Source organism: Musa acuminata, chromosome BXJ3-7 (assembly GCF_036884655.1).
Source record: "Musa acuminata AAA Group cultivar baxijiao chromosome BXJ3-7, Cavendish_Baxijiao_AAA, whole genome shotgun sequence".
Lineage (NCBI taxonomy): Eukaryota > Viridiplantae > Streptophyta > Magnoliopsida > Zingiberales > Musaceae > Musa > Musa acuminata.
Window position 1 is genome coordinate 15,341,091 of NC_088355.1, and position 144,179 is coordinate 15,485,269.

The 144,179-nt window shown below is 38.8% G+C and overlaps 1 protein-coding gene across 1 annotated transcript; it reads right to left on the minus strand.

Moving 5' to 3' along the window:
- Nucleotides 1–77,266: 77,266 nt before the first annotated feature.
- LOC135643489 (protein P21-like) lies at nt 77,267–78,242 on the minus strand. The gene has a single exon (XM_065160509.1). The coding sequence runs from the start codon at nt 78,225–78,227 to the stop codon at nt 77,541–77,543; it is 687 nt and encodes a 228-aa protein (XP_065016581.1). The 5' UTR covers nt 78,228–78,242; the 3' UTR covers nt 77,267–77,540.
- Between the last annotated feature and the right edge of the window lie 65,937 nt (nt 78,243–144,179).

A 144,179-nucleotide genomic window follows, 5' to 3' on the forward strand; every position in this document is an offset into this window, starting at 1 on the left:
ACGGACCTAGTTAGCTCTTAACAGGTTCAGCAACCTGTACTAACTATGATTTTTAAGGCATACACTTAACAAAACAAGTTCGATATATCTAGATTTCTTCCGACGATCTTCCGACGGACTTTTGACAATCTCTCGACAATCTTCTAATAAACTCCGGATAAGCTCCTAGACTTCACGATGATCTTCTTGGCGAGTTCTGACGAGCTTCTTCTCTGCCAATTCCAGTGGCACTTTCGACGAACCTTAGGACTCTCGACGAACTCTCGAACTCCCAAAGAATTCTCGATCTTGACTATGGCACTTCATTTTGCTTTATGCCTTAATCGCTATCGTAGTTAATCCTGCACACTTTTCTTAACATATAGATTGGATCAAATCAATTTACCAATTGATTTCATTATCAAAATCTGAGATTCAATAATCTCCTTCATTTTTATGATGACAATCAATTGATGACAGAGTTAACCTTAACTCCCCCTATCTATTTGTCATACTTGAGAAAGAAACACTCTTGAATTCAAGGCATTTTGAATTCAAGCATCAAATCGATAAGTTATATGCATTTAAACTTATTGACATATACATCATGATACTAATCATGATTTATTATTTCAAAATATGATACCACATATTTATCACAACAAAAATGATGTCAAGGCATAACATCCATTGTCAAGTCCAACATCGAATGATGATAGACAATCATCATTTTCAAGTATGATATTAATTTCAAATATGAAATTTAGCAAGATTTAAATTTCAAGTTTGATAAAAAATGACAATTCATCAATCCGAGGCATGATACCAATTGTAAATAGGAAATTAAGCATGATGAGTTCGATACCTCATCATAATGATACGAAATCAAGCATGATTTTAAGAATGAAATATTTTCAAGTATCTATGCCACATTATGATGTGTTTCAAGCATTCATGATACATTTCAAGTATCTAATACGATGCATGTGTGATACATTTTGATATTTTTCAAGCATTTGCGATGTATTTGATGATATGATACATTTTATACATTATGCCAAACATTCATAATGCCAAGTTGTCATCAATTTGTCACATTTCTCCCCCTTTGTCATAAAAAAAAAATGAAATGGACAATCGTCTCTGTTAGGATCGAGAGCACTAAGAGGGGGGGGGGTGAATTAGTGCAGCGGAAATCTTATAACGATTAAAAACCAAAAGCTGCGTTTGTTCAAAAACTATTATGATGCAAAAACAAATTCTCAGTTTGTATCTAAGTGCAGTTTGCGTCTAAGCGCAGATTGCGTCTAAGCGCAGTTTTGCGTCTAAGCGCAGATTACGTCTAAGCGCAGTTTTGCGTCTAAGCGCAGTTTTGCGTCTAAACTCAGATTTACGTCTAAATGCAGATTTACGTCTAAACGCAGATTTACGTCTAAACGCAGTTTTACGTCTAAACGTAGTTTTACGTCTAAACGCAGATTTACGTCTAAACGTAGTTTTACGTCTAAACGCAGTTTTACGTCTAAACGCAGATTTACGTCTAAACGCAGTTAGACGCAGATTTACGTCTAAACTTTGAAACTCGTTTGTATACTCGCAGAAGGCAGTATGCAGTTGAAACTAAGACGTAAACGTGAACAGAAATCTGATGATTGAGCGAAGAAAGCCGATTTACGTCTGAATGCAGTTTTACGTCTAAATGTTGAAACTCGTTCATAAAATCGTAGAGGACAGATTGCAGTTATTAATAGGATTAAAATGTAAGCGTAAACTGCAAGGAAGCTCGTTCGTAAAAGCACGGAAAACAGTTCTGCAGAATCAAACGTAAACGTAAACTGTAATGTATGAAAATACGAGTTTACGTCTGAATACAGATTTGGAAGAACAGCACTTAGATCTTGTTCGTGAAAGCACAGAGAGCAGTAGTGATGAGGGAGGTCTGCAGTAATGATAAAGTGCTCGAAAATAAACGCAAACCAGAGATTTAGAGTGGTTCGGTCAGTCTTGACCTACTCCACTTTTGGCTTCCTCCACCGATGAGGTTGCCGACGTCAACTAGGTGCCTTCCTTCAATGGGCGAAGGCCAAACTTCCCTCTTACAATTTCTCTCCTTTTGGCAGGCTTAGGAGACAACCTTTACAGACCTTTCTCTCCTCACTTTACAATTGAAAACTTGAAGAACAAAAGGAGGAGACTTAAAGGCTTTACAACACTTTTGAGCTCTTTAGAATCACAGAAAAGATCACAATTTCGGTATGGGTCTGTATCTTTTCAATGCTGAATGGGTGGGGTATTTATAGGCCCCAACCCAATTCAAAATCCGAGCTCAAAACGATCAAATCGATCAAATCCCAGAATTCTGGGATCAGGCGGTTGCACCTCTCGACTGGAGAGGTGGCACCGCCTGGCAGAGCTCGAAGACTGAGCTCTGCTGATTGCTTCTCTCTGCCAGAGCTCGAAGACTGAGCTCGATGGTTGCATCACCTGGCAGAGCTCGAAGACTGAGCTTGGTGATTGCATCACCTGGCAGAGCTCGAAACTGAGCTCGGTGGTTGCATCACCTGGCAGAGCTCCAAGCTGAGCTCAGGCTGATCCACCTCTCTGCCAAAGCTCGAAGACTGAGCTTGGTGAATGCATCACCTGGCAGAGCTCGAGACTGAGCTCAGGCTGATGCACCTCTCTGCCAAAGCTCGAAGACTGAGCTTGGTGGTTGCATCGCCTGGCAGAGCTCGGAACTTGAGCTCTGGCGGTGCAACCTCTTGGCTGGGGCGGTTGCACCTCCCAGCCTCGCAGCCCAGGTGGTTGCACCTCCTGGCTGGGGCGGTTGCACCTCTCAACCCCTCAGCCCAGGCGGTTGCACCTCCTGGCGGTTGCACCTCCTGGCTGGGGCGGTTGCACCTCTCAACCCCTCAGCCCAGGCGGTTGCACCTCCTGGCTGGGGCGGTTGCACCTCCTGGTGCAATCAGGGTCCGAATGGTTCACTCCATTCGGCCCACTTGAATCTTTTCAGGGGCCCAATTGCCCCAAGATTAAGCTAATGGGATCACCTCCCATTTTCATGCTTAATCATCATGCTAACTACGATTATCTCTAAGACAACTTCTGCAGCTTTGCTCCGATGCGTCAATCGCTTCTTCCGGCGAGTTTCCGGCCAACTTCCGTCGATCAACCGATGACCCTCGGTGATCCTTCTGCGGACATCCGGCATACTCCTGGACTTTGCGACGATCCACTTGGCGAGTTCCGACGAGCTTCGCTTGGCAAGCTTCTGGACTTCTCGGATCTGTTCTCTCTGAACCTCCGACGACCGTCCGAACTTCCGTCGAACTCTCGAACTCCCAACGTGATCATGATCTTGACTCCGGCGCAACTCCTGCTGCTTGTCTTACTCTCATCGTAGTTAATCCTGCACACTTATCTCAACACATAGATTAGATAACAAATGACAATTGACTTCATCATCAAAATCCGAGATTCAACAATCTCCCCCTTTTTGATGATGACAATCAATTGATAAAGGAGTTGTCCTTAACTCCCCCTATCTATATGCCATAGTTGAGATAAGTCAACCTTGAATTCAAGACCTAAGAATTCAAGTGACGTATTGATAAGTTAGATCAGTTAAACTTATCAATACTCCCATCATGATGCCTATCATGATGTATCTCTTCAAGAATTATGTCAAGGCATGACATACATCATCAAGTTTGTATGATAGTGTTTGTAACCATTCATCATGTAATCATATAAAGCTACGAAGGACTTTTTTACATGATGCTCACATTTGAGATTTTCTAGTACGTTTGCATTTTCTTCACAATATCAAATCAAGATATGATGCAAACTATAGTATATGTTCACATATCTCTTGGTGATGCAAGGATGGCATAACATTATTTATAGCATCACTCAAGTATTTGCAACTATGACATAGATATGATTATGGCAGTTCAGCTATGACATAGTGTTTATCAATTCATATTTTTCTCCCCCTTTGTCATCAACAAAAAGCATGATAGCATTATCAAGCATATAAAGGAAGTCATGACACATATATCTCTTTATTGTTTTTGCTTGACGGAGGAAAGTCATTTTCCAAAGAGTTTTCATAAGAGTGTACGGGAACATCCCATTTTTAGCATACAACCCGAAAAATGAACTTCTTACATGCATTTGGTTAAAAATATTTGTTACATAATTTGCAACATGTTATTTGATCAAGCGTTGTCAAGGCATGTAATAGTAATAACATCCGAAAAATAATTTTAACTAGTTAAAGTATTCGGACAATTCAACATTCCTAATTCTCTTCTTATGTAATCAAATTGTTCTTCACATAGGGGTTTTGTGAAGATATCAGCCAGTTGATGTTTGGTATCAATAAACTCTATGGTTATATCATGATTAGAGACATGATCTCGTATAAAGTGATGTCTAATATCAATGTGTTTTGTTCTTGAGTGTTGTATAGGATTTTTAGTTAAGCATATTGCACTCGTGTTATCACATTTAATGGGAATATCTTTAAGATTCACTTTGTAATCTTCTAAAGTGTTTTTCATCCATACAACTTGTGCACAGCATGCACTTGCTGCAATGTATTCAGCTTCGGTTGTTGATAGGGCAACCGAGTTTTGTTTCTTAGATGACCAGGATACAAGGGCATGTCCTAAAAATTGACATGATCCTGATGTGCTTTTTCTGTCTAGTCTACAGCCAGCGAAGTCCGCATCAGCATAAGCTGTTAATTCAAAGTTTTCTGATTTTGGGTACCATAATCCTAGATTGGTAGTTCCATTAAGATATCTGAGTATTCTTTTGACTGCTTTGAGATGAGATATCTTAGGGTCTGATTGAAATCTAGCACAAAGTCCTACACTGAACATGATGTCTGGTCTGGTGGCAGTGAGGTAAAGTAAACTTCCTATCATACCCCTATAGGTTTTTTGATCGAAGCTTTCTCCATTCTCATCAATCTCTAACTTAGTGGAGCTGCTCATAGGAGTGTCAATGGCTTTTGAATTATTCATTTTGAACTTCTTTAGCAGACTCACAGCATATTTGGTTTGACTAATAAAGATGCCATTGCTTAGTTGTTTGATTTGTAGGCCTAAAAAGAATGTTAACTCTCCCATTAGACTCATTTCGAATTCATGACTCATAGTTTTTGCAAAGGATTCACAAAGAGACTCATTTGTAGAACCAAAGATAATATCATCAACATAAATCTGAATAATGAGAAAATCATTTTCAAAATTTTTGATAAACAATGTGGTATCAACCTTGCCTTTTATGAAATTATTTTCAATCAGAAAAGAGCTAAGTCTCTCATACCAAGCCCTTGGGGCTTGTTTTAAACCATAGAGAGCTTTAGTTAATCTAAACACATGATTAGGGTAGCCATTATTTTCAAATCCAGGAGGTTGTTCAACATAAACTTCTTCGGAAATGAAACCATTTAGAAAAGCGCTTTTAACATCCATTTGAAATAACTTAAAATTATTGCAACTAGCGTAGGCAAGGAGCATCCTTATGGCTTCCAATCGAGCCACAGGTGCGAAGGTTTCTTCGTAATCGATACCTTCTTCTTGGTTGAAACCTTTGGCCACTAATCTAGCCTTGTTTCTAACCACGATACCATTTTCATCTTGCTTGTTTCTAAAGACCCATTTAGTACCAATTACTAAATGGTCATTTGGCCTAGGAACAAGCGTCCACACCTCATTTCTCTCAAATTGATTTAACTCATCTTGCATTACGATAATCCATGAATCATCTTTCATGGCTTCATCAACACATTTGGGTTCAATTTGGGAGAGAAAAGCGGCGTTGGCACAAAAGTTTTTAAAAGAAGATCGTGTTTGAACCCCCTTTGAGGTGTCTCCTAGGATTAGCTCCTTAGGATGAGCATCTATATACTTCCAATCCTTGGGTAAGGATGTTTTGGAAGTGGATGCAACCAAGTTGCTAGTTGGAGACGGGGTTTCGTTTAAATTCAAGGAATCAAAATTAATATCATCATCAAGATCATTTTTCTTAATTTCTGAAATCTCATTGAAAACAACATGGATGGATTCTTCAATAATTAAGGTTCTTTTATTGAAGATGCGAAAAGCTTTAGAAACTGAAGAATAACCAAGAAAGATTCCTTCATCAGATTTAGCATCGAATTTTCCTAAGTTATCCTTTTCATTCAAGACAAAACATTTACACCCAAAGACTTTAAAATATGAGACATTGGGTTTTTTGTTATTCCATAACTCATAAGGAGTTTTGGTGAGTAAGGGTCTTACTAGGACTCTATTTAAAATATAACATGCAGTGTTTACAGCTTCGGCCCAAAAATATTTGGGTAGGCTATGTTCATTCAACATGGTTCTTGCCATTTCTTGTAAATTTCGATTTTTTCTTTCTACTACCCCATTTTGTTGAGGATTTCTTGGAGTAGAGAAGTTATGGTTGTATCCGTTGAGTTCACAGAATTCTTGGAAGTCATGGTTTTGAAATTCTCCACCGTGATCACTTCTAATTGACGAAATCATAGATTCCTTCTCATTTTGAACAAGTTTACAAAACTTGGTAAAATGTCTAAAGCATTCATTTTTTTGTTTTAAGAAGTAGGTCCATGTATATCTGCTGTAGTCATCAATAATGACAAAGGCGTATTTGCTACCTCCTAGACTCGATGTAGAGATTGGTCCGAACAAGTCCATATGGATCAATTGTAAGGGCCTAGAGGTGCTTATTTGATTCTTAGCTTTGAAGCTACCCCTAATTTGCTTACCTAATTGGCAAGCATCACATACATTATCTTTGATGAACTTGATATGAGGAATTCCTCTTACAAGTTCTCTAGATGATACTTGATTGATTAGTTTCATGCTAGCGTGACCTAATCTTCTATGCCATAGCCAAGCATCCTCATTCATAACGGCAAAGCACATTTCATCACATAAGTCATTGATGTCAATAGTGTATACGTTGTTTTGTTTTAATGCAATCATAGATACATTTTTGTGTGGTTTTTCAATGATGCAGGCATTAGATTCAAATCTTATAATATATCCTTTATCACATAATTGACTAATGCTCAAGAGGTTATGTTTTAAACCATCAACTAGTAAAACATCTTCAATAGAGAGGTTGGATTTGTTACCTATGGTTCCTTTGCCAATGATTTTACCCTTGTTGTTGTCTCCGAAGGTGACATATCCTTCGTCTATGCTAGAGAGCTTAGAGAATTGAGATGGATCTCCGGTCATGTGCCTTGAGCATCCACTATCAAGGTACCATTTCTTGCTCCTAGCTTGCGATTGTTTAGTTTTCTACAAGAAAGGATGACGTTTAGGTACCCATTTGCTTTTGGGTGCCTCATAAATAGATCTACATTTTCTATCATGTTGCATAGAGTTTATCATGGTTCCTTTAGGAACCCAAATTAATTTGTTTGGACTTATTTTCTTGAATGGACAACAATGTGTCTTGTGTCCAGATTTGCAACAAAAGTTGCACTTGGTTTGGTGTTGAACGTGTAAGATGGGGCCTTTTACAAAGGTAGTTGGATTTTGGTGAGGACTCCTCACAAATCCAATCCCACTTCTTTTGGGAGCATGACCCTTGTTTGTAAGGATCATGTTTAATGACTTGCTCCCAACCTCAAATTTCTTCAAGGTGTCCTTAAGTAGCAAGTTCTCTTTTTGTATAGTTTCTAAATCATGACATTTGATACATGACTTTAAACTATCATGATGTTCGACTTTTAATTTATCAAACTCACAAGTAAGATTATCATGTACCTTTTTTAGCAACTTGTATTTTCTATTTATAACTTTGCATTCATCAAATAAATCATGGAAGGCATTTAGTAATTCATCGAAAGATAAATCAGCATCTAATAAATCCGTTACCTCCTCTTCGATGGCCATAAAGGCGTAATGAGCAACTTGCTCGGTGTTGGACTCCTCTTCCTCAGATGCGCTCGAATCATCCCATGTTGCTTGGAGCGCCTTCTTCTTTGTTGTTCTTTTCTTGACTTGGGGACAATCACTTTTGTAGTGTCCCGGCTTTTTACACTCGTAGCAGATCACTTGGTCCTTCTTTGATTCAAGTTTATTTTTCATATCGTTTTTAAACTTGGTTCTTTTGAAGAATTTCTTAAACTTTCTTGTCAAAAGTGCCAAGTCATCGTCACAATCCTCATCACTTGAGTTTTCTCTCAAGTGGCATTCAGAAGTTTTAAGTGCCATATCCTTCCTGTTCTTTGGAAGGATGTCTTCTTGCTCTTCATGAGCTTTGCAGGTCATTTCGTAGGTCATTAATGACCCGATTAGTTCTTCAAGAGGGAAATTTTGCAGATCTTTTGCCTCTTGAATGGCGGTGACTTTAGGATCCCAACTCTTAGGAAGGGATCTTAGTATCTTATTAACAAGCTCAAAATCCGAAAAGCTCTTTCCGAGTCCTTTTAGACCGTTGACGACATCCGTGAAACGGGTAAACATGTCGCCAATGGTTTCACTCGGTTTCATTCGGAAAAGTTCAAAAGAATGCAGCAACAGATTGATTTTTGACTCTTTCACTCTACTTGTGCCCTTGTGGGTCACTTCAAGTGTGTGCCAAATATCAAAAGTAGTTTCGCAAGTTGAAACACGATTAAACTCGTTTTTATCAAGAGCGCAAAATAAGGCATTCATAGCCTTTGCATTAAGAGCGAAAGCTTTCTTCTCCAAATCGTTCCAATCGATCATTGGAAGAGAAGATTTTGAAAATCCATTTTCAACAAGGTTCCACAGTTCAAAATCCATAGAAATAAGAAAGATCCTCATTCGGGTCTTCCAGTAAGTGTAGTCCGTTCCACTGAACATGGGTGGACGTGTAATCGAATGCCCCTCTTGGTTTCCGGCGTATGCCATCTCTCTTGGGTTTTAATCCTTTAGAGAGTTAACCTTGCTCTGATACCAATTGTTAGGATCGAGAGCACTAAGAGGGGGGGGGGTGAATTAGTGCAGCGGAAATCTTATAACGATTAAAAACCAAAAGCTGCGTTTGTTCAAAAACTATTATGATGCAAAAACAAATTCTCAGTTTGTATCTAAGTGCAGTTTGCGTCTAAGCGCAGATTGTGTCTAAGCGCAGTTTTGCGTCTAAGCGCAGATTACGTCTAAGCGCAGTTTTGCGTCTAAGCGCAGTTTTGCGTCTAAACTCAGATTTACGTCTAAATGCAGATTTACGTCTAAACGCAGATTTACGTCTAAACGCAGTTTTACGTCTAAACGTAGTTTTACGTCTAAACGCAGATTTACGTCTAAACGTAGTTTTACGTCTAAACGCAGTTTTACGTCTAAACGCAGATTTACGTCTAAACGCAGTTAGACGCAGATTTACGTCTAAACTTTGAAACTCGTTTGTATACTCGCAGAAGGCAGTATGCAGTTGAAACTAAGACGTAAACGTAAACAGAAATCTGATGATTGAGCGAAGAAAGCCGATTTACGTCTGAATGCAGTTTTACGTCTAAATGTTGAAACTCGTTCGTAAAATCGTAGAGGACAGATTGCAGTTATTAATAGGATTAAAATGTAAGCGTAAACTGCAAGGAAGCTCGTTCGTAAAAGCACGGAAAACAGTTCTGCAGAATCAAACGTAAACGTAAACTGTAATGTATGAAAATACGAGTTTACGTCTGAATACAGATTTGGAAGAACAGCACTTAGATCTTGTTCGTGAAAGCACAGAGAGCAGTAGTGATGAGGGAGGTTTGCAGTAATGATAAAGTGCTCGAAAATAAACGCAAACCAGAGATTTAGAGTGGTTCGGTCAGTCTTGACCTACTCCACTTTTGGCTTCCTCCACCGATGAGGTTGCCGACGTCAACTAGGTGCCTTCCTTCAATGGGCGAAGGCCAAACTTCCCTCTTACAATTTCTCTCCTTTTGGCAGGCTTAGGAGACAACCTTTACAGACCTTTCTCTCCTCACTTTACAATTGAAAACTTAAAGAACAGAAGGAGGAGACTTAAAGGCTTTACAACACTTTTGAGCTCTTTAGAATCACAGAAAAGATCACAATTTCGGTATGGGTCTGTATCTTTTCAGTGCTGAATGGGTGGGGTATTTATAGGCCCCAACCCAATTCAAAATCCGAGCTCAAAACGATCAAATCGATCAAATCCCAGAATTCTGGGATCAGGCGGTTGCACCTCTCGACTGGAGAGGTGGCACCGCCTGGCAGAGCTCGAAGACTGAGCTCTGCCGATTGCTTCTCTCTGCCAGAGCTCGAAGACTGAGCTCGATGGTTGCATCACCTGGCAGAGCTCGAAGACTGAGCTTGGTGATTGCATCACCTGGCAGAGCTCGAAACTGAGCTCGGTGGTTGCATCACCTGGCAGAGCTCCAAGCTGAGCTCAGGCTGATCCACCTCTCTGCCAAAGCTCGAAGACTGAGCTTGGTGAATGCATCACCTGGCAGAGCTCGAGACTGAGCTCAGGCTGATGCACCTCTCTGCCAAAGCTCGAAGACTGAGCTTGGTGGTTGCATCGCCTGGCAGAGCTCGGAACTTGAGCTCTGGCGGTGCAACCTCTTGGCTGGGGCGGTTGCACCTCCCAGCCTCGCAGCCCAGGCGGTTGCACCTCCTGGCTGGGGCGGTTGCACCTCTCAACCCCTCAGCCCAGGCGGTTGCACCTCCTGGCTGGGGCGGTTGCACCTCCTGGTGCAATCAGGGTCCGAATGGTTCACTCCATTCGGCCCACTTGAATCTTTTCAGGGGCCCAATTGCCCCAAGATTAAGCTAATGGGATCACCTCCCATTTTCATGCTTAATCATCATGCTAACTACGATTATCTCTAAGACAACTTCTGCAGCTTTGCTCCGATGCGTCAATCGCTTCTTCCGGCGAGTTTCCGGCCAACTTCCGTCGATCAACCGATGACCCTCGGTGATCCTTCTGCGGACATCCAGCATACTCCTGGACTTTGCGACGATCCACTTGGCGAGTTCCGACGAGCTTCGCTTGGCAAGCTTCTGGACTTCTCGGATCTGTTCTCTCTGAACCTCCGACGACCGTCCGAACTTCCGTCGAACTCTCGAACTCCCAACGTGATCATGATCTTGACTCCGGCGCAACTCCTGCTGCTTGTCTTACTCTCATCGTAGTTAATCCTGCACACTTATCTCAACACATAGATTAGATAACAAATGACAATTGACTTCATCATCAAAATCCGAGATTCAACAGTCTCAAGCAAAATTTGACTTATTACGATAGGATTCTTCTTGAAAGGAAAAGTGAAGGAAAGATTCATGAATATCGGTCAATAAAATCTGTTTCTCATTAAAAATTCACAAGAGTGAAATCCGTGAGAGATATATTTGTTAATGAAATCCATGAAAGAAGTGACTAAGTATATCAAAAATCATTAAGTGATGAAGCAAGGGTATGAAGTAAATTTAATACCAAGTAAATTAAAATTTTGGATTTCGTGAAAGCTTTATTTACAAAATGAAATAAATTCATGAAAGCTTTATTTACGAAAAATTGAGAAAGTCCGGAAAAGATATATAATAAACTCATGCATTCTAATAGTTTAACATCTCTAACTCTCTTCTAATGAAATCAAATTATCTTCATTTAAAGATTTTGTAAAGATATCAGATAATTGATATTTCGTATCAATAAAATCTAAAGATATATCATGATTATTAATATGATCTCTTATAAAATGATACATAATAGTTCTAGAGTGTTGAATAGGATTTTTTGTTAAACATATTGCAGTTGTGTTATCACATTTTATGGGAATGTTCTTAAGGTGAATTCTATAATCTTCTTATGTATTTTTCATCCATATAACTTGTGCACAACACCAGCAGCTATATACTCAACTTCAGTTATAGATAATGTAATTAAGTTTTATTTCTTGGAAGATCAAGAGACAAGTGCATGACCTAAGAATTGACATATTTTTTATGTGCTTTTTCTATCTTCTCTACATCGAGTAAAATCCGCATCAGCATAAGTAATTAATTCAAAGTTTTTAGATTTTGGATACCATAATCCTAGATTAGGGGTTCTTTTAAGATATCTAAGAATTCTTTTAACGACTTTAAGATGAGATAGCTTAGGATTATATTGAAATCTAGTAAAAAGTCATATGTTAAACATGATATCTGGTCTAATTGTAGGGAGGTAGAGTAAACTACCTATCATACCCCTATAAGTTTTTTTATCAAAGCTTTCTTCACTTTCGTCCATGTCTAACTTAGTGGAGGTACTCATAGGAGTATTGATAGCTTTTGAACAATTCATATTAAACCATTTTAGCAATTTTAATGCATATTTGGTTTGACTAAGAAAAATATACTAAGTTGTTTGATTTGTAAGCCTAAAAGGAAGGTTAGTTCACCCATTAAACTCATTTTAAACTCTTGGCTCATACTTTTGAAAAACGATTCGAATAAGGATTCATTTGTAAAACTAAAAATAATATAATCAACCTAAATTTGAACAACAAGAAAGTCATTTTCAAAATTTTTAATAAACAATACAGTATCAACCTTACCTTTAAAGAAATTATCTTGGATAAGAAAAGAGCTAAGTCTTTCATACCAAGCCCTCGGGGCTTGTTTTAATCCATAGATAGCTTTAGTTAACTTAAACACATGAATAGGAAAAAGAGAGTTCTCAAATTCGGGTGGTTGTTTAATATACACTTCTTCGTAAATAAAGCCATTTAGGAAAGTACTCTTGATATTCATTTGAAATAACTTAAAATTATTACAGCTAGCACAAGCAAGGAGGATCCTTATGGCTTCTAACCTTGCCACTTGATTGAAGGTTTCTCTATAATCGATACATTCTTCTTAGTTGAAACTCTTGCCCACTAATATAGTCTTGTTTCTAACCACGATACCAAATTCATCTTGCATATTTCTAAAGACCCATTTAGTACCAATAACTAAATGATAATTAGGTCTTGGAACAAGCTTCCACACCTCATTTCTATCAGATTGGTTCAACTTTTCTTGCATTTCGATAGCCCATGAATCATCTTTCAGGGCTTTGTCAATGCATTTTGGTTCAATTTGAGGAAGAAAAGCAGCATTGATACAAAAAATTTTAAGGGAAGAAAGAGTTTGAATACCCTTTGATGTGTCTCCAATGATTAGCTCCTTAGGATGAGCATCTACATACTTCTATTCCTTAGGTAATGATGTTTTAGAAAAAGTTGTATCCAAGTTGCTAGTTGGTGGAGAGGTTTCATTCAAATTCAAAGCATTAAAATTAAGATCATCATCAAAATCATTTTTCTTAAATTCGGAAACTTCATTAAAAATAATATGAATAGATTCTTCTATAACCAAAGTTCTTTTATTAAAGACAAGAAAGGCTTTAGAAATAGAAGAATAACTAAGAAAAATGCCTTCATCGGATTTTGCAACAAACTTTCCTAAGATATCTTTTTCATTCAAGATAAAACATTCACTACAAAAAACATTAAAATACGAAACGTTGGGTTTTTTGTTATTCTACAATTTATAAGGAGTTTTGGAAAATAATGGTCTTACTAGAATCTTATTCATGATATAATATGCCATATTAACGACTTTGGCCTAAAAATATTTGGGTAGACTATATTCGTTTAACATGGTTCTTGTCATTTCTTATAAAATCATATTTTTTTTCTTTCTACTATTCTATTTTGTTAAGGATTTCTCAGAGTAGAGAAATTATGGTAGTATCCACTAGATTCATAAAAGTTTTGGAAATCACGGTTTTAAAATTCACCACCATGATCACTCCGAATTGATGAAATCATAAAGTCTTTTTTATTTCAAACAAGTTTACAAAACTTAGAAAAACACATAAATCAATCACTTTTGTGTGCCAAGAAATATGTCCAATTGTATCTACTATAATTGTCTATAATTACAAAGGCATATTTGCTACCTCCAAGGCTTGTTGTATCAATTGGTCCAAACAAATCCATATCAATCAATTGCAATGGTCTATAGGTGCTTATTTGATTCTTATAATTTCTCTAGATGAGATTTGAGAGATTAGTTTCACGTTAGCATGACCTAATCTCCTATGCCAAACCCAAATGTCATTATTCAAAATCGAAAAACATATTTCATTACAAAAATTATCAATATCAATAGTGTATATATTATTTTGTTTTAAGGTAATCATAGATGTGTTTTTATGTGGTTTTTCAATCATGTAAGCAATGGATTCAAATCTAATGATGTATCATTTATCACATAAATGACTAATGCTCAAAAGATTATGCTTTAAGCCATCAACTAATAATACATCTTCAATCAAAAAGTTGGATTTGTTACCTATAACTCCTTTGCCAATGATTTTACCCTTGTTTTTTCTCCGAAGGTGACATACCCTTCGTATAGGCTAATGAGCTTAAAGAATTTAGATGGATCTTTGGTCATGTACCATGAACATCCCCTATCAAAGTACCATATCTTACTCCAAACTTATGATTGTAGACATATCTACAAGAAAGGATGATTTTTTGGGAACCATTTGACCTTGGGTGCCTCAAAAATCGATATACTCAACTTATCAGTTTGTATGGAGTTCTTTATGGTTCCTTTAGGAACCCAAATCAATTTATATGGACTATATATCTTAAACAGATTTTATAAGCAGTATGTCCGAATTTGCAACAAAAGTTGCATTTGGCACTGGGTGATACATGCAAGGTAGGACTTTTAACAAAGGTGATTTGATTTTGGTGAGAGCTACTCACAAATCCGTTTCTGCCACTTTTATGAACGTGACCCTTATTAGCAAGGATCATATTCAAGGACTTGTTACCAACCTTAAACTTTTCTAGAGTTTCTTTGAGTAGCAAGTTTTCCTTCTCAAGTACCTCTAAGTGTTCACACTTAGTGCATGGAGGCAAAGAAGGATTATCATGCTTAAGTTTTTGAAATTCATTATTTAAAAGGGCATGCTTCTTTTTCAAATAATTAAGCTTTTTGCTCATTATTCTACATTCATCGAACAAATCATGAAAATCACTTAAAAGCTCATTGAAAGATAAATTTGCATCTAATGAACCACTTACCTCATCTCTAATAGCCATTAGTTCATAGTTGGCAATTTCATTATTGCTTTGTTCTTCATCTTCGGAATCACTTGAATAATCCCACGTTACTTTCAGCGTCTTCTTCTTCTTTCGTTGTTTCTTCTTCACTTGGGGACATTCGCTTTTGAAATATCCCAAATTAATGAAATCTTATTCATGATATAACATGCCATATTAACAGCTTTGGCACAAAAATATTTGGGTAGACTATGTTCGTTTAACATGGTACTTGTCATTTCTTATAAAATCATTATTTTTTTCTTTCTACTATTCCATTTTGTTAAGAATTTCTCGGAGTAGAGAAATTATGGTTGTATCCACTATATTCATAAAAGTTTTGGAAATCACGGTTTTAAAATTTACGACAATGATCACTCCGAATTGATGAAATAATAAAGCCTTTTTATTTCAAACAAATTTACAAAACTTAGAAAAACACTTAAATTAATCACTTTTGTGTGCAAGAAATATATCCAATTGTATCTACTATATTTGTCTATAATTACAAAGGCGTATTTGCTATCTCCTAGACTTGTTGTATCAATTGGTCCAAACAAATCCATATCAATCAATTGCAATGGTCTATAGGTGCTTATTTGATTCTTATAATTTCTCTAGATGAGATTTGAGATATTAGTTTCACGTTAGCATGACCTAATCTCTTATGCCAAAGCCAAACGTTGTTATTCAAAATCGAAAAACATATTTCATTAAAAAGATCATCAATATCATTAATGCAATCATAGATGTGTTTTTATGTGGTTTTTCAATTATGTAATCATTGGATTCAAATCTAATGATGTATCCTTTATCACACAAGTGACCAATGCTCAAAAGATTATGCTTGAAGCCATCAACTAATAATATATCTTCAATCAAAAAGTTAGATTTGTTACCTATGATTTCTTTGCTAATGATTTTACCCTTTTTTTTTCTCCGAAGGTGACATACCCTTCATATAGGCTAATGAACTTAGAGAATTTAGATGGATCTGTTAGGATCGAGAGCACTAAGAGGGGGGGGTGAATTAGTGCAGCGGAAATCTTTCGGCGATTAAAAACGAAAGCTGCGTTTGTTCCACAAAAACTATTTTGATGCAAAAGCCAATTCTAAGATTACTTATGATTAAGCGCAGTTTACGTTTAAACATAGTTAGTGTCTAAACGCAGTTTGCGTCTAAATGCAGATTGCGTCTAAACTCAGATTGCGTCTAAGCGCAGTTTGCGTCTAAGCGCAGATTGCGTCTAAGCGCAGTTTGCGTCTAAGCGCAGTTTGCGTCTAAGCGCAGATTGCGTCTAAGCGCAGTTTGCGTCTAAACACAGTTTGCGTCTAAACACAGTTTAAGCAGAAGTATAAAGACAATGTGCTGCTATTGTACAGCTCAAAAAGTAATCTGCAAAAAGCAGATTTACGTCTAAACGCAGATTTATGTCTAAACGCAGATTTACGTCTAAAATTTGAAACTCGTTTGTATACTCGCAGAAGGCAGTATGCAGTTGAAATTAAGACGTAAACGTAAGCTGAAATCTGATGATTGTGCGAGGAAAGCCGATTTACGTCTGAATGCAGTTTTACGTCTAAATGTTGAAACCCGTTCGTAAAATTGTAGAAGACAGTTTGCAGTTATGAATAGAATCAAAATGTATATGTAAACTGCAAGGAAACTCGTTCGTAAAAGCGCAGAAGACAGTTCGCAGTTATAAACAGATTCAAGACGTAATGTAAGCTGCAATGTAAAGATCGTACGAAAACACCTATTGACGTCTGAATCCAGATTCGGAAAGATTAGAGCTTAGAAACTTGTTCGTAAAAGCGCAGAGAGCAGTAGCTATGTAGGAGGTTTGCAGTAATGATAAAGTGCTCAAAATAAACGCAAACCAGAGATTTAGAGTGGTTCGGTCAGTTTTGACCTACTCCACTTTTGGCTTCCTCCATCGGCGAGGTCACCGACGTCAACTAGGGGCCTTCCTTCAATAGGCGAAGGCCAACTGCCCTTTTACAGTTTCTCTCCTTTTGACGGGCTCAGGAGACAACCCTTACAGATCCTTTCTCTCCTCTCTTTACAACTCAAGACTTGAAGAACAGAAAAGAGGAGAACTTTTGGACTTTACACAAATTTGAGCTCTTAGAATCACTAAAAAGATCAAGAATTCGGTGTAGATCTGTATCCCTTCAGTGCTGAATGGGTGGGGTATTTATAGGCCCCAACCCAATTCAAATTTGGAGCTCAAAACGATCAAATCCCGAAATTTCGGGATCAGGCGGTTGCACCTCTTGACTGGAGAGGTTGCACCGCCTGGCAGAGCTCGAAGATCGAGCTCAGGCGGTGCCACCTCTCTGTCAGGGAGGTTGCACCGCCCAGTCTTGCTCGAAGACTGAGCTCAGGCGGTGCCACCTCTCTGTCAGGGAGGTTGCACCGCCCAATCTAGCTCGAAGACTGAGCTCAGGCGGTGCCACCTCTCTGTCAGGGAGGTTGCATCGCCCAATCTAGCTCGAAGACTGAGCTCAGGCGGTGCCACCTCCTGGCTGGGGAGGTTGCACCGCCCAGTCTCGCTGGGAGGCTTAGCCCAGGCGGTGCCACCTCTTGGCCTAGGCGGTTGCACCTCCTGGTGCAATCAGGGTCCGAATGGTTAGCTCCATTCGGCCCAATTTCATTCTTTTCAGGGGCCCAATTGCCCCAAGATTAAGCTAATGGGATCACCTCCCATTTTCCAACTTAATCAACATGCTAACTACGATTAAATCTAAGACAATTTCTGCAGCTTTGCTCCGATGCGTCAATCGCTTCTTCCGGCGAGTTTCCGGCGAACTTCCGTCGATCAACCGATGTACCCTCGGTGATTCTTCTGCGGACTTCCGGCAAACTCCTGGACTTTGCGACGATCCACTTGGCGAGTTCCGACGAGCTTCGCTTTGCAAGCTTCTGGACTTCTTGGATCTGTTCTCGCATAACCTCCGACGACCGTCCGAACTTCCGTTGAACTCTCAAACTCCCAACATGATCATGAACTTGACTCCGGCGCAACTCCTACTGCTTGTTTAACTTTCATCGTAGTTAATCCTGCACAATTAAAACAAAACTTCGATCGAGACAATTAATCCTAAGCAATTTAACCAAGTTGTCCGGCATGTCATTGGTCCCTCGACGCTTCGTCCGATTCTTCGGCGCATCGTCCTCTCCAGCAGCCTATTGCCCAATCAGCCAGTTGACTCCGCAACTCCGATATCCTTGGCACAATACCCGCTCTTCTTGGCCCGATGCCCGAGTTCACGGCCCGAAGCCTTTTGTCGATACGTTGACCGATCCACCGGCCCGACGTCCAATCTTCTGACATGTTCCTTTGGCATAACATGATTTTCCTACTTTAATTGTCTCATCCTGATCGAAGCATCCTGCGTCACTCAAAACGCAGATGAAATCATAAACTTATATCAAGTAGTTTCATCATCAAAATACGAGATTCAACAATCTCCCCCTTTTTGATGATGACAACCACTTGATGACGGTGTTAAACTTAACTCCCGGAGTTTAAACAAACTCCCCCTATCAATATGCCATATTGATAGAACCTTGAATTCAAACTGAATTCAAGTCATTGCAATATTCATCATGAATACTTGCAACACGTCAACATGAACATATGCATAAACTTATGCATCACATGTCATGTCATCAACATACTTTCATCAACATACTTCTCCCCCTTTGTCATCAACAAAAAGGAGAAGTATCACAATCAATCGTTTGTGATATTGATTCAACTCATTGCATGAAAAACATAGTATCAAGTTTTATCATCATGCAATCTTGGAGCTAGAAGATTTAGCAAGTGTTACATCCTGCTTAGAACATTCATGCTATCAAGTTTTAGATATGCAAGTTTTATAGCATATAAGATAGCACTTTTGGTAATGTTCAAGATAGCAAGTTCTACATCATGCAAGCTAGCAAATTAGAGATGTTCAAGAAGGCAACTCTTGCTTCTTGAAAATTTTGTTAACTTTGCTAGATGCATAAGTTAGCATTTTTGCCTCTTGAGATAGGCAAGATAGCACATTTGCTTCTTTTGAGATAGCAACTTTTTGCTTCTCTTTAGACCAACAAGTTAGCAATTTTTACGATATACAAGTTTCACAATATATAAGCTAGCAAAAATTTCGAAAGCAAATGCAAGATAGCTTTCTTGTGTAAGCTCATGATTCTTGCTTCCTATTGCAATGTGCAAATTGCAAGTTTTGCTTCTTGAGATATTCAAGATAGTGATGTTCAAGAAGACAATTTTTCTTCTTGAAATAAGCAAGTTAGCAATCTTTACTACTTAAGATAGGCAAGCTAGCAATCAAGTTTTTGCATCTTCTTGACTTGTACAAGCTAGCTATCTCCCCCTTTGTTATTGTCAAAAAGAAAGGAAGAATACAGTTTTGTAGTTCTTTTTCCTTTTACAATGATTTCAAAATCATGACAAAGGATGAATAATCAAGTCATGAATGTCAAGACAATTTTTCATCATGAATATCATTGCATGCATCGTTATAATAGGTTGAAGTATTACATGCATAATTTCATATCATCATTCATAATTACATTAATGTTTCAATATAGCAATTTTTTCTCAAAGTGTGTAACTTAGCACTCATAGCATTTTAAATCATGATTTACATCATATGCAATACATCACATCATAATTAGAAAGCACAAGTATTGCATGCATAATTGCACATCATAAATATATCATGATGGTATCAATTTTGTCAAATTATATCCTACTATACATGATTGAAACTTCTTATTTGTATATATCAAAACAAATTAATGAATATTTCATGTATTCTTCTCTTCACATAAGGAATATCAAGAAGAATTATTAGGTGATGAGATAAACATTTCATGAATACAAGGAATTGCATAAAAATCATATCATAAGTGTTTCATGTATTCATATTATCACATGAAGCATACAAGACAACAATGCAAAGAAATCATGTCATGAAGAATATCAAAGTGAAAATTCAGCAACGATCACATGATACAATCGCAAGGCATGATATAATTATGCGACATATCATGAGATGATAATTATCATGAGATGATAATTATGCGACAATCGCAAGGCATGATATAACAATGATAAAGGCGTATTTGCTACCTCCTAGACTCGATGTAGAGATTGGTCCGAACAAGTCCATATGGATCAATTGTAAGGGCCTAGAGGTGCTTATTTGATTCTTAACTTTGAAACTACCCTTAATTTGTTTACCTAATTGGCAAGCATCACATACATTGTCTTTGATGAACTTGATATGAGGAATTCCTCTTACAAGTTCTCTAGATAATACTTGAGTGATTAGTTTCATGCTAGCATGACCTAATCTTCTATGCCATAGCCAAGCATCCTCATTCATAACCGCAAAACACATTTCATCACATAAGTCATTGATGTCAATAGTGTATACGTTATTTTGTTTTAATGCAATCATAGATATATTTTTATGTGGTTTTTCAATGATGCAAGCATTAGATTCGAATTTGACAGTATATCCTTTATCACATAATTGACTAATACTCAAGAGGTTATGTTTTAAACCATCAACTAACAGAACATCTTCAATAAAAAGGTTGGATTTGTTACCTATGGTTCCTTTGCCAATGATTTTACCCTTGTTGTTGTCTCCGAAGGTGACATAGCCTTCGTCTATGCTAGTGAGCTTAGAGAAATGAGATGGATCTCCGGTCATATGCCTTGAGCATCCACTATCAAGGTACCATCTCTTGCTCCTAGCTTGCGATGGTGTGGGTTTCTACAAGAAAGGATGATTTTTAGGTACCCATTTGCTTTTGGGTGCCTCAAAGATAGATCTGCATTGTTTATCATGTTGCATGGAGTTTATCATGGTTCCTTTAGGAACCCAAATCAATTTGTTTGGACTTATTTTCTTGAATGGACAACAACGTGTCTTGTGTCCGAGTTTACAACAGAAGTTACATTTGTCTTGATGTCGAATATGTAGGATGGAGCCTTTTATGAAGGTGGTTGGATTTTGGTGAGGACTTATCACGAATCCAATTCCACTTCTTTTGGGAACGTGACCCTTGTTTGTAAGGATCATGTTCAATGACTTGCTACCAACCTCGAATTTCTTCAAGGTGTCCTTAAGTAGCAAGTTTTCTTTTTGGAGAGTTTCTAGATCATGGCATTTTATGCATGGGCTTAAACTATCATGATGTTCAGCATTTAACTTATCGAAATTACAAATAAGACTATCATGCTCCCTTTTTAGCAATTTGTATTTACTACTGATAGTCTTACACTCATTAAACAATTCATGGAAAGCATTTAATAATTCATCGAATGATAAATCTGCATCTATTGAATTTGTTACCTCATCTTCGATGGCCATTAAGGCGTAATGAGAAACTTGCTCGGTGTTGGACTCCTCTTCTTCGGATGCGCTTGAGTCATCCCATGTTGCTTGAAGCGCCTTTTTCTTTGACGTTCTCCTTTTGACTTGGGGACAATCACTCTTGTAGTGTCCCGGCTTTTTGCATTCATAGCAGATTACTTGGTCCTTCTTGGGTTCAAGTTTATTTTTTTCATCATTCTTAAACATGTTTCTTTTAAAAAACTTTTTAAACTTTCTTGTTAGAAGTGCCAAGTCATCATCACAGTCCTCATCACTTGAGTTTTCTCTCAAGTGGCATTCAGAAGTTTTGAGTGTCATATCCTTCCTGTTCTTTGGAAGAATGGCTTCTTGCTCTTCATGAGCTTTACAAGTCATTTCGTAGGTCATTAATGACCCGATTAGTTCTTCAAGAGGGAAATTTCGCAAATCTTTTGCCTCTTGAATAGTAGTGACTTTAGGATCCCAACTCTTAGGAAGGGATCTTAGTATCTTATTAACAAGCTCAAAATCCGAAAAGCTCTTTCCGAGTCCTTTTAGACCGTTGACGACATCCGTGAAACGGGTAAACATGTCGCCAATGGTTTCACTTGGTTTCATCCGAAAAAGTTCGAAAGAATGTAACAGCAAATTGATTTTTGACTCTTTTACTCTACTTGTGCCCTCAAGGGTCACTTCGAGTGTGTGCCAAATATCAAATGCAGTTTCACAAGTTGAAACACGGTTAAACTCGTTTTTATCAAGTGCACAAAATAAGGCATTCATAGCCTTTGCATTAAGAGCGAAAGCCTTCTTCTCCAAATCATTCCAATCGATCATTGGAAGAGAAGACTTCGAAAATCCGTTTTCGACAAGATTCCACAGTTTAAAATCCATAGAAATAAGAAAGATCCTCATTCGGGTCTTCCAGTAGGTGTAGTCCGTCCCACTGAACATGGGTGGACGCGCAATAGAATGCCCCTCTTGGTTTCCAGCGTATGCCATTTCTCCTTAGGTTTTAGTCCGTTAGAGAGTTAACCTTGCTCTGATACCAATTGTTAGGATCGAGAGCACTAAGAGGGGGGGGGGGTGAATTAGTGCAGCGGAAATCTTTCAGCGATTAAAAACGAAAGCTGCGTTTGTTCCACAAAAACTATTTTGATGCAAAAGCCGATTCTAAGATTACTTATGATTAAGCGCAGTTTACGTTTAAACACAGTTAGTGTCTAAACGCAGTTTGCGTCTAAATGCAGATTGCGTCTAAGCGCAGTTTGCGTCTAAGCGCAGATTGCGTCTAAGCGCAGTTTGCGTCTAAACACAATTTGCGTCTAAACACAGTTTAAGCAGAAGTATAAAGACAATGTGCTGCTATTGTACAACTCAAAAAGTAATATGTAAAAAGCAGATTTACGTCTAAACGCAGATTTACGTCTAAACGTTGAAACTCGTTTGTATACTCGCAGAAGGCAGTATGCAGTTGAAATTAAGACGTAAACGTAAGATGAAATCTGATGATTGTGCGAGGAAAGCCGATTTACGTCTGAATGCAGTTTTACGTCTAAATGTTGAAACTCGTTCGTAAAATTGCAGAAGACAGTTTGCAGTTATGAATAGAATCAAAATGTATATGTAAACTGCAAGGAAACTCGTTCGTAAAAGCGCAGAAGACAGTTCGCAGTTATAAACAGATTCAAGACGTAATGTAAGCTGCAATGTAAAGATCGTACGAAAACACCTATTGACGTCTGAATCCAGATTCGGAAAGAATAGAGCTTAGAAACTTGTTCGTAAAAGCGCAGAGAGCAGTAGCTATGTAGGAGGTTTGCAGTAATGATAAAGTGCTCAAAATAAACGCAAACCAGAGATTTAGAGTGGTTCGGTCAGTCTTGACCTACTCCACTTTTGGCTTCCTCCACCGGCGAGGTCACCGACGTCAACTAGGGGCCTTCCTTCAATAGGCGAAGGCCAACTGCCCTTTTACAGTTTCTCTCCTTTTGACGGGCTCAGGAGACAACCCTTACAGATCCTTTCTCTCCTCTCTTTACAACTCAAGACTTGAAGAACAGAAAAGAGGAGAACTTTTGGACTTTACACAAATTTGAGCTCTTAGAATCACTGAAAAGATCAAGAATTCGGTGTAGATCTGTATCCCTTCAGTGCTGAATGGGTGGGGTATTTATAGGCCCCTACCCAATTTAAATTTGAAGCTCAAAACGATCAAATCCCGGAATTTCGGGATCAGGCGGTTGCACCACTTGACTGGAGAGGTTGCACCGCCTGGCAGAGCTCGAAGACCGAGCTCAGGCGGTGCCACCTCTCTGTCAGGGAGGTTGCACCGCCCAGTCTTGCTCGAAGACTGAGCTCAGGCGGTGCCACCTCTTTGTCAGGGAGGTTGCACCGCCCAGTCTAGCTCGAAGACTGAGCTCAGGCGGTGCCACCTCTCTGTCAGGGAGGTTGCACCGCCCAGTCTAACTCGAAGACTGAGCTCAGGCGGTGCCACCTCCTGGCTGGGGAGGTTGCACCGCCCAGTCTCGCTGGGAGGCTTAGCCCAGGCGGTGCCACCTCTTGGCCTAGGCGGTTGCACCTCCTAGTGCAATCAGGGTCCGAATGGTTAGCTCCATTCGGCCCAATTTCATTCTTTTCAGGGGCCCAATTGCCCCAAGATTAAGCTAATGGGATCACCTCCCATTTTCCAACTTAATCAACGTGCTAACTATGATTAAATCTAAGACAATTTCTGCAGCTTTGCTCCGATGCGTCAATCGCTTCTTCCGGCGAGTTTCCGGTGAACTTCCGTCGATCAACCGATGTACCCTCGGTGATTCTTCTGCGGACTTCCGGCAAACTCCTGGACTTTACGACGATCCACTTGGCGAGTTCCTACGAGCTTCGCTTGGCAAGCTTCTGGACTTCTCGGATCTGTTCTCGCAGAACCTCCGACGACCATCCGAACTTCCGTTGAACTCTCGAACTCCCAACGTGATCATGAACTTGACTCCGGCGCAACTCCTGCTGCTTGTTTAACTTTCATCGTAGTTAATCCTGCACAATTAAAACAAAACTTCGATCGAGACAATTAATCCTAAGCAATTTAACCAAGTTGTCCGGCATGTCATTGGTCCCTCGACGCTTCGTCCGATTCTTCGGCCCATCGTCCTCTCCAGCAGCCTATTGCCCAATCAGCCAGTTGACTCCGCAACTCCGATATCCTTGGCACAATACCCGCTCTTCTTGGCCCGATGCCCGAGTTCACGGCCCGAAGCCTTCTGTCGATACGTTGACCGATCCACCGGCCCGACGTCCAATCTTCTGACATGTTCCTTCGGCACCACATGATTTTCCTGTTTTAATTGTCTCATCCTGATCGAAGCATCCTGCGTCACTCAAAACGCAGATTAAATCATAAACATATATCAAGTAGTTTCATCATCAAAATACGAGATTCAATAGGATCTTCGGTCATGTGCCCTGAACATCCCCTATCAATGTACCATATCTTACTCCTAACTTATGATTGTAGACATATCTACAAGAAAGGGTGATTTTTTGGTAACCATTTGACCTTGGGTGCCTCAAAAATTGATCTACTCAACTTATCAGTTTGTATGTAGTTCTTTATGGTTCCTTTAGGAACCCAAATCAATTTATATGGACTATATATCTTAAACATATATTTATAAGCAGTATGTCCGAATTTGCAACAAAAGTTGCATTTGGCACTAGGTGATACATGCAAGGTAGGACTTTTGACAAAGGTGATTGGATTTTGGTGAGAGCTACTCACAAATCCGTTTTTGCCTCTTTTATGAACGTGACCCATATTACGATGGATCATATTCAAGGAATTGTTACCAACCTTAAACTTTTCTAGAGTTTCTTAGAGTAGCAAGTTTTCCTTCTCTAGTACCTCTAAGTGTTCACACTTAGTGCATGGAGGAAAAGAAGGATTATCATGCTTAAGTTTTTGAAATTTATTATTTAAAAGGGCATGCTTCTTTTTCAAATAATTAAGCTTTTTGCTCATAATTCTACATTCATCGAACAAATCATGAAAAGCACTTAAAAGCTCATTGAAAGATAAATTTGCATCTAATGAACCACTTACCTCATCTCCAATAGCGATTAGTTGATAGTTGGCAATTTCCTTGTTGCTTTGTTCTTTGTCTTCGGAATCACTTGAATCATCCCACGTTACTTTGATCGTCTTCTTCTTCTTTGGTTGTTTCTTCTTCACTTGGGGACATTCGCTTTTGAAATATCCCAAATTAACGGAATCTTATTCATGATATAACATGCCATATTAACAGCTTTGGCACAAAAATATTTGGGTAAACTATGTTCGTTTAACATGGTTCTTGTCATTTCTTATAAAATCATATTTTTTTTCTTTCTACTATTCCATTTTGTTAAGAATTTCTCGGAGTAGAGAAATTATGGTTGTATCCACTAGATTCATAAAAGTTTTGGAAATCACGATTTTAAAATTCACCACAATGATCACTACAAATTGATGAAATCATAAAGCCTTTTTTATTTCAAACAAGTTTACAAACCTTAGAAAAATACTTAAATCAATCACTTTTGTGTGCCAAGAAATATGTCCAATTGTATCTACTATAATTGTCTATAATTACAAAGGTGTATTTGCTACCTCCTAGGCTTGTTGTATCAATTGGTCCAAACAAATCAATATCAATCAATTACAATGGTCTATAGGTGCTTATTTGATTCTTGTAAGTTCTCGGGATGAGATTTGAGCGATTAGTTTCACGTTAGCATGACCTAATCTCCTATGCCAATGCCAAACGTCGTTATTCAAAATCGAAAAATATATTTAATTACAAAGATCATCAATATCAATAGTGTATACATTATTTTGTTTTAAGGGAATCATAGATGTGTTTTTATGTGGTTTTTCAATCATGTAAGCATTGGATTCAAATCTAATGATGTATCCTTTATCACACAAATGACTAATGCTTAAAAGATTATGCTTAAAGCCATCAACTAATAATACATCTTCAATCAAAAACTTAGATTTGTTACCTATGATTCCTTTGCCAATGATTTTACCCTTGTTTTTTTCTCCGAAGGTGACATACCATTTGTATAGGCTAATGAACTTAGAGAATTTATATGGATCTCTGGTCATGTGCCTTGAACATCCCCTATCAATGTACTATAATTTACTCCTAACTTATGATTGTAGACATATTTACAAGAAAGGGTGATTTTTTGGTAACCATTTGACCTTGGTTGCCTCAAAAATCGATCTACTCAACTTATCAGTGTGTATGGAGTTCTTTATGGTTCATTTAGGAACCCAAATCAATTTATATGGACTATATATCTTAAACAGATATTTATAAGCAGTATGTCCGAATTTGCAACAAAAGTTTCATTTGGAATTGGGTGATACATGCAAGGTAGGACTTTTAACATAGATGATTGGATTTTGTGAGAGTTACTCACAAATCCGTATCTGCCTCTTTTATGAACGTGACCCTTATTAGCAAGGATCATATTCAAGGACTTGTTACCAACCTTAAACTTTTCTAAAGTTTATTTGAGTAGCAAGTTTTTCTTCTCAAGTACCTCTAAGTGTTCACACTTAGTGCATGGAGGCAAAGAAGGATTATCTTGCTTAAGTTTTTCAAATTCATTATTTAAAAGGGCATGCTTCTTTTTCAAATAATTAAGCTTTTTGCTCATTATTCTACATTTATCGAACAAATCATGAAAAGCACTTAAAAGCTCATTGAAAGATAAATTTGCATCTAATGAACCACTTACCTCATCTCCAATAGCCATTAGTTCATATTTGGCAATTTCCTTATTGCTTTGTTCTTCGTCTTCGGAATCACTTGAATCATCCCACGTTACTTTGAGCGCTTTCTTCTTCTTTGGTTGTTTCTTCTACACTTGGGGACATTCGCTTTTGAAATATCCAGACTTCTTACATTCGTAGCATATAATTGTTCTTTCTTGGGTTTAATTTTATTTTTAGTGTTATTTTAAGATTTATTTCTTTGATAAATTTTTTAAACTTTCTTGTCAAGAGTACCAAGTCATTATCATAGTTCTCATCACTTGAACTTCCTTTCAAGTGGTCTTTAAGAGTTCTTAGTGTCATATCCTTCCTGTTCTTTGGAAGGTTATTCTAAAGCTCTTTATGAGCATTGGAAGTAATCTCATAGGTTATTAATGACTCGATAAGTTCTTCGAGAGAAAAATTATTCAAATCTTTAGCCTCTAGAATGATCATTACTTTAGAGTCCCAACTCTTTGGAAGGGATCTCAATATTTTATTAACAAGTTCAAAGTTAGAAAGACTTTTACTAAGCACTTTTAAACCGTTGATGACATTTGTAAATCGGGTATACATGTCTCCAAAGGTCTGATTTGGTTTCATCCGAAACAATTCATAAGAATGTACTAAAAGATTTATTTTGGACTCTTTCACTTTACTAGTGCCTTCGTGAGTGATTTCGAGTATGTGCCAAATATTAAAAGTCATTTCACAAATAGACACTCGATTAAACTTATTTTTTATCTAAAGTGCAAAATAAAACATTCATAGCCTTAGCATTTAAAGAGAAAGTCTTCTTCTCAAACTCATTCCAATCATTCATTGGAAGAGAAGACTTTTGAAGCTGTTTTCCACAATGCTCCATAACTCAAAATCTATAGAAATTAGAAAAATTCTCATTCTAGTTTTTCAATAGGTATAATTCAACCCATCGAATATAGATAGATGTGTGATTGAATGACCCTCTTAGTTGCTGGTAAATGTTATCTCTATTAGGTTTCAAATCAAAATGAGAGTGACCTGGCTCTGATACCAATTGTTAGGATCAAGAATGACACTAGAGGGGGGAGGGGGGGGGGGGGGGGGGGGGGGGGGGGTGTTGGGGAGTGGGGTGTGGGGTTTGAATTAGTGCAGCAAATAAAAATGAGAAATTTAATCGCTTTCGAAAAACTTCGTATGATTAAACTCTTAGTTTGACGAAAACCATATTGAAATATCATTTGACTTAAATAAGTTTGTAAGTGAGTAGAGAAGAGGGGATGGACAGTTTACAATGAAGTAAAGCGGAATTTAACAAAAGCAAAGTATGCACCAAGAAAAGATCATGCCAATTTTATAGTGGTTCGGTCGTTCAACCTATGTCCATTCCCGATTCCTCCTTCGTCGAGGTCATCGGCATCTACTAATGGTCTTCTTTCAATAGGTGAAGACCAATCATATCTTTACAATACTTTCTCCTTTTCATGAGTTTAGGAGACAACTCTTACAATCCTCACACCTCTTCTTGGATGATTGCAAAACTAAAAAGAGAGAGGAGGAGGGACTCTTTGCACTTTTACAATAATTTTACACCCTAACACTTAAAGTTTTTTTCACACTTTGATTGTCCTTTCATGCAGAAAAGGGTGGGGTATTTATAAGCCCCAATGGCTTTAAAATTGGAGCAAAAAAGTATCTCATCCTGGGTTTCTGGGGTACTGGCAGTACCACTGCCTACACCATTGACACTGGGCGGTACCACCGCCCAGTCTAGTGGTACTTCTACTTGACAAAGCCTCGAAGACTAGGCTCTAGTAGTACCACCGCTTGGCAGTAATAATTGTTGGCATTACCATCGCCTAGTCTGGGTGGTACCACCACCTAGGCTTCTTGGTGACTAAGCCCTGGGCAGTCCACCGCCCTAGTCTGGCGATGCCACTGCCAGACAGGGTTCAACAACCTGGTTGGGCCTTGAATCCGACCCTAACTAGTCCAATTACGAGCCCAGTTAGCCCTTGACAGGTTTAATGGGATTACCTCTAAAACCTAAGCTTAATTATGTGCTAACTATGATTTTTAAGGCATACATTAAACAAAACAAGTCCGATAAGTCTAGGTTTCTTCCGGCGAGCTTCTAGCGATCTTCCGACGGACTTCTGACAATCTCTCGACAATCTTCTAGTAGACTCCCGGTAAGCTCCTAGACTTCACAATGATCTTCTTGGCGAGTTCAAACGAGCTTCTTCTCAGCCAATTCCGGTGGCACTTCCGATGAACCTTTGGACTCCCGATGAACTTTCGAACTCTCAAAGAATTCTCGATCTTAACTCTGACACTTCGTTTTTCTTTATGCCTTGATCGCTACCATAGTTAATCCTGCATACTTTTCTTAACATATAGATTGGATCAAATAATTTACCAATTGATTTCAACATCAAAATCCAAGATTCAACATTAATTTGAGTTAGTTTTGAAAGTAATCTTGATAACTTAATTAGGAGCCAATTGGGCCTGATTTAGAGCTGAATTGAGCCTATTATTTGGCCCGTTCAGTGGCATGTAGCAGGGTCTAACGATGGAACTACTAGAAGCACATAATCCTATCGAAAAATTTAGGGGGCGACATCACATGCGTAGTAGAAGAACATTAAAACAAAATCCCCAAAGATGTGTTCGTCGTCATGCGAAGATTGGTGCGCAAAATCTATGAAACTTAAAAGTCACGTGTGAGATAGATTGTGTTACCTAGGAAGATCGTATATCCCTGAATCCCTACAATCCTCTAGGAGAGGGTGAAGGAGGTCAAGTGTCTTTCTCTCTAGCGATGATCCACACGGTAGGGCTGTGATGATGCTCGCCAAATCTCCAGGCCTACTATCTGAGGAGGAGAATAGAAGAGGAGAATAGGAGATGACAACCCAAAAAGGCTCTAGTCTATGAACCATTGGTTCTCTCTTATTTATAGAGGTCCCCTGTAAACTTAACCCTAATGGATCCTACCATATTAGGTATTGGATCCCCATCTAACTATCCAAATCTCTTATATTAGTGAATCTCTATCAAATAAGATCTCATTTGCTCTTATTTGATCTCATCCATAGGATTCAATAATTTAGGGGCTTATTGGATATCCAATAAGATAGGGGCTCCGACGGATATCTCATATCCGAACCTCTACTCATCACAATGCCTACCATATGTGTGTAACCCTCTAGGCCTAATATCGAGCTGGCCGTGAGTCATATCTATCAGAACTTCTACTAACTTAGTGAATTATTATCTGGTTTCACGGTTGAATTCGATCATGGCTATTAGAACATAATCTTTGATTTACTTTAGGTGACGTTTAATTAATTTCATAACTTATCGATTTGCATGAGGATTGGGTCAAAACATTCATATATTTCATTCCAGCTTGAATTCGTCTACCATTTTAGACTTTTAACCAATTTCCTTATGTAATTTAAATTATCGTATCTTTTTACGAATCGCATGAAATCTCTATTGCCCAGCATAATTTCTAAAGCATAATCAACATTCCTCAAGGGTCATCATATTTGGGATGATATTCTTATTACTTAGGAAGTTGTGTTGAATTTCGGATTTTGATGATGATATTTTTATTACTTAAGAACCGTCGATGGCACAATCTCCGAGACTATGTCAAGCGGTGGTATCGCCAGACTGGGCAGTGGTACCGCCCAGTGGCAAGGTGTCAAGTGGTGGTACTACCAGACTAGGTGATGGTACCGCCCAGCACAAGCGGTGGTATCGCCCAACGCAGGCGGTGGTACCACTAGTATCCCAAAAATCAGGGATGAGACACTTTTAGGCTCCAAGTTTGAATACACTTGAGGCCCATAAATACACCTCTCATCCCTGGTTAACGCACATAAGCAAAGAGAACTTAAAAGTGGGAAAACGCTATAGCAATCACTTGAGAAATCCCCTCCTATAGCTCTAAGTTTAGAATTCTATTTAGAGAGGAGTGAGTGCTTGTAAAAGGTTGTTTCCTAAACCTATGAAAAGGAGAAGAGGGATGTAAATGAGTAGTTGATCTTTGCCCGTTGAAAGAAGATCGGTAGTGGAAGCCGATGGCCTCGACGGAAGAGGAATTAGGAGTGGATGTAGATCATGATGACCAAACCACTATAAAAATCTAGTTTGCATTTACTTCTTGCTATTAACCTTTATTGCAAACTAAATCCTTACTTCCATTATACTTCCGTATGCTTTCAAAGTTAAGCATTTTCGATATCAGTTTTTATTGAAATGAAGATTTTTTTAGAACCGACATCGTTTTTATCTGCTACACTAATTCACCCCTCCTCTTAGTGCCAACTCGATCCTAACAAGTTATGCACTCCTTATTTAGATCTAAGAAGGCCTATGTCATTATCAAGTTTGGTCTTGAGAAGGCTTACAATTAGCTTTCTTGGACTGCAATCATAACTGGTCTTGAGAAATTTATTTTTCTAATCAATTTATTAATTTGGTATCTATTGAATCTCAAATTTTGATGATGAAATCAATTAATGAGTTTATGTTCTAATCCATGTTTTGAGAAAAGTGATGCAGGACTAACCACGATAATGAAAAGGCAAAACAATTAAAGTAAGAAGAACCAGACGTTGGGCTGGAGTCAGAAAATGGGGAATCGAGTCAAAAGAATCGGACGTTGCACTAAGATCGGATGTTGGGGAGTTAACATGCCGATGGATCGGGCGATATGCCAATGGTTCAAACAATGCGTCAGAAGTTCGTCGGGAGTTCGGATGAACAAATGATGTGTCGAACAACTGAGATTTCATGATTTATAATTATTTAAGTCTTAATTATCGTAGTTAGGTCTTAATTTAAGTTAGTTTTGAGAGTAATCTTACTAACTCAATTAGGGGCCAATTGGGCCTAATTTAGGGCTAAATTAGGCATGTTATTTAGCTCATTCGGTGGCATATAGCAGGGTTTGGTGGTGGTACCGCTAGAAGCACAAACTCCCAAACATTGTCTAGGTGATGGTACCACCCAGACTGGTGGTGATATCGCTAGAGCCCAGTCTCTAAGGCTGTCAGGTGGTAGTATTGCCCAATGTTACTGTTAGACTGGGTGATGGTATCACATAATGTTAGATTGACAAGTGGTGGTACCACAAGTTTGTCATGGACTTAATTGGAATTGCTTAAGCCATAAGGCAACATTACAGCAAAGTCATGAACTTAGCTTGAGTTGCCTAAGTCACGAAGCACTCTTGCGCTAACTTCTCGGACTTAGCTAGGATTGCATAAGTCTTGACACACCCTTGCGATATGTGTTTGCAAAGGGTCAACCAATTTGCAACCTCACTCAGGTCCCGAAGGACCTATAAAACAGAAAGTTGATTAGTTCGAAAATGAGTGGTGGACTATTGAATCTCATATTTTGATGATGATGTCTTAATTGTTGTCGTTAGCTTGTAGATTAAGTTAAGATTGGGAGGTGATCTCATTAACTTAATCTGGGGTTAGTTGGGCCCTTGGCAGAGCCAAATTGGGTCGAATGGATCTGTCCATTCGGACCCAAAATTCCTGCCAAGTAGTGGCACCGCCCAGGAGATTTGGTCTCCTAGGAATTCTAGGCGGTAGTACCGCCCCTGTCAGGCACTGGTACCACCGGTAGTTATTACTGCCAGTGGTGGTACCGCCCCTGTCAGGCAGTGGTATCGCCTGAGCTCGGTCTCCGAGTGATGTCAGGCGGTAGTACTGCTCAGTGACAGATGACAGGCGATAGTATTGCCTAGTTATGGTGGTGGGATCGCCAGGACCTCGGAAATCTCGGAATGGACACTTTTTAGCTCCAAATTCAAACTAGTTGAGGCCTATATAAACCCCACCCTTTCCTGCATGAAAGTGCACCGAAAGCTTGCATTTATTCTGAGAATTTGAGAGCTTAAAAGTGTTGTAAAAGGCTAGAAGTTCTTCTCCCTCTTTTCTTCTAAGTTTTGATCATTCAAGAGAGGAGTGGAAATCTGTAAGGGTTGTCTCCTAAGCCCATCAAAAGGAGTAAAGATGTAAAAGGGTGGTTAGCCTTCATCTATTGAAGGAAGGTCTCTAGTGGACATCAGTGACCTCATCGGAGGAGAAAGCCAAAAGTGGATGTAGGTCAAGACTGACCGAACCACTCTAAATCTCGGTTTGCATTTACATTCTGCTCTCTATCTTAACTGCAAACTACCTTCATTGCTTTTCTTCACTGTACTTTACTTAATCTTAAGTTGAAGAACTTTCCGAAACGATTTTTCATCAAAAGTGTTTTTATCGTACGAACATCATTTTAAATCGTCGAAAGTTTTCCGTTGCACTAATTCACACCCCCCCCCTTCTTAGTGCTTTTGATCCTAACATGGACAAGTCCTGACGTCTCATGAAAAGAGAAGGTTAACAAGCAATTCAGGGAGCACCTTGAGTGCAAGAGAGAAAAGAGAAAGAAGGAGAAAACAAGGACTTTTTAAGGTAGAATGAACAGTTACAAGTCCACAAACAATTGCTCACCAAATGTCGAGCGTGAAGGCAAGTTCCCGTCAAGTTAACATGTGAATTTAGGAAGATTGCTCAATGCCGGATAATATAATGAAGCCCCATCTAGCCCTTTGTCACTCGGGGGGTTCCATGGTGTTAAGATGACTGACATTTTGTGTGCAGCTGCGATTTGTAGAAAATAAGCCGTCACTTGAAAACGTAGCCATTTTGGGGTAGTTCAGCCTAGCGCGGCGAGCGGTCACACTACAATGCTGCAAACTATTTTGGCTTATATTTTTTAAGAAAAAACACACAAAACTAAGGTAAAACATGCTGCTATATCTTTGTACAAGCATATAAAAGTGACGAATGGTTCGTTGAACAAAGTTGCTATGGGTGCACGATGACCGTTCGTGATAAGTTTGTAGGGAAATCTTGGGGGCGACATCACATATATAGTGGAAGAACAAAAAAAATAAAATCCCCAATTTTTCAACGATATGTTCGTCGTCGTATAAAGATTAGTGCGCAAAAATATGTGAAACTTAAAACTTTGTATATAAGATAGATTGTGTTACCTAGGGAGATCGTATATCCCTGAATCCTTACATATCTCTAGGAGAGGGTGAAGGAAGTCAAGCGTCCTCCTCTCTAGCGGTGATCCACACAACAGGGCTACGACGATGATCCTTAAAACTCCAGACCTGCTTTGAGGAGGAGAAGGGAGAAGAATAGGAGAGGCAACCAAAAAGCTCTAGCCTATGAACCACTGATTCCCTCATATTTATAGAGGTCTCTTGTCAACTTAACCCTAATAGATCCTATCATATTGGGTATTTGATCTCCATCCAGCCACCCAAGCCTCTTAGATTAGTGGATCTCTATCCAATAATCTCTTATGGGTACTTATTGGATCTCATCCATAGGATCTAATAATTCGGGGGCTTATTAGATATCCAATAAGATAGGGGCTCCGACGGATATCTCATATCCGAACCTCTATTCATCGCAATGCCTACCATCGGATATAGGGGAATCTAATCCATTGGACCTATCTATCCTCAGTTACCATATACATATAGTCCCTCATCTATCTAATATCCCAAAGACCTTATATCGAGAATGGTACTATCAAACCCACATGGTTTCTACTCGAATCTCGCTCTAATCAGATTCTCCCGGAGAACTCTTTCTCTCTCAATCTTAATGACCATGGCTAGGGATTTGTCTAAGCAAGAACACATGGGACATTTCTCTTATGACACTGAGAGCAGATGATCCTTTATCAACACTCAATAGTTCTCGTATGGTTGACTACTACTCCCGATGACCGGCTGTGCTAGATTTGTGACATCCAAACCTATAAGTCTGGTATCAAAGAGTGGAGTACTCATATAGGACATTCTTGGTGTCTTAATTCTAAGGACCAGATACACCATTGGGACTATAGAATCGCTATCTAACAATAAGGCATCATCAACTATCTAGCATTCCGTAAGTGGATCAATCAGTGAACTCATTCTCCAATAAGCATATGTATTGTATCCCTAGTGTCCCCACATGAGCAGCTATAAGACCAGCTACATCCATCATATGTACAGGCATACATCACATCACTCTATCCGGTTAGCTCGATATCCCTCTCGAGTAACCTATGATCGGGATTATTTATGGTATGTGTTTAAAGGTGAATCAGTCTCATTTTTATGATATCATCACGATCCAATTCTCATTACATAGATCCAAGGATATCACAATATTTAAATGTGTTTATGCAACAATCAATATAAAGTGATAAAATATTAAATAATATAATAATAAATAAATAAGATTGTGTATCAAGTCACACGTGCCATCACTCACGTGATTGGCTTATAGGACACCTATGACTAGCAATCTCCCACTTGACCTAAAGTCAATCACCTATGTGTCTAATCTCCATTAGACCCTTGTGATGCTCAAAGATAATTTTAGACAACGACTTTGTTAGTGAATCTGCAATGTTATCTTCGGATGAAACTCTTTCCACTACTATATCTCCTTAGGTCACGATCTCTCTAATAGGCTGGAACCTCCTCAGAACACTTTTGATGAGACTCAAGTTCCCTTATTTGAGCAATCGCCCTATTGTTATCGCAATGTTAGGAAATCGGCTCCTCACTACCTAACACGACTCTCAGATCTATGATGAACTTCTTCATCTAGACTCCCTCCTTTGCTACCTCATATGCAGCAATATACTCCGCCTTTGTGGTCGAGTCAACAGAAGTATCTTACCTGGAACTCTTCTAGCATACTACTTCTCCATTCAGAGTGTACACATACCCCGAATTCAACTTGCTATCATTGATATCGGATTGGAAACTCGAGTCTATGTAGCCTTCAACCCTATGGCTACTAACTCCATATACTAGTAAAAGATCCTTAGTCATTCTGAAGTACTTAAGGATACACTTACTGCATTCCAGTGCTCCAAGTTTGGATCTGCTTAATACCTGCTCGTGACACCCAAAGCATACGCTATATCATGCTTGGTACATAGCATGGCATATATGATAGAGCCTATCGCTAAGGCATAGGGTATCTTATCCATATTCGCCCTTTCTTCAGGTGTCTTTGGGGACATACTCCTAGAAAGTGATATCCCATGTCTTATTAGTATAAGACCTCTTTTCGAATTTTGCATGCCAAACCTTTTGACAATGGTGCCTATGTACTTGGACTGGGATTAGCCAAGCATCCTCTTAGATCTATCTCTATAGATCCGAATCCCCAAGATATATGATGCTTTCCCTAAGTCCTTCATGGAGAAGTGTCTAGATAACCAAGTCTTTATTGTGGATAGCATTCCTACATCATTCCCAATGATCATGATGTCATCCACATATAACACCAAAAAGGTGATAGTGCTCTCACTTACCTTTTTGTACACACAAGGCTCATCTTTATTCTTAACGAAGTCATAAGATCTGATTGCCTCATCAAATCTTATGTTCCAACTTCGGGAAGCTTGCTTTAGTCCATAAATGGATCTAAGGAACCTGCACACCTTATATAGGATGTCTTTAGACATGAATCTCTCAGGCTGTATTATATACACCTTCTTCTCGAGGTTGTTATTGAGGAATGCAGTTTTTCACATCCATTTCAGATCTCATAATCATAGTGTGCTGCAATAGCCAATAGAATTTGGATAGATTTTAGCATGGCTACGGGTGAGAAGGTTTCGTCATAGTCAACACCTTGCCTTTGACGATACCCCTTAGCTATTAGCCTTGCTTTATAGGTCTCTTATCTTTCTATCTACTTTGATCTTCTTCTTAAAGATTCACTTGCAACCGATGGGTATAATACCCTCGAATGCATCAACTAGGTTCCAAACCATTTTGGAGTATATAGAATCTATCTCAGAATTCATGGCTTTTTACCACTCTCTAGAGTCTATACTCATAATAGCTTCCTCGTAGGTCTAAGGATCAATATCCTAAACATTCTTTCTTCTAATATGTCACATATATCTCTCAAGAGGATGTGATACTCTACCAAACCTATGTAAAGTCAAAACATGTGTGTTAGGTACCTGAATAGACTCGGGTTGTGAAGTGGTGCTTGAGTTAGGTTCTCCAACCTTGCTCAACTCTATCATACTCCCACTATCTTTGCCAAAAATGTGTTCCTTCTCAATGAACACTGCTCTCTTGGCTACAAAGACCTTTTGGTCCTCGTGATGATAGAAATAATACCCACAAATTTCCTTGGGGTATCCTACGAACTTACACCGCTTCGTCCTTAATTCCAACTTATCGGGGTTGTATCTTTTAACATGGGCAGGGCAGCCCCAAATCTTAACAACATTAAGATCGGGTTTCTTCCCTTTCCATATCTCATATGGTATAGACACTACCGATTTAGTTGAAACTCTGTTCAGAAGGTAAGATATAGTCTCTAGGGCGTATCCCTAGAATGAGATGGGTAGGTCAGCGAAACTCATCATGGACTGTACCATGTCTAACATTGTACGATTTCTCCTTTCAAATATACCATTAAGTTGAGGTATATAAGGAGGTGTCTATTGGAATAGAATCCCATGGTCCCTGAGGAACTGGGTGAACTCTGTACTCAAGTACTCACCTCCTCGATCTGATCAAAGAGTCTTGATACTCTTTCTAGTCTGATTCTCTACTTCATTCTTATACTCCCTGAATTTCTCGAAGGTCTCAGACTTATACTTTATCAAGTACACATGTCCATACCTTGAGAAATCATCAGTAAAAGTAATGAAGTAGGAGTAACCACTTATGGCATGAGTTGACATGGGTCCACATAATCACTATATATGAGTTTCAACAGCTCAGTGACTCTCTCTCTCTCTAGTTCCACTAAAAGGAGAGTTGGTCAGTTTTCTACGAAGGCAAAGCTCACAAGTTGCATATGACTCATAGTCGAATGGATCTAGATATCCATCCTTTAGCAACTTTTGAATCATTCTCTCATGGATGTGACCTAGTCTACAATGTCATAGGTATGCACTATTCACCTCATCTCATTTCCTCTTGGACACACTTACATTCATGATATGTGGAGTAGTGTCTAACATAAACAAACCATTATGTAATATTCCTCTCAACAATCTCCTCAGCTTTGCCAGAATCTACAACAAATGACAGATATGATAAACAATATCGGTATCCAATACCAATGCACCATCACAAAAATCTGACTACTAGAGACTAATCATGAATGTACTTGAAACTTCTCCAAGCTTTTGTTTCGCCCTCTCTATAAGGTACTCTTTGCAGTTTCTTTTTCTAGTGCCCATCTTTGCTATAGTGGAAGTACTGGCTTTTATCCTTTGTTGGGTCTTTCTTAGCAACCTTTGCTTTACCCGGTCTGCCCTTACCCTTGCCTTTCTCAAGGGACTTTTCTGCTTTTTTTTTTCTTTCTGGTCTCACCAGTATAGAGAACTGGCTTCTCTTTCTTGATAGTGCTCTCTGCCTCCCTCAAGCTTATTGAGGAGCTTAGGGAGAGTCACCTCAAGCTTCTTCATATTAAAATTTATTATGAACTGTGAAAAAGAATCTGGTAGAGACCGAAACATAAGATCTACACAAAGGTTATCCTCTAGGACCATTGATAGACTTGTGAGTTTCACTATCCACTCAATCATCTTTATGACATATTTTGAATTGGTGTCCCCTCAATCAAACTAGCACAGAAAAGGCTTTTAGATATCTCATATCGTTGAGTCCTTCCTTGTTCCTCAAACACTTTATGGACATGTAGGAGAATGGTTTTCATGTTTTCTCTATAACTCAGGAGTCATAGAGCCCAATATGTAACACTAAGCAAGAGTGGAGTCATCTATGTACTTACGTAGTGAGCAATCTCATCCTCGCTAGCCTCTTCCTCGGGCGTGGACATCACTATATCAAGGAGACGGTTGACATCAAGTATGCCACGTAAGGGATTTGAAAGCGATATTTTTCTGAAAATAAAGATGTAGTATAAATAAATAACATGTAGATTTTGTAAAAAATAAACAATCAAGATATAGACTTTTATCTTAATCTGCTCCCACTATTTTACTGGCGAGTCACACGACACCCTCAGCATATAAAACGGAAGTCTATGGTAGACTTCTAGTGGGGATCGAGATCGAATCAGCGTCTTAGTGTAACCTTGAGGGACTCAACCAATCACACTAAGCCCAAAAGGTAGGCAACTCTTGCCGATCACAACTCTTTATGATTCCCATCCTGTTTGACCTCCGATTCAACCAGAATGTTTGGTTAAGTCAACACCATCATTATAAGATGAGTTTGATTCGATGATATACCCTCGAGTGACTTGACCAAGCATACCATGTCCCCAGGTCACTAGTGATATCTCTATGTCGTAGGCAAGATAGTGAATCATGATATAGGTGAGCCTCGAGGGACTCGACTAACTCAACCTACATCCGAAGAATCGGATGAAGCGTCAATGGACCCATGATATGCCGGACAACATGATTCATGTTTAGTAATAATTGTCTAGATCGAAGTGTGTTTGATGTGTGCAGGATTAACTACAATAGCAAGACATAAAGCAAAATGAAGTCTCGGAGTCGAGAACGAGATTTCGTTGGGAGTTTAAGAGTTCGTTGAAAGTCTAAACATTTTATTGGAACTAGCCGAGAAGCCTAGGAGCTTACCAAAGAAGCTCATCAGAACTCACCAAGAAGATCATTGTGAAGTTCAGGAGCTTGCCGGGAGTCCGTTGGAACATTACTTAGAGATCATTAGAAGTTCGCTAGAAGAAACCTTGACTCATTGGAATTATTTAGCTTACTTAGTGTATGCCTTAGAATTCATAGTTAGCATATAATTTGGATTGGAATTGGTCCAACCCAATTAGGGGCCAGTTGGGCCCATGTAAAGACTGTGTTAGGCCAAGTGAAAAGGCCCAAATAGTGACCCAAGAGGTGGCACCGTCGTGGCATAGTCTCCGAGACTATGTCAGGCGGTGGTACCGCCAATCTGGGCGGTGGTATCGCCTAGTGTGCGGTGGTATCGCTAGACTGGGCGGTGGTACCGCCCAATGCAGTGTTAGTGTCAGACTGACACTGGCGATGGTATCGCCCAGCACAGGTGGTGGTACCACTCGTACCCAAGAAACCCGGGATGAGATATTTTTAGGCTCCAAGTTTGAGTCAACTTGAGGCCTATAAATACCCCTCTTATCTCTGTTTAAAACACACAATCATTAAAAGTGAGAAAATGCCGTTGTAATCAATTGGGATCATGCTATTCTTTTTCTAGCTAATTTTGAAAATGATTATGAAAATTATATGTTTAATGATGTAATGAAAATATTAAATGTTTTGATACTATAATTGATGATTTTATTTTATGCATAATGATTATGCTTAATAAATTTATATTTCAAAATTATGATTGATGATTTTTGTGATTTATGGCTTATCGGTTTGTACCGTAATGAAAGTTACTTTTTTGGTTTTAAAAATGATATATTTTTTGATTTGATATAAATGAAAAGGGCATGCTTATATGAAATAATATAAGTATCATGCTTGATAATTTTATTTTTAATTATGAATGATGATTTGAAGTAATGATGATTTTTGGGTAATTTATGGTTTATTGATCTTGATTATTTCTATGATGAGATTTGCACTTTTAATTCTAAACCATGATGTATGGTTTTCATATGAAAAAACTTGAGCATACTTATATGAAATAAACAACTTTAAATGAAACAACTAAAACGAGGAAAACATTTTTTTTAAATTTTTTTTTCTCTATCTTATTGATTTTGATGAATCTATTTGTATCATTTTTATGAATCTCTTAAAAGTGACTTTGTTGATTTAACAAGTTGAATGATTTGAAGATAAAAGATGATTGTTTTCTTGATTATAACTTGTGATTTTTTAATATGAATCATCATCTTGATTTCTTAAAATTTGATACATGAGATTTCTCTATGAATCAAGATCTTATTTTTGAACTCCTATATTTCTTCTTACCATTTTTCAAAAAGGAGAGATTAATGAATCTATCTAAGTTTCTTTTTGCCAATTGCTAAAGAGAAAATAAATGATTAAAATGTTGATTTAATGATGAATGTTTGGTACCAACAATCATTAAGTGATAAATGCTTAAAATGTTGATTTAATGTTTGGTCTCATGAATGCTTTATTATCATGCATGGGAGTAATAATGAAGGTTTTGAACACAAATGTTTGTATCATGTTTGATGATTTTACATTTTAAAATAATGCATGATGAGTTGAAGTGATGTTGGTTTAAAAATATTTATTCAAATGTATGAATCAGCAATCTTTTTATCTAAATGAATCATGATTTTTCAGAATTATAATTTTTATGATTCATAATGAATTGAGAGATTTTATATGCATAAATTGAGATCTTGTTCTCCTACAAGATTAAATGAATTTTATCTATATCACGATCTCCTAAGAATTCTTTTTGTTAATTATTTAAGAGGAGATTTGTTAAAATGAATCATGATTTCTCTTGATTTCTCGAATTTTAGACTTGATATTTTATTTTTTATGATTGACATAATGATTGAAATATTGAAGTAATTATGAATGATGATTTGATATTATGTATGCAATACTTCAACTTATGATAATGATGCATGCAATGATGAAATATTTATGGTGAAAAATTATTTTGACATTCATGACTTGATTTTTCATCTTTGTTATTTAACCTTTGTCGTGATTTAAAATTTATTGTAAAGGAAAAAAATTATAAAATTAATTTCTTCCCTTCTTTTTGACAAAGACAAAGGGGGAGAAAGAACTAGCTATGCTTGTTCTAAAATTCTGTAAAATTTGCTAACTTGCATGGTGCAAAATGTGTTACCTTGCTTAATGTAAAACTTGCTATCTTACTAGCTTGCATATCCAAAAATTGCAAGATTGCCCAACTCAAAAGTGAAGCAAGAATTACTAGCTTGCTCATCTTAAAAGAGAAGCAAGAAGTGCTATCTTGCAAATCTCAAGAGAAGCAATGTTTGCTAAGTTACACATTTCAAGAAGATGCAAAAATTGTCTATCTTGAACATCTCAAATATTACTTGCTTTTTTTTTTTAATGATGTAAAAAATTTGCTAGCTTGCATGTTCTAAAATATTGTAAGATCCACTTGCTTGCATGATGTAGAATTTGCTATCTTGAACATCACCAAGAAGTGTTATCTTGCCTATCTCAAGAAACAAAACATACTAACTTGCATATCTAGCAAAATTTGCAAACTTGCAAAACTCAAAATTATGGCTAGCTTGCATGATGATAAAACTTGAGATTATGTTTAGTATGTAATGATTTGAACTTATATCTCAAACACTTAGATAGTTGAACTTCTCCTTTTTGTTGATGACAAATGGGGAGAAGTATGATGTTATGCATAAGTTTTATGATAACATGTTGCTTGGATTTTTGAATTCAAAGAGTTCTATCAATATGACATATTGATAGGGGGAGTTTGTTTAAACTGTGGGAGTTAAGGTTAACTCCGTCATCAATTAGTTGCCATCATTAAAAAGGGAAAGATTATTGAATCTCGGATTTTGATGATGAAACCAATTGACAAGTGTTTATGATTTGATCTGTGTTTTGAGTGATGTAGGATGCTTCGATCAAGATGAGACAATTAAAGCAAGAAGAATCATGTTGGGCCGAAGGAAAACATATCAGAAGATTGGACGTCGATCTGAAAGATCGATCGACGTATTGACAAAAGGCTTTGGGCTATGGATTCGGTAATCGGGCCAAGAAGAGCGGATATTGCGCCAAGGATATCAGAGTTGTAGAGGTCAACTGGACGATTGGGCAATAGGCCACAAGAGAGGACGATGTGCCGAAGAATCGGATGAAGCGTCGATGGACCAATGACATGCCGGACAATATTATTCATGCTTAGTAATAATTGTCTAGATCGAAGTATGTTTTGTGTGTGTAGGATTAACTATAATAGCAAAGCATAAAGCAAAATGAAGTCCCAGAGTTAAGAACGCGATTTCGTTGGGAGTTCGAGAGTTCGTCAGAATTCTGAACATTTGTCGAAAGTTGAGACGTTTGTCAGAAGTTCTGTCGGAATTGACCGAGAAGTCTAGGAGCTTGCCAAAGAAGCATATTGGAACTCAATAAGAAGATCGTCATGAAGTCCAGGAGCTTGTCGAGAGTCCGTTGGAACATTGCCGAGAGATTGTTGGAAGTTCACCGGAAGCTCACCGGAAGAACCTAGACTTATGGAATTTGTTTAGATTAGTAAATGTCTTAAAATTTATAGTTAGTACATAATTAAGATTAGAATTAGGTTAACCCAATTAGTGGATAGTTGGGCTAAGTTTGGGCTATCTTGGGCCAAGAGAAAGGCCCAAATAATAACCAAATAGGTGAAATCGTAGTGGCATAGTCTCCGAGACTATAGGTGGTGGTACCACCAGTCTGGGCGGTGGAATCACCTAGAGACAATCTTCTAGGTAGTGGTACCACTAGATTGGGCGATGGTACCGCCTAGTGTCAGACTGCAAGCGGTGATACCGCTCGTACCCTGAAATTTTGAGGTTTTGAATTTTGGCTCTATTTTTTAAGTCATTTGGGGTCTATAAATACCCTAGTTATTCTTACATAGAGTAGTAAGAAAAGTGAATAAAAACTCTGTGTTTCTAGAGTTGAAAACCCTTATAAAATATAGAGTCCCTCCTCCTAAAGAGGGTGAGGGAAGCTTTATAAAAAGAGGGTGTAAAGGTTCTCTCCTGAGCTTACAAAAGGAGAATGAGTTGTAAGAAGGAGGTTGATCTTTGCCTATTAAAGGAAGATCATTCGAGGATGCTGGTGGCCTCAACGGAAGGGGAATCGGCAGAGTGGATGTAGGTCACGACGATCGAACCACTATAAAAACTTGGTTTGCATTTCTATTTTTGCTATTTACCTTCACTACAAACTACTTACTTTCTTTACTTCCATTATGCTTACAAATACAATTTCAAAGTTAACATCTCTCCGAAATAATTTTCGTCGAAATCGGTTTTAATTGAACGAAGATTTTTTAAACAAACATAATCTTTCCGCTGCACTAATTCACCCCCCCTTAGTGCCAACTTGTTCCTAACACTATCATCTATTCTCTTCCGTCATCTCATTCCCCTCCTCTTTTCTCATTTTACTCTCCTCCATTCTCTTTTTCCATCATCTTCTTCCTTTTCATGGAAGCAAAAGGTATCTACGTAGAGTCGACGACATAATGAGGTAAAGAAAAGAGGGATGTATTTTAAATTTAAAATTTTAAAGATTATTATTTGACCAAAATCAAAGAGAGGATGTTGTTTGATAAAACCATAAAATAAGAATATTTATGTAAAAAAATCACCTTAAAATTAACCTCAAGTACGTATTATTGTTGATTGTAATCCTTTTGTGCAATCAACTCCGAGCAAAAAAGGAATCCTCCCAAATGAAGGGTTTTTATTTATTTCTTCAAAGCAAGAAAAACTATATTGAAAATGTTAAAATGATTCTCAAACCCCAAAGAAAAATAAAAAATATTATCCATCCAAATTAATTAAATTACTAGTGTTAGTACCGATGTTTCTATTGATGTGAGTCCATTGTATGATAGCAACATTCTTGATCTAATAAAAAATATCATGACAAAGGAAATGTAGTTGTCACCAAATGGAATTAGGACTAAGGAATATGATGATGATGATGATGCTCTTGGAGGGAGTCGATGAAAATTCTAAAAAATATTATTATTGATAGAAGATTACAATAGAGGTAAATATAATATAAAATTTTTATATTTCTTACATTCTTAATCAATATATGATTTGAGGATAAATCATATATTTAAATAATTAATTTGATTATGTAATTTTAGTATATGATTAAAAAAAATTCTCAAAACTTATATAAATTTGAGCCAAATTTGAACGACTTTTAACTATACATCTAAAACCCTTAAACTCCCTATCATATTCCATTTCAATTAAAGTATTAGAAGAAGACAATGACTTTGTAATATTGGATTTTTCTTTTATTATTTTGATTGTCTCTTTTGTGTTTGACAAAGTAAGACAATGATAACATATGCACTTTGACATTGGTATCATAATTTAAATCTCTCTTGTTAGAAGTGTTGAATCTAATGATAAAACCAATTGATAATTATTTATGATTTAATCTATGTTTTAGTGATGCTGGATACTTCAATCAGGATGAGACAATTAAAGCAATGAGAATCATGTTGTGCCGGGGGAAAACATGTTAGAAGATTGGACGTCGAGCTAGTGGACTTGAACTCCACATAAATAAATTTAAAAACTTAATGAAACAAAAATTAAAGAACAAAAAAAATACAACTACTTGCTATGAACACAAGAAGAATGAAGAAATCTTGGACAAAACAAGTGCATCCAAAGACGAGGAGCAACCTAACAAAGACGAGGTGGCAAACTATGCCTTAACGGCTTTCGACGATGAGGTAATCAAAATACCTTTAATTTATTCTGAAATTATAGAATACTTTTCATGAGTTACTTTTAATATAGTTTAGAATAATTATTTTTCTTAAAAATTACTTGTTTAATAAATGAAAATATAAAAAAATTAGGAATCATGCTTATCTAGTAATTTTGAAAATAATCATGAAAATTACATGTTTTGTGATAAACAAACGAAATGATTTTGATTAAAAAATGCCTTATGAAACCATGCTATATATGTTTAAAAAGTAATTATGTGTATCTTGATAATTTCTGAAAATGATTTATGTTTAATGAAATCATGCTCGATGATTTTATACTATGCATGAGACTTTGAAGTTATTCATGATGAAATGTTGCTTTTTCAGTTTTAAACAATATGGATGGTTTTCATACAAAAACTTGAGCATATTGATTTGAAATCATGTTTAATGGTTTTTTAATTCGAAATTATGCATGATGAATCTTGCGATTGATGGATTATCGATTTTTATAGTAATGAAAGTTACTATTTTCGTTTTAAATGTTGATGTATTTATTTATTTGGCATAAATAAAATAAATCATATGAATTGAAACAACTAAAAAGAGGATAGGTTTCTCCTTGAAAGATTTCTTTTTCCTTACTTTATCGAGTTTTCCAAAAAGGAGATTATCGAATCTATCTATATTTTTTTGAATCTCTTGAAAATGATTTTGATATGATGATTTGAATTTAAATAAGCTTTATCTTAATTTTTTGAAATTTATAACATGAAATCTTTTATGAATCAATATCTCTTATTTGATCTCCCATGTTTCTTCTTGTCATTTACTAAAGAAGAAAATTTCCTAAATGAATCATGATTTTTTAATTACAATTTTTAGGATTCATAATGAATTGAGAGATTTTATATGCATGAAATAATATCTTGTTCTCCTACAAGATTGAATGAATTCTATCTATATCATGATCTTCTAAAAATTCTTTTCGTTATTTATTTAAGATGGGATTTATTAAAATGAATCATGCTTTCTCTTGAATTCTTAGAATTTTAACTTGAAAATTCTTTTTATTAATCAAAATTGTCTACTATGATTCTTTCTTTTCGCTATTTGAGTTATTAAAAAAGAATCATAATATGTCTATTGATACTGATGATTTATCTTCACGATCTTTGATATTTTATCTCTCATGATATGATTTTTATGTACAATTCCTTGTATTCATTAAATATTTATCTTATCATCCAATTAATTCTTCTTAATATTCTTTATGTGATGATATGAATGCATGAAATATTCATGAATTTATTTTGATACATACAAATGATAAAAGAGGGAAAAGTTATGATCATGCATGGTAGGATGAAATTTGACAAACTGATACCATCATGATATGAAATATTTATGATTTGGAATGACGCATGCAATACTTATACTTTTTATTATAATGATGTATGTGATGTATTGCATATAATGTGTATCATGAATGCTCTAAATGATGAATGTTTGGTATCGTGATCAAAATATTGATAAATGTTTAAAATTTTTAATATTTTAGTGTCATGACATGCTTATAATGATGATTGATTTATATTTTGATATTATGCATGAAAAATGAAATATAAAGTTTTAAAATTGTGCATGTTGTAAATTGAAACTATAATGATGCACAAACATATTGAAATAAGGTTGATACTTAACCCTTATCATGATTTGAAGATTATAGTAAAGGGAAATGAATTATAAAAAAGGAAATGAATACTTAACCCTTATCATAGGGGGAGCAAATTTTGCTAGCTTGCTAGCTAGCTTGCAGATCTCAAGAGAAGCAATGTGTGCTAAGTTACACATTTCGAGAAGAAAGAGCTTGCTATCTTGAACATCACTAGTTTGCATATCTCAAGAAGCAAAACTTGTAACTTACAAATCTAGCAAAATTTACAAACTTGTATATTTCAAGAAGTAATAGTTGCTTTCTTGAACATCTCAAAATTGCTATCTTGCATGATGATAAAACTTGATATTATGTTTTTCATGCAATGATTTGAACTTTTATGTCCAAACACATGAAAGGTATACTTCTCCTTTTTGTTGATGACAAAGGGGGAGAAGTATGATCATGTTATGCATGATGAGGTATTGTAAATATTCATGATGAATATTGCAATGACTTGAATTCAGTTTGAATTCAAAGTTCTATCAATATGGCATATTGATAGGGGGAGTTTGTTTAAACTCCAGGAGTTAAGGATAACTCCATCATCAATTGGTTATCATCATCAAAAAGAGAGAGATTGTTGAATCTCATATTTTGATAATGAAACCAATTGATAATTATTTATGATTTAATCTACGTTTTGAGTGACACAGAATGCTTTGATCAGGATGAGATAATTAAAGTAGGGAGAATCATGTTGTGCATAGGGAAAACATGTCAGAAGATTGGACGTCGAGCCGGTGGATCGGTCGACATATCGACACAAGGCTTCGGGCCATGGATTCAGGCATCGGACCAATAAGAGTAAATATTATGCCAAGGATATCGGAGTTGCAGAGTCAACTGGCTGATTGGGCAATAGGTCGTAAGAGAGGACGATGCGCCGAAGAATCGGATGAAGCATCGAGGGACCAATGACATGTCGAAAAACATGATTAATGCTTAGTATTAATTGTCTAGATTGAAGTATATTTTTATATATGCAGGATTAACTACGATAGCAAGGCATGAAGCAAAATGAAGTCCCGGAGTCAAATATGCGATTTCCTTGGGAGTTCGAGAGTTCACCGGAAGTTCGGACATTCGTCGGAAGTTCTAGCAGAACCAACCGAGAAGTCTCGGAGCCTGCTAGAGAAGCTCGTCGAAACTCACCAAGAAGATCATCGTGAAGTCTAGGAGTCCGCCGAAACATTGACGAGAGATCGTCGGAAGTTCGTCGGAAGATCGCCGGAAGCTCGCTGGATGAAACCAAACTTATCTTGCTCAGATTATGTTTTAGATTTCGTAGTTAGCACGGAATTGGATTTAGATTTGGGTCAACCCAATTAGGGGCCAGCTAGGCCCATGTAAGGAATGTATTGGGCCCAATTAGAGGCCCAAATAGTGTCCCAAGAGGTGACATCATTATGGCACAATCTTCGAGACTGTGTCAAGCGGTGGTACTGCCAGTTTGGGCAGTTGTACCACCCCTAGCAGGGTGCCAGACGATGGTACCGCCAGTCTGGATGGTGGCACCGCCCAGCACAGCCCCCCAGGCGGTGGTACCGCCCAACATGGGCAGTGGTACCGCTCGTGCTTGGGAAACCCGGTATGAGATGTTTTTAGGCTCCAAGTTTGAATCAACTTGAAGCCTATAAATACCGCTCTCATCCCCGGTTAAAAGACATAAGTATAGAGTATTCAAAAGTGAGAAAACGCTGCGGTAATCTCTTTAGAAATTTCATCTTCCACTCGAAGTTTAGAATTCTGTAAGAGGAGTGTGAGTGCTTGTAAGGGTTGTCTCCTAAACCCATGAAAATGAGAAGAGGGGTGTAAAAGATGGTTGGTCTTCGCCTATTGAAGGAAGACCTTTAGTTGACGCCGATGACCTCATCAGAGGACGAAGCTGAAAGTGGATATAGGTCACGTTGACCGAACCACTCTAAAACTCGGTTTGCATTTACTTTGAGTAGCTTTCTTTTATAGCAAACTGCCTCTCCTCCTTGCTGTACTTTAACTATGTTTACATGCACTTTCAAGTAAACATCTTCCGAGATCGGCTTTAATCATACGAAGACTTTATGAAACCGGTTTTATCGAAATAAAACATTTTTGAAGACGTGATTTTATCCGCTGCACTAATTCACCCCCCTCTTAGTGCCGACCCCTGATCCTAATAAGAAGGTCATAAGTTTGACGTGTCAATCACAACTTTTCCAATGAATAATTGATTATTTTTGTCCCTTTTGATATCTTCATAGGATCTAAATTTGTTTTTATCATTTTTAACTTTATTGAGATTACATAGATTTATAATAACATGACTACTATATTAAACTAGAAAAGATAAATACAACTCATTGTGAACTTTAGTGATCAACCCAAGAACAAAGGAAACTTCAGTTAATTTTTCTAGATATCGATGGACTTCTCAAACTATTGACTTGACTTGCAAATGAGTATAAGAATACATCGCTCTATATATTAATCACATTAAAATATATTATAATTATTCATAAAATAGTTTTCTAATTTAATTTATTATTAATCATAAACTTTAGGATAATTTTTCCTAAACCTTTTTTTTTTCAAAAGTAACTTTAAATCCAAAAAAATACTAGACTGATCACTCCTTTATTCTAGTATCTTCTCTTATTTCTGTCATCACCCTGTCCAATTGCTCTTCTCTTCTCCTATCATCTATTCTTTTTCGTAACCTCCATCCCCTCCTCCTCATTTCTCGTTTTACTCTCCTTTACTTTCTATTTCTATCATCTCCTTCCTTCTCCGTTCCTCTTCCTTTCTTTTCTTTCATGGAAGCAAAAGGTATCAATAGGTATAGAGACGATGACATGACGAGGTGAGAAAAAGAGGGGTAATTTTGAAAATTTAAAAATTAAAGATTAGTATTTGAGAAAAATCAAAGGGAGGATATGGTTCGCCAAAAACTTAAAATAATAATTTTTTTTGTAAAAAAATGACCCTAAAATTAACCCTCTTTTCAATCATACCATTTAAGTGTTGAATCTCGGATTTTGATGATGAAGTCAATTGTCATTTGTTATCTAATCTATGTGTTGAGATAAGTGTGCAGGATTAACTACGATGAGAGTAAGACAAGCAGCAGGTGTTGCGCCGGAGTCAAGATCATGATCACGTTGGGAGTTCGAGAGTTCGACGGAAGTTCGGACGGTCGTCGGAGGTTCAGCGAGAACAGATCCGAGAAGTCCAGAAGCTTGCCAAGCGAAGCTCGTCGGAACTCGCCAAGTGGATCGTCGCAAAGTCCAGGAGTATGCCGGATGTCCGCAGAAGGATCACCGAGGGTTTATCGGATGATCGACGGAAGTTCGCCGGAAACTCGCCGGAAGAAGTGATTGACGCATCGGAGCATAGCTGCAAAAGTTGTCTTAGAGTTAATCGTAGTTAGCACGATGATTAAGCTTGAAAATGGGAGGTGATCCCATTAGCTTAATCTTGGGGCAATTGGGCCCCTGAAAAGATTCAAATTGGGCCGAATGGAGCGAACCATTCGGACCCTGATTGCACCAGGCGGTGCAACCGCCTAGGACAGGAGGTGCAACCGCCTGGGCTGCGGGACTGGGCAGTGCAACCGCCCCAGCCAGGCGGTGCAACCGCCCAGGCCATGTCTTCAAGCGGGACTGGGCGGTGCAACCGCCCCAGCCAAGAGGTGCAACCGCCCAGGGCTCAGTCTCCAAGCGAGACTGGGCGGTGCAACCTCCTCTGTCAAGAGGTAGCACCGCCAGAGCTCAAGTTTCGAGCTCTGCCAAGAGATGCATCGCCTGAGCTCGGTCTTTGAGCTCTGGCAGAGAGGTGCAACCTCTTTGCACAGGAGATGCATCGCCTGAGCTCGGTCTTCGAGCTCTGGCAGAGAGGTGCAACCACCTCTGGCAGAGAGGTGCATCAGCCTGAGCTCAGTTTCGAGCTCTGCCAGGTGATGCAACCACCGAGCTCAGACTTCGAGCTCTGCCAGGCGATGCAACCATTGAGCTTAGTCTTCGAGCTCTGGCAGAGAGGTGCAATCGCCTGAGCTCAGTCTTCGAGCTCTGCCAGGCGGTGCCACCTCTCCAGTCAAGAGGTGCAACCGCCTGATCCCGGAATTCCGGGATGTGATCGTTTTGAGCTCCAAATTTGAATTGGGTTGGGGCCTATAAATACCCCACCCATTCAACACTGAATTGACAACAGATCCACACCGAATTCTTGATCTTTTCAGTGATTCTAAGAGCTCAAATTTGTGTAAAGTCCTAAAGTTCTCCTCCTTCTGTTCTTTAAGTCTTGAGTTGTAAAGAGAGGAGAGAAAGGATCTGTAAAGGTTGTCTCCTAAGCCTGTCAAAAGGAGAGAAACTGTAAAAGGGCAGTTAGCCTTCGCCCATTGAAGGAAGGCAGCTAGTTGACGTCGGTGACCTCGTCGGAGGAGGAAGCCAAAAGTGGAGTAGGTCAAGACTGACCGAACCACTCTAAATCTCTGGTTTGCTTTTACCTTGAGCACTTTATCATTACTGCAAACCTCCTACATTGCTACTGCCCTCTGCGCCTTTACGAACGAGTTTCTAAGCTCTGATCTTTCAAAATCTGCATTCAAACGTAAATCGTGTTTTCGTACGATCTTCACACTGCAGTTTACGCTTACATTCGGATTCTATTTATAACTGCAAATTACTTTCTACGTAAAATGCTTTTCAAGGTTCAAAACTGCTTTTAGACGCAAAACTACATTTAGACGTAAAATTACGTTTCGACGTAAAACTGCGTTTAGACGCAAAACTGCGTTTAGACGCAAAACTGCGTTTAGACGCAAAACTGCGTTTAGACGCAAAACTGCGTTTAGACGCAAAACTGCGTTTAGACGTAAAACTGCGTTTTGACGTAAAACTGCGTTTGGACGTAAAACTGAGTTTAGTCGCAAACTGCGCTTAGACGCAAACTGCGCTTAGACGCAAAACTGCGCTTAGACGCAAACTGCACTGTGATTCTGCTTTTATATCGAAATCATTTTTTATCGGACGAACGCAGCTTTAGCTTTTAAATTGCTGTAAGATTTCCGCTGCACTAATTCACCCCCCCCCCTCTTAGTGCTCTCGATCCTAACAATTGGTATCAGAGCGAGGTTAACTCTCTAAAGGATTAAAACCCAAGAGAGATGGCTTACGCCGGAAACCAAGAGGGGCATTCTATTACACGTCCACCCATGTTCAGTGGAACGGACTACACCTACTGGAAGACCCGAATGAGGATCTTTCTTATTTCTATGGATTTTGAACTGTGGAACCTTGTTGAAAATGGATTTTCAAAGTCTTCTCTTCCAATGATCGATTGGAACGATTTGGAGAAGAAGGCTTTCGCTCTTAATGCAAAGGCTATGAATGCCTTATTTTGCGCACTTGATAAAAACGAGTTTAATCGTGTTTCAACTTGCGAAACTGCATTTGATATTTGGCACACACTTGAAGTGACCCACGAGGGCACAAGTAGAGTGAAAGAGTCAAAAATCAATCTATTGCTGCATTCTTTTGAACTTTTCCGAATGAAACCGAGTGAAACCATTGGCGACATGTTTACCCGTTTCACGGATGTCGTCAACGGTCTAAAAGGACTCGGAAAAAGTTTTTCGGATTTTGAACTCGTAAATAAAATACTAAGATCCCTTCCTAAAAGTTGGGATCCTAAAGTCACTGCCATTCAAGAGGCAAAAGATCTGCGCAACTTCCCTCTTGAAGAACTAATCGGGTCATTAATGACCTACGAAATGACTTGCAAAGCTCATGAAGAGCAAGAAGACATCCTTCCAAAGAACAGGAAGGATATGGCACTTAAAACTTCTGAATGCCACTTGAGAGAAAACTCAAGTGATGAGGACTGTGATGATGACTTGGTACTTTTGACAAGAAAGTTTAAGAAATTCTTCAAAAGAAACAAGTTTAAAAACGATGTGAAAAATAAACTTGAACCCAAGAAGGACCAAGTGATCTGCTACGAATGTAAAAAGCCGGGACACTACAAGAATGATTGTCCCCAAGTCAAAAGAAGAACATCAAAGAAGAAGGCTCTTCAAGCAACATGGGATGACTCGAGCGCATCTGAAGAAGAGGAGTCCAACACCGAGCAAGTTGCTCATTACGCCTTAATGGCCATCGGAGAGGAGGTAACGGATTTATTAGATGCTGATTTATCTTTCGATGAATTATTAAATGCCTTCAATGACTTATTTGACGAATGCAAGAGTATAAGTAGAAAATATAAATTGCTGAAAAAGATGCATGATAGTCTTACTTGTGAGTTTGATAAGTTAAAAGTCGAACATCATGATAGTTTAAATTCATGTATCAAATGTCATGATCTAGAAACTATGCAAAAAGAAAACCTGCTACTCAAGGACACCTTGAAGAAATTCGAGGTTGGTAGCAAGTCATTAAACATGATCCTTGCAAACAAGGGTCACATTCCAAAAAGGAGCGGGATTGGATTTGTGAGAAATCCTCACCAAAATCCAACCACCTTCATAAAAGGCTCCATCTTACATGTTCAACACCAAACCAAGTGCAACTTTTGTTGCAAATCTGGACACAAGACACATTGTTGTCCATTCAAGAAAATAAGTCCAAACAAATTAATTTGGGTTCCTAAAGGAACCATGATAAACTCTATGCAACATGATAGAAAATGTAGATCTATTTATGAGGCACCCAAAAGCAAATGGGTTCCTAAAGATCATCCCTTCCTATAAAAACATTAAAAGTCTAGGCCGGAGCAAGAAATAATATTCTGCTCCTTGACTCTCAATGGTCATAAACCAAGAATCAAAAAGGAACTTACAACGCTTAAGTAACAAGTGGAAGTTGTGAAATCACAAATACGATACAACCTTATTAGAAACGTATGATATCCAAATTCACATAAATATGTCATGATCTTAAAAGGGATACCAAACATACCCCCCTGATCTTCAAAACCCGTTCATCTACGAATTAATTCTTGTAGAAACTAAATATGTCATGATCTTAAAAGGAATACCAAACAAACATACGTATGCACGTTAAAAGATCTATCTTGATCGTACAAGAGCTTCTTCCTTAAATAAAAACTCATACGAAATCATGTAACAAACATTAATTGCTCTGAAACTCTCCTCAAGGCAAAGGCTCCCTAATCAAATCATATTAGGTGCTCACTGGCTGCAGGCGGTGGCACCTCTCCAGCTGGCGGTGGCACCTCCAGCTATCACGGGTTGCCAGAGGTTGCACCGCTCTAGCCAGAGGTGCAACCGCCAGCAGCTCTGCCCTTTAAACCCACACTAGGGCCGGCTATGGAACCGACCCCAACTCACCCCCATTTACTCCTCTAAGCCTTCCAAATACCTCCCATTTCGGAGCAAAACATCAAGAATCCTTCCTTCTCTTGAAGATTTCACAAAGATACTCTCTAAGAAGCTCTTAAATTCTGTTTTGTTCTTCATTTACTTTAGCTTATCATCATCCCTCTAAACAGCAGTAGTTATGGGATCTAGAAGATCCTCAAGGGACAAGGGAAAGAGGAGATTAGTAGAAGAGTTTGATTTCACTCTTTTCGATTCAAAATACCATGCTGAAAAATTTCCCTCTTTCGAACTTAGATGTATTACTAAGGGAAAATACGTAGATCTAAATGAACTAAGAGACTTAGAGACCATCCAATGGTTTGCGAACCTAGATCTACTTCCAATCTTGCAGATTAATGAACCCATCTATCCTAGGCTTGTTAGATTATTTTACAATAACATACAAATAGATGATGAAGGAAGAATGTCCACCTATCTTTTGGGACAACACATCTCAATCACTGATAAATTCATTTGTGATATGATAGGCATTCCCATAAAAAGCATAGGACTCTACTTTAGAGGATCATGGGATGATGAAAGTATTGGAACATCCTATGTTGAAGCCTTAGGAACAATCTTTGCCAATCCTAACATAGCATTGGTTCCTAAAAGTTGTGAACATCTATTGCCTTTGAACACTAAGATACTTCATTATATCATGACTAGTATAATTCTTCCTAAGCAATACCATCATGATGAAATAAGTCAACTAGAATTAGGAACTATGTACTCTATCTTGAAGGGACATGACATCTGTCTTGGCTATCTTATTCAACAAAATATGTTAGAATTATCTACGAAAGATATGATGCTCCCATATGGTGGAATAATTACTAGAATAATGAAAGCTTACGACATTCAAATACCACTAGAAGAAGAAGTAATGAAAGTAGATAGATTCAGCATAATAAACAAAAATCTACTTTACCGACTAAGATGTCACTATAGAAACGGTAACTGGGTTAGAATGCCTAGAAGAACTGATCCCCCTCAGCCTGAACCTGAACCTGAACCAGAGCCGGAAACCCCAGTCTTTAGGAGTACCCAATCTCCTCCGATCTGTCCCTTTGAGGAAACACATCCGGTTGAGCAAACTCACACATCATCCATCGAAGATATCGGGATTCGGATGGACCGATTTGAACAAAGACAAGAACGGCTTGAACTTCGACAAGATCAAATCCTAACCGAGCTGCAGCAAATCCATCGACAATTTGACTCTTTACTTAGGCACTTTAATCTTCCACCCCATGAATGAGCTTGTATGAACATCTGCTGTTTTTGATATGACATGTTGTAAACTCCTTATGTTATTCATGAAGGACTTTGTTTTTGTGGTTACCTAATATGCTGTACATATGTTACCCTGATATGGTTATCTTTGTTTGTGTAAGCATATTTGCAAACATCTCTTGTTGTTTATCTCGGATTTTGCACTGAAACTAAAAAGGTTTAAAAGCCTATGCCTTGAAAAATATGAAGCAACTTACCAATGTAGTTGATAAGTCAGCAGTATGACATTGATATGGTTGCTATTACTAATATGATTGCTATCATGCCCTTGTATCCTGGTCATCTAAGAAACAAAACTCGGTTGCTCTATCAACAACCGAAGCTGAATACATTGCAGCAAGTGCATGCTGTGCACAAGTTGTATGGATGAAAAACACTTTAGAAGATTACAAAGTGAATCTTAAAGATATTCCCATTAAATGTGATAACACGAGTGCAATATGCTTAACTAAAAATCCTATACAACACTCAAGAACAAAACACATTGATATTAGACATCACTTTATATGAGATCATGTCACTAATCATGATGTAACCATAGAGTTTATTGATACCAAACATCAACTAGCTGATATCTTTACAAAACCCCTATGTGAAGAACAATTTGATTACATAAGAAGAGAATTAGGAATGTTGATGTGTCCGAATACTTAAACTAGTTAAAATTATTTTTCGGATGTTATTACTATTACATGCCTTGACAATGCTTGATCAAATAACATGTTGCAAATTATGTGACAAATATTTTTAACCAAATGCATGTAAGAAGTTCATTTTTCGGTTTGTATGCTAAAAATGGGATGTTCCTGTACACTCTTATGAAAACTTTTTGAAAAATGACTTTCCTCCTTCAAGCAACAAACAATAAAGAGATATTCAAAGAATTATATGTGTCATGACTTCCTTTATGTGCTTGATAATGCTATCATGCTTTTTGTTGATGACAAAGGGGGAGAAACATATGAATTGATAAACACTATGTCATAGCTGAACTGCCATAATCATGTCTATGTCATAGTTGCAAATACTTGAGTGATGCTATAAACAATGTTATAGTTATGACATCCTTGCATCACCAAGAGATATGTGAACATGTGCTATAGTTTGCATCATGTCTTGATTTGATATTCTATTTTGTGAAGTAAATGCAAACTTGCTAGAAAATCTCAAATGTGTGCATCATGTAAAAAGTCCTTCGTAGCTTTATATGATTACATGATGAATAGTTACAAACACTATCATACAAACTTAATGATGTATGTCATGCCTTGACATCATTCTTGAAGAGATACATCATGATGGGCATCATGATGGGAGCATTGATAAGTTTAACTGATCTAACTTATCAATACGTCACTTGAATTCTTAGGTCTTGAATTCAAGGTTGACTTATCTCAACTATGGCATATAGATAGGGGGAGTTAAGGATAACTCCTTTATCAATTGATTGTCATCATAAAAAAGGGGGAGATTGTTGAATCTCGGATTTTGATGATGAAGTCAATTGTCATTTGTTATCTAATCTATGTGTTGAGATAAGTGTGCAGGATTAACTACGATGAGAGTAAGACAAGCAGCAGGTGTTGCGCCGGAGTCAAGATCATGATCACGTTGGGAGTTCGAGAGTTCGACGGAAGTTCGGACGGTCGTCGGAGGTTCAGCGAGAACAGATCCGAGAAGTCCAGAAGCTTGCCAAGCGAAGCTCGTCGGAACACGCCAAGTGGATCGTCGCAAAGTCCAGGAGTATGCCGGATGTCCGCAGAAGGATCACCGAGGGTTTATCGGATGATCGACGGAAGTTCGCCGGAAACTCGCCGGAAGAAGCGATTGACGCATCGGAGCATAGCTGCAGAAGTTGTCTTAGAGTTAATCGTAGTTAGCACGATGATTAAGCTTGAAAATGGGAGGTGATCCCATTAGCTTAATCTTGGGGCAATTGGGCCCCTGAAAAGATTCAAATTGGGCCGAATGGAGCGAACCATTCGGACCCTGATTGCACCAGGCGGTGCAACCGCCTAGGACAGGAGGTGCAACCGCTTGGGCTGCGGGACTGGGCGGTGCAACCGCCCAGGCCATGTCTTCAAGCGGGACTGGGCGGTGCAACCGCCCCAGCCAAGAGGTGCAACCGCCCAGGGCTCAGTCTCCAAGCGAGACTGGGCGGTGCAACCTCCTCTGTCAAGAGGTAGCACCGCCAGAGCTCAAGTTTCGAGCTCTGCCAAGAGATGCATCGCCTGAGCTCGGTCTTCGAGCTCTGGCAGAGAGGTGCAACCTCTTTGGACAGGACATGCATCGCCTGAGCTCGGTCTTCGAGCTCTGGCAGAGAGGTGCAACCACCTCTGGCAGAGAGGTGCATCAGCCTGAGCTCAGTTTCGAGCTCTGCCAGGTGATGCAACCACCGAGCTCAGACTTCGAGCTCTGCCAGGCGATGCAACCACTGAGCTCAGTCTTCGAGCTCTGGCAGAGAGGTGCAATCACCTGAGCTCAGTCTTCGAGCTCTGCCAGGCGGTGCCACCTCTCCAGTCAAGAGGTGCAACCGCCTGATCCCGGAATTCCGGGATGTGATCGTTTTGAGCTCCAAATTTGAATTGGGTTGGGGCCTATAAATACCCCACCCATTCAACACTGAATTGACAACAGATCTACACCGAATTCTTGATCTTTTCAGTGATTCTAAGAGCTCAAATTTGTGTAAAGTCCTAAAGTTCTCCTCCTTCTGTTCTTTAAGTCTTGAGTTGTAAAGAGAGGAGAGAAAGGATCTGTAAAGGTTGTCTCCTAAGCCTGTCAAAAGGAGAGAAACTGTAAAAGGGCAGTTAGCCTTCGCCCATTGAAGGAAGGCAGCTAGTTGACGTCGGTGACCTCGTCGGAGGAGGAAGCCAAAAGTGGAGTAGGTCAAGACTGACCGAACCACTCTAAATCTCTGGTTTGCTTTTACCTTGAGCACTTTATCTTTACTGCAAACCTCCTACATTGCTACTGCCCTCTGCGCCTTTACGAACGAGTTTCTAAGCTCTGATCTTTCAGAATCTGCATTCAAACGTAAATCGTGTTTTCGTACGATCTTCACACTGCAGTTTACGCTTACATTCGGATTCCATTTATAACTGCAAATTGCTTTCTACGTAAAACGCTTTTCAAGGTTCAAAACTGCTTTTAGACGCAAAACTACATTTAGACGTAAAATTACGTTTAGACGTAAAACTGCGTTTAGACGCAAAACTGCGTTTAGACGTAAAACTGCGTTTAGACGCAAAACTGCGTTTAGACGCAAAACTGCGTTTAGACGCAAAACTGCGTTTAGACGTAAAACTACGTTTTGACGTAAACTGTGTTTGGACGTAAAACTGAGTTTAGACGCAAACTGCGCTTAGACGCAAACTGCGCTTAGACGCAAAACTGCGCTTAGACGCAAACTGCACTGTGATTCTGCTTTTATATCGAAATCATTTTTTATCGGACGAACGCAGCTTTAGCTTTTAAATTGCTGTAAGATTTCCGCTGCACTAATTCACCCCCCCCCCCCCCCTCTTAGTGCTCTCGATCCTAACATTAAGTACCTATTGTTGATCGTAATCCTTTATACAATCAACTCCGAGCATAAAAAGGAACCTCCCAAATGAAGTAAAGGGCTTTTATTTTTTTCTTCAAAGCAAGAAAAAATTTATTGAAAAAGTTAAAATGATCCTCGAACCCCAAAGGAAAAAAAAATTATCCATCCAAATAAATTAAATTAGTGGCATTAGTACTGATGTTTCTGTTGTTAGGATCAAGAGCACTAAGAGGGGGAGGTGAATTAGTGTAGCGAAAAACTTTCAACGTTTAAAGCTGCGTTCGTACAACAAAGCCGATTTCAGTAGAAAAGCCGATTCATAAATCACTTTAACTTATGATTAGGCAAGAAGCAATTAAATCGAATCTGTTAAGGCAGTTTGCTGTTGTGATGGAAATCAGAATGTAAGCGCAAACTGAAATACGATGTTCGTACGAGAAAAGCGATTTTCGTCTAAATACGATTCGAAAAATATTGAGCTTGGAAACACAATCGTAAAAGCACAGAAGGCAGTAAGCTATGAAGGAGGTTTGCAGTAAGGATAATAAGTTCAAAGTAAATGCAAACCAGAGAAGACGGGAGTTTATAGTGGTTCGGTCAATCGTGACCTACATCTACTCCTCCGATTCCTCTTCCGTCGAGGCTACCGGCATCCACTAACGATCTTCCTTTACTAGGCGAAGATCAACCTCCTTCTTACACACCTCTTCTCCTTTTACTGGGTTTAGGAGATAACCCTTACAAGCACTCACTCTCCTCTCTTAAATAGAATTCTAACACTTAAGCTAGAGGAGAGAAATTCTAGAGATTCCAGTAGTGTTTTCTCTCTTTTAATCTCTCTGTGCTTGTCTTTTACCCAGGGATTGGAGGCGTATTTATAGGCTCTAAACTAGTTTGAATTTGGAGCTCAAATATGTCATCTCCTGGAATTCCGGAGTCTAGCGGTTGCACCGCCTAGCAGAGCTCGGAGACTGAGCCTCTGGGCGGTGCCACCGCTTGTTAGGGGTGGTTGCACCACCTAGCAGAGCTCGAAGACCGAGCTCAGGTAGTGCCACCGCCTGATTGGGGTGGTTGCACCGCCCAGCCATAGCTCGGAGATCGAGCCCTGGGCGGTGCCACCGCCGACCCAGGCGATGCCACCTTTGGGCGAGAGATTTGGGTCCGAATGGGTTGATCCATTCGGCCCAATTTGGTTCTTTCAAGGGCCCAATTGCCCCTAGATTAAGTTAATGGGATCACCTCCTGATTCTAACTTAATCATCGTGCTAACTACGACAATTCTTAAGACTTTTACTACAGCTTGCTCCGGTGCGTCAATCGCTTCTTTCGGCGAACTTCCGGTGAACATCCGACGGTCCTCCGACAATGCTCCTACAGACTTTCGGCAAACTCCTGGACTTGTGATGATCCACTTGGCGAGTTCTGATGAGCTTCTTTTGGCAAGCTCCTGGACTTCTCGGATTTGTTCCCGCAGAACCTTCGACGACCGTCCGGACTTCCGTCAAGCTCTCAACGTGATCATAGTCCTGACTCCGGCGCAACTCTTGCTGCATGTCTTACTTTCATCATAGTTAATCCTGCACACTTAAAACAAAATTTTGATCGAGATAATTAATCCTAAGCAATTAACCAAGTTGTCCGGCATGTCACAGGTCCCTCGACGCTTCGTCCGATTCTTCGGCGCATCGTCCTCTCCTATGGCCTATTACCCAATCGGTCAATTGACTCCACAACTTCGATATCCTTGGCGCAATACCCGCTCTTCTTGGCCCGATGCCCAAGTCCACAGCCCAAAGCCTTCTGTCGATATGTCGACCGATCCATCAGCCCGACGTCCAATCTTCTGACATGTTTCTCCGGCATAACATGATTTTTCCTGCTTTAATTGTCTCATCCTGATCGAAGCATCTTGCGTCGCTCAAAACGTAGATTAAAATATAAACACAATTATCAATTGGTTTCATCTTCAAAATATGAGATTCAACAATCTCTCCCTTTTTTATGATGACAACCAATTGATGACGGAGTTAAACTTAACTCCCGAAGTTTAAACAAACTCCCCTATCAATATGTCATATTGATAGAACCTTGAATTCAAACTGAATTCAAGTCATTGCAATATTCATCATGAATACTTGCAATACATCATCATGAACTTATGCATAACCTTATGCATAACATGTCATGACATCAACATACTTCTCCCCCTTTGTCATCAACAAAAAAGAGAACTACCACAATCAAGTATTTGGAATATTAGTTCAACTTATTGCATGAAAAACATAATATCAAGTTTTATCATCATGCAGTTTTGAAGCCAAAAAATTTAGCAAGTATTACATCATGCTTAGAACATTTAAGCTATCAAGTTTCAGATATGCAAGTTTTACAGCATACAAGATAGCACTTTTGGTAATGTTCAAGATAGCAAGTTCTACATCATGCAAGCTAGCAATATTATAATATTTTAGAATATGCAAGCTAGCAGTTTTGAGATGTTTAAGAAAGCAATTCTTGCTTCTTGAGATATGCAAATTTGTCAAGTTTTGTTAGATGTGCAAGTTAGCATTTTTGCCTCTTGAGATAGGCAAGATAGCACATTTGCTTCTTTTGAGATAGCAACTTTTTGCTTCTCTTTGGACCATAAGCTAGCAATTTTTACGATATACAAGTTTCACAATATATAAGCTAGCAAAAATTTCGAAAGCAAATGCAAGATAGCTTTCTTGTGTAAGCTCATGATTCTTGCTTCCTATTGCAATGTGCAAGTTGCAAGTTTTACTTCTTGAGATAGGCAAGCTTGTGATGTTCAAGATAACAAGCTCTTTCTTCTCTTTTGAGAAGTGCCATTTTTGCTTTCTTTGCAAAGTGCAAGCTAGCAAAATGTCAAACTAGCTAGAGATAATATTTTACATGAGGCAAGCAAACAATTTGGCAAATATTACATTTGCATCTTCTCTTTTGAGAAGTGCAATTTTTGCTTTCATCTTGAATTGTGCAAGCTAGCTAGTTTGCCGCTTTTCATGATGTCCACGTTAGAAATTCTTGCTCCCCATTTGTCATTGTCAAAAACAAGGGAAGACCCTTATATCAATTTTTATATTATGACAACGGTAAGTATCAATCTTATTTATGCATCATTATATATTCAAATTAAAACATACACAATTTCAAAAACCTTATTTTTCATGCACGATACCGAAAAAATAAATCAATCATCATTAATGGGTATATCATAAATGATACTCAAACATTAATATTTTTAAACATTTATCAACATGTTAATCATGATACCAAACATTTATCATTTAAAGCATTCATGATACACATCATATGCAATAAATACATCATGTACATCATTATCATAAGTATTGCATACATCATTTTAACTTCATGAATATTTCATCATTGCATGCATCATATCAAAACATTTTAAGCCATGCAAGTCATAAATACAAAAAAATCATGTCATGAAGGATAAAATCATTTGAATGCCAAAAGACATGATTCATATAGTAAATATCTTCTTTAAATAAAATATCAAGAAAAATCATAGGAGTATAAAGAAGAGATCTTGTTTTAAAAGAAAATCAAGTAATAACTCCAAGAACTCACAAGAAAAAATCATGATTCATTTAGAAAATCTCCTCTTAAGAGAATATCAAGTAAAATCATAGAAGATCGATTAATGAGAAATTTTGATTTTTAATAAAATCTCACGTATCGAATGTCGAGAAATCAAAATGATGATTTATATAAAAAAATATCACAAGTTATATTTAAGAGAAAAATCATCATTCATTTTCAACTCATTCAATTTGTCACATCAATATTTCTTAGATATGCATGTTACAAATCTTCAACATATAACATGCATAAATTCAAAAATTGAAAGGAGAAGGGAAGAATTCAAAGGTACAAAGATTTCAACCATCTCATAAACAGATGTAAGACCAAATCATGAATCCAAAATTCCATGAATCAGAATGATCATCAAATATAATCTCATGTTATTCCAAGAAATCAATATCATGATTTTAATAAAACTCATTTCAAATTTAAATCATAAAAATCACTTTTATGGTTCACAAAATTCATAACATAGGTAGATTCATGATTTCATAATATATTTCCCCCCCTTTCTTTTAAGTATTTGATTTCATGTTAGCATGCTTTTTCATTTATGTTAAATAAAAACATGCATCAATGTTTAGGATCGAAAAATGAATTTCATCATAAGACCATCAAGATCAATATATTCTACAAAAATTAATTGTTATGGTCAAGAAAATCAGAAAATGAAATTTAACACTTTCATGCATTCGGACATGGTTTTGCCATATGTTTTTTAAATACACTCATGAAAATAACACATGTTTATCATCATGTATGACTTAAAATCTCATACATAAAATTGTCAATCATTGTATCAAAAACATTTAATATTTTCATTACATCATTATGCATTACTTTAAATCAAACATGATTTCATTCAACAATGTTAATCAAACATGATACATATTATTACTTCTTAACCATGATTTTATATTTTTAATCAAAATCATTTTGTTTCTTTATCATAAAATATGTAATATTATCATTTTCGAAATTACTAGCATGATCATAATTTTTGTATTTGTATTTTTAAACATGTAATTTTCAAGAAAATTAATTCTAAACTAAAAAAGAAAATACATCATGAAAGCATCAAGTAATTTCAAAATAAATCAGGGGGATTTCGATTACCATTTCATTGAAGGCGGTTAAGGCGTAATTTGCCACCTCGCCTTTCTTGATTTTCTCCTCATCTTCGGAGGAGCTCGATTCATCCCACTTTGTGTTCTTTTTCTTTGGCCTCTTCCTCCGTTCAAGTTCATTGTTTATTTTAGATTTTTATTTAATAAACTTATTAAGATTTAGTGTTCGAAGTTCAAGTTCATCATTGTCCTCATCACTTGAGTCATTGCTCAAGTGGTATTCATTTGTCCGGGGTTCCAAATCCTTCCTGTTCTTTGGAAGGTTGTTTTGTTCATCATGTTCATCATGTGCATTATGCACCATTTCATATGTCATCAATGAACCAATTAGTTCTTCAAATGGTAAGTTGTTTAGGTTTTTAGCTTCTTGTATTACAGTTACTTTTGAATCCCACTTCTTAGAGAGAGAACATAAAATCTTGTTTACGAGTTCAAAATCCGAAAAACATTTGCCAAGAGCTCTTAAACCATTGACGACATCCGTGAAACGGGTGTACATGTCAACAATGGTTTCGCAAGGCTTCATTCGAAAAAGTTCGTAAGAATGCACGAGAATGTTGATTTTGGACTCTTTCACTCGGCTAGTACCTTCATGAGTGACCTCAAGAGTTCTCCAAATATCAAAAGCCGAATCACACATTGAAACGCGATTAAATTCATTTTTGTCAAGTGCACAAAACAAGGCATTCATAGCCTTTTCGTTTAAAGAAAAATACTTCTTCTCCAAATCCAACCATTCGTTTATCGGTTTAGAGGGAAGTTGAAAACCATTTTCAACATTGTTCCATATATCCAAATTCATAGAAATCAAGAAAACTCTCATTCGAGTTTTCCAATAAGTGTAGTCCAATCCGTTAAACAACAGTGGACGAACAACCGAAAAACCCTCTTTAAAGCCAAGAAGAGCCATTTCTCTCGGGTGTAAATCCGAAATAAGAAATACCGAGCTCTGATACCAATTGTTAGGATCAAGAGCACTAAGAGGGGGGTGAATTAGTGCAGCGGAAAACTTTTAACGTTTAAAGCTACGTTTGTATGACAAAGCTGATTTCAGTAGAAAAGCCGATTCATAAATCACTTTAACTTGTGATTAGGCAAGAAGCAATTAAAATGAATCTGTTAAGGCAGTTTGCTATTGTGATGGAAATCAGAATGTAAGCGCAAACTGAAATACGATGTTCGAACGAGAAAAGCGATTTACGTCTAAACACGATTCGGAAAATATTGAGCTTGGAAACGCAATCGTAAAAGCGCAGAAGGCAATAAGCTATGAAAGAGGTTTGCAGTAAGGATAATAAGCTCAAAGTAAATGCAAACCAGAGAAGACGAGAGTTTACAGTGGTTCGGTCAATCGTGACCTCAATCCACTCCTCCGATTCCTCTTCCATCGAGGCCACCGGCATCCACTAACGATCTTTCTTTACTAGACAAAGATCAACCTCCTTCTTACACCCCTCTTCTCCTTTTACTGGGTTAGGAGACAACCCTTACAAGCACTCACTCTCCTCTCTTAAACAGAATTCTAACACTTAAGCTAGAGGAGGGAAATTCTAGAGATTGTAGCAGAGTTTTCTCTCTTTTAATCTCTCTGTGCTTGTGTCTTTTACCTAGGAATTGAAGGGGTCTGGCGGTTGCACCGCCTAGCAGAGCTCGAAGACTGAACCTCTGGGCGATGCCACCGCTTGTCAGGGGCGGTTGCACCACCTGGCAAAGCTCAGAGACCGAGCTCAGGCGGTGCCACCGCCTAGCCAGAGCTCGGAGACCGAGCCCTGGGCGGTGCCACCGCCAACCCAGGCGGTGCCACCTCTGGGTGAGAGATATGGGTCCGAATGGGTTGATCCATTCGGCCCAATTTGGTTCTTTCAAGGGCCCAATTGCCCCTAGATTAAGTTAATGGGATCACCTCTCGATTCTAACTTAATCATCAAGCTAACTACGACAATTATTAAGACTTTTACTATAGCTTGCTCCGGTGCGTCAATAGCTTCTTCCAGCGAGCTTCTGGCGAACTTCCGACGAACATCCGACGGTCCTCCGACGATGCTTCTACGGACATCTGGCAAACTCCTGGACTTGCAACGATCCACTTAGCAAGTTCTGACGAGCTTCTTTTGGCAAGCTCTTGGGCTTCTCAGATTTGTTCCCGCAGAACCTCCGACGACCGTCCGGACTTCCGTCAAGCTCTCGGAAACCATTCTGCGGACTCCGACGCAACTCCTACTGCATGTCTTACTTTCATCATAGTTAATCCTGCACACTTAAAACAAAACTTCGATCGAGACAATTAATCCTAAGCAATTAACCAAGTTGTTCGGCATGTCATTGGGCTCTCGACGCTGTTAGGATCGGAGCGGCACTAAGAGGGGGGGGGTGAATTAGTGCAGCGAATTAAAACGTTGGTTTCAACAAATCTTTCGTACGATAAAAATCGGAATCGGAAGTGCTTAACTTGAAAGCGTATTCGCAAAGTTGTGCAGCAAAGGTAATGATGAAATAAAGCAAGCAAGAAGGTTTGCAGTAATGTAAATAGCAGTAATGAAATGCAAACCAGAGATTACGCCGTTTTTGAAGTGGTTTGGTCAAGTGACCTACATCCACTTACGAGGCCCCTCTTCGATGAGGCTCCCACCTTCCACTAGCAAATCTCTTGAAGGGGAATGGTGAATACCCCTCTTACAACTCTTTTACAAGCGGTTCACTCCCTTACAGATTTTCAGCAAGAAAGAAGGAGGTGAACACTAGCAAATTAAAAACAAGACTAGCTAAGACTTTTCTAAGGCCTTTCTCTTAAACAATTGCTGCTCAAAAAGTTGTAATCTTAGCTGAGATTTGAGGGGTATTTATAAGCCTCAAGAGGATTCAAATTTGGGCTCCAAATATGAATTCTCTTGGAGGTCCCGATGCTGGCGGTGCCACCGCCTATCAGTGGCAGTGCCACCGCCTGTTAGTTTCTGACCCTGACAGTGCTGGGCAGTGCTGCCGCCCAGCCCAGGCGGTGCTACCGCCCAGCTCTCGGGCACTGGGCGGTGCCACCACCTAGAGTGTTTTCAGCCCACTAGTTGGGCTTCAATCTTGGCCCAAACTAGTCCGAACTTGGGCCCAATTGGCCCCTACTTGGGTTATAGGATTAATACCTAATCCTAACCCTAATTAATATGCTAACTATGAATTTAAAGATATTTTATAAGCTATTACAAAGTCCATAAGTCAAGACTTCTTCCAGCGAGCTTTCGGCGAACTTTCGGCGATCTTCCGATAAACTCTCGGAAACCATTCTGCGGACTCCCGGCAAGCTCTTAAACTTCACGATTTGATCTTGGCGAGTTCCAACGAGCTTCTTCGGAAAGCTCCGATCTCTCTCGGCGAACTCCGCGAACTTCCCACGAACCTTCCGGCGAGCTTCCGAAAAACCCTTCGGCAAGCTCCCTACTCATTCTCGGCTAGTTCCGGCAACGTTCCCGACTAACCTTCGGACTTCCGTCGAACTCTTGAACTCCCAACGAATCCTTCGTGCTTGACTCCGCACTTTGTTTCACTTTATGTCTTCATCGTTATCGTAGTTAATCCTGCACATGCAAGCCAAAACTCTACTCCGATCTAGACAGTTATTACAACGCGAATTGACATTCTGTTGCCCGGCACGTCATTGGTTGGCGCTTCGTCCGATTCTTCAGTGCATCATCCTCTCTTGCGGCTTATTGCCCAATCGGCGATTGACCTCCGCAACCCCGATATCCTTGGCGTAATTCTGCTCTCCTTGGCCCGATGCCCGACGTCCGAAGCCTTCTGCCATCCAATATCCTGACGTGATCTCCTCCGGCGCAACATTAATTCCTCCTGCGTCAACTGTCTAATCCTGATCAAGTAGACCTGCATTACTCAAAATGCAGTTAAACATCTAAACACAATCAATTAGTTTCATCATCAAAATCCGAGATTCAACAATCTCCCCCTTTTTTATGATGACAACTAATTGATGACTAACGGAGTTAATCTTAACTCCCCGGAGTTTAACCAAACTCCCCCTATCAATATGCCATTGATAGAACACTTGGATTATCCCAAATCCAAGTAACATTCATCACATATTATGAAAAACATTTAAACCATCATGCAAATATATATATAATATTCAATTCAATGCATGAAGTCATTAATATACTTCTCCCCCTATGTCATCAACAAAAAGGAGTAGCTCTAGCTATTTTAAAAGATATGCAAGTTTTTGCAACATGAAGCTAGATTTTCATCACAACATATAAGCACAAAAGCATAGCAAGATTCTTAAGTTCAATCATGGCAATTCAACACTTGCTTCTTGTGCAAGATTGCACTTTGCTTTTCTTTGCATGTTCTAACTAGCAAAAACTTTCTCCCCTTCGTTTTTGTTGAAAAGAAGGGAAGAGTACAAGCTAGCCAACATCTGCCTTGATCTAGCAATCTTTCTCCCCCTATGTCATTGCCGAAAAGAAGGAGAGGAACTAATGATTTAGACTTTTACATGAACTTTGCATCAATCAATATTTCAATCATCACAAGATGCATACAAGACACTAATGCAAAGAAATCATTTCATGAAGGATATTAATATAAAAATTCACCAAGGATCACATGATACAATCGTAAATCATAATATCATTATGTGATACATCGCGATACACTAAAAAATTTAATACGATGCTTTTAAGGATATCAATCTATTTTTTATACAAAGCATGGCAAGAGCAATTTTGTTGCAAGTTTTCTAAGTTTTGCACTTTTTGCTTCTTTCGATAGGTAATATATTTCTTCTCCTTTTTAGAAGTGCAAGCTTGCAAGTTTTACTTCCCTAGCATGCTAGGAAGTTTACTTTCATTTTTAATGCACAAGCTAGCAAAACCTTCTCCCCTTTTATCAAAGTCATAAAGAAAGGGAGGACTCAATGGCTAAAAATTTCAATCATTCAACAAGCTAAATATGCAAAGAATTTATGAAATATATCAATAAGGATCAATTCATGAATATCAAACATATGATTCATGATTCATTAAAATTCTTCTTAACAAGTTCATGATCAAGATTCATATAATTCATAATAAAGTAAATTGATGTACAATCATCACTATAGCTCATCATGCACAAAATGTAAAATCATCTAACATGATACAAACATTTATTTTCAAAATATTTATCACTATTTTCATGTATGATAATAAAGTATTCATGATACACATTATATGCATATATCATCAAAATAAAAAATAATTACGTGCATAATTTTAAATCATAAATGTTTCAAATCATGATGGTATTAACTTGTCAAATTTCATCCGACCATTCATGATCATTACTTTTCATTTGTTTGTATCAAAATAATATCAAGAGTATTTCATGCATAATTTTATATCACCACATAAGGAATATCAAGAAGAAAGTAGTTGGGTGATGCGATAAACATTTCATGAATACATGGAATTGTATAAAAAAAATCATATCATAAGTGTTTCATACATTCATATCATCACATGAAGAAATATAAACAAAAATTAGTGATGAGATATTACTTCATGAATACAATAAAATTCATATAGCATATCATGGTTTATTAGAATTAGTCTTCCTTTTGGTGAATAGCAAAAAGAATAGTAGGAGAGCAAGATCTCAATTCATGCACATCAAATATTCAATCATCAAAATCATGATTCATCTAGAAAATTCTCCTCTTTAAATATTCAAATCATGATGAACATTCTTGGTTTACATAAAGTTTCAAAACATAATTATCAAGATCATGAATACTAAAAGACTATGAAACATTTCGACAAATCTCCTTTTAAATAGAAAACAATGTTGATTCATAAAGAATTTCATATTATAAATTTCAAGAGATCAAGATCGTGATTTCGATAAAAAATTATTCAAATTTAAATCATCAAAATCATTAACAAAATCCAAGAGATTCACAAAGATGATACAAATGGATTCATCAAAATCAATAAGATTGAGCAAAATAATTTTCAAGAATGTTTTCCTCTTTTCGATTGTTTCAAAACATATGATTTTGTTTCATTTATGCCTAATAAAAACATGTATCATGTCTAAAACCAAAAGAGTAAGATTTATTACAACAAAGATCAATAAGGTACTTTCATTATGATAAAAATCAATAATCCATAAATCGTAAGATTCATCATGCATAATTTCAAAATTTATTAAGCATGATCAATATACATGACACTAAAACATGATTTCAAAATGTTTAATATTTTTATTACACAATTTCATAATTAAGCATCATTATATATAACTTTACAATGTCATGCATAAAATCATCAAATCATAGTATTAAAATATTAATTTTTTCATTGCAACTTTATGCATCGTTAAGTATACAATTGTCAAGCATGACACTTCACTATTTCCTATAAGCATGCCTATTTTATTTATGTCAAATCAAAACATACATCATTTTTTAAAGCCACTTTTATGTCCAATCAAAAAATACATCATTAAGCATCATCATTAAGCATTACTTCAAATCAAACATGATTTTATTTATTTTTAAAATATTTATCATGATAGAGCATATAAGCCAAAGAAACTATTAAACATAAAGCATATTCATCAATAATGGTTTCATTGAGTATAAAGTATTTTCAATCAAAATCATTTGTTATTTGTTGTAGTCATACATTTTTCTTTTTAGGTGAATCTATTTTTTTCATGCTTAGTTTGCATACAAAAGTTGTGCCTCATTTTCGAAAGGAGCTTTCATCATGGTATAAATCGATAATTCATAAATCGTAAAAGATCATTATGGAAATCATCAATAATTAATAAACTATAGATTACCCAAAACTCATCATCATCATACATAGCCTCAAAAAATAAATTTATTAGACATGATATCATATTTCATAAGGTATTTTTAATCAAAATTATTTTGTTTATCATAAACATACAATTTTCATGAATTTCAAAATTACTAGAATGATAAGCATGATTTCTAATTTTTTATTTTCATGTAATTTTTAAGAAAATTAATCCTAAACTAAATTAAAAATAACTCATGAAAAGTATTATGTAATTTCAAAATAATTCAAGAGAGTTGAGTTACTTACCTTGTAGTCAAAGCTCGTCAAAGCCCAATTCGCCGTTTTACCTTTGGAAGTTTTTGATTCATCCTTGGTTGCCTTCCTCTTCTTTGGCCTCGTCCTCCGTTCAAGTTCATTGTTTATTTTAGATTTTTGGTTAATAAACTTATTAAGATTTAGTGTTCGAAGTTCAAGTTCATCATTGTCCTCATCACTTGAGTCATCGCTCAAGTGGTATTCATTTGTCCGGAGTTCCAAATCCTTCCTATTCTTTGGAAGGTGGTTCAAGTGTTCATTGTGTTCATCATGTGCATTGCGCACCATTTCATATGTCATCAATGAGCCGATAAGTTCTTCAAGTGGAAAAATATTTAAATCTTTTGTTTCTTGTATTGCCGTAACTTTTGATTCCCAAACTTTAAAAAGTGATCGTAAAACTTTACTAACAAGTTCAAAATTCGAGAAACATTTGCCAAGAGTTTGTAAACCATTGACGACATCCGTAAAACGGGTGTACATGTCAACAATGGTTTCGCTCGGCTTCATTTGAAAAAGCTCGAAATCATGCATTAAAATATTAACTTTCGAGTCTTTGACTCTACTAGTTCCCTCGTGTGTGATTTCAAGTGTTCGCCAAATATCAAAAGCCGTTTCGCACGTAGAAATCCGATTGAACTCATTTTTGTCCAAAGCGCAAAATAAGGCATTCATAGCCTTTGCATTTAAAGAAAAATACTTCTTCTCCAAATCCGACCATTCGTTCATCGGTTTAGAGGGAAGTTGAAAACCGTTTTCAACGATATTCCATAAATCCAAATTCATAGAAATCAAGAAAACTCTCATTCGAGTTTTCCAATAAGTGTAGTCCAATCCGTTAAACAACGGTGGACGAACAACCGATAAGCCCTCTTGAAAGCCATGAAGAGCAATTTCTCTCGAGTGTAAATCCGAAATGAGAAATACCGGGCTCTGATACCAATTTTTAGGATCGGAGCGGCACTAAGAGGGGGGGGTGAATTAGTGCAGCGGATTAAAATGTTGGTTTCAACAAATCTTTCGTACGATAAAAATCGGAATCGGAAGTGCTTAACTTGAAAGCGTATTCGCAAAGTTGTGCAGCAAAGGTAATGATGAAATAAAGCAAGTAAGAAGGTTTGCAGTAATGTAAATAGCAGTAAAGAAATGCAAACCAGAGATTACGCCGTTTTTGAAGTGGTTCGGTCAAGTGACCTACATCCACTTGCGAGGCCCCTCTTCGATGAGGCTCCCACCTTCCACTAGCAAATCTCTTGAAGGGGAATGGTGAATACCCCTCTTACAACTCTTTTACAAGCGGTTCACTCTCTTACAGATTTTCAGCAAGAAATAAGGAGGTGAACACTAGCGAATTGAAAACAAGACTAGCTAAGACTTTTCTAAGGCTTTTCTCTTAAACAATTGCTGCTCAAAAAGTTGTAATCTTAGCTGAGATTTGAGGGGTATTTATAGGCCTCAAGATGATTCAAATTTGGGCTCCAAATTTGAATTCTCTTGGAGTTCCAGATGCTGGCGGTGCCACCGCCTGTCAGTTTCTGACCCTGACAGTGTTGGGCGGTGCCGTCGCCCAGCCCAGGCGGTGCTACCGCCCAGCTCTCGGGCACTGGGCGGTGCCACCGCCAACAGTGTTTTCAGCCCACTAGTTGGGCTTCAATCTTGGCCCAAACTAGTCCGAACTCGGGCCCAATTGGCCCCTACTTGGGTTATAGGATTAATACCTAATCCTAACCCTAATTAATATGCTAACTACGAATTTAAAGACATTTTATAAGCTATTACAAAGTCCATAAGTCAAGACTTCTTCCGGCGAGCTTCCGACGAACTTTCGACGGTCTTTCGATAAACTCTCGGAAACCATTCTGCGGACTCCCGGTAAGCTCTTAAACTTCACGATTTGATCTTGGCGAGTTCCAACGAGCTTCTTCGGCAAGCTCCGATCTCTCTCGGCGAACTCCGCGAACTTACCATGAACCTTCCGGCGAGCTTCCGAAAAACCCTTCGGCAAGCTCCCTACTCATTCTCGGCTAGTTCCGGCAGCGTTCCCGACGAACCTTCGGACTTCCGTCGAACTCTTGAACTCCCAACGAATCCTTCGTGCTTGACTCCGCACTTTATTTTGCTTTATGTCTTCATCATTATCGTAGTTAATCCTGCACATGCATGCCAAAACTCTACTCCGATCTAGACAGTTATTACAACGCGAATTGACATTCTGTTGCCCGGCACGTCATTGGTTGGCGCTTCGTCCGATTCTTCAGTGCATCATCCTCTCTTGCGGCTGTTTGCCCAATCGGCGGTTGACCTCCGCAACCCCGATATCCTTGGCACAATTCCGCTCTCCTTGGCCCGATGCCCGATGTCCGAAGCCTTCTGCCATCCAATATCCTAACGTGATCTCCTCCGGCGCAATGTCAATTCCTCCTACGTCAACTTACTAATCCTGATCGAGTAGACCTGCAGTACTCAAAATGCAGTTAAACATCTAAACACAATCAATTAGTTTCATCATCAAAATCCGAGATTCAACAGACGCTTCGTCCGATTCTTTGGCGCATCGTCCTCTCCTACGGCCTATTGCCCAATCGGCTAGTTGACTCCGCAACTCCGATATCCTTGGCGCAATACCCGCTCTTCTTGGCCCGATGCCCAAGTCCACAGCCCGAAGCCTTCTATCAATACGTCGACCGATCCATCGGCCCGACGTCCAATCTTCTCACATGTTTCTCCGACACAACATGATTTTTCCTGCTTTAATTGTCTCATCCTAATCGAAGCATCCTGCGTCACTAAAAATACAGATTAAAACATAAACACAATTATCAATTGGTTTCATCATCAAAATACGATATTCAACATATGTTGACATGCATCCATTGTATGACAATAATATTCTTGATCTAAAAAAAAATATCATGATAAAGGAAGTGTAGTTGTCACCAAATGGAATTAGAAATAAGGAATATGATGATGATAATGCTCTTGGAGGGAGTCGATAAAAATTTTAAAAAAATATTATTATTGATAGAAGATTACAATAGAGGTAAATATAAAATGATATTTTTATATTTCTTACATACTTAATCAATATATGATTTCAGGATAAATCATATACTTAAATAATTAATTTGATTATGTAATTTTAGTATATAATTAAAAAAATTCACAAAACTTATATAAATATGACCCAAATTTTGAAGGACTTTTAACTATATATCTAAAACCCTTAAACTCTCTATTATATTCAATTTCAATTAAAGTATTAGAAGAAGACAATGACTTTGTAATATTGAATTTTTTTTTTTTTTTTTTTGCTTGTCTCTCTTGTGTTTGACAAAGTAAGACAATGATAACATGTTTTGTTTGATGCCGGTATCATGATTTAAATCTCTCTTGTTAGAAGGTCATAAGTTTAATGTGCCAATCATAACTTTTCCTTTGAATAATTAATTATTTTTGTCCCTTTTGATATCTTCATATTTTGCGATCTAATTTTTTTTTAATCAGTTCTAACCTTATTGAGGTCACATAGATTTATAATAACAAGACTATATAAAAGATAAATACAACTGATTGTGAACATTAGTGATCAACCCAAGAACAAATGAAACTTCCATTAAATTTTCTAGATATCCATGGACTTCTCAAACCGTTGACTTGACTTGGAATTGAGAGAGTAAGAATAGGTCACTTTAGATATTAATCACATTAAATTATATTATAATTATTCATAAAATTATTTTTAATTTAATTTATTATTAATCATAAACTTTAGGATAATTTTTCTTATATCCCTCTTAAATTTTTTTTCCAGAAGTATCTTTAAATCTAAAAAATTCTTGAATGATCAGTCCTTTATTCTTGTACACCCTCTTGTTGCTGTCATCTCCCCTTTCCATTACTCTTCTCTTCTCCCATATCTATTTTTTTCCATCACCTCCTTCTCCTCCTCATGGTTTCCCTTTTCACTATGCTCCACTCTCTTTTTCTATGTCTCCATCTTTTTCCATTTCTCTTCCTTTCTTCCCTTTATGGAAGCAAAATGTATCAATAAATATAGAGTGAATGACATGACGAGGTGAATAAAAGAGAGATAATTTTAAAATTTTAAATTTTAAATATTATTATTTGAGAAAAATCAATAAGAGGATGTCGTTCGATAAAAACTTAAAATAAAAATATTTGTGTAAAAAAATCACCCTAAAATTAACCATGTTTTCAGTGAAACCATCCAAGTACCTATTGTTGACCATCATAAAAAGGAACCTCACAAATGAATTAAAAGGTTTTTATTTTTTTCTTCAAAGTAAGAAAAACTATATTGAAAGAGTTAAAATGATCCTCGAACCCCAAAGAAAAATAAAAATATATTATCCATCTAAATTAATTAAATTATTGGTATTAGTACCAAAGTTTCTATTGATGTGAGTCCACAACAATATTCCTGATCTAATAAAATATATCATAACAAATGAAGTATAGTTATCACGAAATGAAATTAGGACTAAGGAATATGATGATGATGATGATGATGGAGGGAGTCGATGAAAATTCTAAACAAATATTATTATTATTGATAGAAGATTACAATAGAGATAAATATAAAATAATAATTTTATATTTCTTACATCGTTAATCAATATATGATTTGAGGATAAGTCATATATTTAAATAATTAATTTGATCATGTAATTTTAGTATATGATTAAAAAAAATTTCTCAAAACTTATATAAATACGAGCCAAATTTGAAGGAATTTTAACTATACATCTAAAACCTTTAAACTCTCTATAATATTCCATTTCAATTAAAGTATTAGAAGAAGACAATGATTTTGTAATATTAGATTTTTCTTTTTGTTGGTCTCTTTTGTGTTTTGATAAAGTAAGACAATGATAGCATGTGTTGTTTGATGTCAGTATCATGATTTAAATCTCTTTTGTTGGAAAGTCATAAGTTTGAAAATCACAACTTTTCCTTCGAATAATTGATTATTTTTTTTATCTTTTTTGATATCTTCGAGATCTAAATTTTTCTTTTTTTTTATCGGTTCTAATGTTATTGAGATCACATAGATTTATAATAACTTGACTATTATATTAAACTATAAAAGATAAATACAAAATGATTGTGAATATTAGTGATCAACCCAAGAACAAAAAAAAAAACCTTCGATTATTTTTTCTAGATACTGATGGACTTCTCAAACGGTTGACGTTGGCTTTTTCAAAGGCTGTTAAACACAAACTAAAACTTAATCCAATATCTAAATTACCAAAGTCATTTCTAGTCCTTTTGATGAGAAGGCTTCATAACTAGTGGAAATTGACACCACTCTTCAAGACAACCACAACTTTTCTTGGGTGGTGAAATATGTCATGGAACAAATGGAAGTGTTCAGATCCTGCTTCAATCTAATTAATTTCCTGTTACGTATGACAGGATTTTTCTTTCACCCAAAAACAAGCAGAACATTTGGAGAGAGAATGTTAAAGCTTAATTGGTGTTGATAAAAAATCATATCCAGATCTTTAAATGAAAAATCCATGACTTCATATTTTCTATCTGCCTAACTTGTCAAAATAGGACCTCAAGATCTCTTGGAAGTCCCGAGTCAGATGACCTGAAGTACTATAATATATTGCATGTTTATTTGACTTGATGGCCACATTATTCTAGAACTGGTAATCCATCTAACACAAATTCAAATCATCGAGAGAGATCCAAAAAGACCATATGACAAGATCTAAATGTTGTGATATTATTTTTTTCTCGAGTTTGATGCCAACAAGAGATCCTATTGTCGACTTCTATAGAAACTTTCATAACATCAAATGACGTACAACATAGGGATATGAGATATATCACTTGTGCAACAAAGCACTCATCAATTCGGATGTCAATACAGACACCCTCTTATTCGTTGTTATTACTGGGTAATTGGCTTATTATTCTTTTATCTACGAGTAGATTCTTTGTACGTCCGCCGTCACCTCCTTCTCCTCCCACGTGATAATTAAGGGCAGAAGACAACCCTGTAATTAGTCCCACCGGGGCAGGTGAAGGTGCTGGTTGCGTCGTCCTTGGGGTAGCTGTAAGCATCGGGGCAGTTGTTCTTGAAGAACATGGAGTAGTTTGTCGGCCCGCAGCTGCCGGATGTGCAGCAGTACTCATCAGTTTTGAACACGGTGCAAGGGTTGTTGCAGCCGCCCGGCGCCCTCAGCTCCGCGGGGCACTGCCCGTTGATGTCGGCGGAGCACCGTATGCCCCGGCAGTCCCCCGAGGTGGGGCTGAAGTCCATGGGCACGTTGAAGCCGTCGACGAGGGAGATGTCAATGAAGTCCATGTTCTGGAACTGGTTGAGGGCGAACTCGGCCAGCGTATTGGGCGGCGTGCCGTAGCCTTGGCACTCCAGGAGGCCGCCGCAGTCGCCTGTCTGGCAGCTACCGCTGCCGCTTCCATCGAAGGAGCAGTCGGTGCGGGCCCAGACGCGGCCGCCTGTGGTGCCGGGATTGACGTTGATGGTCCAGGTCTGGCTCTGGTCGAGCTGGCGGCCGCCCCCGGGGACGGCGGCGGCCCAGACAGTGAAGGAGCATTGGTTGACGATGTCGAAGGTGGCTGCATGGGAGACGACGAAGAGCAGGGGGAGGAGGAGGAAGGAGAGGCCGCCGAGCGATGCCATTGCTGCACCAGAGAAGGCCATTGCTGCACCGGTAGGAGGAGGGAGTATATATAGAGTGCACGGAGAGGTAGACGAAGCTTCGAGCGGTTGGCATGGAAGTGACTACATGACAAAGATGAAGCTTACGGTTGTATGCTGATGACATCATATGTGGAAGTCTATCTCTTGTCCGTGCCATGCATGGTGGAAGGAAGGATCGCTTAGATGCCACGAAAGGAGCTAAGAACCAAATGACACAATGGAATGTGGACGTAAAAGCGTTGGCACGATACGGCCGAGGAAATAGAATAGAAAAGAGGTGCAATGGACAAAGACGAGTTGATGTGGGGTATATACTGGCGGCCAAGTCTCTTTGGCATCATTGAAGCTATCTCCACCGGTTAGGCATTTGTTTCCAAGCTGCACAGTGTTTCCACCGGTTAGGTCAAAAGTTTGTTTCCAAGCTTCACATTGACTACAGGTTCGACCTGTGTGGATGATGGGGTCGGATCACATGAGAAATAGTTGGCCAAAAGTTTGACCCTAAATTCTATACAATTCTCCTCTAGAAAGTTAGTTTGATAGACGGTAAAGTTAGCTTGAGATTAACCACGATGATGTATGTATACATGAGTATTAGGATCGAGTAATACTTTTAACTCGATGCTAGTGAAAAGCAGATGGATATTACGATTTTGTTATTATTATTATTGTGTTAATTAATTTAATTTTTTTTTTCAAAAATAATAAATTTTACTACTTATATAAAATGTTTTATGTTTGTTGCCTTCGTACGTAATTTATCAATTTACATTATAGAATATTTATATTATGATCATCAATATTAAGTATCGTTTAGCATAGAAGTTGATTGCGAGTAGTAATCTACGAATTGGTCATTAATGGTTTATCATTTCTATGTAAACTAAGTTACATAATTGAGCCAAATAATGAAGTAGATTAAATCATGTTACACATTGAAATTGGAAAGTCAGGTTAAAAGTTCTAATTAATCTAACAATTGGCCACCTATTGGAACCTTTTGTTGTCCTTTTTCGATTGTTAAAAGAGCATCTCTGTCTCTTTGTTTATGTTAGGTCCAGCCCATACGTGGGCTTGACAAATTTGGATCATCAACCCAAATCAAAAAACCCAAATCAAAAAAATCAAAAGAGAATGGGCAAAATTGAGTGAGCATGCAGCGTGTACAGTGAGGGTGCAACGGGAAGAGAGAGAGAAAGATTAGGTTTTTGAGTTTTCTGCTTGACGATCGGTGGCCAAACGTTGTCAATTTCGGCCCAAATTTTATGTGGAGAATCCTTGCAGCAAACTCTACAATCCTAACGGTGTTGATCTACAGTTTACCCTCTCTAAGATACTTTCCTACGATATCTACTCCGTGAGACCTAGAATTCTTTTTCGAGGAGATCCATGATCTATAATCTTGATGTTATTCTGATCCTCTAGTTATTCTAGAGAAACCTACTGTAAACCTGTTATCATTATTATTGATAGTGGAAGTTTGAGGTGGACTGCGGTCCCGTGGTTTTTCCCACGTTGGGTTTTCCACGTTAAAAAGATTTAGTCTCACTGTGTGATTGATTTATTGCTCTATTGTTTATGCTGTGCTGATTGATATTAGCATTTTGATATCAAGTTGATATTTTGATGAGGAACCTATTTTGATACACAAAGAGGGAAAAGAATTATTCCGCAATAGGTTTCTTCCCAACAATTTATTATATTTATGTTTGTTTTCCTAAGAATAAATGGATTTTAACAGTCAAACTTCTTTGAAGTTTATATGAAATTTACTGAATAATGTTTCGATCCTCGGGCTTTGAATCTCTAGTCAAAATAATTGGGTCTCCAAAGGCACCTTCATCCAGTTCTGTGTTGACGACTGCGTCAAAATCCTAATGGTAGGTTGTAATTAATTAGCATTTCAAACTTCTTTTAGGGTATTTTTTGTGAAGGGACACGAAAGATAGTAATGAGATGTAAAATAGGATAGCAAAAGTGGTACTATGGTGCAGGGCAGCATATACAGATCTCAAGGTATCAATGATGTAAAAGGGAGTCTTTGTGCTTTAAGGATCAAGTTTTGATTATTGATTTATTCGAAAATTAATTTCATAGCTAAGCACTTTTCTTCCTTGCTTTGGTCAAACGCTGCGAGTGAGGAGTTGCCTTCAGTGGTTGGCAATCCAGATGAGGCTATTGTGGATGTTCCGTTCCACTGTTCACAAGCAACTTTCTCGTAACAAGGGTGCGGTGGAGGTAAGCGTGATGACGGTAGCCTCGGCTGTCAGGAACAAAGAATCCCAGAGGGTGCAAGGCACGTGCGTCTACCTCAGTTGCTAGCGTTGTCTCGGTTCCAATCGAACATAGGGGAGTGTTTGATTCTTGCCCTCCTTCATCTTCATTAGGATTAGATCGTGTGTTTGCTAATGTCAGTTGGCTTAATCTGTCTAATCTTTCTTCTGTTAAACATCTTAGTTGGTGTTGTTTTGATCATGCTCCTTTTAGGTTCTCGATTGTTTCAAGTCAACAGAATAAGACGTATCCTTTTCGTTTCCATAACTTATGGATTGAAAACTATGGGTTCCATGAGGTCTTAAGTGCCAATTGAACTTTCCTTAGCCACCTTGTCCATTTTGATAGCAGTTTGGGAATTTGGACCAGCACGCTATTGAGGTCGAGAGTCTTCTAATATCTAACTTTAAATTTAAAGACTTCCAATCTGACCTTACTGTTGAAGTCATTTATCTTTCGTGTCATTCATAAAAGATTGAATTTTATTCTCAAACAAATTAATCTCAAGTGGTGGGTTTTGGCCAAAGGCTATTGGATCAATCGATGATGGTGATCATAACATACGGTACTATCATAATCTCATTTCTTTTAGGAGTAAGGCAAAATCTCATCAATTCTATTAAGGTTGGTTCTAAAGTTATTGTCCAACATCCATAAATTAGGTCTCATTTTGTTGATTTTTATAGACATTTGTGAACCCAACTTGCCACTACTATTACCCCATCTAGTGCTTGCTTTATCATGCCATACAAGTTCCCATGCATCCTTGATTCGGCCTTTTGAGCATAAAGATTTGGGATTCTATTCGATCTATGGGCAATGGCAAGAGTTCTCGATCATATGGTTTCACGGTTGAAAGATTTACTTTGTGTGGCATTTAATTAATTTAATAATTTATTAGTTTTGTGTGAGGATTGAGTCTCGTAGATTTCATTTCAGCTTGAATTCGTCTACCATTTTAGACTTTCTATCTATTTCCTTATCTAATTTAAATTATCATATCTTTTTTGAGTTGCTTACAAATTGCATGAAATCTCTACTACATAATATAATTTTCAAATAATAATCAGCATTTCTCAAGGGTCGTAGTATTTAGAATGATATTCTTATTGCTAAAAAAAAAAGTGGCACACGCCTTATTTAGGTCTAAGGAGGTCTCTGTCATTATTAAGGTTGGCCTTGAGAAGGCTTACGATTGGCTTTCTTTGGACTGCAATCATAATTGCTCTTGATAAATTTATTTTTCTAATTAATTTATTAATTTGATGTCCGTTAAATCTCATATTTTAATGATGAAATCAATTGATGAGTTTATAATCTAATTCATATTTTGAGAAAAATGATGCAGAATTAATCATGATCATGAAACAGTAAAACAATTGAAGAAAATAAATCAAATAGTAAAGCTACGATGATGCTTCTCAAATCTCCAAACCTGTTATTTAAGAAGGAGAAGGGAAGAGGAGAATAGGAGATGATGACCTAGAAAGTCTCTAACCTATGAACCTTTGGTTCCCTCCTATTTATAGAGGTCTTTTATCAATTTAACCTTAATGGATCCTACTATAATGGAACCTCTAGGCCCAATATCGAGCTGGCCGTGAGTCATACCTGTCAAAATTCCTTCTGATTCAATGAATTATTATATGGTTTCATAGTTGAATTTGATCATGGCTATTAGAACATAATCTTTGATTTGGTTTAATTAATTTCATAACTTATCGATTTTGCATGAAGATTGGATCAAAACATTAATATATTTCATTCCAGCTTAAATTTGTCTACCATTTTAGACTTTTGACCTATTTCCTTATGTAATTTAAATTATCATATCTTTTTACGAATCGCATAAAATCTCTACTGCCTAATATAATTTTTAAAGAATAATCAGCATTCCTTATAAAGAATAATTAGAATAATTTTTAAAGGGTCATAATATTTAGGATGATATTCTTATTGCTCGGGAAGTTGCATACTCCTTATTTAGATCTAAGGAGGCTATGTCATTATCAAGGTTGGTCTTGAGAAGGTTTATGATCGGCTTTTTTAGACTACAATCATAACTGCTCTTGAGAAATTTATTTTTCTAATCAATTTATTAATTTGGTGTTTGTTAAATCTCAAATTTTGATGATGAAATCAATTGATGAGTTTACGATCTAATCTATATTTTGAGAAAAGTGATGCAGGACTAACTACGATCATGAAAAGACAAAACAATTGGAATGAGAAGAATCAAACATTGGGCCGGAGTCAGAAAACGAGCATCAAGTCGGAAGAATCAGATGTTGTACCAAGATCAGATGTTGGGGAGTCAATATGCCGATGGATTAGGTAATACACTAAAGGTTCAGACGATGCGTCAGAAGTTTGTCGGGAGTTCGAATGAACAAATGATGTGTCGGACAATTGAGATTTCATGATTTGTAATTATTTAAGTTTTAATTATCATAGTTAGATCTTAATTTGAATTAGTTTTGGGAGTAATCTCACTAACTCAATTAGGAGCTATTGGGAAATCTATGAGCGACATCACATGCGTAGTGGAAGAACATAAAATAAAAACCTCAAATTTCCCAATACATGTTCGTCGTCGTGCGTAGATTGGTGTGCAAAACGTGTGAAATAGAAAACCACGTGTGAGATAGTTATGTTACCTCGGGAGATAGTATATCCCTAAATCCCTACAGATTTGTAGGAGTGGATGAAGGAGATTAAGAGTCCTCCTCTCTAGTGGTGATCCACATAATAGGGTTGCAACAATGTTCCTTAAATCTCCAGGCCTACTATTTGAGGAGGAGATGGGGGGAGGAGAATAGGAGGTGAATCCTGCCTTATTGGGTATTGGATCTTCATCCAATTACCCAAGCCTCTTAGATTAGTGGGTCTCTATCCAATAATCTCTTATTAGCTCTTATTGGATCTCATTTATGAGATCTAATAATTTAGGGGCTTATTGGATATCTTATAAGATAGGGGTTCTAGCGGATATCTCATATTTGAACATCTACTCGTCACAACACCTACCATATGTGTGCGACCCTCTAGGCCTAATATCGAGCTGGCCGTGAGTTACACCTATCAGAACTTCTTCTAGCTTAGTGAATTATTATCTCAACAATAATTCACTCGACTCATCGACTATTGACGTACTAAGCCACTACGCCGTAGTTCCCAGATGATACAAGGGAATCTAGTCATTTGGACCTATATATCCTTAGTTACTGTGTACCTATAATCCCTCATCCATCTAATATCCTAGAGACCATATATCGGTAATGGTGCTGTTGCTAGACATAGGTGCCCAACAAGCTAATCACGTGAGTGATGACACGTGTGACTTGACACGCAGTCGTTTTGCTTATTATATTTTGATATTTTATCACTTTATATTGAGATCATGATATATTGAGATTATTTTATCACTTTATTATATATTGTGATGTCCTTGGATCTGTGCAATGGGAATCGGATCGTGATGAGATCATGATAATGAGATCGATTCGTCTTTAAACATAGATCCTAAATAATCCCAGTCATAGGTTACTCGAGTGAGACATCGAGATAACCGGATAGACTGGTGTGTTGTATACTCATCCATATGATGGATGTAGCTGGTCTCATAGCTGCTCGTGTGGGGACACTAGGGATACAATACATGTGCTTATTGGAGAATGAGTTTACTGATTGATCCACTTACGAAATGTTGGATGGTTGATGATGCCTTATTGTCGGACAGCGATTTCGTGGTCCCAGTGGTGTATCTAGTCCTTAGACTTGAGACACCAATGATGTCCTATATGAGTGCTTCACTCTTTGATACCAGACTTATAGGTTTAGATGTCCTAGATCTAGCATAGCCGGTCTTTGGGAGTGTTAGTCAACCTTACGAGGGCTATTGGGTGTCGATAGAGGATCATCCACTCTCAATATCATGAGAGAAATGTCTCATGTGTTCTTGCTCAAACAAATCTCTGGCCAAGGTCATTTGGATTGAGAGAGAAAGAGTTCTCCGGGAGAATCCAATTATAGCAAGACTCGAGTAGAAATTGTATGGGTCTGATAACACCATGCCCGGTATACGATCTCTAGGATATTAGATGGATGAGGGACTATAGGTACATGGTAACTAAGGAAAGACATGTGCAATGGATTAGATTCCCCTGTATCATTTGGGGACTGCGGCTTAGTGGCCTAGTACATCCGCAGTCGATGAGTCGAGTGAATTATTATGGAGATAATAATTCATTGAGCCAGAAGGATTTCTGACAGGTATAACTCACGGCCAGCTCGATATTGGGCCTGGAGGGTTACATGCATATGGCAGGTATTGCGATGAGTAGATGTTCGGATATGAGATATCCGCCGAAGCCTCTATCTTATTGGATATCCAATAAGCTCCTGAATTATTGGATCCCATGGACAAGATCCAATAAGAACCCATGAGAGATTATTGGATAGAGATCCATTAATTTAAGAGGCTTAGGTAGTTGGATGAAGATCCAATACCCAATAGGGGAGGATCCATTAGGGTTAAGTTGACATGAGACCTTTATAAATATGAGGGATTCAGTGGTTCATGGGCTAGAGCCTTTGCTTGTCTCTCCTATTCTCCTCCCCCTCTCCACCTCAAATTAGTCCTAGAGTTTTGAGGAGCATCGTCGCAACCCTGCTATGTGGATCATCACTAGAGAGGAGGGTGATTGACCTCCTTCACCCTCTCCTACAGATCTACAGGAATTCAGGGATATACGATCTCCCTAGGTAACACAATATATTATATACGCAGTTTTAAGTTTCGTGGATTTTTGCGCACCAATTTTCGCATGACGACGAACATATCTTTGGGAATTGGGGATTTTATTTTCTGTTCTTCCGTTACGCATGTGATGTTGCCCCCAAGATTTTCTAACAATGGTATCAGAGCTAGGTTGTTCGTGCGATAGATTGGATTTGAACTATATGTGTTGTGTTTTGGAGAAGCTTTTGGTGTCAAAACCGTTGACGCAAAAGCGAGAAAAGGCAACAACTGTTGCTGCCCAAGTTGCCATCGCAGATGGGAGCGCTGCCATCTGCGTGTAGGCAAGCCATCTGCAGCGGCAACCGCAAGATCGGTCGTGTGCAAGCAGGCCCCCTACAATGGCGCTCGTAGGCAGGGCCGCAAGCACGGCGGCCACTGCCCTACGCGCAAGGGCGGCGCCCCGCGCCCCTCCGTCGCACAAGCTACCGCCGGTTGGGTGGCAGCGGCGACGGTTGCAATAGTAGGGGAAAGAGAGAACGAGGGATAGGATTTTTTTTGGGCAAAAATATAGTTTTGCCCCTATGAATTTAAGAAATTCTAATTCTATCCTTTTATTTAAATTATAAAAATACCCCTCAAAAGTCAAAAAATTCCCTACATGTCCCTGAATTTAAAAAATATTAATTAATTAAAATAATTTAATTAATTATTATTTTTTATTATTATTATGTAGTAGTCTTATATGATTATTTATACATATGATGTATGATATGTGGACGGATGATCATGGACCATGTGATGTGTGTACTTGTGATTATTATTATTAGGGTCTATGAGCCTCTATTTTTATTTTTCATTTATTGTCGGGCCTACATACCTATGATTAAGTTGTAATTATACAAGGAGGCGTAGTGGGAGTATGGAAGCGATAGCGGGACCCACGAGATGGACGATCGCGATGTATGGAGATGCCGACGGAACCAACGAGGATGAGATGGATGATCACAAGGCATAGAGATGCACCGCTGCATATATAGATCTTGATGTGAGTGATTAGACCCATTGGCTCGGGCCTGATCACATTAGGTTGTGATCTATGATCATCTTGTGTGATTGCTTATACATCTATTAGATATGCATATATATTTACATGTGATGTAGATATATATTAAATATGTATATGTGTGGCATATCTTATTAGGAGACCAAATCATAGAAACCCCTCTCTCGATAATATTAAGTCGGTAAACATGAGACAATTAGATTGACCCACGTGGCCTTCCATCGTTATAGGTAGGAACCGATTCCCGGTGTAGGTTGAGTTGGTTGAGTCCCTCGAGGCTCACCTATATTGCGATTCGCTATCTTGCCTACGATATAGAGATGTCACCAATGACATGAGAACATGGTATGCTTGGTCGAGTCCCTCGAGGGTATATTATCGAATCAGACTCATCTTGTAACGATGGTGTTGACTTAACTGAACATCATGGTTGGTTAAGTCCCTCAAAACCATGATGATTCGGAGGCCGAATAGGACGAGAATTACAAGGAGTAATGATCAGCAAGAGTTGCCTACCTTTTGGGCTTTGTGTGATTGGTCGAGTCCCTCAAGGTTACACTAAGACGCTGATTGGATCCTGATCCCCATTAGAAGTCTGCTGGATACTTCTATTTCACATGTTGCATATTAAGATAGAAGTCCATATCTTGATTATTTATTTTTTATAAAATCTGTATGTTATTTATTTATGCTATATCTTTATATTCAGAAAATGTCGTTTTCAAATCTCTTACGTGGCATACTTGATGTCAACTGCCTCACTGGTCCAAATTATACGGATTGGCTCCGCAACTTGAGAATTGTTCTCACGGCAGAGAAAATCACGTACGTCCTTGATGCCTACGCCCGAGGAAGGGGCAAGCGAGGATGAGATCTCTCTCTACGTGAAGTACAATGATGACTCTACTCTTACTCAGTGTTACATGTTGGGCTCCATGACTCTTGAGTTATAGAGACAACATGAAAAGATGGATACAAGATCTATTCTCCTACATGTCCGCAAATTATTTGAGGAACAGGGAAGGACTCAGCGATATGAGATATATAAGAGTCTCTTCCGCGCTAGGATGGCTGAGGGGACACCAATTCAGAACCATGTCCTAAAGATGATTGAGTGGATAGAGAAACTCACAGGTCTAGGAATGGTCTTAGAGGATAACTTATGTGTGGACATTGTGCTTCAGTCCCTACCAGATTCCTTGTTACAATTCATAATGAATTTTAATATGAACAAGCTTGAGGTGACTCTCCTAGAGCTCCTTAATATGTTGAGGGAGGCAGAAAGCACTATCAAGAAAGAGAAGCCAGTTCTCTACACTAGTGAGACCAGAAAGAAAAGGAAAGTAGAAAAGTCCTTTAAGGAGTGCAAGGGCAAGGGTAGACCAGGTAAAATAAAGGTTACTAAGACAGACCCGACAAAGGACAAAGGTCAGTGCTTCCACTATGGCAAAGATGGTCACTAGAAGAGGAACTACAAAGAGTACCTTACAGAGAGGGCAAAACAAAAGCTTGGAGAAGCTTCAAGTACATTCATGATCAGTCTTCATTTGTCAAACTCTTATGATAACACATAGGTATTAGATACCGGTAGTGCTTATTATATTTATAATTCATTACAGGTTCTGGTAAGACATAGGAGATTGTCAAGAGGCGAGATGGATCTCAAGTTGGACAATGGAGCAAAAGTTGCTATAGTAACTGTTGGCGAGGTCACCCTACATCTGCCTGGTAGAGCTATTATTACATTAGATACATGTTATTTTGTTTCTTCTATTATCAAAAATATTATCTCTATTTTATGTTTGATAGTTAGTGGATATAAATTAGTTTTTGAGAACAATTATTGTTTAATATTATTAGATGATGAGATCATCACGAAAGGAACATTGTGAAGGGTCGTAGTATTTAGGATGATATTCTTATTGCTCGTGAAGTTGCATACTCCTTATTTAGATCTAAAGAGGCTTATGCCATTATTAACGTTGGCCTTCTTTGGACTACAATCATAACTACTCTTGAGAAATTTATTTTTCTAATTAATTTATTAATTTGGTGTCTGTTGAATCTTATATTTTGATAATGAAATTAATTGATGAGTTTACAATCTAATCCATGTTTTGAGAAAAGTGACACAGAACTAATCATAATCATGAAAAGGCAAAACAATTGAAGCAAAAAAAATCAGACGTTGGGCTAGAGTCAGAAAATGAGCATCGAGTTAGAAGAATCGGACGTTGTGCCAAGATCGGATGTTGCGGGAGTCAACATTTCGATGGATCGAGCGATACGCCGAAGGTTCGGATGATGTGTCGGAAGTTCACCGAAAGTTCGTCGGAAGTTCAGATGAACAAATGATATGTCGGACAACTAAGATTTTGTGAATTATAATTATTTGTCTTAATTATCATAGTTATGTCTTTATTGTTGGGATCAAGAACAGCACTAAGAAGGGGGGGGGGGGGTGTTAATTAGTGCAGTGGATAAAAATGACAAATTTAATCGCTTTCGAAAAACTTCGTACAATGAAACTCTTAGTGTGACGAAAATCGTATTGAAATGTCATTTAACTTGAATAAGTTTGTAAGTGAGTAGAGAAGTGGGGATTGGACAATTTATAATAAATTAAAGTGGAATGCAGCAAAAGTAAAGTATGCACCAAGAAAAGAACATGCCAATTTTATAGTGGTTCGGTCGTCCGACCTATGTCCACTCCCAATTTCTCATCCGTCGAGGTCACTAGCATCCACTAATGGCCTTCTTTCAATAGGCGAAGACCAACCACTTCTTTACAGTACTTTCTCATTTTCACGAGTTTAGGAGATAACCCTTACAAGCCTCACACCTCTTTTGGATGATTGTAAAAATAAAGAGAGAGAGAGAGGAGGAAGCTCTTTGCACTTTTACAACACTTTTACACCTCAACACTTAAAGATTTTTTTCACACTTTGATTGCCCTTTCATGCAGAAAATGGTGGGGTATTTATAAGCTCCAATGGCTTTAAAATTGGAGCTAAAAAGTGTTTTATCCCGGGTTTCCAAGGTATTAGTGGTACCACCGCCTACAGCACTAACACTATGCGGTATTGCCTAGTCTAATGATGCTACCACCTAATAGAGCCTCGGAGACTAGGCTCTAACAGTACCACTGACAATAATAACTATCGGCAGTATCATTGCTTGGCAGTAATAACTACCGATGGTACCACTGCCTGGTAGTAATAACTACCGACGGTACCACCGCCCAGTCTAGGCGGTACCACCACCTAGGCTTCTTGGTGACTGAGCCTTGGGCGGTTCCACCATCCCAGTCTGGCGGTGCCACCGCCAAACAGGTTCAGCAACCTGGTTGGGCATTGAATCCAACCCAAACCAATCCAATTACGGACCTAGTTGGCTCTTAACAGGTTTAATGAGATTACTCCCAAACTTAAGCCTAATTATGTACTAACTATGATTTTTAATGCATACAATAAACAAAAAAAGTTCGATATATCTAGGTTTCTTCCGACGATCTTCCGGCGGACTTTCGACAATCTCTCGACAATCTTCTAATAGACTCCCGACAACTCCTAGACTTCACAATAATCTTCTTGGCGAGTTCCGACGAGCTTCTTCTCTGCCAATTCCAGTGGCACTTTCTACGAACCTCCGGACTCTTGACAAACTCTCGAACTCCCAAAGAATTCTCGATCTTGACTCCGGTACTTCATTTTGCTTTATGCCTTAATCGCTATCGTAGTTAATCCTGTACACTTTTCTTAACATATAGATTGGATCAAATAATTTACCAATTGATTTCATTATCAAAATATGAGATTTAATAATCTCCTCCATTTTTATGATGATAATTAATTGATGACAGAGTTAACCTTAACTCCCCCTATCTATATGTCATACTTGAGAAAGAAACACTCTTGAATTAAAGGCCTTTTGAATCCAAGGATCAAATCGATAAGTTATATGCATTTAAACTTATTGACATGCACATCATGATACTAATCATGATTTATTATTTCAAAATACGATACCACATATTTATTACAATAAAAATGATATCAAGGTATGACATCCATTGTCAAGTCCAACATCGAATGATGATAGACAATCATCATTTTCAAGTATGATATTAATTTCAAATATGAAATTTAGCAAGATTTAAATTTTAAGTTTGATAAAAAATGACAATTCATCAATCCGAGGCATGATACCAATTGTAAATAGGAAATTAAGCATGATGAGTTTGATACCTCATCATAATGATACGAAATAAAGCATGATTTTAAGAATGAAATATTTTCAAGTATCCATGCCACATTATGATGCGTTTCAAGCATTCATGATACATTTCAAGTATCTACGATATATACGATGCATGTGTGATACATTTTGATATTTTTCAAGCATTTGCGATGTATTTGACGATACCAATCACATTTCAAGCATTCGCAATACATTCAAGCATTTATGATACGATACATTTTATACATTATGCCAAACATTCATAATGCCAAGTTGTCATCAATTTGTCACATTTCTCCCCCTTTGTCATCAACAAAAAGGAAATGGGCAATCATCTCAAGCAAAATTTGACTTATAACGATAGGATTCTTCTTGAAAGGAAAAGCGAAGGAAAGATTCATGAATATCCGTCAATAAAATCCGTTTCTCATTAAAAATTCATAAGAGTGAAATCCGTGAGAGATATATTTGTTAATGAAATCCATGAGAGAAGGGACTAAGTATATCAAAAATCATTAAGTGATGAAGTAAGGGTATGAAGTAAATTTGATATCAAGTAAATTAAAATTTTGGATTTCGTGAAAGCTTTATTTACAAAATGAAATAAATTCATGAAAGATTTATTTACGAAAAATCGAGAAAGTCCGGAAAAGATATATAATAAACTCATGCATTCTAACAGTTTAACATCCCTAACTCTCTTCTAATGAAATCAAATTATCTTCATTTTAAGGTTTTGTAAAGATATCAGCTAATTGATATTTCGTATCAATAAACTCTAAAGATATATCATGATTATTAATATGATCTCTTATAAAATGATGCATAATGTCAATATGTTTAGTTCTAGAGTGTTGAATAGGATTTTTTGTTAAACATATTGCAGTTGTGTTATCACATTTTATGAGAATGTTCTTAAGGTGAATTCTATAATCTTCTAATGTATTTTTCATCCATATAACTTGTGCACAACATGCACCAGCAGCTATATACTCAACTTCGGTTGTAGATAATGTAATCAAGTTTTGTTTCTTGGAAGACCAAGAGACAAGTGCATGACCTAAGGATCGACATATTTTTGATGTGCTTTTTCTATCTTCTCTACATCCAATAATATTCGCATTAGTATAAGCAATTAATTCAAAGTTTTTAGATTTTGGATACCATAATCCTAGATTAGGGGTTCCTTTAAGATATCTAATAATTCTTTTAACGACTTTAAGATGAGATAGCTTAGGATTAGATTGAAATCTAGCACAAAGTCCTATACTAAATATGATATCCGGTCTAATTGTAGTGAGGTAGAGTAAACTACCTATCATACCCCTATAAGTTTTTTGATCAAAGCTTTCTCCACTTTCGTCCATGTCTAACTTAGTGGAGGTACTCATAGTGTTAGGATCGAGAGCACTAAGAGGGGGGGGGGTGAATTAGTGTAGCGGAAATCTTTCAGCGATTTAAAAATGAAAGCTGCGTTCGTCCGATAAAAACGATTTCTATGTAAAAGCCGATTCTAAGATTACAAGAGTGCGCCAAATATCGAAAGCCGTTTCGCACAAAGAAACCTGATTGAACTCATTTTTGTCCAAAGCGCAAAATAAGGCATTCATAGCCTTTGCGTTTAAAGAAAAATACTTCTTCTCTAAATCCGACCATTCGTTCATTGGTTTAGAGGGAAGTTAAAAACCGTTTTCAACGATATTCCATAAATCCAGATTTAGAGAAATCAAGAAAACTCTCATTCGAGTTTTCCAATAAGTGTAGTCCAATCCGTTAAAGAACGGTGGACGAAAGATCGAAAAGCCCTCTTGAAGAGCCATTTCTCTCGGGTGTAAATCCGAAATGAGAAATACCCCGCTCTGATACCAATTGTTAGGATCGAGAGCACTAAGAGGGGGGGGGGGGGGGGTGAATTAGTCAGCGGAAATCTTTCAGCGATTTAAAAATGAAAGCTGCGTTCGTCCGATAAAAACGATTTCGATATAAAGCCGATTCTAAGATTACTTAAGATTAAGCGCAGTTTACGTCTAAGCACAGTTTACATCTAAACTGAGTTTGCGTCTAAATACAGTTTGCGTCTAAACGCAGTTTTCCATCTAAACACAGTTTTACGTCTAAACGCAATTTTGCGTCTAAACTCAGTTTACGTCTAAACGCAGTTTTACGTCTAAACGCAGTTTGCGTCTAAAAGTAGTTTACGTCTAAAACACAGATTTATGTCTAAACACAGTTTGCGCAGTTTGTGTCTAAACACAGTTTTGCGTCTAAACTCAGTTTACGTCTAAACACAGTTTTACGTCTAAACGCAGTTTGCGTCTAAACGCAGTTTTACGTCTAACCGTAGTTTTACATTTAAAAGAAGTTTACGTCTAAAACACAGTTTTATGTTTAAACACAGTTTGCACAGTTTACGTTTAAACACAATTTTACGTCTAAACGCAGTTTTACGTCTAAACGTAGTTTGCGTCTAAAACAGTTTCAAAGGGATCTAAACTTAGAAGCTAGTTCATAAAAGCGCAGAAGACAATTTTGCAGAATCAAAACACAAACGTAAGCTGATCGTACGAAAAACACAGATTTACGTCTGAATGCAGATTCGAAAAGATCAGCACTTAGAACTTGTTCGTAAAGGCACAGAGAGCAGTAGTTATGTAGGAGGTTTGCAGTAATGATAAGGTACTCGAAATAAAAGCAAACCAGAGATTTAGAGTGGTTCGGTCAGTCTTGACCTACTCCACTTTTGGCTTCCTCCTCCGACGAGGTCACCGACGTCAACTAGCTGCCTTCCTTCAATGGGTGAAGGCCAACTGCCCTTTTACAGTTTCACTCCTTTTGATGGGCTCAGGAGACAACCCTTACAGAACCTTTCTCTCCTCACTTTACAATTCAAAAGCTTAAAGAACCGAATGAGGAGACTTAAAGGCTTTACAACAATTTTGAGCTCTTAGAATCACAGAAAGAATCAAGATTTCGGTGTAGGTCTTACTCTTTCTATGCTGAATGGGTGGGGTATTTATAGGCCCCAACCCAGTTCAAATTTTGAGCTCAAAACCATCAAATCCCGGAATTTCGGGGTCAAGTGGTTGCACCTCCTGACTGGAGAGGTTGCACCGCCAGGCAGAGCTCGGAGACTGAGCCCAGGCGGTTGCACCTCTCTGTCAGGGGCGGTTGCACCGCTTGAGTTTGGCTCGGAGACTGAGCCCCAGGCGGTGCCACCTCCTGACTGAGGCGGTTGCACCTCTCTCCCAGAGCTCGAAGACCGAGCTCAGGCGGTGCTACCTCTCTGTCAGGGAGGTTGCACCGCCCAGTCTAGCTCGAAGACTGAGCTCAGGCGGTTGCACCTCCTGGCTGGGGCGGTTGCACCGCCCAGTCTCGCTGGGAGACTTAGCCCAGGCGGTGCCACCTCCTGGCCTAGGCGGTTGCACCTCCTGGTGCAATCAGGGTCCGAATGGTTAGCTTAATTCGGCCCAATTTCAATCTTTTCAGGGGCGCAATTGCCCCAAGAATAAGCTAATGGGATCACCTCCCATTTTCCAACTTAATCAACATGCTAACTACGATTAAATCTAAGACAATTTCTGCAGCTTTGCTCCGATGCGTCAATCGCTTCTTCCGGCGAGTTTCCGGTGAACTTCCGTCGATCATCCGATGAACCCTCGGTGATACTTCTGCGGACTTCCAGCAAACTCCTGGACTTGCGACGATCCACTTGGCGAGTTCCGATGAGCTTCGCTTGGCAAGCTTCTGGACTTCTCGGATCTGTTCCCGCAGAACCTCCGACGACCGTCCGAACTTCCGTCGAACTCTCGAACTCCCAACGTGATCATGAACTGGACTCCGGTGCAACTCCTGCCGCTTGTCTAACTTTCATCGTAGTTAATCCTGCACATTTAAAACAAAACTTTGATCGAGACAATTAATCCTAAGCAATTAACCAAGTTGTCCGACATGTCATTGGTCCCTCAACGCTTCGTCCGATTCTTCGGTGCATCGTCATCTCCTGTAGCCTATTGCCCAATCGGCCAGTTGACTTCGCAACTCCAATATCCTTGGCACAATACCCGCTCTTCTTGGCCCGATGCCCGAGTCCACGGCCCGAAGCCTTCTATCGATACGTCGACCGATCCACCGGCCCGACGTCCAATCTTCTGACATGTTCCTTCGGCACAACATGATTTTCCTGCTTTAATTGTCTCATCCTGATCGAAGCATCCTGCGTTACTCAAGACGCAGATTAAATCATAAACATATATCAAGTAGTTTCATCATCAAAATACGAGATTCAACAATCTCCCCCTTTTTGATGATGACAACCACTTGATGACGGAGTTAAACTTAACTCCCGGAGTTTAAACAAACTCCCCCTATCAATATGCCATATTGATAGAACCTCGAATTCAAACTGAATTCAAGTCATTGCAATATTCATCATGAATACTTGCAACACGTCAACATGAACATATGCATAAACTTATGCATCACATGTCATGTCATCAACATACTTTCATCAACATACTTCTCCCCCTTTGTCATCAACAAAAAGGAGAAGTATCACAATCAATCGTTTGTGATATAGATTAAACTCATTGCATGAAAAACATAGTATCAAGTTTTATCATCATGCAATCTTGGAGCTAGAAGATTTAGCAAGTGTTACATCATGCTTAGAACATTCATGCTATCAAGTTTTAGATATGCAAGTTTTATAGCATATAAGATAGCACTTTTGGTAATGCTCAAGATAGCAAGTTCTACATCATGCAAGCTAGCAAATTAGAGATGTTCAAGAAGGCAACTCTTGCTTCTTGAAAATTTTGCTCTCTTTAGACCAACAAGCTAGCAGTTTTTACGATATACAAGTTTCACAATATATAAGCTAGCAAAAATTTCGAAAGCAAATGCAAGATAGCTTTCTTGTGTAAGCTCATGATTCTTGCTTCCTATTGCAATGTGCAAATTGCAAGTTTTGCTTCTTGAGATATTCAAGATAGTGATGTTCAAGAAGACAATTTTTCTTCTTGAAATAAGCAAGTTAGCAATCTTTGCTACTTAAGATAGGCAAGCTAGCAATCAAGTTTTTGCATCTTCTTGACTTGTACAAGCTAGCTATCTCCCCCTTTGTCATTGTAAAAAAGAAAGAGAGAATACAGTTTTGTAGTTCTTTTTTCCTTTTACAACGATTTCAAAATCATGACAAAGGATGAATAATCAAGTTATGAATGTCAAGACAATTTTTCATCATGAATATTTTATCATTGCATGCATCATTATCATAAGTTGAAGTATTACATGCATGATATCATATAACCATTCATAATTACATTAATGTTTCAATATAACAATTTCTTCTCAAAATGTGTAACTTGGCACTCATAGCATTTTAAATCATGATTTACATCATATGCAATACATCACATCATAATTAGAAAGCACAAGTATTGCATGCATAATAGCACATCATAAATGTTTCATATCATGATGGTATCAATTTTGTCAAATTATATCCTACCATGCATGATCAAAACTTCTCCCTATTTTATCATTGAAAACAAGAAGAAAGTAGGGGGAAGAGCATAAAAGTGTTAAATATTTCAATCATTTCAAGGCATTTACATCATAGATCAAGTCATTATTTGTGATTCATCATAAAGCAAGTTAGTTTTCAATCATCACATAAGGCATTTAAGGAATATTTGAAACATAGGAGAATGATTAATTTAAGCATACAATGTTCTGAACCAATTCAAGTCATGAATATCAATGCTTTCATATTGTGAGTATCAATTCATGAATACCACAAGATATTATTTGTGACTTCAATTTTGCAAGATCAAGATTATGATTTAGATAAAACTTATTCAAATCAAATCATTAACTTGAAATTCATAATCAAGTCATTAAAATTAATTTCGAGATTCACAAAATATCATGAAATCATTAATCTCGATCAGATGAGAAAAGCATTTTTTTTTTAAGAGATTCTTTTTCATCTATGCTTTCCTTAGTCTTTATATGCCAAATTAAGATAAGCATGAAAGTTCAAGACATAAGGCAAAGAAATCTTGTATTATGAAATATATGATATCAAGGCTCATGATTCATTCGAAAAGATATAGTACAAAGAGCAACTTGAAACATTCTTATCAATATCACATTTTAAAATATTCCAAGTTTCAAGATATCAATATGACACTTCATTGAATTGCATTTCATTTGAAGAACTCCTTTTTGATAAATGTAGAGAGCATAATGAACGATCTTGATTTATAAAGAGCTTCATGTTATAATTATCAAGATCATGATTATGATTATTCTCTTTAGCAAAGAATCACAAAAGCACTTTATTTTTGCATGAGAAATCTCATTGTATTATGATTTATAAATTCTTTTTCTGCACATGAATCATAGGAGATATGAATGTGAAACAAATCTTTGCAAGCAAAAACACTATCATTCATATTTCAAGATGGAATTTATAAGCAGGAATCATTTCATCAAATCCATTTTAGAAAAATATTTTTCATAAGTGTATGAGAAAATCTGATTGTTAGGATACCAATTGTTAAGTGAATCCGAAAAATGAAATTAACACTTTCATATATTCAGACATGATTTTTTCTATAGATCTTGAAATTAAATCAAGAAGATCAAACAAGCTCATGATCATGGATAACTTAAAATCTCATACATAAAATTATTAATAACCATTTAATATTACATCTTTATGCATTACTTTAAATCAAACGTGATTTCATTCAACAATGTTAATCAAACATGATACACATTATTACTTCTTAACCATGATCAAAATCATTTTGTTTGTTTATCATGCAATATTATCATTTTCGAAATTATCGACATGATCATAATTTTTGTATTTTTATTTTTAAACATGTAATTTTCAAGAAAATTAATTCTAAACTAAAAAAGAAAATATATCATGAAAGCATCAAGTAATTTTAAAATAAACCAAAGGCATTTTAATTACCTCAATGTCGTAGGCTGGTAAGGCGTAGTTTGCCGCCTCGCTTTTGTTGACTTTCTCGTCTTCAGATGAGCTCGATTCATCCCAATTTTTGTTCTTCTTCTTGCGTTTAAAGCAAGTAGTTCCATTCATTTTGCTTTTTAATTTTCGTTTCATTTGTAGTTTAAGTTCACCATCACTTGAGCTTATGCTCGAGTGGTCTTCAAATGTTCTATGTCCCAAATCCTTCCCGTTCTTTGGAAGGTGGTTCTCAAGTTTTTCACGTGCATTGCACGTCATTTCATATGTGATCAATGAACCAATTAGTTCTTCAAGTGAAAATTGGTTCAAGTTTTTCGATTCTTGAATAGCAGTTACATTTGAATCCCAAGTTTTAGAAAGTGAGCGCAAAACTTTGTTAACGAGTTCAAAATCCGAAAAGCTTTTCCCAAATGATTTTAAACCATTGATGACATCCGTAAAACGGGTGTACATGTCAACAACGGTTTCGCTTGGTTTCATATGAAAAAGCTCGAAAACATGCAGTAAAATATTAACTTTCGAGTCTTTGACTCTACTAGTTCCCTCGTGCGTGATTACAAGAGTGCGCCAAATATCGAAAGCCGTTTCGCACAAAGAAACCTGATTGAACTCATTTTTGTCCAAAGCGCAAAATAAGGCATTCATAGCCTTTGCGTTTAAAGAAAAATACTTCTTCTCTAAATCCGACCATTCGTTCATCGGTTTAGAGGGAAGTTGAAAACCGTTTTCAACGATATTCCATAAATCCAAATTTCGAGAAATCAAGAAAACTCTCATTCGAGTTTTCCAATAAGTGTAGTCCAATCCGTTAAAGAACGGTGGACGAAAGACCGAAAAGCCCTCTTGAAGAGCCATTTCTCTCGGGTGTAAATCCGAAATGAGAAATACCCGCTCTGATTCCAATTGTTAAGATCGAGAGCACTAAGGGGGGGGGGGGGGGGGGTGAATTAGTGCAGCGGAAATCTTTCAGCGATTTAAAAACGAAAGCTGCGTTCGTCCGATAAAAACGATTTCGATGTAAAAGCCGATTCTAAGATTACTTAAGATTAAGCGCAGTTTACGTCTAAGCACAGTTTACGTCTAAACTGAGTTTGCGTCTAAATACAGTTTGCGTCTAAACGCAGTTTTGCGTCTAAACACAGTTTTACGTCTAAACGCAGTTTTGCGTCTAAACTCAGTTTACGTCTAAACGCAGTTTTACGTCTAAACGCAGTTTGCGTCTAAAAGTAGTTTAGGTCTAAAACATAGATTTATGTCTAAACACAGTTTGCGCAGTTTGCGTCTAAACACAGTTTTGCGTCTAAACTCAGTTTACGTCTAAATGCAGTTTTACGTCTAATCGCAGTTTGCGTCTAAACGCAGTTTTACGTCTAAACGTAGTTTTACATTTAAAAGAAGTTTACGTCTAAAACATAGTTTTATGTTTAAACACAGTTTGCGCAGTTTACGTTTAAACGCAGTTTTACGTCTAAACGCAGTTTGCGTCTAAACGCAATTTTATGTCTAAACATAGTTTGCGTCTAAAATAGTTTCAAAGGGATCTAAAGTTAGAAGCTAGTTCATAAAAGCGCAGAAGACAGTTTTGCAGAATCAAAACACAAACGTAAGCTGATCGTACGAAAAACACAGATTTACGTCTGAATGCAGATTCGAAAAGATTAGCACTTAGAACTTGTTCGTAAAGGCGCAGAGAGCAGTAGTTATGTAGGAGGTTTGCTGTAATGATAAGGTACTCGAAATAAAAGCAAACCAGATATTTAGAGTGGTTCGGTTAGTCTTGACCTACTCCACTTTTGGCTTCCTCCTCCGACGAGGTCACTGACGTCAACTAGCTGACTTCCTTCAATGGGCGAAGGCCAAATGCCCTTTTACAGTTTCACTCATTTTGATGGGCTCAGGAGACAACCCTTACAGAACCTTTCTCTCCTCACTTTACAATTCAAAAGCTTAAAGAACAAAAGGAGGAGACTTAAAGGCTTTACAACAATTTTGAGCTCTTAGAATCACAGAAAGAATCAAGATTTCGGTGTAGGTCTTACTCTTTCTGTGCTGAATGGGTGGGGTATTTATAGGCCCCAACCCAGTTCAAATTTGGAGCTCAAAACCATCAAATCTCGGAATTCCGGGATCAGGCGGTTGCACCTCCTAACTAGAGAGGTTGCACCGCCGGGCAGAGCTCGGAGACTGAGCCCAGGCGGTTGCACCTCTCTGTCAGGGGCGGTTGCACCGCCTGAGTCTGGCTCGGAGACTGAGCCCCAGGCGGTGCCACCTCCTGACTGAGGCGGTTGCACCTCTCTGCCAGAGATCGAAGACCGAGCTCAGGCGGTGCTACCTCTCTGTCAAGGAGGTTGCACCGCCCAGTCTAGCTCGAAGACTGAGCTCAGGCGGTTGCACCTCCTGGCTGGGGCGGTTGCACCGCCCAGTCTCGCTGGGAGACTTAGCCCAAGCGGTGCCACCTCCTGGCCTAGGCAGTTGCACCTCCTGGTGCAATCAGGGTCCGAATGGTTAGCTCCATTCGGACCAATTTCAATCTTTTCAGGGGCCCAATTGCCCCAAGATTAAGCTAATGGGATCACCTCCCATTTTCCAACTTAATCAACGTGCTAACTACGATTAAATCTAAGACAATTTCTGCAGCTTTGCTCCGATGCGTCAATCGCTTCTTCTAGCGAGTTTCCGGCGAACTTCCGTCGATCATCCGATGAACCCTCGGTGATGCTTCTGCGGACTTCCGGCAAACTCCTAGACTTGCGACGATCCACTTGGCGAGTTCCGATGAGCTTCGCTTGGCAAGCTTCTGGACTTCTCGGATCTGTTCCCGCAGAACCTCCGATGACCGTCCGAACTTTCGTCGAACTCTCGAACTCCCAACGTGATCATGAACTTGACTCCGGCGCAACTCCTGCTGCTTGGCTTACTTTCATCGTAGTTAATCCTGCACATTTAAAACAAAACTTTGATCGAGACAATTAATCCTAAGCAATTAACCAAGTTGTCCGACATGTCATTGGTCCCTCGACGCTTCGTCCGATTCTTCGGCGCATCGTCCTCTCCTGCAGCCTATTGCCCAATCGGCCAGTTGACTCCGCAACTCCAATATCCTTGGCACAATACCCGCTCTTCTTGGCCCGATGCCCGAGTCCACGGCCCGAAGCCTTCTGTCGATACGTCGACCGATCCACCGGCCCGACGTCCAATTTTCTGACATGTTCCTTCGGCACAACATGATTTTTCTGCTTTAATTATCTCATCCTGATCGAAGTATCCTGCGTCACTCAAGACGCAGATTAAATCATAAACATATATCAAGTAGTTTCATCATCAAAATACGAGATTCAACACATAGGAGTATTAATAGCTTTTGAACCATCCATATTAAACCGTTTTAGCAATTTTAATGCATATTTGGTTTAACTAAGAAAAATATACTAAGTTGTTTGATTTGTAAGCCTAAAAAGATGGTTAGTTCACCCATTAAACTCATTTTAAACTCTTGGCTCATACTTTTGAAAAATGATTCGAATAAGGATTCATTTGTAGAACTAAAAATAATATCATCAACCTAAATTTGAACAGCAAGAAAGTCATTTTCAAAATTTTTAATAAACAATGTAGTATGGACCTTGCCTTTAATGAAATTATCTTAGATAAGAAAGGAGCTAAGTCTTTCATACCAAGCCCTCGGGGCTTGTTTTAATCCATAGAGAGCTTTAGTTAACTTAAACACATGATTAGGAAAAAAAGAGTTCTCAAATTCAGGTGGTTATTTAATATACACTTCTTCATAAATAAAGCCATTTAGGAAAGCACTCTTGATATCCATTTGAAATAACTTAAAATTATTATTGCTAGTACAAGTAAGGAGCATCCTTATGGATTCTAATCTTACCACTAGAGTGAATGTTTCTCTATAATCAATACATTCTTCTTAGTTGAAACCCTTGCCCACTAATATAGTCTTGTTTCTAACCACGATACCAAATTCATCTTGCTTATTTCTAAAGACCCATTTAGTACCAATAACTAAATGATAATTAGGTCTTGTAACAAGCTTCCACACCTCATTTCTCTCAAATTGGTTCAACTTTTCTTGCATTGCAATAACCCATGAATCATCTTTCAGGGCTTTGTCAATGCATTTTGGTTCAATTTGAGAAAGAAAAGCAGCATTGACACAAAAATTTTTAAGAGAAGAAAGAGTTTGAACACCCTTTGATGTGTCTCCAATGATTAGCTCCATAGGATAAGCATCTACGTACTTCTATTCCTTAGGTAATGATGTTTTTGTTGAATCTCGGATTTTGATGATGAAGTCAATTGTCATTTGTTATCTAATCTATGTGTTGAGATAAGTGTGCAGGATTAACTACGATGAGAGTAAGACAAGCAGCAGGAGTTGCGCCGGAGTCAAGATCATGATCACGTTGGGAGTTCGAGAGTTCGACGGAAGTTCGGACGGTCGTCGGAGGTTCAGAGAGAACAGATCCGAGAAGTCCAGAAGCTTGCCAAGCGAAGCTCGTCGGAACTCGCCAAGTGGATCGTCGCAAAGTCCAGGAGTATGCCGGATGTCCGCAGAAGGATCACCGAGGGTTATCGGTTGATCGACGGAAGTTGGCCGGAAACTCGCCGGAAGAAGCGATTGACGCATCGGAGCAAAGCTGCAGAAGTTGTCTTAGAGTTAATCGTAGTTAGCATGATGATTAAGCATGAAAATGGGAGGTGACCCCATTAGCTTAATCTTGGGGCAATTGGGCCCCTGAAAAGATTCAAAGTGGGTCGAATGGAGTGAACCATTCGGACCCTGATTGCACCAGGAGGTGCAACCGCCCCAGCCAGGAGGTGCAACCGCCTGGGCTGTGGGGTTGAGAGGTGCAACCGCCCCAGCCAGGAGGTGCAACCGCCTGGGCTGTGGGGTTGAGAGGTGCAACCGCCCCAGCCAGGAGGTGCAACCGCCTGGGCTGAGGGGTTGAGAGGTGCAACCGCCCCAGCCAGGAGGTGTAACCGCCTGGGCTGCGAGGCTGGGAGGTGCAACCGCCCCAGCCAAGAGGTTGCACCGCCAGAGCTCAAGTTCCGAGCTCTGCCAGGCGATGCAACCACCAAGCTCAGTCTTCGAGCTCTGGCAGATTGGTGCATCAGCCTGAGCTCAGTCTCGAGCTCTGCCAAGGTGATGCATTCACCAAGCTCAGTCTTCGAGCTTTGGCAGAGAGGTGGATTAGCCTGAGCTCAGCTTGGAGCTCTGCCAGGTGATGCAACCACCGAGCTCAGTTTCGAGCTCTGCCAGGTGATGCATTCACCAAGCTCAGTCTTCGAGCTCTGCCAGGTGATGCAACCATCGAGCTCAGTCTTCGAGCTCTGGCAGAGAGAAGCAATCGGCAGAGCTCAGTCTTCGAGCTCTGCCAGGCGGTGCCACCTCTCCAGTCGAGAGGTGCAACCGCCTGATCCCAGAATTCTGGGATTTGATCGATTTGATCGTTTTGAGCTCGAATTTTGAATTGGTTTGGGGCCTATAAATACCCCACCCATTCAGCACTGAAAAGATACAGACCTATACCGAAATTGTGATCTTTTCTGTGATTCTAAAGAGCTCAAAAGTGTTGTAAAGCCTTTAAGTCTCCTCCTTCTGTTCTTCAAGTTTTCAATTGTAAAGTGAGGAGAGAAAGGTCTGTAAAGGTTGTCTCCTAAGCCTGCCAAAAGGAGAGAAATTGTAAGAGGGAAGTTTGGCCTTCGCCCATTGAAGGAAGGCACCTAGTTGACGTCGGCAACCTCATCGGTGGAGGAAGCCAAAAGTGGAGTAGGTCAAGGCTGACCGAACCACTCTAAATCTCTGGTTTGCGTTTACTTTCGAGCACTTTATCATTACTGCGAACCTCCCTCATCACTACTGCTCTCTGCGCTTTCACGAACAAGTTCTAAGTGCTGTTCTTCCAAATCTGCATTCAGACGTAAACTCGTATTTTCATACATTACAGTTTACGTTTACGTTTGATTCTGCAGAACTGTTTTCCGTGCTTTTACGAACGAGCTTCCTTGCAGTTTACGCTTACATTTTAATCCTATTAATAACTGCAATCTGTCCTCTACGATTTTACGAACGAGTTTCAACATTTAGACGTAAAACTGCATTCAGACGTAAATCGGCTTTCTTCGCTCAATCATCAGATTTCAGTTCACGTTTACATCTTAGTTTCAACTGCATACTGCCTTCTGCGAGTATACAAACGAGTTTCAAAGTTTAGACGTAAATCTGCGTCTAACTGCGTTTAGACGTAAATCTGCGTTTAGACGTAAAACTGCGTTTAGACGTAAAACTGCGTTTAGACGTAAAACTACGTTTAGACGTAAATCTGCGTTTAGACGTAAAACTACGTTTAGACGTAAAACTGCGTTTAGACGTAAATTTGCGTTTAGACGTAAATCTGCATTTAGACGTAAATCTGAGTTTAGACGTAAAACTGCGCTTAGACGCAAAACTGCGCTTAGACGCAATCTGCGCTTAGACGCAAAACTGCGCTTAGACGCAATCTGCGCTTAGACGCAAACTGCACTTAGATACAAACTGAGAATTTGCTTTTGCATCATAATAGTTTTTGAACAAACGCAGCTTTTGGTTTTTAATCGTTATAAGATTTCCGCTGCACTAATTCACCCCCCCCCCTCTTAGTGCTCTCGATCCTAACAATTGGTATCAGAGCAAGGTTAACTCTCTAAAGGATTAAAACCCAAGAGAGATGGCATACGCCGGAAACCAAGAGGGGCATTCGATTACACGTCCACCCATGTTCAGTGGAACGGACTACACTTACTGGAAGACCCGAATGAGGATCTTTCTTATTTCTATGGATTTTGAACTGTGGAACCTTGTTGAAAATGGATTTTCAAAATCTTCTCTTCCAATGATCGATTGGAACGATTTGGAGAAGAAGGCTTTCGCTCTTAATGCAAAGGCTATGAATGCCTTATTTTGCGCTCTTGATAAAAACGAGTTTAATCGTGTTTCAACTTGCGAAACTGCTTTTGATATTTGGCACACACTTGAAGTGACCCACGAGGGCACAAGTAGAGTGAAAGAGTCAAAAATCAATCTGTTGCTGCATTCTTTTGAACTTTTCCGAATGAAACCGAGTGAAACCATTGGCGACATGTTTACCCGTTTCACGGATGTCGTCAACGGTCTAAAAGGACTCGGAAAGAGCTTTTCGGATTTTGAGCTTGTTAATAAGATACTAAGATCCCTTCCTAAGAGTTGGGATCCTAAAGTCACCGCCATTCAAGAGGCAAAAGATCTGCAAAATTTCCCTCTTGAAGAACTAATCGGGTCATTAATGACCTACGAAATGACCTGCAAAGCTCATGAAGAGCAAGAAGACATCCTTCCAAAGAACAGGAAGGATATGGCACTTAAAACTTCTGAATGCCACTTGAGAGAAAACTCAAGTGATGAGGATTGTGACGATGACTTGGCACTTTTGACAAGAAAGTTTAAGAAATTCTTCAAAAGAAACAAGTTTAAAAACGATATGAAAAATAAACTTGAATCAAAGAAGGACCAAGTGATCTGCTACGAGTGTAAAAAGCCGGGACACTACAAAAGTGATTGTCCCCAAGTCAAGAAAAGAACAACAAAGAAGAAGGCGCTCCAAGCAACATGGGATGATTCGAGCACATCTGAGGAAGAGGAGTCCAACACCGAGCAAGTTGCTCATTACGCCTTTATGGCCATCGAAGAGGAGGTAACGGATTTATTAGATGCTGATTTATCTTTCGATGAATTACTAAATGCCTTCCATGATTTATTTGATGAATGCAAAGTTATAAATAGAAAATACAAGTTGCTAAAAAAGGTACATGATAATCTTACTTGTGAGTTTGATAAATTAAAAATCGAACATCATGATAGTTTAAAGTCATGTATCAAATGTCATGAGTTAGAAACTATACAAAAAGAGAACTTGCTACTTAAGGACACCTTGAAGAAATTCGAGGTTGGTAGCAAGTCATTAAACATGATCCTTACAAACAAGGGTCATGCTCCCAAAAGAAGTGGGATTGGATTTGTGAGGAGTCCTCACCGAAATCCAACTACCTTTGTAAAAGGCCCCATCTTACACGTTCAACACCAAACCAAGTGCAACTTTTGTTGCAAATCTGGACACAAGACACATTGTTGTCCATTCAAGAAAATAAGTCCAAACAAATTGATTTGGGTTCCTAAAGGAACCATGATAAACTCTATGCAACATGATAGAAAATGTAGATCTATTTATGAGGCACCCAAAAGCAAATGGGTTCCTAAAGATCATCCGTTCCTATAAAAACTAAATATGTCATGATCTTAAAAGGGACACCAAACAAACATACGTACGCACGTTAAAAGATCTATCTTACAAAGAGCTTCTTCCTTAGATAAAAAACTCATACGAAATCATGTAACAAACATCAATTGCTCTGAAACTCTCCTCAAGGAAAAGGCTCCCTAATCAAATTATCTTGAGAGCTCACCTGCTGCAGGCGGTGGCACCTCTCCAGCTGGCGGTTGCACCTCCAGCCATCACGGGTTGCCAGAGGTTGCACCGCTCCAGCCAGAGGTGCAACCGCCAGCAGCTCTGCTCTTTAAAATCACGCTAGGGCCGGCTGAGGAACCGACCCCAACTCACCCCCATTTCCTCCTCTACTCTTTCAAGTCTCCTCCATTCCCATTTCACTCCTCTAAGCCTTCCAAATACCTCTTATTTCGGAGCAAAACATCAAGAATCCTTCCTTCTCTTGAAGATTTCACAAAGGTACTCTTTAAGAAGCTCTTAAATTCTGTTTTGTTCTTCATTTACTTTAGCTCATCATCATCCCTCTAAACAGCAGTAGTAATGGGATCTAGAAGATCCTCAAGGGACAAGGGAAAGAGGAGAGTAGTAGAAGAGTTTGATCTCACTCTTTTTGATTCCAAAAACCATGCTGAAAAATTTCTCTCCTTCGAACTAAGATGCATCAATAAGGGAAAATATGTAGATCTGAATGAACTAAGAGATGTAGAGACTATCCATTGGTTTGCAAACCTAAATCTACTTCCCATTTTGCAGATCAACGAACCCATTTATCCTAGACTAGTTAGATTGTTTTATAACAACATGCAAAAAGATGATGAAGAAAGGATATCAACCTATCTCTTAGGACAACACATTTCAATCACTGATAGATTCATTTGTGATATGATAGGTATTCCCATGAAAAGCATAGGACTTTACTTCAAAGGATCATGGGATGAAAAAAACTATTGAAACATCCTACGTTGAAGCCTTAGGAACAATCCTTGCCAATCCTAACGTAGAATCTATTCCTAAAAGTTGTGAACATCTAATGCCCTTTAACACTAAGATACTTCATCATATCATGACTAGTATAATTCTTCCTAAGCAATACCATCATGATGAAGTGAGTCAATTGGAATTAGGAATTATGTACCTAATTATGAAAGAACGTGACATTTGTCTTGGCTATCTGATCCAACAAAACATGTTGGAATTATCTACGAAAGATATGATGCTCCCATATGGTGGAATTATTACTAGAATAATGAAAGCTTACGACATTCAAATACCACTAGAAGAAGAAGTAATGAAATCAGATAGATACAGCATAATAAACAAAAATCTACTTCACCGACTAAGATGTCACTATAGGAACGGTAACTGGGTTAGAATGCCTAGAAGAACTGATCCCCCTCAACCTGAACCTGAACCAGAGTCGGAAACCCCAGTCTTTAGGAGTACCCACTCTCCTCCGATCTGTCCCTATGAGGAAACACATCCGGTTGAGCAAACTCACACATCATCCATCGAAGATATCGGGATTCGGATGGACCGATTTGAGCAACGACAAGAACGGCTAGAACTTCGACAAGATCAAATCCTAACCGAGCTACAACAAATCCATCGACAATTTGACTCTTTACTTAGGCACTTTAATCTTCCACCTCATGAATAAGCTTGTATAAACATCTGATGTCTTTGATATGACATGTTGTAAACTCCTTATGTTATTCATGAAGGACTTTGTCTTTATGGTTACCTGGTATGCTGTACATATGTTACCCTGATATGGTTATCTTTGTCTATGTAAGCACATTTGCAAACATCTCTTGTTGTTTATCTCGGTTTTTGAAACTAAAAAGGTTTAAAAGCCTATGCCCTGAAAATATGAAGCAACATACCAATGTAAGTTGATAAGTCAGCAGTATGACATTGATATGGTTGCTATTGCTAATATGATTGCTATCATGCCATGTATCAAGATGCCAAACAAAAATTTGCTGAAATAAAAATCCTGCTATACAATATGATACAATGCTACACTTGCTGAAATAAAAATCCTGCTATGCAATATGATACAATGCTACACTTGCTGAAATAAAAATCCTGCTATGCAATATGATACAATGCTACACTTGCTGAAATAAAAATCCTGCTATGCAATATGATACAATGCTACACTTGCTGAAATAAAAATCCTGCTATGCAATATGATACAATGCTACACTTGCTGAAATAAGAATCTTGCTATACAATATGATATAATGCTGCACTTGAAATAATTGTGTTACTACATCAAAAGCTTAACACTCAAGAATCAAACGCATTGATATTAGACATCACTTTATACGAGATCATGTCTCTAATCATGATCGAACCATAGAGATTATTGATGTGTCCGAATACTTTAACTAGTTAAAATTATTTTTCGGATGTTATTACTATTACATGCCTTGACAACGCTTGATCAAATAACATGTTGCAAATTATGTGACAAATATTTTTAACCAAATGCATGTAAGAAGTTCATTTTTCGGGTTGTATGCTAAAAATGGGATGTTCCCGTACACTCTTATGAAAACTCTTTGGAAAATGACTTTCCTCCGTCAAGCAAAAACAATAAAGAGATATATGTGTCATGACTTCCTTTATATACTTGATAATGCTATCATGCTTTTTGTTGATGACAAAGGGGGAGAAAAATATGAATTGATAAATACTATGTCATAGCTGAACTGCCATAATCATATCTATGTCATAGTTGCAAATACTTGAGTGATGCTATAAATAATGTTATGCCATCCTTGCATCACCAAGAGATATGTGAACATGTACTATAGTTTGCATCATATCTTGATTTGATATTGTGAAGAAAATGCAAACGTACTAGAAAATCTCAAATGTGAGCATCATGTAAAAAAGTCCTTCGTAGCTTTATATGATTACATGATGAATGGTTACAAACACTATCATACAAACTTGATGATGTATGTCATGCCTTGACATAATTCTTGAAGAGATACATCATGATAGGCATCATGATGGGAGCATTGATAAGTTTAACTGATCTAACTTATCAATACGTCACTTGAATTCTTAGGTCTTGAATTCAAGGTTGACTTATCTCAACTATGGCATATAGATAGGGGGAGTTAAGGACAACTCCTTTATCAATTGATTGTCATCATCAAAAAGGGGGAGATTGTTGAATCTCGGATTTTGATGATGAAGTCAATTGTCATTTGTTATCTAATCTATGTGTTGAGATAAGTGTGCAGGATTAACTACGATGAGAGTAAGACAAGCAGCAGGAGTTGCGCCGGAGTCAAGATCATGATCACGTTGGGAGTTCGAGAGTTCGACGGAAGTTCGGACGGTCGTCGGAGGTTCTGCGAGAACAGATCCGAGAAGTCCAGAAGCTTGCTAAGCGAAGCTCGTCGGAACTCGCCAAGTGGATCGTCGCAAAGTCCAGGAGTATGCCGGATGTCCGCAGAAGGATCACCGAGGGTTATCGGTTGATCGACGGAAGTTGGCCGGAAACTCGCCGGAAGAAGCGATTGACGCATCGGAGCAAAGCTGCAGAAGTTGTCTTAGAGTTAATCGTAGTTAGCATGATGATTAAGCATGAAAATGGGAGGTGACCCCATTAGCTTAATCTTGGGGCAATTGGGCCCCTGAAAAGATTCAAAGTGGGTCGAATGGAGTGAACCATTCGGACCCTGATTGCACCAGGAGGTGCAACCGCCCCAGCCAGGAGGTGCAACCGCCTGGGCTGTGGGGTTGAGAGGTGCAACCGCCCCAGCCAGGAGGTGCAACCGCCTGGGCTGTGGGGTTGAGAGGTGCAACCGCCCCAGCCAGGAGGTGCAACCGCCTGGGCTGAGGGGTTGAGAGGTGCAACCGCCCCAGCCAGGAGGTGTAACCGCCTGGGCTGCGAGGCTGGGAGGTGCAACCGCCCCAGCCAAGAGGTTGCACCGCCAGAGCTCAAGTTCCGAGCTCTGCCAGGCGATGCAACCACCAAGCTCAGTCTTCGAGCTCTGGCAGATTGGTGCATCAGCCTGAGCTCAGTCTCGAGCTCTGCCAAGGTGATGCATTCACCAAGCTCAGTCTTCGAGCTTTGGCAGAGAGGTGGATCAGCCTGAGCTCAGCTTGGAGCTCTGCCAGGTGATGCAACCACCGAGCTCAGTTTCGAGCTCTGCCAGGTGATGCATTCACCAAGCTCAGTCTTCGAGCTCTGCCAGGTGATGCAACCATCGAGCTCAGTCTTCGAGCTCTGGCAGAGAGAAGCAATCGGCAGAGCTCAGTCTTCGAGCTCTGCCAGGCGGTGCCACCTCTCCAGTCGAGAGGTGCAACCGCCTGATCCCAGAATTCTGGGATTTGATCGATTTGATCGTTTTGAGCTCGAATTTTGAATTGGTTTGGGGCCTATAAATACCCCACCCATTCAGCACTGAAAAGATACAGACCTATACCGAAATTGTGATCTTTTCTGTGATTCTAAAGAGCTCAAAAGTGTTGTAAAGCCTTTAAGTCTCCTCCTTCTGTTCTTCAAGTTTTCAATTGTAAAGTGAGGAGAGAAAGGTCTGTAAAGGTTGTCTCCTAAGCCTGCCAAAAGGAGAGAAATTGTAAGAGGGAAGTTTGGCCTTCGCCCATTGAAGGAAGGCACCTAGTTGACGTCGGCAACCTCATCGGTGGAGGAAGCCAAAAGTGGAGTAGGTCAAGGCTGACCGAACCACTCTAAATCTCTGGTTTGCGTTTACTTTCGAGCACTTTATCATTACTGCAAACCTCCCTCATCACTACTGCTCTCTGCGCTTTCACGAACAAGTTCTAAGTGCTGTTCTTCCAAATCTGCATTCAGACGTAAACTCGTATTTTCATACATTACAGTTTACGTTTACGTTTGATTCTGCAGAACTGTTTTCCGTGCTTTTACGAACGAGCTTCCTTGCAGTTTACGCTTACATTTTAATCCTATTAATAACTGCAATCTGTCCTCTACGATTTTACGAACGAGTTTCAACATTTAGACGTAAAACTGCATTCAGACGTAAATCGGCTTTCTTCGCTCAATCATCAGATTTCAGTTCACGTTTACGTCTTAGTTTCAACTGTATACTGCCTTCTGCGAGTATACAAACGAGTTTCAAAGTTTAGACGTAAATCTGCGTCTAACTGCGTTTAGACGTAAATCTGCGTTTAGACGTAAAACTGCGTTTAGAAGTAAAACTGCGTTTAGACGTAAAACTACGTTTAGACGTAAATCTGCGTTTAGACGTAAAACTACGTTTAGACGTAAAACTGCGTTTAGACGTAAATTTGCGTTTAGACGTAAATCTGCATTTAGACGTAAATCTGAGTTTAGACGCAAAACTGCGCTTAGACGCAAAACTGCGCTTAGACGTAATCTGCGCTTAGACGCAAAACTGCGCTTAGACGCAATCTGCGCTTAGACGCAAACTGCACTTAGATACAAACTGAGAATTTGCTTTTGCATCATAATAGTTTTTGAACAAACGCAGCTTTTGGTTTTTAATCGTTATAAGATTTCCGCTGCACTAATTCACCCCCCCCCCTCTTAGTGCTCTCGATCCTAACAGTTTTAAAAGAAGATGTATCCAAGTTGCTAGTTAGAGGAGAGGTTTCATTCAAATTCAAAGCATTAAAATTAAGATCATCATCAAAATCATTTTTCTTAAATTCGAAAACTTCATTAAAAATAACATGAATAGATTCTTCTATAAACAAAGTTCTTTTATTAAAGACAAGAAAGACTTTAGAAATAGAAGAATAACTAAGAAAAATGCCTTCATCGTGTTAGGATCGAGAGCACTAAGAGGGGGGGGGTGAATTAGTGCAGCGGAAATCTTTCAGCGATTAAAAACGAAAGATGCGTTTGTTCCACAAAAACTATTTTGATGCAAAAGCCGATTCTAAGATTACTTATGATTAAGCGCAGTTTACGTTTAAACACAGTTAGTGTCTAAACACAGTTTGCGTCTAAATGCAGATTGCGTCTAAACTCATATTGCGTCTAAGCGCAGTTTGCGTCTAAGCGCAGATTGCGTCTAAGCGCAGTTTGCGTCTAAACACAGTTTGCGTCTAAACACAGTTTAAGCAGAAGTATAAAGACAATGTGCTGCTATTGTACAGCTCAAAAAGTAATCTGCAAAAAGCAGATTTACGTCTAAACGCAGATTTACGTCTAAACTTTGAAACTCGTTTGTATACTCGCAGAAGGCAGTATGCAGTTGAAATTAAGACGTAAACGTAAGCTGAAATCTGATGATTGTGCGAGGAAAGCCGATTTACGTCTGAATGCAGTTTTACGTCTAAATGTTGAAACTCGTTCATAAAATTGCAGAAGACAGTTTGCAGTTATGAATAGAATCAAAATGTATATGTAAACTGCAAGGAAACACGTTCGTAAAAGCGCAGAAGACATTTCGCAGTTATAAACAGATTCAAGACGTAATGTAAGCTGCAATGTAAAGATCGTACGAAAACACCTATTGACGTCTGAATCCAGATTCGGAAAGATTAGAGCTTAGAAACTTGTTCGTAAAAGCGCAGAGAGCAGTAGCTATGTAGGAGGTTTGCAGTAATGATAAAGTGCTCAAAATAAACGCAAACCAGAGATTTAGAGTGGTTCGGTCAGTCTTGACCTACTCCACTTTTGGCTTCCTCCACCGGCGAGGTCACCAACGTCAACTAGGGGCCTTCCTTCAATAGGCGAAGGCCAACTGCCCTTTTACAGTTTCTCTCCTTTTGACGGGCTCAGGAGACAACCCTTACAGATCCTTTCTCTCCTCTCTTTACAACTCAAGACTTGAAGAACAGAAAAGAGGAGAACTTTTGGACTTTACACAAATTTGAGCTCTTAGAATCACTGAAAAGATCAAGAATTTGGTGTAGATCTGTATCCCTTCAGTACTGAATGGGTGGGGTATTTAAAGGCCCCAACCCAATTCAAATTTGGAGCTTAAAACGATCAAATCCCGGAATTTCGGGATCAGGCGGTTGCACCTCTTGACTGGAGAGGTTGCACCGCCTAGCAGAGCTCGAAGACCGAGCTCAGGCGGTGCCACCTCTCTGTCAGGGAGGTTGCACCACCCAGTCTTGCTCGAAGACTGAGCTTAGGCGGTGCCACCTCTCTGTCAGGGAGGTTGCACCGCCTAGTCTAGCTCGAAGACTGAGCTCAGGCGGTGCCACCTCTCTGTCAGGGAGGTTGCACCGCCCAGTCTAGCTCGAAGACTGAGCTCAGGCGGTGCCACCTGTTGGCTGGGGAGGTTACACCGCCCAGTCTCGCTGGGAGGCTTAGCCCAGGCGGTGCCACCTCTTGGTCTAGGCGGTTGCACCTCCTGGTGCAATCAGGGTCCGAATGGTTAGCTCCATTCGGCCCAATTTCATTCTTTTCAGGGGCCAAATTGCCCCAAGATTAAGCTAATGGGATCACCTCCCATTTTCCAACTTAATCAATGTGCTAACTACGATTAAATCTAAGACAATTTCTGCAGCTTTGCTCCGATGCGTCAATCGCTTCTTCCGGCGAGTTTCCGGCGAACTTCCGTCGATCAACCGATGTACCCTCGGTGATTCTTCTGCGGAATTCCGGCAAACTCCTGGACTTTGCGACGATCCACTTGGCGAGTTCCGACGAGCTTCGCTTGGCAAGCTTCTGGACTTCTCGGATCTGTTCTCGCAGAACCTCCGACGACCGTCCGAACTTCCGTTGAACTCTCGAACTCCCAACGTGATCATGAACTTGACTCCGGCGCAACTCCTGCAACTTGTTTAACTTTCATCGTAGTTAATCCTGCACACTTATCTCAACACATGGATTAGACAACAAATGACAATTGACTTCATCATCAAAATCCGAGATTCAACAATCTCCCCCTTTTTGATGATGACAATCAATTGATAATGGAGTTATCCTTAACTCCCCCTGTCTATATGCCATAGTTGAGATAAGTCAACCTTGAATTCAAGACCTAAGAATTCAAGTGACGTATTGATAAGTTAGATCAGTTAAACTTATCAATACTCCCATCATGATACTCATCATGATGTATCTCTTCAAAGATGATGTCAAGGCTTGACATACATCATCAAGTTTGTATGATTGTGTTTGTAACTATTCATCATGTAGTTTGAACATTATCATATAAAGCTGTGAAGCGCTATTACATGATGCACATATTTGAAATATTCTAGCAAGTTTTGCATTTTCTTCAAATGATAAGATATCAACTCAGGGCATAATGCAAACTATAGCACACGTTCATATATCTCTTGGTGATGCAAGGATGGCATAATCATAACATTGTTTATAGCATCACTCAAGTATTTTGCAAGTATGACATGATCATGGCAGTTTTTATCAATTCATATGTTCCTCCCCCTTTGTCATCAACAAAAAGCATAGTAATTATGATACCAGGAAAATAATAATAGCAAGCTTATAGAGGAATTTTACATAGATTGCTTTAATACTTCTTCCCTTTTTTTTTGTTATAAGCCATTGTCTATGTAAAGATTTAGCAGGATGGAATACATACACATGAATCACTTCATCAAATCTATTTCAGAAACTTATTTTTCATGAAAGTGTACGAGAAAATTTGTTTTATAGCATTCGAATAAATAAGATGCATTCGGATAAGATTTTGTTGCAGATTTTCACATGGCAATCAAGTGATTTGATCATTCAATATAGTCCGAAAAATAATTTTAACAAATTCATCTATTCGGACACATCAACATTCCTAATTCGCTTCTTATAAAATCAAATTGTTCTTCACTTAGAGGTTTTGTAAAGATGTCAGCTAGTTGATGTTTCGTATCAATGAATTCTATGATTACATCATGATTCGTAACATGATCTCGTATAAAGTGATGTCTGATATCAATATGTTTTGTTCTCGAGTGTTGTATAGGGTTTTTTGTTAGGCATATTGCACTTGTGTTATCACATTTAATGGGAATGTTTTTGAGATGAACTTTATAATCTTCTAAGGTATTTTTCATCCAAACAACTTGTGCACAGCATGCACTTGCTGCAATATATTCAGCTTCGGTTGTTGATAGTGCAACCGAGTTTTGTTTCTTAGATGTCCAGGAAACAAGGGCATGTCCTAAGAATTGACATGTTCTTGATGTGCTTTTTCTATCTAATCTACAACCAGCGAAGTCCGCATCAGCATAAGCAGTTAACTCAAACTTATCTGATTTTGGGTACCATAATCCTATATTTGTGGTACCATTAAGATATCTGAGTATTCTTTTAACTGCTTTGAGATGAGATATCTTAGGGTTTGATTGAAATCTAGCACAAAGTCCTACACTAAACATTATGTCTGGTCTAGTAGCAGTGAGGTAAAGTAAACTTCCTATCATACCCCTATAGGTTTTTTGATCGAAGCTTTCTCCATTTTCATCAATTTCTAACTTAGTGGAGGTGCTCATAGGAGTGTTAATAGCTTTTGAGTTATTCATATTAAACTTCTTTAGTAAACTCATAGCATATTTAGTTTTGCTAATAAAGATGTCATTGCTTAGTTGTTTGATTTGTAGACCTAAGAAGAATGTTAATTCTCCCATTAGACTCATTTCGAATTCACGACTCATAGTTTTAGCAAAGGACTCACAAAGAGATTCATTCGTAGAACCAAAGATAATATCATCAACATAAATTTGAACAATGAGAAAATTATTTTCAAAGTCTTTGATGAATAATGTAGTATCAACCTTGCCTTTTATGAAATTATTTTCAATAAGAAAGGAACTAAGTCTCTCATACCACGCCCTTTGGGCTTGTTTTAAGCCATAGAGAGCTTTAGTTAATCTAAACACATGATTAGGGAGGCTATTATTTTCAAATCCAGGAGGTTGTTCAACATAAACTTCTTCGGAAATAAAGCCATTTAGAAAAGCGCTTTTAACATCCATTTGAAATAACTTAAAATTATTACAACTAGCGTAGGCAAGGAGCATCCTTATGGCTTCCAATCGAGCCACAGGTGCGAAGGTTTCTTCGTAATCGATACCTTCTTCTTGGTTGAAACCTTTGGCCACTAATCTAGCCTTGTTTCTAACCACGATACCATTTTCATCTTGCTTGTTTCTAAAGACCCATTTAGTACCAATAACTAAATGGTCATTTGGCCTAGGAACAAGCATCCGCACCTCATTTCTCTCAAATTGATTCAATTCATCTTGCATTGCGATAATCCATGAATCATCTTTCATGGCTTCATCAACACATTTGGGTTCAATTTGTGAGAGAAAGGCAGCGTTGCCACAAAAATTCTTAAAAGAGGATCGTGTTTGAACCCCCTTTGATGTGTCTCCTAAGATTAGCTCCTTAGGATGAGCATCTACATACTTCCAATCCTTGGGTAAGGAAGTGGATGCATCCAAGTTGCTAGTTGGAGACGGGGTTTTGTTTAAATTCAAAGAATCAAAGTTAACATCATCATCAAGATCATTCTTCTTAATTTTGGAAATCTCATTGAAAACAACATGGATGGATTCTTCAATAATTAATATTCTTTTATTGAAAATACGAAAAGCTTTAGAAACCGAAGAATAACCAAGAAAGATTCCTTCATCGGATTTAGCATCAAATTTTCCTAAATTATCCTTTTCATTCAAGATAAAACACTTACACCCAAAGACTTTAAAATATGAGACATTGGGTTTTTTGTTATTCCATAACTCATAAGGAGTTTTGGAGAGTAAGGGTCTTACTAGAACTCTATTCAAAATATAGCATGCAGTGTTTACAGCTTCGGCCCAAAAATATTTGGGTATGCCATGTTCATTCAACATGGTTCTTGCCATTTCTTGTAAATTTCGATTTTTTCTTTCTACTACCCCATTTTGTTGAGGATTTCTTGGAGTAGAGAAATTATGGTTGTATCCATTGAGTTCACAGAATTCTTTGAAATCATGGTTTTGAAATTCTCCACCATGATCACTTCTAATTGACGAAATCATAGATTCCTTCTCATTTTGAACAAGTTTACAAAACTTGGTAAAATATCTAAAGCATTCATTTTTCTGTTTTAAGAAGTAGGTCCATGTATCTCTGCTGTAGTCATCAACAATGACAAAGGCGTATTTGCTACCTCCTAGACTCGATGTAGAGATTGGTCCGAACAAGTCCATATGGATCAATTGTAAGGGCCTAGAGGTGCTTATTTGATTCTTAACTTTGAAACTACCCTTAATTTGTTTACCTAATTGGCAAGCATCACATACATTGTCTTTGATAAACTTGATATGAGGAATTCCTCTTACAAGTTCTCTATATGATACTTGAGTGATTAGTTTCATGCTAGCATGACCTAATCTTCTATGCCATAGCCAAGCATCATCATTCATAACCGCAAAACACATTTCATCACATAAGTCATTGATGTCAATAGTGTATACGTTATTTTGTTTTAATGCAATCATAGACATATTTTTATGTGGTTTTTCAATTATGCAAGCATTAGATTCGAATTTAACAGTATATCCTTTATCACATAATTGACTAATACTCAAGAGGTTATGTTTTAAACCATCAACTAACAGAACATCTTTAATAAAAAGGTTGGATTTGTTACCTATGGTTCCTTTGCCAATGATTTTACCCTTGTTGTTGTCTCCGAAGGTGACATAGCCTTCGTCTATGCTAGTGAGCTTAGAGAAATGAGATGGATCTCTGGTCATATGCCTTGAGCATCCACTATCAAGGTACCATCTCTTGCTCCTAGCTTGCGATGGTGTGGGTTTCTACAAGAAAGGATGATTTTTAGGTACCCATTTGCTTTTGGGTGCCTCAAAGATAGATCTGCATTGTTTATCATATTGCATGGAGTTTATCATGGTTCCTTTAGGAACCCAAATCAATTTGTTTGGACTTATTTTCTTGAATGGACAACAACGTGTCTTGTGTCCGAGTTTACAACAGAAGTTACATTTGTCTTGATGTCGAATATGTAGGATGGAGCCTTTTATGAAGGTGGTTGGATTTTGGTGAGGACTTCTCACGAATCCAATTCCACTTCTTTTGGGAACGTGACCCTTGTTTGTAAGGATCATGTTCAATGACTTGCTACCAACCTCGAATTTCTTCAAGGTGTCCTTAAGTAGCAAGTTTTCTTTTTGGAGAGTTTCTAGATCATGGCATTTTATTCATGGGCTTAAACTATCATGATGTTCAGCATTTAACTTATCGAAATTACAAATAAGACTATCATGCTCCCTTTTTAGCAATTTGTATTTACTACTGATAGTCTTACACTCATCAAACAATTCATAGAAAGCATTTAATAATTCATCGAATGATAAATCTGCATCTATTGAATTTGTTACCTCATCTTCGATGGCCATTAAGGCGTAATGAGCAACTTGCTCGGTGTTGGACTCCTCTTCTTCGGATGCGCTTGAGTCATCCCATGTTGCTTGAAGCGCCTTTTTCTTTGACGTTCTCTTTTTGACTTGGGGACAATCACTCTTGTAGTGTCCTGGCTTTTTGTATTCATAGCAGATTACTTGGTCCTTCTTGGGTTCAAGTTTATTTTTTGCATCATTTTTAAACTTGTTTCTTTTAAAGAACTTTTTAAACTTTCTTGTTAGAAGTGCCAAGTCATCATCACAGTCCTCATCACTTGAGTTTTCTCTCAAGTGGCATTCAGAAGTTTTGAGTGCCATATCCTTCCTGTTCTTTGGAAGGATGTCTTCATGCTCTTCATGAGCTTTACAAGTCATTTCGTAGGTCATTAATGACCCGATTAGTTCTTCAAGAGGGAAATTTCGTAAATCTTTTGCCTCTTGAATAGCAGTGACTTTAGGATCCCAACTCTTAGGAAGGGATCTTAGTATCTTATTAACAAGCTCAAAATCTGAAAAGCTCTTTCCGAGTCCTTTTAGACCGTTGACAACATCCGTGAAACGGGTAAACATGTCGCCAATGGTTTCACTCGGTTTCATCCGAAAAAGTTCGAAAGAATGTAACAGCAAATTGATTTTTGACTCTTTTACTCTACTTGTGCCCTCATGGGTCACTTCGAGTGTGTGCCAAATATCAAATGCAGTTTCACAAGTTGAAACACGGTTAAACTCGTTTTTATCAAGTGCACAAAATAAGGCACTCATAGCCTTTGCATTAAGAGCGAAAGCCTTCTTCTCCAAATCATTCCAATCGATCATTGGAAGAGAAGACTTCGAAAATCCGTTTTCGACAAGATTCCACAATTCAAAATCCATAGAAATAAGAAAGATCCTCATTCGGGTCTTCCAGTAGGTGTAGTCCGTCCCACTGAACATGGGTGGACGCGTAATAGAATGCCCCTCTTGGTTTCCGGCGTATGCCATTTCTCCTTGGGTTTTAGTCCGTTAGAGAGTTAACCTTGCTCTGATACCAATTGTTAGGATCGAGAGCACTAAGAGGGGGGGGGGGTGAATTAGTGCAGCGAAAATCTTTCAGCGATTAAAAACGAAAGCTGCGTTTGTTCCACAAAAACTATTTTGATGCAAAAGCCGATTCTAAGATTACTTATGATTAAGCGCAGTTTATGTTTAAACACAGTTAGTGTCTAAACGCAGTTTACGTCTAAATGCAGATTGCGTCTAAACTCAGATTGCGTCTAAGCGCAGTTTGCGTCTAAGCGCAGATTGCGTCTAAGCGCAGTTTGTGTCTAAACACAGTTTGCGTCTAAACACAGTTTAAGCAGAAGTATAAAGACAATGTGCTGCTATTGTACAACTCAAAAAGTAATCTGCAAAAAGCAGATTTACGTCTAAACGCAGATTTACGTCTAAACTTTGAAACTCGTTTGTATACTCGCAGAAGGCAGTATGCAATTGAAATTAAGACGTAAACGTAAGCTGAAATCTGATGATTGTGCGAGGAAAGCCGATTTACGTCTGAATGCAGTTTTACGTCTAAATGTTGAAACTCGTTCATAAAATTGCAGAAGACAGTTTGCAGTTATGAATAGAATCAAAATGTAAAAGTAAACTGCAAGGAAACTCGTTCGTAAAAGCGCAGAAGACAGTTCGCAGTTATAAACAGATTCAAGACGTAATGTAAGCTACAATGTAAAGATCGTACGAAAACACCTATTGACGTCTGAATCCAGATTCGGAAAGATTAGAGCTTAGAAACTTGTTCGTAAAAGCGCAGAGAGCAGTAGCTATGTAGGAGGTTTGCAGTAATGATAAAGTGCTCAAAATAAACGCAAACCAGAGATTTAGAGTGGTTCGGTCAGTCTTGACCTACTCCACTTTTGGCTTCCTCCACCGGCGAGGTCACCAACGTCAACTAGGGGCCTTCCTTCAATAGGCGAAGGCCAACTGCCCTTTTACAGTTTCTCTCCTTTTGACGGGCTCAGGAGACAACCCTTACAGATCCTTTCTCTCCTCTCTTTACAACTCAAGACTTGAAGAACAGAAAAGAGGAGAACTTTTGGACTTTACACAAATTTAAGCTCTTAGAATCATTGAAAAGATCAAGAATTCGGTGTAGATCTGTATCCCTTCAGTGCTGAATGGGTGGGGTATTTATAGGCCCCAACCCAATTCAAATTTGGAGCTCAAAACGATCAAATCCCGGAATTTCGGGATCAGGCGGTTGCACCTCTTAACTGGAGAGGTTGCACCGCCTGGCAGAGCTCGAAGACCGAGCTCAGGCGGTGCCACCTCTTTGTCAGGGAGGTTGCACCGCCCAGTCTTGCTCGAAGACTGAGCTCAGGCGGTGCCACCTCTCTGTCAGGGAGGTTGCACCGCCTAGTCTAGCTCGAAGACTGAGCTCAGGCGGTGCCACCTCTCTGTCAGGGAGGTTGCACCGCCCAGTCTAGCTCGAAGACTGAGCTCAGGCGGTGCCACCTGCTGGCTGGGGAGGTTGCACCGCCCAGTCTCGTTGGGAGGCTTAGCCCAGGCGGTGCCACCTCTTGGCCTAGGCGGTTGCACCTCCTGGTGCAATCAGGGTCCGAATGGTTAGCTCTATTCGGCCCAATTTCATTCTTTTCAGGGGCCCAATTGCCCCAAGATTAAGCTAATGGGATCACCTCCCATTTTCCAACTTAATCAACGTGCTAACTACGATTAAATCTAAGACAATTTCTGCAGCTTTGCTCCGATGCGTCAATCGCTTCTTCCGGCGAGTTTCCGGCGAACTTCCGTCGATCAACCGATGTACCCTCGGTGATTCTTCTGCGGACTTCCGGCAAACTCCTGGACTTTGCGACGATCCACTTGGCGAGTTCCGACGAGCTTCGCTTGGCAAGCTTCTGGACTTCTCGGATCTGTTCTCGCAGAACCTCCGACGACCGTCCGAACTTCCGTTGAACTCTCGAACTCCCAACGTGATCATGAACTTGACTCCGGCGCAACTCCTGCAGCTTGTTTAACTTTCATCGTAGTTAATCCTGCACACTTATATCAACACATAGATTAGATAACAAATGACAATTGACTTCATCATCAAAATCCGAGATTCAACACATCGGATTTTGCATCAAACTTTTCTAAGACATCTTTTTCATTCAAGATAAAACATTCACTATAGAAAACTTTAAAATATGAAACATTGGGTTTTTTGTTATTCCACAATTTATAAGGAGTTTTGGAAAGTAATGGTCTTACTAGAATCTTATTCATGATATAACATGCCATATTAACGGCTTTGGCCCAAAAATATTTGGGTAAACTATGTTCGTTTAACATGGTTCTTGTCATTTCTTATAAAATCATATTTTTTCTTTCTACTACTCCATTTTGTTAAGGATTTCTTGGAGTAGAGAAATTATGATTGTATCCACTAGATTCATAAAAGTTTTGGAAATCACGGTTTTAAAATTTACCACCATGATCACTCCGAATTGATGAAATCATAAAGCCGTTTTCATTTCAAACAAGTTTACAAAACTTAGAAAAACACTTAAATCAATCACTTTTGTGTGCCAAGAAATATGTCCAATTGTATCTACTATAATTGTCTACAATTACAAAGGCGTATTTGCTACCTCCTAGGCTTGTTATATCAATTGGTCCAAACAAATCCATATCAATCAATTGCAATGGTCTATAGGTACTTATTTGATTCTTTGATTTTTAACTATATTTTATTTATTTTCTTAATTGACATTCATCACACATATTATCTTTAACAAACTTAATATTTGGAATACTTCTTACAAGTTCTCTAGATGAGATTTGAGAGATTAGTTTCATGTTAGTATGACCTAATCTCCTATGCCAAAGCCAAACGTCGTTATTCAAAATTGAAAAACATATTTCATTACAAAGATCATCAATATCAATAGTGTATACATTATTTTATTTTAAGGCAATTATAGATGTCTTTTTATGTGGTTTTTCAATCATGTAAGCATTAGATTCAAATCTAATGATGCATCTTTTATCACACAATTGACTAACGCTCAAAAGATTATGCTTTAAGACATCAACTAATAATACATCTTCAATCAAAAAGTTGGATTTGTTACCTATGATTCCATTACCAATGATTTTACCCTTGTTTTCTTCTCCGAAGGTGACATACCCTTCGTATAGGCTAATGAGCTTAGAGAATTTAGATGGATCTCCGGTCATGTGCCTTGAACATTCCCTATCAATGTACTATATCTTACTCCTAACTTGTGATTATAGACATATCTACAAGAAATTAATCTACTCAACTTATCATTTTGCATTGAGTTCTTTATGGTTCCTTTAGAAACCCAAATCAATTTATATGGACTATATATCTTAAACAGATATTTATAAGCAGTATGTTTGAGTTTGCAATAAAAGTTGCATTTAGCGCTGGGTGATACATGCAAGGTAGGACTTTTAACAAAGGTGATTGGATTTTGGTGAGAGCTACTCACAAATCCGTTTCTGCCTCTTTTATGAAAGTGACACTTATTAGCAAGGATCATATTCAAGGACTTGTTACCAACCTTAAACTTTTCTAGAGTTTCTTTGAGTAGCAAGTTTTCCTTCTCAAGTACTTCTAAGTGTTCACACTTAGTGCATTGAGGCAAAGAAGGATTATCATGCTTAAGTTTTTCAAATTCATTATTTAAAAGGGCATGCTTCTTTTTCAAATAATTAAGCTTTTTGCTCATTATTCTACATTCATTGAACAAATCATGAAAAGCACTTAAAAGCTCATTGAAAGATAAATTTGCATCTAATGAACCACTTACCTCATCTCTGATAGCCATTAGTTCATAGTTGGCAATTTCCTTGTTGCTTTATTCTTCGTCTTCCGAATCACTTGAATCATCCCACATTACTTTGAGTGCCCTCTTCTTCTTTGGTTGTTTCTTCTTCACTTGGGGACATTCGCTTTTGAAATGTCCCGGCTTCTTACAATCGTAGCATATAACTTGTTCTTTCTTGGGTTTAATTTTATTTTTAGTGTTATTTTTAGATTTATTTCTTTGATAAATTTTTTAAACTTTCTTGTCAAGAGTGCCAAGTTATTATCATAGTCCTCATCACTTGAACTTCCTTTCAAGTGGTCTTTATGAGTTCTTAGTGTCATATCCTTCCTGTTCTTTGGAAGGTTGTTCTAAAGCTCTTCATGAGCGTTGCAAGTAATCCTATAGGTTATTAATGACTCGATAAGTTCTTCGAGAGGAAAATTATTTAAATCCTTAGCCTCTTGAATAACTGTTACTTTAGAGTCCCAACTCTTTAAAAGGGATCTCAATATTTTATTAACAAGTTCAAAGTTAGAAAAACTTTTACTAAACACTTTTAAACCGTTGACGACATTTATAAATTGGGTATACATGTCTCCAATAGTCTCATTTGGTTTCATCCGAAACAATTCATAAGAATATACTAAAAGATTTATTTTGGACTCTTTCACTTTACTAATGCCTTCGTGAGTGATTTCAAGTGTGTGCCAAATATTAAAAGTCGTTTCACAAATAGACACTCGATTGAACTTATTTTTATCTAAAGTGCAAAACAAGACTTTCATAGCCTTAGCATTTAAAGAGAAAGTCTTCTTCTCAAACTCATTCCAATCATTTTTTGGAAGAGAAGACTTTTGAAGCTGTTTTCCATAATGCGCCATAACTCAAAATCCATAGAAATTAGAAAAATTCTCATTCTAGTTTTTCAATAGGTATAATTTGACCCATTGAATATAGATAAATGTGTGATTGAATGACCCTCTTAGTTGCCGGTAAATGTTATCTCTATTAGGTTTCAAATCAAAATGAGAGTGACCTGGCTCTGATACCAATTGTTAGGATTAAGAATGACACTAGAGGGGGGGGGCGGGGTTGGGGAGTGGGGTGTGGGGTTTGAATTAGTGCAGCAGATAAAAACGAGAAATTTAATCACTTTCGAAAAACTTCGTACGATGAAACTCTTAGTTTGACGAAAACCATATTGAAATGTCATTTGACTTAAATAAGTTTGTAAGTAAGTAGATAAGAGGGGATGGACAGTTTACAATGAAGTAAAGCGGAATGTAACAAAACCAAAGTATGCACCAAGAAAAGAACATGCCAATTTTATAGTGGTTCGGTCGTTCAACCTATGTCCACTCCTGATTCCTTCTCCGTCGAGGTCATCGACATCCACTAATGATCTTCTTTCAATAGGTGAAGACCAATCACATCTTTACAATACTTTCTCCTTTTCACGAGTTTAGGAGACAACTCTTACAAGCCTCACACCTCTTCTTGGATGATTGCAAAACTAAAGAGAGAGAGGAGGAGGACTCTTTGCACTTTTACAATAATTTTACACCCTAACACTTAAAGATTTTTTTCACACTTTGATTGTCCTTTCATGTAGAAAAGGGTAGGGTATTTATAAGCCCCAATAGTTTTAAAATTGGAGCAAAAAAGTATCTCAACCTGGGTTTCTAGGGTACTGGCAGTACCACTGCTTGTACCATTGACACTGGGCGGTACTACCGCCTAGTCTAGTGGTACTACTGCTTGACAAAGCCTCGAAGACTAGGCTCTGGTAATACCACTGCTTGGCAGTAATAACTGTTGGCATTACCATCGCCTAGTCTAGGCGGTACCACCGCCTAGGCTTCTTGGTGACTGAACCCTAGGCAGTTCCACCACCCCAGTCTGGCGGTGCCACCGCTAGACAGGGTTCAACAACCTGGTTGGGCCTTGAATCCGACCCTAACCAGTCCAATTACGAGACCAGTTAGCCCTTAACAGGTTTAATGGGATTACCTCCAAAATCTAAGCCTAATTATGTGCTAACTATGATTTTTAAGACATACATTAAACAAAACAAGTCCGATAAGTCTAGGTTTCTTCCGGCGAGCTTCTAGCGATCTTCCGACGGACTTCTGACGATCTCTCGGCATTCTTCCAGTAGACTCCCGGTAAGCTCCTAGACTTCACAATGATCTTCTTGGCGAGTTCCGATGAGCTTCTTCTCAGCCAATTCCGGTGGCACTTCCGATGAACCTTTGGACTCCCGACAAACTTTCGAACTCTCAAAGAATTCTCGATCTTAACTCTGACACTTCATTTTTCTTTATGCCTTGGTCGATATCATAGTTAGTCCTGCATACTTTTCTTAACATATAGATTGGATCAAATAATTTACCAATTGATTTCATCATCAAAATCCAAGATTCAACATTAATTTGAGTTAGTTTTGAAAGTAATCTTGCTAACTTAATTAGGAGCCAATTGGGCCTAATTTAGAGCTAAATTGAGCCTATTGTTTGGCCCATTCAGTGGCATGTAGCAGGGTCTAACGATGGCACCACTAGAAGCACATAATCCTATTGGAAAATTTAGGGGGCGACATCACATGCACAGTAGAAGAACATTAAAACAAAATCCCCAAAGATATGTTCGTCATCATTCGAAGATTGGTACGCAAAATCTGTGAAACTTAAAAGTCACGTGTGAGATAGATTGTGTTACCTAGGGAGATCGTATATCTCTAAATCCCTACAAATCTCTAAGAGAGGGTGAAGGAGGTCAAGTGTCTTCCTCTCTAGTGGTGATCCATACAGTAGGGCTGTGATGATGCTCGTCAAATCTCTAGGCCTACTATCTGAGGAGGAAAATAGAAGAGGAGAATAGGAGATGATAACCCAGAAAGGCTTTAGTTTATGAACCTTTGGTTCCCTCCTATTTATAGAGGTCCCTTGTAAACTTAACCCTAATGGATCCTACCATATTGGGTATTAGATCTCCATCTAACTATCCAAATCTCTTATATTAGTGAATCTCTATTAAATAATATCTCATTTGCTCTTATTTGATCTCATCCATAGGATCAAATAATTCAGGGGCTTATTGGATATCCAATAAGATAGGGGCTCCAACGGATATCTCATATCCGAACCTCTACTCATCACAATGCCTACCATATGTGTGTGACCCTCTAGGTCTAATATTGAGCTGGTCGTGAGTCATATCTATCATAACTTCTATTGACTTAGTGAATTATTATTTGGTTTCATGGTTGAATTCGATCATGGCTATTAGAACATAATCTTTGATTTACTTTAGGTGACGTTTAATTAATTTCATAACTTATTGATTTGCATGAGGATTGGGTCAAAACATTCATATATTTTATTCTAGCTTGAATTCGTATACCATTTTAGACTTTCAACCTATTTCCTTATGTAATTTAAATTATCGTATCTTTTTATGAATCGCATGAAATCTCTACTGCCTAGCATAATTTCTAAAGAATAATTAGCATTCCTCAAGGGTCATAATATTTAGGATGGTATTCTTATTACTCAGGAAGATGTGTTGAATCTCGGATTTTGATGATGAAATCAATTGATGTGTTTATAATCTGATCGGCATTTTGAGTGACATAGGAAGCTTCAATCAGGGATAAACAATTAAAGCAAGAAGAATCATGTTGGGTCAGAGTGGAACATGTCGGAAGATTGGACGTCGAGCTGGAGGATCGATCAATGTAACGGCAGAAGGCTTTGGGCCTTGGGTTCGGGCATTAGGCCAAGAAGAGTGGAAATTATACCAAGGAAATCAAAGTTGCAGAGGTCAACTAGCCAATTGGGGAAGAGGTCAACTGGTCGATTAGGCAATAGGCCACAAGAGAGGACGATGTGCCGAAGAATCAGACGAGGCATCGATGAACCAATGACATGCCGGACAATATTTGATTTAGCTTTATAATAATTGTCTATATCGAAGTAAGTTTTAGGCGTAATTGGGTTGGAATTGGGCCAACTCAATTAGGGTCCAATTGGGCCTAAGTTTGGGCTGTATTGGGCCAAGTGAAAGGCCAAAACAATGACCAAACAGGTGGAACTGTCGATGGCACAATCTCTGAGACTATGTCAAGCGGTGGTATCACCAGACTGGGCGGTGGTACTGCCCAGTGGCAAGGTGTCAAGCGGTGGCACTACTAGACTGGGTGGTGGTACCGCCCAGCACAAGCGGTGGTATCGCCCAACGCAGGCGGTGGTACCGCTAGTACCCCAAAAATCGGGGATGAGACACTTTGTGGCTCCAAGTTTGAATGCACTTGAGGCCCATTAATACCCCTCCCATCCCTGGTTAATGCACATAAGCAAAGAGAACTTAAAAGTGGGAAAACGCTGTAGCAATCACTTGAGAAATCCCCTCCTATAACTCTAAGTTTAGAATTCTATTTAGGGAGGAGTGAGTGCTTGTAAAAGGTTGTCTCCTAAACCTGTGAAAAGGAGAAGAGGGGTGTAAAAGGGTAGTTGATCTTTGCCCATTGAAAGAAGATCGGTAGTGGAAGCTGGTGGCCTCGACGGAAGAGGAATTAGGAGTGGATGTAGGTCATGACGACCGAACCACTATAAAAATCTAGTTTGCATTTACTTCTTGATATTAACCTTTATTGCAAACTAAATTCTTACTTCCATTATGCTTCCGTATGCTTTCAAAGTTAAGCATTTTCGATATCAGTTTTTATTGAAATGAAGATTTTTTCAGAACTGACGTCGTTTTTATCTGCTACACTAATTCACCCCTCCTCTTAGTGCCGACTCGATCCTAACAAGTTGCACACTCCTTATTTAGATCTAAGAAGGCCTATGTCATTATTAAGTTTGGTCTTGAGAAGGCTTACAATTAGCTTTCTTGGACTGCAATCATAACTGGTCTTGAGAAATTTATTTTTCTAATCAATTTATTAATTTGGTGTCTATTGAATTTCGATGATGAAATCAATTAATGAGTTTACGTTCTAATCCATGTTTTGAGAAAAGTGATGCAGGACTAACCATGATAATGAAAAGGCAAAACAATTGAGTAAGAAGAACCAGACGTTGGGCTGGAGTCAGAAAATGGGGCATCGGGTCAGAAGAATCGAACGTTGCACTAAGATCAGATGTTGGGGAGCCAACATGCCGATGGATTGGGCGATACACCAATGGTTCGGACAATGCGTCAGAAGTTCGCTAGGAGTTTGGATGAACAAATGACATGTCGAACAACTGAGATTTCATGATTTATAATTGTTTAAGTCTTAATTATCGTAGTTAGGTCTTAATTTAAGTTAGTTTTGAGAGTAATCTTACTAACTCAATTAGAATTGGGCCTAATTTAGGGCTAAATTTAGGGCTAAATTAGGCATGCTATTTAGCTCATTCGGTGGCATATAGCAGGGTTTGATGGTGGTACCGCTAGAAGCACAGACTCCCAAACATTGTCTAGGCGATGGTACCACCTAGACTGGTGGTGGTATCGCTAGAGCCCAGTCTCTGAGGCTGTCAGGTGGTGGTACTACCCAATATTACTGTTAGACTAGGTGATGGTATCGCCTAATGTTAGATTGACAAGCAGTGGTACCACAAGTTTGTCATGGACTTAGCTAAAATTGCTTAAGCCATGAGGCAACCTTACGGCAAAGTCACGAACTTAGCTTGAGTTGCCTAAGTCACGAAGCACTCTTGCGCTAACTTCTCAAACTTAGCTGGGATTGCTTAAGTCTTGACACACCCTTGCGATATGTGTTCACAAAGGGTCAACCAATTTGTAACCTCACTCACGTCCCGAAGGACCTATAAAAGAGAAAGTTGATTAGTTCGAAAACGAGCGGTGGACTGTTGAATCTCAGATTTTGATGATGAAGTCAATTGTCATTTGTTATCTAATCCATATATTGAGATAAGTGTACAGGATTAACTATGATGGCAGTAAGACATGCAGTAGGAGTTGTGCTAGAGTCAAGACCATGATCACGTTGGGGGTTCGAGAGTTCGACGGAAGTCTGGACGGTCATCGAAGGTTCTGCGGGAACAAATCCGAGAAGTCCAGGAGCTTGCCAAAGAAGCTTGTCGAAACTCACCAAATGGATCGTCGCAAGTCTAAGAGTTTACCGGAAGTCCGTCGGAGCATCGCCGAGGGTTCGTTGGATGTTCACCGGAAGTTCGCCGGAAGCTCACCGGAAGAAGCGATTGACGCATCGGAACACGATCTATTGTATTGATGTCTTAATTGTCGTAGTTAGCTTGTAGATTAAGTTAGGATTGGGAGATGATCCCATTAACTTAATCTGGGGCCAATTGGGCCCTTGGGAGACCCAAATTGGGCTTAATGGATCTGTCCATTCGGACCCAAAATTCTTGCCAAGCAGTGACACCGCCCAGGAGACTTGGTCTCCCAGGAATTCTGGGCGGTAGTACTGCCCCTGTCTGGCGGTGGTACCGCCGGCAGTTATTACTACTAGTGGTGGTACCGCCCTTGTCAGGCGATGGTACCGCCTGAGCTCGGTCTCCGAGTGATGTCAGGCCGTAGTATCGCTCAGTGACAGATGACAGGCGGTAGTACCACCTAGTTATGGTGGTAGGATCGCCAGGACCCCGGAAATCCGGGAATAGACGCTTTTGAGCTCTAAATTCAAACTAGTTGGGGCCTAAATAAACCCCACCCGTTCCTACATGAAAGTGCACCGAAAGCTTGCATTTATTCTGAGAATTTGAGAGCTTAAAAGTGTTGTAAAAGGCTAGAAGTTCTTTTCCCTCTTTTCTTCTAAGTTTTGATCATTCAAGAGAGTAGTGGAAATCTGTAAGGGTTGTCTCCTATTGAAGGAAAGCCTCTAGTGGATGTTGGTGACCTCATCGGAGGAGGAAGCCAAAAGTGGATGTAGGTTAAGACTGACCGAACCACTCTAAATCTCGGTTTGCATTTACATTCTGCTCTCTATCTTAACTGCAAACTGCCTCCATTGCTTTTCTTCAACTGTACTTCACTTAATCTTAAGTTGAATAACTTTTCAAAATGGTTTTTCATCGAAAGTGTTTTTATCGTACGAACATCATTTTAAATCGTCGAAAGTTTTCCGCTGCATTAATTCACCCCCCCCCCCCTCTTAGTGCTTTTGATCCTAACATGGACAAGTCCCGACGTCTCACGAAAAGAGAATGTTCACAAGCAATTCAGGGAGCACCTTGAGTGTAAGAGAGAAAAGAGAAAGAAGAAGAAAACACAGACTTTTTAAGGTAGAATGAACAGTTACAAGTCCACAAACAACTGCTCACCAAGTGTTGAGCGTGAAGGCAAGTTCCCGCCAAGTTAACATGTGAATTTATGAAGATTGCTCAATGCCGGATAATATAATGAAGCCTCATCTAGCCCTATGTCACTCGGGGGGTTCCAGGGTGCTAAGATGGTTGACATTTTGTGTGCAGTTGCGATTTGCATAAAATAAGCCGTCACATGAAAACGGAGCCATTTTAGGGTAGTTCAGCCTAGCGTGGCGAGCGATCACACTACAATGCTGCAAACTATTATGGCTTATATTTTTCAAGAAAAAACACACAAAACTAAAGTAAAACATGCTGCTATATCTTTGTACAAGCATATAAAAGTGACGAATGGTTCGTTGAACAAAGTTACTGTGGGTGCGCGATGACCATTCGTGATAAATTTGTAGGGAAATCTTGGGGGCGACATCACATGTATAGCGGAAGAACAGAAAAAATAAAATCCCCAATTTTCTAAAGATATGTTCATCGTCGTATAAAGATTAGTGCGCAAAAATATGTGAAACTTAAAACTTTATATATAAGATAGATTGTGTTACCTAGGGAGATCGTATATCCCTGAATCCTTACAGATCTCTAGGAGAGGGTGAAGGAAGTCAAGAGTCCTCCTCTCTAGCGGTGATCCACACAACAGGGCTGCGACGATGATCCTTAAAACTCTAGACCTACTTTGAGGAGGAGAAGGGAGAAGAATAGGAGAGGTAACCAAAAAGCTCTAGCCTATGAACCACTGATTCCCTCATATTTATAGAGGTCCCTTGTCAACTTAACCCTAATGGATCCTACCCTATTGGGTATTGGATCTCCATCCAGCCACCCAAGCCTCTTAGATTAGTGGATCTCTATCCAATAATCTCTTATAGGTACCTATTGGATCTCATCCATATGATCCAATAATTTAGGGGCTTATTGGATATCCAATAAGATAGGGGCTCCGACGGATATCTCATATCCGAACCTCTACTTATCGCAATGCCTACCATATGTGTGTGACCCTCTAGGCCCAATATTGAGCTGGCCGTGAGTCATACATGTCAGAACTCCTTCTGGCTTAGTGAATTATTATCTCCAAAATAATTCACTCGACTCATCGATTGCGGACGTACTAGGCCACTACGCCGCAGTCCCCAAACGATATAGGGGAATCCAATCAATTGAACCTATCTATCCTCAGTTACCATATACATATAGTCCCTCATCTATCTAATATCCTAGAGATCGTATACCGAGAATGGTACTGTCAAAACTATACGGTTTCTACTCGAATCTTGCTCTAATCAGATTCTCCCAAAGAACTCTTTCTCTCTCAATCTTAATGACCCTGGCTAGAGATTTGTCTAAGCAAGAACACATGAGATATTTCTCTTATGACACTGAGAGCAGATGATCCTTTATCAACACTCAATAGTCCTCATATGGTTGACTACCACTCCCGATGACCGGCTGTGCTAGATTTGTGACATCCAAACCTATAAGTCCGGTATTAAAGAGTGGAGCACTCATACAGGACATCCTTGGTGTCTCAAGTCTAAGGACCAGATACACCATAGGGATAATAGAATCGCTATCTAACAATAAGGCATCATCAACCATCTAGCATTCCATAAGTGGATCAATTAGTGAACTCATTCTCCAATAAGCACCTGTACTGTATCCCTAGTGTCCCCACACGAGCAGCTATAAGACCAGCTGCATCCATCATATGGACGGGTATACATCACATCACTCTATTCGGTTATCTCGATGTCCCTCTCGAGTAACCTATGACCGAGATTATTTATGGTATGTGTTTAAAGGTGAATCAGTCTCATTATTGTGATATCATCACGATCCAATTCTCATTGCATAGATCCAAGGATATCACAATATTTATATGTGTTTATGCAATAATCAATATAAAGTGATAAAATGCTAAATAATACAATAATAAATAAATAAGACTGTGTATCAAGTCACACGTGCCATCACTCACATGATTGGCTTGCAGGACACCTATGACTAGCAATCTCCCACTTGACCTAAAGTCAATCACCTATGTGTCTGATCTCCGTTAGACCCTTGTGACGCTCAAAGACAATTTAAGACAACGACTTTGTCAGTGGATCTGCAATGTTATCTTCAGATGAAACTCTTTCCACTACTATATCTCCTCAGGTCACGATCTCTCTAATAGGCTGGAACCTCCTCAGAACACTTTTGATGAGACCTGGGTTCCCTTGTTTGAGCAATCACCCCATTGTTATCGCAATATTAGGAAATCGGCTCCTCACTACTTGGCATGACTCTCAGATCTGTGATGAACTTCTTTATTCAGACTCCCTCCTTTGCTACCTCATATGCAGCAATATACTCCACCTTTGTAGTCAAGTCAATAGTAGTATCTTACTTGGAACTCATCTAGCATACTACTTCTCCAATCAGAGTGTACACATACCCTGAATTCAACTTGCTATCATCGACATCGGATTAGAAACTCGAGTCTGTGTAGCCTTCAACCCTGTGGCTAGTAACTCCATATACTAGTAAAAGATCCTTAGTCCTTCTCAAGTACTTAATGATACACTTTACTGCTTTCTAGTGCTCCAAGCCTGGATCCGCTTAATACCTGCTTGTGACACCCAAAGCATACGCTATATCATACTTGGTACATAGCATGGCATACATGATAGACCCTATCGCTAAGGCATAGGGTATCTTATCCATATTCGCCCTTTTTTCAGGAGTCTTTGGGGACATACTCCTAGAAAGTGATATCCCATGTCTCATCGGTATAAGATCTCTTTTAGAATTTTGCATGCCAAACCTTTTGACAATGGTGCCTATGTACCTGGACTGGGATTAGCCAAGTATCCTCTTGGATCTATCTCTATAGATCCAAATCCCCAAGATATATGATGCTTTCCCTCAGTCCTTCATGGAGAAGTGTCTAGATAACCAAGTCTTTATTGTGGATAGCATTCCTATATCATTCCCAATGATTAGGATGTCATCCACATATAACACCAAAAAGGTGATAGTGCTCCCACTTACCTTTTTGTACACACAAGGCTCATCTTTATTTTTAACGAAGTCATAAGATCTGATTGCCTCATCAAATCTTATGTTCCAACTTCGGGAAGCTTGCTTTAGTTCATAAATGGATCTAAGTAACCTGCACACCTTATATAGGCTATCTTTGGACATGAATCCCTTGGGCTGTATTATATACACCTTCTTCTCGAGGTTGTTATTGAGGAATGCAGTTTTGACGTCCATTTTCAGATCTCATAATCATAGTGTGCTGCAATAGCCAATAGAATTTGGATAGATTTTAGCATTTCTACGGGTGAGAAGGTTTCGTCATAGTCAACACCTTGCCTTTGATGATACCCCTTATCCACTAGCCTTGCTTTATAGGTCTCTTACCTTTCTATCTACTTTGATCTTCTTCTTAAAGATCCACTTGCAACCGATGAGTATAATACCCTTGGATGCATCAACTAGGTTCCAAACCTTTTTGGAGTATATAGAATCTATCTCAGAATTCATGGCTTCTTGCCACTCTCTAGAGTCTATACTCATAATAGCTTCCTCGTAGGTCTAAGGATCAATATCCTAAACATTTTTTCCTCTAATATGTCCCACATATCTCTCAGGAGGATGAGATACTCTACCGAACCTATGTAAAGTCAAAACATGTGTGCTAGGTACTTGAATAGACTCGGGTTGTGGAGTGGTGGTTGAGCTAGGTTCTCCAACCTTGCTCAACTCTATCATACTCTCACTATCTATGCCAAAAATGTGTTCCTTCTCAATGAACACTACTCTCTTGGCTACAAAGACCTTTTGGTCCTCGGGATGATATAAATAAGACACACAAATTTCCTTGGGGTATCCTACGAACTTACACCGCTCCGTCCTCAATTCCAACTTATCGGGGTTGTATCTTTTAACATGGGCAGGGCAGCCCCAAATCTTAACAACATTAAGATCGGGCTTCTTCCCTTTCCATATCTCATATGGTGTAGACACTACCGATTTAGTTGAAACTCTGTTCAGAAGATAAGCTGTGGTCTCTGTTAGGATCGAGAGCACTAAGAGGGGGGGGGGGGTGAATTAGTGCAGCGGAAATCTTACAGCAATTTAAAAGCTAAAGCTGCGTTCGTCCGATAAAAAATGATTTCGATATAAAAGCAGAATCACAGTGCAGTTTGCGTCTAAGCGCAGTTTTGCGTCTAAGCGCAGTTTGCGTCTAAACACAGTTTGCGTCAAAACGCAGTTTTACGTCAAAACGCAGTTTTACGTCTAAACGCAGTTTTGCGTCTAAACGCAGTTTTACGTCTAAACGCAGTTTTACGTATAAACGCAGTTTTACGTCTAAACGCAGTTTTGCGTCTAAACGTAGTTTTACGTCTAAACGTAATTTTACGTCTAAATGTAGTTTTGCGTCTAAAAGCAGTTTTGAACCTTGAAAAGCGTTTTACGTAGAAAGCAATTTGCAGTTATAAATGGAATCCGAATGTAAGCGTAAACTGCAGTGTGAAGATCGTACGAAAACACGATTTACGTTTGAATGCAGATTCTGAAAGATCAGAGCTTAGAAACTCGTTCGTAAAGGCGCAGAGGGCAGTAGCAATGTAGGAGGTTTGTAGTAATGATAAAGTGCTCAAGGTAAAAGCAAACCAGAGATTTAGAGTGGTTCGGTCAGTCTTGACCTACTCCACTTTTGGCTTCCTCCTCCGATGAGGTCACCGACGTCAACTAGCTGCCTTCCTTCAATGGGCGAAGGCTAACTGCCCTTTTACAGTTTCTCTCCTTTTGACAGGCTTAGGAGACAACCTTTACAGATCCTTTCTCTCCTCTCTTTACAACTCAAGACTTAAAGAACAGAAGGAGGAGAACTTTAGGACTTTACACAAATTTGAGCTCTTAGAATCACTGAAAAGATCAAGAATTCGGTGTGGATCTGTATCCTTTCAGTGTTGAATGGGTGGGGTATTTATAGGCCCCAACCCAATTCAAATTTGGAGCTCAAAACGATCAAATCCCGGAATTCCGGGATCAGGCGGTTGCACCTCTTGACTGGAGAGGTGGCACCGCCTGGCAGAGCTCGAAGACTGAGCTCAGGCGATTGCACCTCTCTGCCAGAGCTCGAAGACTGAGCTCAGTGGTTGCATCACCTGGCAGAGCTCGAAGTCTGAGCTCGGTGGTTGCATCACCTGGCAGAGCTCGAAACTGAGCTCAGGCTGATGCACCTCTCTGCTAGAGGTGGTTGCACCTCTCTGCCAGAGCTCGAAGACCGAGCTCAGGCGATGCATCACCTGTCCAAAGAGGTTGCACCTCTCTGCTTAGAGCTCGAAGACCGAGCTCGGTGGTTGCACCTCTTGGCAGAGCTCGAAACTTGAGCTCTGGCGGTGCTACCTCTTGACAGAGGAGGTTGCACCGCCCAGTCTCGCCTGGAGACTGATGTTGAATCTCGGATTTTGATGATGAAGTCAATTGTCATTTGTTATCTAATCTATGTGTTGAGATAAGTGTGCAGGATTAACTACGATAAGAGTAAGACAAGCAGCAGGTGTTGCGCCGGAGTCAAGATCATGATCACGTTGGGAGTTCGAGAGTTCAACGGAAGTTCGGACGGTCGTCGGAGGTTCAGCGAGAACAGATCCGAGAAGTCCAGAAGCTTGCCAAGCGAAGCTCGTCGGAACTCGCCAAGTGGATCGTCGCAAAGTCCAGGAGTATGCCGGATGTCCGCAGAAGGATCACCGAGGGTTATCGGTTGATCGACGGAAGTTGGCCGGAAACTCGCCGGAAGAAGCGATTGACGCATCGGAGCAAAGCTGCAGAAGTTGTCTTAGAGTTAATCGTAGTTAGCATGATGATTAAGCATGAAAATGGGAGGTGATCCCATTAGCTTAATCTTGGGGCAATTGGGCCCCTGAAAAGATTCAAAGTGGGCCGAATGGAGTGAACCATTCGGACCCTGATTGCACCAGGAGGTGCAACCGCCCCAGCCAGGAGGTGCAACCGCCTGGGCTGTGGGGTTGGGAGGTGCAACCGCCCCAGCCAGGAGGTGCAACCGCCAGGGCTGCGAGGCTGGGAGGTGCAACCGCCCCAGCCGAGAGGTGCAACCGCCCAGAGCTCAGTCTTCGAGCTAGACTGGGCGGTGCAACCTCCTCTGCCAAGAGGTAGCACCGCCAGAGCTCAAGTTTCGAGCTCTGCCAGGCGATGCAACCACCGAGCTCAGTCTTCGAGCTCTGGCAGAGAGGTGCATCAGCCTGAGCTCAGTCTCGAGCTCTGCCAGGTGATGCAATCACCGAGCTCAGTCTTCGAGCTCTGGCAGAGAGGTGGATCAGCCTGAGCTCAACTTGGAGCTCTGCCAGGTGATGCAACCACCGAGCTCAGTTTCGAGCTCTGCCAGGTGATGCAATCACCAAGCTCAGTCTTCGAGCTCTGCCAGGTGATGCAACCATCGAGCTCAGTCTTCGAGCTCTGGCAGAGAAAAGCAATCGGCAGAGCTCAGTCTTCGAGCTCTGCCAGGCGGTGCCACCTCTCCAGTCGAGAGGTGCAACCGCCTGATCCCAGAATTCTGGGATTTGATCGATTTGATCGTTTTGAGCTCAAATTTTGAATTGGGTTGGGGCCTATAAATACCCCACCCATTCAGCACTGAAAAGATATAGACCTACACCGAAATCTTGATCTTTTCTGTGATTCTAAGAGCTCAAAAGTGTTGTAAAGCCTTTAAGTCTCCTCCTTCTGTTCTTCAAGTTTTCAATTGTAAAGTGAGGAGAGAAAGGTCTGTAAAGGTTGTCTCCTAAGCCTGTCAAAAGGAGAGAAACTGTAAGAGGGAAGTTTGGCCTTCGCCCATTAAAGGAAGGCACCTAGTTGACGTCGGCAACCTCATCGGTGGAGGAAGCCAAAAGTGGAGTAGGTCAAGGCTGACCGAACCACTCTAAATCTCTGGTTTGCGTTTATTTTCGAGCACTTTATCATTACTGCAAACCCCCCTCATCACTACTGCTCTCTGCGCTTTCACGAACAAGTTCTAAGTGCTGTTCTTCCAAATCTGCATTCAGACGTAAATTCGTATTTTCATACATTACAGTTTACGTTTACGTTTGATTCTGCAGAACTGTTTTCCGTGCTTTTACGAACGAGCTTCTTTGCAATTTACGCTTACATTTTAATCCTATTAATAACTGCAATCTGTCCTCTACGATTTTACGAACGAGTTTCAACATTTAGACGTAAAACTGCATTCAGACGTAAATCGGCTTTCCTCGCTCAATCATCAGATTTCAGTTCACGTTTACGTCTTGATTTCAACTGCATACTGCCTTCTGCGAGTATACAAACGAGTTTCAAAGTTTAGACGTAAATCTGCGTCTAGACGTAAAACTGCGTTTAGACGTAAATCTGCGTTTAGACGTAAAACTACGTTTAGACGTAAAACTGCGTTTAGACGTAAATCTGCGTTTAGACGTAAAACTGCGTTTAGACGTAAATCTGCGTTTAGACGTAAATCTGCGTTTAGACGTAAATCTGCATTTAGACGTAAATATGAGTTTAGACGCAAAACTGCGCTTAGACGCAAAACTGCGCTTAGACGCAAAACTGCGCTTAAACGCAATCTGCGCTTAGACGCAAACTGCACTTAGATACAAACTGAGAATTTTAGTTTGCATCATAATAGTTTTTGAACGAACGCAGCTTTTGGTTTTTAAATTATTGTAAGATTTCCGCTGCACTAATTCACCCCCCCCCCCCTCTTAGTGCTCTCGATCCTAACAATTGGTATCAGAGCAAGGTTAACTCTCTAAAGGATTAAAACCCAAGAGAGATGGCATACGCCGGAAACCAAGAGGGGCATTAGATTACACGTCCACCCATGTTCAGTGGAACGGACTACACTTACTGGAAGACCCGAATGAGGATCTTTCTTATTTCTATGGATTTTGAACTGTGGAACCTTGTTGAAAATGGATTTTCAAAATCTTCTCTTCCAATGATCGATTGGAACGATTTGGAGAAGAAGGCTTTCGCTCTTAATGCAAAGGCTATGAATGCCTTATTTTGCGCACTTGATAAAAACGAGTTTAATCGTGTTTCAACTTGCGAAACTGCTTTTGATATTTGGCACACACTTGAAGTGACCCACGAGGGCACAAGTAGAGTGAAGGAGTCAAAAATCAATCTGTTGCTGCATTCTTTTGAACTTTTCCGAATGAAACCGAGTGAAACCATTGGCGACATGTTTACCCGTTTCACGGATGTCGTCAACGGTCTAAAAGGACTCGGAAAGAGCTGCAAAGCTCATGACCTGCAAAGCTCATGAAGAGCAAGAAGACATCCTTCCAAAGAACAGGAAGGATATGGCACTTAAAACTTCTGAATGCCACTTGAGAGAAAACTCAAGTGATGAGGATTGTGACGATGACTTGGCACTTTTGACAAGAAAGTTTAAGAAATTCTTCAAAAGAAACAAGTTTAAAAACGATGTGAAAAATAAACTTGAACCCAAGAAGGACCAAGTGATCTGCTACGAATGTAAAAAGCCGGGACACTACAAAAGTGATTGTCCCCAAGTCAAGAAAAGAACAACAAAGAAGAAGGCACTCCAAGCAACATGGGATGATTCGAGCGCATCTGAGGAAGAGGAGTCCAACACCGAGCAAGTTGCTCATTACGCCTTTATGGCCATCGAAGAGGAGGTAACGGATTTATTAGATGCTGATTTATCTTTCGATGAATTATTAAATGCCTTCCATGATTTATTTGATGAATGCAAAGTTATAAATAAAAAATACAAGTTGCTAAAAAAGGTACATGATAATCTTACTTGTGAGTTTGATAAGTTAAAAGTCGAACATTATGATAGTTTAAATTCATGTATCAAATGTCATGATTTAGAAACTATACAAAAAGAAAACTTGCTACTTAAGGACACCTTGAAGAAATTCGAGGTTGGTAGCAAGTCATTAAACATGATCCTTACAAACAAGGGTCATGCTCCCAAAAGAAGTGGGATTGGATTTGTGAGGAGTCCTCACCGAAATCCAACTACCTTTGTAAAAGGCCCCATCTTACATGTTCAACACCAAACCAAGTGCAACTTTTGTTGCAAATCTGGACACAAGACACATTGTTGTCCATTCAAGAAAATAAGTCCAAACAAATTAATTTGGGTTCCTAAAGGAACCATGATAAACTCTATGCAACATGATAGAAAATGTAGATCTATTTATGAGGCACCCAAAAGCAAATGGGTTCCTAAAGATCATCCCTTCCTATAAAAACATTAAAAGTCTAGGCCGGAGCAAGAAATAATTTTCTGCTCCTTGACTCTCAATGGTCATAAACCAAGAATCAAAAAGGAACTCACAACGCTTAAGTAACAAGTGGAAGTTGTGAAATCACAAAAACGATACATCCTTATTAGAAACATATGATATCCAAATTCACATACCCCTGATCTTCAAAACCCGTTCATCTACGAATTAATTCTTGTAGAAACTAAATATGTCATGATCTTAAAAGGGATACCAAACAAACATACGTATGCACGTTTAAAAGATCTATCTTGATCGTACAAAGAGCTTCTTCCTTAAATAAAAACTCATACGAAATCATGTAACAAACATTAATTGCTCTGAAACTCTCCTCAAGGCAAAGACTCCCTAATCAAATCATCTTAGGTGCTCACCTGCTGCAGGCGGTGGCACCTCTCCAGCTGGCGGTGGCACCTCCAGCCATCACGGGTTGCCAGAGGTTGCACCGCTCCAGCCAGAGGTGCAACCGCCAGCAAGCTCTGCCTTTTAAAACCACACTAGGGCCGGCTAAGGAACCGACCCCAACTCACCCCCATTTCCTCCTCTACTCTTCCAAGTCTCCTCCATTCCCATTTCACTCCTCTAAGCCTTCCAAATACCTCCCATTTCGGAGCAAAACATCAAGAATCCTTCCTTCTCTTGAAGATTTCACAAAGGTACTCTCTAAGAAGCTCTTAAATTCTGATTTGTTCTTCATTTACTTTAGCTCATCATCATCCCTCTAAACAGCAGTAGTAATGGGATCTAGAAGATCCTCAAGGGACAAGGGAAAGAGGAGAGTAGTAGAAGAGTTTGATCTCACTCTTTTTGATTCCAAAAACCATGCTGAAAAATTTCTCTCCTTCGAACTAAGAAGCATCAATAAGGGAAAATACGTAGATCTGAATGAACTAAGAGATGTAGAGACTATTCATTGGTTTGCAAACCTAAATCTACTTCCCATTTTGCAGATCAACGAACCCATTTATCCTAGACTAGTTAGATTGTTTTACAACAACATGCAAATAGATGATGAAGAAAGGATATCAACCTATCTCTTAGGACAACACATCTCAATCACTGATAGATTCATTTGTGATATGATAGGTATTCCCATGAAAAGCATAGGACTTTACTTTAAAGGATCATGGGATGAAAAAACTATTGAAACATCCTACGTTGAAGCCTTAGGAACAATCCTTGCCAATCCTAACATAGAATCTATTCCTAAAAGTTGTGAACATCTAATGCCCTTTAAAACTAAGATACTTCATCATATCATGACTAGCATAATTCTTCCTAAGCAATACCATCATGATGAAGTGAGTCAATTGGAATTAGGAATTATGTACCTAATCATGAAAGAACGTGACATTTGTCTTGGCTATCTGATCCAACAAAACATGTTGGAATTATCTAAGAAAGATATGATGCTCCCATATGGTGGAATTATTACTAGAATAATGAAAGCTTACGACATTCAAATACCACTAGAAGAAGAAGTAATGAAATCAGATAGATTCAGCATAATAAACAAAAATCTACTTCACCGACTAAGATGTCACTATAGAAACGGTAACTGGGTTAGAATGCCTAGAAGAACTGATCCCCCTCAGCCTGAACCTGAACCTGAACCAGAGCCGGAAACCCCAGTCTTTAGGAGTACCCACTCTCCTCCGATCTGTCCCTTTGAGGAAACACATCCGGTTGAGCAAACTCACACATCATCCATCGAAGATATCGGGATTTGGATGGACCGATTTGAACAAAGACAAGAACGGCTTGAACTTCGACAAGATCAAATCCTAACCGAGCTGCAGCAAATCCATCGACAATTTGACTCTTTACTTAGGCACTTTAATCTTCCACCTCATGAATAAGCTTGTATAAACATCTGATGTTTTTGATATGACATGTTGTAAACTCCCTATGTTATTCATGAAGGACTTTGTCTTTATGGTTACCTGATATGCTGTACATATGTTACCCTGATATGGTTATCTTTGTCTGTGTAAGCATATTTGCAAACATCTCTTGTTGTTTATCTCGGTTTTTGCACTGACACTAAAAAGGTTTAAAAGCCTATGCCTTGAAAATATGAAGCAACATACCAATGAAAGTTGATAAGTCAGCAGTATGACATTGATATGGTTGCTATTGCTAATATGATTGCTATCATGCCATGTATCAAGATGTCAAACAAAAATTTGCTGAAATAAAAATCCTGCTATACAATATGATACAATGCTACACTTGCTGAAATAAAAATCCTGCTATGCAATATGATACAATGCTACACTTGCTGAAATGAAAATCTTGCTATACAATATGATATAATGCTGCACTTGAAATAATTGTGTTACTACATCAAAAGCTTAACACTCAAGAATCAAACGCATTGATATTAGACATCACTTTATACGAGATCATGTCTCTAATCATGATGTAACCATAGAGATTATTGATATGTCCGAATACTTAAACTAGTTAAAATTATTTTTCAAATGTTATTACTATTACATGCCTTGACAACGCTTGATCAAATAACATGTTGCAAATTATGTGACAAATATTTTTAACCAAATGCATGTAAGAAGTTCATTTTTCGGGCTGTATGCTAAAAATGGGATGTTCCCGTACACTCTTATGAAAACTCTTTGGAAAATGACTTTCCTCCGTCAAGCAAAAACAATAAAGAGATATATGTGTCATGACTTCCTTTATATGCTTGATAATGCTATCATGCTTTTTGTTGATGACAAAGGGGGAGAAATATATGAATTGATAAACACTATGTCATAGCTGAACTGCCACAATCATATCTATGTCTCTATGTCATAGTTGCATATACTTAAGTGATGCTATAAACAATGTTATGCCATCCTTGCATCACCAAGAGATATGTGAACATGTGCTATAGTTTGCATCAAATCTTGATTTGATATTCTATATTGTGAAGAAAATGCAAACTTGCTAGAAAATCTCAAATGTATGCATCATGTAAAAAGTCCTTCGTAGCTTTATATGATTACATGATGAATGGTTACAAACACTATCATACAAACTTGATGATGTATGTCATGCCTTGACATAATTCTTGAAGAGATACATCATGATGGGCATCATAATGGGAGCATTGATAAGTTTAACTAATCTAACTTATCAATACGTCACTTGAATTCTTAGGTCTTGAATTCAAGGTTGACTTATCTCAACTATGGCATATAGATAGGGGGAGTTAAGGACAACTCCTTTATCAATTGATTGTCATCATCAAAAAGGGGGAGATTGTTGAATCTCGGATTTTGATGATGAAGTCAATTGTCATTTGTTATCTAATCTATGTGTTGAGATAAGTGTGCAGGATTAACTACGATAAGAGTAAGACAAGCAGCAGGTGTTGCGCCGGAGTCAAGATCATGATCACGTTGGGAGTTCGAGAGTTCAACGGAAGTTCGGACGGTCGTCGGAGGTTCAGCGAGAACAGATCCGAGAAGTCCAGAAGCTTACCAAGCGAAGCTCGTCGGAACTCGCCAAGTGGATCGTCGCAAAGTCCAGGAGTATGCCGGATGTCCGCAGAAGGATCACCGAGGGTTATCGGTTGATCGACGGAAGTTGGCCGGAATCTCGCCGGAAGAAGCGATTGACGCATCGGAGCAAAGCTGCAGAAGTTGTCTTAGAGTTAATCGTAGTTAGCATGATGATTAAGCATGAAAATGGGAGGTGATCCCATTAGCTTAATCTTGGGGCAATTGGGCCCCTGAAAAGATTCAAAGTGGGCCGAATGGAGTGAACCATTCGGACCCTGATTGCACCAGGAGGTGCAACCGCCCCAGCCAGGAGGTGCAACCGCCTGGGCTGTGGGGTTGGGAGGTGCAACCGCCCCAGCCAGGAGGTGCAACCGCCAGGGCTGCGAGGCTGGGAGGTGCAACCGCCCCAGCCGAGAGGTGCAACCGCCCAGAGTCAGTCTTCGAGCTAGACTGGGCGGTGCAACCTCCTCTGCCAAGAGGTAGCACCGCCAGAGCTCAAGTTTCGAGCTCTGCCAGGCGATGCAACCACCGAGCTCAGTCTTCGAGCTCTGGCAGAGAGGTGCATCAGCCTGAGCTCAGTCTCGAGCTCTGCCAGGTGATGCAATCACCGAGCTCAGTCTTCGAGCTCTGGCAGAGAGGTGGATCAGCCTGAGCTCAGCTTGGAGCTCTGCCAGGTGATGCAACCACCGAGCTCAATTTCGAGCTCTGCCAGGTGATGCAATCACCAAGCTCAGTCTTCGAGCTCTGCTAGGTGATGCAACCATCGAGCTCAGTCTTCGAGCTCTGGCAGAGAAAAGCAATCGGCAGAGCTCAGTCTTCGAGCTCTGCTAGGCGGTGCCACCTCTCTAGTCGAGAGGTGCAACCGCCTGATCCCAGAATTCTGGGATTTGATCGATTTGATCGTTTTGAGCTCGAATTTTGAATTGGGTTGGGGCCTATAAATACCCCACCCATTCAGCACTGAAAAGATACAGACCTACACCGAAATCTTGATCTTTTCT

Coding starts and splice junctions, on each gene's coding strand:
- LOC135643489 (XM_065160509.1), bottom strand. CDS start 78,227: ATGGCCTTCTCTGGTGCAGCAATGGCATCGCTCGGCGGCCTCTCCTTC.